We start from the raw sequence: 121,633 nt of genomic DNA on the forward strand, positions 1-121,633 counted from the left end.
CTGACATATTTTGTTTTAATGATAAGGTTTCTACTGCCAGGATTTTTAGCATCAAAGAGGGCAGGAAATATGGTTGACAACAGTTAGTAGTAGGGATTGTTTTTGCATTCCCAAGTATAAAGGATATTTAAGTGATATTTTTTAGTTTTTCGATAATGGAGTGTTTATAAGAACTAGTATCATGAAGATGTTTTTTAGCTGCAAATAATAATTTCAGTATTTTAATGAGGCAATGGGGAAGAAAGTTTGTTTTCCAAAGAAAGAAATGCAGCTGTAAAGGACTTTTTTTCCATTCTTTTAAAGTGAATCTATTATTTGATGATGGTTTCACTGCAAAACTACATCCTAAAAAATGAGTATCCTAACAATAATTGTGTGGGAATCTATCTAGGATGACTGCGTTTGCAACAAGCCATGTTTGTTAGCCTAGATTTGTGAGTGAGGAAACATGTCGCGGCTTCAAATTTAATGACAATGAAAGATTGCATAAAAAAATGGAGCATCTGAAAACACAGGAAGCAGCACCTGTGACTCTGCTAAAGGTAACAGACAGCACCACTGTAGAGAATTTGACAGTTACTCACAACTCATTTGTCAGTTTCTTTTGTTCGTCTGTGCGGATTTTGTTGCTCTGTTTGATTGTGGTACAGGAAAGGTCAAAGAAGTGCTTGTTTCTTCCTTTAAAAATGTTTTTCCCTGTCTTCCGTCACACCAAACACACACAATGTGAAAACATTTTTTCTTCCATTCATTTTATAATCTGTTTATTCCCTTATCTATCCCAGCCACTTGCAGGCAAAGGCAGGGGACACCCTGAACAGGTCGCCGGTCTTTTGCAGGGCCACAATCACACACCCATACACACTCATATTCACACCTAGAGTGACCAATTTACCTATGAAGCATGTTTTTGGACAGTGGGAGGAAGCCAGAGAAAACCCATGCATGCACGGGGAGAACATACAAACTCCACACAGAATGGACCCCCATTGATGTCCTGTTTCAGGTCCCCCAGCTGGGACTTATACCGGGGGCCTTCTTGCTGTGAGACAAGAGCGCTAACCACCGCGCCACCGGGCAGCCACAGTGGGAAAATGCTGTGTTCTAATTTATAATTAGAATGTCAATATAAAATAATAAAAATGTATGCCTAACAAATTTTATATACTTCAATAAGTGCAAAATGTTAAAGATTGGCTCAAATGACTCCCGAGCGGATGAAGGAGGCCTCTTTTGCAGGGTTTCTCTGGTTCTAGCTCTTGCCTCAGTTTCCCAGGAGTCCTTTGTAAGCATTTCGTGTTTATTTTTCCAACGAAATTCACTTTTGCAAGAGGAGGTTTACCAGCAGTCTGCCAACCACATTCCTCCGGGAGAGCTTATTTAAACACAGCATACAGTGTTGTCTGGCCATCTGAAGAAACGGATCCTCTGAGGCCTCTACGTGGATGATTTAGAAAGCTCTGGATGACAGCCAACTGCAGCAATTCAAAAACGTGGCTGCAGACAAAATGGAACTCAGCTATAAAAAACAACAAAAAAAAAACAAAGTATATGGAGTACAATACACCAGCTTGGGAACTCCGGGGGGTTGGGGCCAAGAGCTGCTGATATCAGCCGCTAGGTAAAATAGCCTCTTTCAACCTTTATCTTAGAAAGTGTCTTAACCAGAACTGAAGAAGAGTCTTAGAATCATCTTTCTGCTGCATGGTGATCTTTTGCAATAGTCCTTATTGTAAAACTTTGAATTGTGGTTCCATTTTTTTATCATAAATCTGGCCGCCACAAACTGTTCAGAAGTAACTTAGAAAAGAATTAATGCCATTAGTGATGCATTTGGGTCCCAGAAATCAGGGAAACAGACAACTTTATTGAAGACATTCTCAAAATAAATTAAGGAGGTACAAATGCAGGATTTATTTCATAAATATCCAAGTTGGGACCATAAAAATGGGAAAACATCATGCCGAGAGAGCGGATAGATTTAAGATACAGTTAAGGACAGATATAGAACAATCAAAACAGATCACACTGCAAACTATTTGATACTTGCAAAGATTTAAAACCTCATTTTTAGACATTCAGGGTTTGTTACCTTTGAAGTTGTTTTAACTTATCTTTGCCGTGTCCAAGCTTTTCTCAAAATCAGCACAGTTAAGATTTGAGTCAAAATCCATTTGCCTGTACTCTTGACAATAGAAAACCTATATTTTAGACTTCAAGAAGCTAAAATTGCCCTGTCATTTTTCTGCCAGCTTTTTTTTGGCTTTACATCCTTTTGTTGGAGTCATTTGTCTTTTAAATATGCCATTTTAATCTGTTCTGAGTGATTTTTTGTGTAGTCATCTTACAACACCTAGACATAACAGGGCGTAAAAAGAGAAAGACAACTGTGATTCCAATTGATTTAACACGACACTTGTTTTGAACCGTGCGAGGAAACCGAACTGAACTGAAAACCCACACATGCACAGGGAAAACTTGCTGTGACAAAGTAGCGTCAGAGGTTGCAGGACAGCGCCTGAACACCCGCCTCAATTGTTTGTCTTGTCTCTGTTGTCTCACTGGACACATGCACACGCCCAGGCAAAAAAAAAATCATTCACATTTCATATTTTGTTTGATTCTAAGGGTGCACACTTGGTTTTAAACAGAATCTTACTCACCATTTAAGTTTCTCTGCACAAACAGCCAAACCAGAGTATTTGTGCAAATCAGCATACATATCCACAGCAAACAGGAAGTGACTTCATATTTCAGAATTGTTTTTTGCTTTGTTTCCCTGTCTAATTATTTTTTTTCTAACCTATTTCTGTATTTCAATTGTTACTGTTGTTTTTTGTTAAATATTTGTAATTTTGGTGTTATGTTCAAGAATCCTCCAGGTTGGAAGGCAGAAATTTGTTTTAAGGAAGTGTTTGGTGAACTGGCCTGTGGGAGGGGCTAAGCCTTTATAATGGGTGAACGTTTCCCAGTTATGGGGGACCAGTCTGGGTTGCAGTGGTGGCAACAGGCTCTGCCAGAATCAGTTGAATAAATTATTTGATTATTGTAATGGAATCAATAAAATCCGATTGTTTGAAATTTGGAGTCAGCTGGCTTGGTCATCTTATTTTAGGGTGATTTATTTATTCACTGCTAAGAAGAACCCCGTCACACGTGCTAAAAGCATCCACCTAAGAGTCGAACAAGGAACTCTTTTGCTGTGAGAGGACGCGCATCCTGCTTCTGTCAGCTAGGACGATTCAAATTTTTATGACAGCCGGCGATGTTTCTAGAGTTTTTCATTTGAAAGATACAAAGTTAAGACAATAGGTGAGTGAGTAAAACACATTGTGAAGCACGGACTCTGAAACATTAAAGAATGAGCTGAAACTGTGAGCAGGAAAACCTGCCAAATTTAAACCAAAATGCTAATTAAAAAGAAAAAGTACTATATGAGGTTTACTCTTAAACAAAGATAAGATGGGGTAACAGCTAACCGGCTTATATCATGATTTGCAGCATGTTTTGTAGCAGCCTATGTTTTCCTGGCACGACTGCATATTTTCTGAGGAAAATCATTGACAGTGTGATAATGAAAATGGTATTCCCAGTAGAGACAACAGTTCCATGTCCTCACATTCGACTTACTTTCTTAAAGTGAAAATGGTTTATGGTCTTTTTGTAGCATTTTCCTGATGGAGAACATATAATAAGAATATTAAGCTTAAAATTGCGTTTCTGAATATTTCTTTATTCAAATCTTCATGGATCAGGGGCAGACAAATAAATGTTGTTGAAAAAGGTTGTAGTTGTGATGTAGGTGCTCCAGTCAGCAGGCAACAAGCTCCGTGCTCCGCTCCTTTCTGATGCATCCTCTTTCAGACAAATAGATCTATGCACGTCTTCATTTTTCTCGCCTGAGCTGGCATTTGGCTAAAACGGATCGACTGGATAGCTCCTATATTTTTGTTTGCTAATGATAGCATGGGGTTGTGAGGGGCTGCAAGCTAGCAGGAGAGTCAGTAAACAGAGGGATGATGGGAAATGGGGATGTGCTTTCAGAGGGGAATTTCTAAGAAGCTTCTGCTCTGCAGAAACTATGTCCAAAAAACAACACAGGTTTCTGGAGATTGGCTAAAAAACGACATCATGATAATGACAAGAACTTTTTAATAAAAGATGGTCAGAGAGGGACTTTAAATATACTGCTTCTGGTCTGTGCTTTGTTAAACATTTTAGACCAGCAAGCAGAGCAGTTTGTATATGTTTGCCCTTTCTTGGCCTCCTGTTGTGAATTACAGTCCTTCGCTCCTGTTGCAAAGGGGAGAAGTTTCAGTCTGCCAGCTTTATGAGCTGTTAGAAACCCTGCAGGTCTTGGACGACCAATTAAACAAGAAGAAATCAAGAGGAGCTGCATACCAGCCCTGAGGGGACCACAAAACCTAATAAGAAGGGAAAAGTTTGGAAATGCGCAGAAGGCTCTGCTGAGAATAATTACCATGAGAGAAGTTGCCCCCTGCCACTCCACCATGCTGCTAGGGATGATTACAACTGAAAATGTTTCACTGTAGAACAATAGAGGAATTGAAATTGTTTTCATGCTATTTAAGAATGGGTCCTGGTGGCTGCTTGTTGTGAGACCCAAAATCTTCTTTGACGTCTACGTCTACTGAGCAACAGCTGGTTACATGATGTTACCTACCAGGAGCTTATTTTAGCAAATAATTGAAAAGGCAGCCTTCATGAGCTGTATTTGCCTTGAATTAGATTCACAACACAGGCATAGCAGATTAAGGAATTATTGTTCATTAAAGAGAGAAGAAAGGAAAGAGAAAGGAAAAATGACAAATGTCGAGTTCACATTTATCGAATAGGAATAATCTTCAGACTAGAGGTGACTAAACATGTTGGTGACCTTGTGAAGTCACAGTGGAGCTGTTGGGCTTCTCATAACTCTGTTTCAATGAAGAAACTCATACGTTTGAAAAATTTGTGTATAGAAATAATCAGCAAAAGTAGGTCAAAAATCTGTCTAAATTGTACTAACATGGATTAGACTTAAAGGTTAAAGAAAACAGTTGAAGGGCAAGTTTTCACCATGGAAACAAATCTGTTACCATAGAAGGAAGATCTTGGGATATGGAGGTGTGTTGCAGAAATGCTTAGATAAAAAATAACTTGCAAATTTTAAAAGCAAACCCACACTGCAAAATCTGAATCTTCAGAAAGGAAAAAGACCCTTGGTCATACTCAAAACTGACGCACATTAGTGATAAGCCACCCTTACACTTGGAGGAGCCAAAGATATTTTGAAAGCATCATCCCGTCTACGGCATCACTGCTTTCTGGAGAACAATTTTCATTATCCTTGTTTGTAGCAGCACCTTTTCTGACATTCAGTGAACAACGCTAAAGATCAGAATATAGTCAGCTTGTCATGCTAAATGCCTCATTAATCACGGGATAAAGACACAAAGCCCCACCTTCAGACACAACCCTATAGCGAAAAGAAACCTTTCATGGAGTTTTAACGCTGAACTATACCTTTTGGAAGGAAGTTTCTTTTTAGGGTTTGGCACTGCTTTAGTACTGAGTTTGAGCCACAGGTTGGCTTTTCTGAGAGTAGTCTGCATGTTATTAGTCAAATACATTCCCGTAATTATTGAAATATTTGTTGTAAACTGTCAAGCTAACTGTACCTGTACCTGGATTGAACAACAGCTATTGACATAAACAGACTACCCAGAAATAAACAGCAGGAATCGCAATTTGGGACAGGTGGTGTTCAGTTCTGCAGCCATCAGACTGCATGATGGACTACAGGAAAGTGGTCGACCTTCTGCAGATGCAGATCCATAAACCGAAAATTTCAATGCTTTTAGGCAACTATCTGAACATCACAACAAGCTCACTGTGTTATTAGATCATTGGTGAGATTAGACAGCACAGGGGGGCTGCAATGACGATGCTTCACACAGTCTACTGGTTCCTCATCTAGCAACTAAATAAATGGAAACTTCTTGTTATAACACTTTGGTTTGTAATGGAATGAATTTGAACATTTTAACCTGATTTTGAAGAACATCTGCTTGCTTTGTCTGCCTCAAGGTGACATTAAATGGGCTATTTACTGTGGGAATAAACCAAACAGAACTAAATTCAGTTGTTTACAGTTAAACCTCTAATCTGTAAGGAGACACACAGACTGCCTCTGCAAAGCCAGCTGCTTTTCCATTCACACTTTAATGAGCAGAAGAAAAAAAAAGCTTTTAAAGCCTGGAGACATTTATTACAATTACCACCCTAGAAAAACAAGAAACAAACAGCTTTTAGCTCGTGACGAGCTGAACGTGCTACAAAGCTGTTTGTTATGGCTGATGCTTCATTTATAATGTATCTGTTAGCTTTTGTACTGTAGTCCTGTACACTCTGCTTTGGTTTTACCATCTGACTTTTGTTTGGCCTTCAAACAGCGGAAATAAAAAACTGGGCTGATGAACGCTTTGAGCATGATGGACAAAAAAAAATACAGATCACAAAGACTTTGACACTACCACATTATCCATACATATCTATGCTAGAGCACAATTAATTAGCTTTTCTGACGTTTCTCTAGCCAGAGTTTGCATTGTCCAAAACGATGATACATGACACTGTTTCTCACACCCCCAAACAGTAGGTGGCACTATGCACTGGTTTACCATCGGTCTGTACATGGAAAGAAAGAGACAACATGCAAAATTTATATAGAGTTAAATGGAAAAAAAATAATGGTTTCAGATCTAAACCATTGTCAGCAACTCAAGAATAACAAAAGTTATGTCACGGCATTGGCAAATAACACCCTTTAAGAAATCATACCAGATCTGTACTGTTTCAGAGTCCAGTCAACAAGTCCAAATATAAAACAAAGGAATCACAGCAGCCAAACAAACCACACTTTGGAGTAAAGACAACAGATTCTCTGATGTGAGTAGACGCAAAGACACCTGCACTAGAGACAAATGTGATGCAGTGGAGACCAAGTTCAAGCATGTTTAGAGTGCAGTACAGACAAACATGCAGGCAGACAGGAAAGCACAGTGTTGTCATGATTGGTGCTGAGCGCATGAACTCTGAAGAAATAGTTGTAATGCATTCATTTACTGGAGAGTCACCACAAACAACAACAAAAAAGTTTGCATAAGTGTTAAGCTGCATTAAAGTTGCTATTTATTGCATTTGGAGTAAGAATGACATAGTTGTCTGTAGTGGCTGCATTAAAGCTGATTCATCCTCTGTAAGAATAGACGCCATTTTGCATTTCCACATTCAAAACTCTTGCATCTGTGCATCGCTACATACATTTTTTTAAAAGGCTGTTTTTCTACATACAAAATGAGAGTCTATTGAATGCAAGCTGAAAGTTGAAGCAGGTTGAACTTTAAGCAATCAGGGACTCAAATTTGCTAGGGATGTGTGGATCCCTTTTCATTCACAGAAGTGCCAACTGTTTGAAAATTATACATGAAGGAGAAATTAATAATTGCAATTTGCGCCTGTCCAGAATCATATGACACCAAATCTTTTATAAATGGGAAAAGAACAGTGAAAGAAAAGAGCCTGAAGCAAGATTCACAAGATTTACACTGCTTTGACATTTTGCGCCAAGCCTTTTCCAACTGTAGGAGGTGGATATGCACTTGTTTCAGGTAGTGACAGTCCAGTGTGAACATCATATTCAAAGCACAAGAACACTCGTCACATGCCAGGTGTGAACGTAGCATTATTGTGTCATTGGTAACAATCTGCATGGAAGGGAAAGTGATGTAGAAGGTGGAATAGACCAATCTACTGGCATTGAAAGGTCTGATAAGAAGTGCATTCAAATATCCAGCAAATCGTTAAGAAAATCCGTCAAACCATCTGAGCTGAGGAATCTTGTCATTTTTACCATTGTTGTGACTGAAGATACACCACAATGCTTAGAGAATGTGCAGCAGTGAGAATATCCAGCAAGAAGGTTTTTGATGAGCCTCACCCAAAGTATATGATGTCCCAGCGGAAAAAGATGGCTTGTCATGCACAAAGGAGTTCGCAAGACACTTCTGACTGAGTGTGAATCAGCTGTTAGCTGTCACTACACTGTACGACCAGATGTTTTAGTTCAGAAGTGATTTCTCAGAGGAAAAAAAAGATTCATTCTCCTGCAGCTGATGTTTCCATAGAATAGGTCTATTTCATGCACTGCTGCAGAAGTTAAGATGATTCCACCTTGTTTGAATGGATGCTGTTCAGTCCCCTGAATGTCGCAGTGACAGATTCACTGTGAAATATTGCTTTCTGATTGTAAACCGTAGTTTGTGGAGTCTACGAGTATTCTAAATCAAAAATCCAAGTCAGGCAGGTCATCAATGAAGACATTACTGGAAAGGTCCAGAGCCAAAGCTCTTATCCCAGGAAGAACACTGTTGATCTAGCAGCCTGTCCACGGAGTCCTCTTTGTTCTCCAGTTTCAGGTATCGTCTCCCACTTCCAAGGTTCAGACAAGGCCAGCTGCTGTGGGTTTGAGCCTCCTCTGTGATGGTCACACAAACCTGAGAACTGCTTTCTGCTTTGCTCATCTCCAGTTTTTGCAGTGGAACTGGCAGTGGGGGCAGTCTGGTGAAGGCTCTGTAAGGGTTAGTCCTGCAGCTCATGCTGTGGCAGCGCCTGGGCTGGACAGCTGAGACGTTCACCCCATCGCACTCCAGCATAGACATGGAGTTGGTGGAGGCAAGACAGACGTCATAGCTGGGGAGCAAGGCAGCTTGCAGATTGGAGGCGGCTCGTTCAGCAAGCTCCTTGGGTTTACCGATACATTTTGTCTGACTGGTATTCAACAAGTCTGAACTGAAGGATTGGAGGGATGGAGGAGACTCTGTCTCACAGTGGTGGAAAGCTTCAGCCTGCAGAACAGCGCCAGCTGTGGAGCCTCTGGTTTGCAGCGAGGGTTCAGAGCTGGCCAGATGCTGCACACAGAGGCTGACATGAGCAGCAGGCAGACTGCTCACCCACTGATAACGTTTGGCCATGGAGTTGGCGGCCGCCATCTCCCTGAGACCAGCTGAAGGCACGGCTGCAGACACGGAGCAGATGACATTGCGCATCTGAGCCAGGAGCATCTGAGTCTCTCTGTCCCTGTTCTCATACAGGACGGTGTTGGCACAGATGAGGATGAAAAGCCCCACCCCTATGATGATAGGCCCCAGCATCTTCATGCGCTCAGTGTAGAAGAAGTTGCTTGATGACAACAGCCCCTTGGCCCCCAGACTCCAACCAGAATCCTGTGACCCCGGAAGGCAGTCCCCCTCTGTTGTTCCCATCACAGGGGGATTGGATAAGCTGTACGGCCAGTAACTTGCAACAGCCAGGGCAGTTCCAACCGCCACAACCATGATCCCGAGCACTAAGAACGCTCCCGGCAAAGAACGCATACGCAGCTTGCCTTTAATCATCCTATTCTTCTTTTTTCTGCCCCATAAAAAATGTAGGGATCTCCCCTTGCGAGATGCGGTTTTTCCCGCAGTTCCTCTTGGTTCCTTTTCAGTCTTCATGGCCAAAACAATTCAAGACTTTGTGGAGCTGGTCTAGTCATGCCAAAAGCCTGCAGACAGAAGCAGAGTTTAATTTAATCACAGTTATTGACTACGTCTTAAGCGGCTGGACACCACCAAGTTCCTGTTCTGCAGGTAAAAATCTCAACATCAAAAAGACAAAAATGACTCAAAACAAATCCACTAATTCAACTAATGCACATTTTTCTAACCACTATGCTCTGGATGTACCATCAACAAGACAGATCTGGACTGCTGCATGCATCTCTGCCCGAGGCTTTTCATGCTAAAATGAGCAAGACCTTCTGAGAACTTCCTAGTAAAGCTCACTGATCCGCTGTGAGCGAAAATTGTTCGATGACTGACATAACAGATAAATTGACAACCTGAAAGTCTTATCATTTTCAGCTATACTTGCTGTGCTGTTAATTTCAGCTTCTTCTTCACTGCCTCATTCACACATTTTTAACCCTTGAAAGCCTACAAAGTCAAATTTGACCACAGTTTTTTCATATAAATTTCTATTTTTTTTCTTTTCTTTTTTTTTACAAATTAATATTCATTTTCTGGCTATGGTTAAATGCTGCTACCCATAATGAACAAACAAAATGTTGAAAATTTTCTTCAAAGGTTGTTGTTCACCTTTTGGCATATCCTGTCAGGGGTCGCCACAGTGAATCAGCTTTAACCGATCAGTACATTTGGTTTGGCAGAGATTTTTTTTTACACCGGATGCTCTTCCTGACACAACACCGTATTTTATCCGGGCTGGGGACTGGCTCAGGGAGACCCAGACTCAGGCCCCCTTGTGAGTACATAGTTGTAGACAGTAGCGCAAAAGGGTCTTACCAAAGGACCCACACTGGATGAAGCTCGTTGCGCCCCCTGGGAAGTGAATCCTTGTTTCCCACCAATCAGTTCTGCATGCAGCCAACTGAGCCATAAAACCTCAGGTTAAAACTTGCTCATGGGTTCTCCAGAGTTTGTGTTTGCGCCTCTATGAGAAGCCTGAAACAGGGAAATGTGATGTTTCTGCATACGCTGCAGAAAGAGGGACAATGGTTTGTTGCAACCCAATAGAGGGAAGCCCATAAATATTTTTGTCAAGAATCATGAGAATAATTTTGCAACAAAGAACAGATTAAAGCAGATGCACACAAAAAACACAAGATTTCTGTAAAACAGGATTTTTAAAAATTTCAATCTGACTGTAGATAAAAGATCAACTATAAAAGACTCTTAAAACGAGCAGGCTTACATTAATTGTAACAAAAATAATGTGACATGACTGCATTTTGTTAGATTGCAATCATAACCAAGGAATCATCACAGTGTGCATAAAAACATTAAGTTCCTTGCTTAATGTAAATTTATTTGGTCTCCTTGCTTGTTCTCAATCCAATCGGATAACAAAGTATTGGAAAAAATCTGACCCCCCAGTATTTGTGCTCTCACAAAAACCTGTGCCTTTCACATTGACCTTCACAGACCCTCTGATCCACATCAAGTTGACACCCCTTCAAAATAAACATGGGGGTGGGGGTGATTTATGAAATGATGCTCAAGCATCCACGGTGTGTTCTGTCAGGGGTGATCTGTATGCAGGGCACGCAGAGAAGCTGGATCGTGGTGGGCTCTGCCTGGCCAAGCAGCAGCATGCCCGGCAGAGCTCTGCTTCCGCGGCTGTGAGCCAACTTTGACTTCCAGCTGACCAAACACTGACAGCATCAGAGGGGCCACGCATGCGGATGGCTTCCACCTGCTGGACACAGAACCTTCCTCATGTTTGCAGATGCAGATGAGCGGCTCCCTTGTTCCCCAAAGCCTCTCGCTCCCTGGAACCAACAAGTTGTCTGTCACTTGATCGCAATAAAAAGGTGTTTTGGAGCCAGCGACGGGGGCAGGTGGAGCCGACCAGACGGCCACAGACAAGCCTCCCTCATCAGCTGCGGCACCAACGGCTCAGCAAGACACAGAGCAGACAGGCGCGAGCCATCGTCATGCGTAAAAACAATGACAGCCGGCGCACGCCGACCGCTTCACACCACTCAACTTTACCTGGATTCAGGGGACATCGGTTCTGTGCCGAGTCGTGCCAGGCTCCTGAGTCGGCAGCCGGGAAGCGGCGAGGCACCGGGCAGCGGGCTGCAGCATTCTGATGCCGGCTCCACAGCAGGAGATGAGCCGCAGCGTCCGGTCAGCAGACAGCTCCATGCGCTCCTCCTGCTGTCCGACGGGGAACCGGTCTGGGGTCCAGCTGAAGCACCATCCGGACAGTGAGAGCTGCGGACGCTGAACGAGCCAACTGTTGAAGCTCTCTCTCGAACCGCCCAGAACACGTCTGACCCGATGCGGAGGGCGGCGGCACCACTCCTGCCCTGCCTGAGGCGGCCCCTGCGAGCTGGCCCTTACCAGCCACCACCCTCACCAAGAGGATTTGGGCTGTGTAGTCCAGGACTGCTTTTTGTGTGTGTGTGTGTGTGTGTGTGTGTGTGTGTGTGTGTGGGTGTGGGTGTGGGTGTGGGTGTGGGTGTGGGTGTGGGTGTGTGTGTGTGTGTGTGTGTGTGTGTGTGTGTGTGTGTGTGTGTTTGTGAGGTCAGTGAGGGGGCACTGATTACATACCCTAAACTGAATGGGATGCTATCAAAACACATAACCAAAGTGTTGTCTTTCTTAAAAGAGTTCTAACCAAAAGAATTAAATGAAAAATTAGTTTGGCAAATCTGCAATGATAGCAGCAGTTTCTGCAAAAAGTCATGTAAACCATCGAACTATATAGAATGATTGAAGTAAGAAATGCTTGCAAAAAACTTTGTCAAACTTGTATGTAAATGATCTTAATAATGTAATTGGGGGGGAGAAATAAGTTTTAAAAAGCACAAAAATGAAAACAAATGTACTTCTGCCACAATTACCAAAATTGAGTTAATCAAACAATGTCAACAGTAAGTCTCTGGGAATCTTTAATGTCCATTTTAGTATTTTCATCTCGTCTTTTATCTCCTTTCCCACTTCAGTTTTGAACATTTCTCCCTAAGCTTGGAATTGGTTTATTTCAAGCAATCAACAAAAAAAATCCTGATATTATAATCAGGTTCATCCTTTCTCTTTTAAATCCAGTCCAGAACCCAAAGGGGGAAAAAAAATATTTTAGAAATGATTTATTATTTAATTAAAGTGGGTTAAGAGAAAAAGTGAACTAAGAAAAAGACATCGACAAAAGTGAAAATAAAAAATGTTTGAGAAAATTCTCTTGCTCTGTGTTTGCTTAGCTGCTGGACAGGACAAATATGAATAAAAAAAAGGAAAATATGCAACCAACACCAAGTTAAAAGTTTACCTTAAAATAAATGTAATTCAGTTTAATTAAAAGGTGCCAATTCAGCATTCACTGTGGCAGAAAGGCAGGAAGTATTCCCATCCTATGAATGCCCGATGGTTACAGATTGTTATAGTCTAGAGATGTTCAATAACGGTCTGCACAAGTGACCAACAGATTAGATGAGAGAGCTTTTGGAGTCATTCTAATGAGCGTGCAGGAAGACACACTGCGCAGCTGAGTGCTGCAAACGTGGCTGATAATTTGATAAACGGAGAAGACGAGAAGCGTTCATGGAAGTGAATGTCTAGATCAAATTTGAGGAAAAAAGACAAACACAACTGAGAGTTCACAATCGTCACTAAACTCGCTCAGGCTAGTACTTAGCTGCTGTAACTAAATGCCTGTACCCCATTATTTAATGCGTAACTGTTAATCAAGTGGTCTTAAATTGGATACTTTTCAAGTAGTAATTACAAGGATAGATGTAAAGGTGCAAGTTGCTTTGGTATTTAAATTCAAATAAAATAATAGAACATCTGGATTATTATTGGTTCTTTTAAACAGGGGGGGACGGACAAATGTAAATTGTGTTAGAATATGGTGAGGAGTCAAATAATAACCAATGGTGAAACAATGCAGATGCTCCACTGCCATCTAGTGTTTGGGTGTAGATGACCAGGTGATCTACTCCACCTCCACCGACTGTCATATCATAACACACCTACATGTTTCTTTGCGTGTTCATACAACCACAAACGGCCACTTTATCAGGTAAATCTGTCCAGTCATATCAGTTGTAGCCTTACAAGTTTATTTTCTTTCTTGAATTTCTATCTAGCTATGAAAAAAAGTTTTTGCTAGCATGTATATGCTAAATGAAGGTAATTTTGGAGCAGAGATGATTTGATGCCCATTAAGCATTAAGGGGTTACCCACCCTTTAAAGTTGACAATTCTACACTACAATTGTTATAATTGTGTTACAGAGAGCTTTGGGATTGTTCTAATGATGTTTATCGTCGCCTTTCTCCTGATTTTTCCCTCCCTTGTTCATCTTACAAACGACAACAGTCCTCTGAGTGTATCAAAAACCTAAGACTTCCTCCATATTTGAAGTCCAAGGTTTATGTCTAAATTAAATTCGCCAACAAATGTTCCCGAAATATGAGAAAGTGCAGCTGTACGCTTTACTTATAGTTTCATTCACCATGGGTGACTTGTGACAGAATATTTAATTAGCAAAGATTCAAAAGACAGTCTTAGATTTATTCATTGCTGGAAATCCATTGAAGGGTTAAAGAACTATAAAGTTCGACTTTAACTCCAGATTTTCCTGGAAAAACCTCCTTAATGTGAAACTCACAAGTTTAAGATTCCAGACCTTTTCTCTGTTGTTCTCCTCAAGACATTGGATAATGTTGCTGTGATATTATTGCGTCAGTATGTGCAATAATGTGGACTCTTCCTGTTTTTTTTTTTTGCTGTGACTGGACCTCACAGGCTTTTTCAGAGTTCAGTCGTTAAGTTCAAGTCAGATGGGGCTCATCCTGAACTGAGAGCCATCAGAACATCATTCCCCTGCTGACAGGGAATTGATCCCGTGTCTTGCTGGTTGCCTCCTGTCTACGTGTGAGATCGCTGGCGCTTCCAGAACTTCTTGACCTCGCTGTGTCCTTGTGGCGTCACCACCATCGCTCGATGAGAAGCATCCTGCCAGACCAGGCAGCCCAGACCCTGCGCCAAAGCAAGAGCCACTTTAGTGAGAAGGAACAGCCTCTGCTCAGCACCAACAAACAAAGTGGATACTATTTCAGTAAAACATGGGACCCAACAACAACAGTCATCGATGAAGGCAGAGCAGCAGTGAGGGTTACATCTGCGTTTCTAATCTCCGGTCATCCGTCCTTTGATTGGTTGTTCATGACACATATTTTTGCACTTTTTTAAATTTAGCCATCTTTTTTGAAAAAGGCAACAGACTGTCTCAAACTGCCACAAATGCTGCTGCACACTTTCTTTACGGACCCCTACAGCCTGTTAATAGGTTCCTTATTCAGCAGCATTACTGCAGCAAGACTTTTCCTTCTTAACCCCAGTTTAAAGCTGCTCCCCTCAGAGTCCCCAAATACACTGAACATGATCTGCAGCGCACATGGATCAGCTTACATATTAAACATGAAAATATGCAGAACAATAAACCATAAGTGGTTTCGGTGAGACATGTTTTTTTTTTGTAATAACGAGAGTCAAACCTGGGCTCTGTCCCGCAGCACCTCAAAGTCAGCCTGGGACAGGAACTGGTTATAGAGAACTCCTGCAGGAGACAAAGAGGAGAACCGTGATGACAAGAAAGCAGACCACAGACTCGGAGCGGTGACCAGACTGCAGAGTCACAAATCCTTTTTCCTCATTTCAAACAATATTCTACAGATGCGATAGAGATGAATCAGTAAAACTCACAAACAGTATTAGTTCTTTTTTTTTTTTTTTTTTAAATCTTTGTTGCCTACATCTTTTTTATTTTTTGTAGCTAGCTTTGGGAGTTCGCAAGTAAGAATTTCATTGCAGTGTTGCTACACAGATGACAGTAAACTTGATAGAGGATCCCAACTCCTGGCATGTAAATGGTTAATGCTGTTCTTAAATAACTCACTTCCACCCTTAGGAGAACAGAATTCTAGTTGACTGGTCTTGTAATCTGTGACAGATTTGTTGGTCTCCTCATCGTCTTGAGAGTTTTTGCCCCTCAGGTCGCTTCATTCCCCTCATTCTCTGGATTTCAGCGGAACTCACACTTCAGTGGTCATCCACTACTTTTCACTGGGCCAGTCTGTGATGGATTTGTTGTAGAAATCTCGTTTAAAAACGTTTTTATAGCCAGGTGTTTGACACAATATGAGACTCAGCTCTGCTTTTGTGTTTTCTTTTTGTCGGTCCGGCCAAAGCATGGATGTCACGGCTCCCCCGCTGCCACACCCTCACCACCAGGCAGAGAACAAGCAGGACACCAGTTCACAGGCGCCCTGCTGACGGGTCAGAACCTCTGCTGAAGGGACAAAGCTACAAAGGATTTCCGGACAAACTTTCCTTCCATCTTCCTTTGATTCTACTCCGACGTTCAACACATAGACTGAAAATTGAGATATTTATTTAATTGCAACCTACACTTAAAATTCCTTTTGAACAGAGTTAAGACCCCGCCCCCATGCACACGTTTAGCCAGGCTCACATCCGCCGGCGGAGCTGCTCACCTTCGGTGAACTGCAGCCGGTCTCTCTCCAGCTCCCACAGCCGGATCTGGTCAGTTATGGTTGGAGGCAGAGCAGGGCTCTGAAGGACAACAGTTAAGGGAGGAGGAAGCTTTCGTCAGATTAAGCAGATCCCCCCCAGGAAGGGCAGCACAGATGGTGAGGCTGTACCTGTTTGAGCATGACAGGGTGGGCTCTGGTCCTCAAGAAGTGGATGATCTGAACAGAGGAGGACAGCCAACAGACACAGTTATTGGTCATAGGTGCACAGCAAGACTGGACCGGCTCATAATCTTGAACCATAATTATATTTATGTCATCTTGTTTAAGAAGAACTTGAACTTAAGTACATAAATAGACATGTCTCATTAAAATGTCTCAGCAAAAGTGTCCTTCAAGAAGGAACATCTCCTTGTTTAAATTCCTTCTAAACCAGAATGGCACTGACAAAAGATCACAATAACCAAATTTAATGTAAATCAAGTAAATCTGATTTGACAAGAGTCAAAACAGAAGGCAAACAAGAGGGTTTGTAACCTTTTAAATATAATTTTAAAAAAACAGAGTCCCCCACTTGATAAATTAGTGCTGTGGCGCCAACACCCAGGAGTAAAACCCTTTCAAGGCGCAATGGGCCTAAATCTAAAGTAAGGCCCTCTTACATGCAGTAAAAGCAGCACAGCAGAGGTGGAGGTCTCCATGACGCCAGTTTTTTAAGTGGGCTTCTTGTTTGGCACAAAAAGAAATTGCGTGAAAGAACATAGGTGAAAGACTTTTGGTGTTATATAAAAAAAGTGAAAAGATTGCAGAAAACACCTAAAATTGATGAAGATTCCTGGACAGTTGAAACTCATTCCAGAAGCAGTTTTTTATTAAATCGAGCTAAAAAAAAAAAAAAATTCTGCTCAGCTTTGTTTTTCAGTCTGCGAGGAATAAACCGCATCCACTGCTATCTGGTACAAACAGCCTTTGCAAACAAGGAACCAGCCTACTTTGCAAACCAAAACACACTTTTTAAAGACTAGATACCCTGGTATTATGTCATCCAAATAGTTTAGGATATAAGTTTAAGATAACAGGAACTATTTTTTTTCTCAAAACTGGCTAATGTTTTTTTAAGAAAAATGTCAATTTTGGGGGGAGATTTTATTAAAAATCAGACTGACAACAGGATGCAATAGACTGATTAGGAGTTCGTTATGTCAGTGTTTTTCAACCAGTGTGCCGCGGCACACTAGTGTGCCGTGGGAGATGGTCAAGTGTGCCGTGGGAAATTGTCCTCATTAACTGATCTAAAAACATTTCCCATCTCCAGGAGTGTTCATCCAAACAGTCATCCAGTGTTCATCCAAACAGGCCCTGATAAAACACTGAGTAGTTAGGAATATAAAAGATGTAAAATACATTTTCTTTGCGTTTATTTTATTTTATTAAAGACATTTTGATAAGAATGACGGTACAGTACCGCGATTCAGCTGCACCTTCGGCTGTATTTGGGAAAAGTCCCGTCCCTTTGACTGTCTCCACCAATCATTCTTGGGGAGCTTAATCACATGTCATCAGTCTGACCAATCAGAAGTGGTTAAAGTCTTCACTTCCTTGTCCCGATTTAGCTCGTAAAGTCGCTCAGTTCTAACTAAAATACAAGCTAAAGCTCGTCTTTAGCTGTGTAGCTTTGCACAGAATCCGGTATCAGACCGTGGAACAAGTGAACAAAACAATGAAGCTCCGAAAACCGATCTCCAGCCGTTTTATGCACTACATCTCCCATGATGCATTGGGTCATGAGATTGACAGCGCACAAGGAGATTTGTTGTTAAACGTCTTGAAACAACGAACACACATCAATCTGTTTTTAAATCTTCTAACTTAACTTTTATTGCATTTTTTAGAAAAAAAACAGCTGCAGTTTCCAGCTATTTCTGACACAATTTTCTCAAAAATGCATGTGAGATTGTGGAGGGACTGTAGATCAATACAGACCTATGAGTTTCTCTTTTTTTTTTTTTTTGGTTGCTGGTGTGCCGCGGGATTTTTTTTAAGGTTAAAGTGTGCCGTGGCTCAGAAAAGGTTGAAAAACACTGCGTTATGTGAAGTAAGTCAAACTAAGTCACAGTCCAAACCGTTTGAATCAAGTACTAGCTTTCAGACCTGTAGACGGCAGGTTTTTACGCCCTGCTTCTCGCCGTTACCTGCTGTGCTGTGATGCCATTGGCGATCGCCTGCTGCACCGACTCCCTCGTCAGATGAGCTACGACCACGTTGGGGAAGCGGTAGAGCATCTCACTGAAGAGGGCCACCAGAGCAATTTGGAGTTCGGAATCTGAGCGGGGAACAGAATTGGGTCAGAACTTAAGGGTCGCGAGTCGACAGAAAGGACGGGAAGCCCGCATGAGCGCAGGGCTGAGCTGATCACGTAAAGACTAATGGTCACAAGTGTGCTAAAGAGCCTTCTCTGCAACTTTGACTTAGGACAACATCATTTGTACAAAATTTCTCTATGTTTGAGCTGCCATTTGAGATACTTAATTTTTGATTGGAAGGATGTATTTCTGGTAGCATTAATAAAATAAACCTTTTACTTAGTTGATTTTGCCTCCCCAAAGTTTTTAGTTTCCTACCATCCTTCCCCTCAGATCGGTTACCCCTAATCCTCATCCTATTCATTCAGCACAGAGCAATTCAGTTTTAAGTACTTGTGTACGCGTAGATCCGATAATTGGTTTCCACAACGATAAACCCCGCGTCTCCAGTTCCGGGAGTGTTCGTCATGTTGGAGGGGGAGTTGCTGGAGACTCCAGCTGCCAGTGTGATGGCCAGTCTGGTGGGGTAATAGCGCCGGGACTTCCTCTGACGACACAGAATCCAACCGTCATGTCAGAACTGCTACTTTACCAATAAAGGAGCATTTCTTCTAAAGGAGGGTGGTAGGGGTTTTATGTGGCCTTACCTTCCTCTGGAAGACCAGTCCAAACTCACGCAGATGCTGCAAAAACGTGAGTAGAGACTCGCTCATGCCTTCCACCGAGTAATCCTGACAAACACACAACAAGACACATGGCTGTAACGCTGCTAACGTTCATGTCTCCACGCGCCGACTGTGCTGCACTCACTCTGCCAAGCGTGGAGAAGCTGAGCTGGAACAAGAAGGACAAAATCTCCACAAGCTCCATTCCCCGAGACTGAAAAACACAGAACAAGTGCCATCATGTCCCAACTTAAAAAAAAATACACTTGTTTCACTGCAATCATTTTTGCACATAAACAGCTCCAGAGAATACAGGAGGCAGACCTTTTAAGCATCTGGTTCTTCTTCTGTGAAACAGACGCCTTCTATGCCGTAATATCTAAAACTGTGTTACATTTAACTTCAGCTCTGTTCCCTTCACACTTGAATCTAAGATCAACCACAACATTGGGAACTTCCACCCAAAAATGTACAAACTATAAATGGGAACTGTGCCTACAGACCTAAATGGTGAATGTAGTTCCCTCCTCCTCTCCCCTTCATTTTAACTGCTTTAGATAGAAAGCTGCACTTTCCATCTTTTGCCTCAGTGTTTGTTTCTGTACTGCATTTAGTTTTTCATCTATTTTTTTCCCCATCACTGTTATTTGCAGTGCTTCCACAGTTGGATCGTCTCCCTTGGAGTCGGCTGCTGTAAATCTACCTGGATCACCACCTTTTCGTGGGGGACACTGGGTTTCCCCCCTGGGATGCTGCACTCCACTGGCTGTGCATCAACTCTCAGAGGAGAAGGAGGTTTCAACTATTAGCATGTCCACCCACTGACTTAGTTTGGCTTTCCGTGCTCAGCCGGATGTATAATGTTTACCTCCATGGGCTCTAGGGGAGGGAGGTATGGGAGTAGGGGGGTGTCGATTTTTAAAATCAATTATTTACATTACAAAAACATTACTTATCTAGTCAAAGTACCTGAGCAGTGTTCAGGTACTGCAGGGTGAGGTACCACAGCTGAGAGGCGGTGTCCAGCAGCAGGAACTGGAACCCAGCTGAGGTGATGTATGGTGCCTCCCCAGCCTCGCTGCCAATTAGGAGAAAATGAGGCAGGTAAAAAATGAGACCTACACACAGGTTTCCTGTAAATCTTCCTCTTGTTCTGCAGTATGTCAGTGAATGCAGTCTTTGCTGTGATCCCATCTCCTTTACTTTCATTACCTTTTTCCCGTTTTTAACTCCAGATTTAGCAGAAACCACAGCCTCTGCCAACAATCAGGTCTAATATGCTGACATGACACAACTGACATATCTAAGAGGAGATACAAAGCTGATTTTTCCACAAATTCCTCCCTAAAACCAAAATCCTGCAAAAACAATAGCATTTTTCTGTTTTTATGGTCACATCAGAGCCACATAAAGGCATGAACACACATCAGTGACTTCTCTGCAAAAGCACCAAAATCCACACCCTTAAGAAATTAAATCCTAAAGGTTTTGACCAGGTTTGGTGAACTGGAGAGGTTCTTCTGTTTATTTCTCTTTTTGTTTTTTAATATCTAGGTTTGTTTTCTTCTCTGAGTAATTTGTTATTTGGTCTAAAATTGACATTTCTAAATGTATTCAGCTTCAGTGCGTCTCATCAGCTGCAGAGGAGATGTGCATTCGATGGCAGCACATTATAAAGTGTGGCGTATTAGATGAGGAAGACCCTGGTGGGAAGGCGGCTAAGAAACGACTCTGTACCTTTTCATGAGGCCCGCCTGGACCAACAGCTGGGCCAAGTCCTGGCTGACGGCGCTGGGAGAACCCACCATGAACTGCAGAATGACCTCCCAGCGCTCCATGGCATAGCGGTCGAGGCTCTCGATGTCCCTGGCATGACGGTCAGGGCCCAGAATGATGCCCTCATCTGCCCATACCTTACCCCTGTGGGCGATGCACAAAAAAGTCACAACACGTGCCAACGTTCATTTTTTCTTTCCGATTTGTTGACCACGCTGATCTCATTCCGACAGCGTGGAGGGCGGTGAGGGGAACGCACCCGCCCAGAAGAGCTATCCTCAGGTTATCTTTGAAGACTGGATTCAGGATGTATCCCTGCAGACCCCCCTGCAGCTGCTGACTGTGCCACAAACGGAGGCCCGTCAGAACCGAGACACATTCGTCATGATCCCTGAAAAAAGAAGCCAAACTTAGCAGCTGCACCGTCAGATCCAGGCTTTAGCACACAATCAGCCTCGGCACAAGCAGCAGCAGAAGAGAAAACCAAGAAACGCTCAATAAAAACCCTGAAACAGCACCGAAGTTTCAGGCTTTCTTTGTTATAAATAATAAGTCTATCTCTAGAGGAGTTTTCTCTGGGGGGTATTCCAGAAAGCAGGTTATGCTAGCTCCCACGATAAGTTTGAGGCTAAGGAAGTTGATAACCTCAGCTTTCGGTTCCAGAAATGGAGGTATGTTTCAGGGTAGGTCAAGTTGCCATGGCAACTCATGCTCTGAACATAACCTGGTCTGGAGCAGGTTTAGTTGAAGGTTAGTTTGTTTACAGAGAGGTGAAGCAGCATGACGTGTCCATTTGAAGATGATTTAGTGGATGAAGAAGCTCAGATAATACTTTTTCCACCATGAGAGGATGATAAGACCACATATGGATGTTGGAAAGAGAAACATTTTTACTTTGATCTAACTTAATTATTTGCTTCAGTTAAGATAAATCGTTTTTTGTTAGGTCACCATAAAAATAACACGTAGTTTTCAAACAATTATTTTCCTTTCATTCAAATTAATTCAATTAAGTAGGTGTAACTTTGGTGCTGCCGTTAGATCAGCACCGCAAGGTATTCTGGGATATCATTCCCTTTGCCTGTCTGGACGGATTTGGGTTTAAGTGTGGGTTTTTGACAGAATGTGTTTAGTTGTCTAACTATTTTACTCTGTTTTGCCGAGTTATTTTGTCCTACTCTGCTTACGTCTCTGCACCATGAGTGAGAGGGAGGGAGAGGATGATGAGTTTATATAGCACCCCTACGACTCACGCTTGTAATGACAATGATGGAAAATTCTTTATTGGACTTTTGCACTCCGTGTATTTTTTTCCGTCCTTTTTATTGTTATAAAAATGAGCATATCTGCCGGCTCAAACTTAGACATATGAAAGTTCAAGAAATATAAGTAATTAAGATTGAAAAAAGATTAATGGAGTAATGTGATATTTAGCTAGATGAATACGTAAAAATTGAGTTGTATAAACAATTATTGAGTTTTATAGACGCAAGAAATTAGGTTGAATACATTTAACTAATTTATTTGTTACTAATAGAAGAAATTTATTTAAGATTATATATAAATATGCGTCACAAGGAAAATGGAAACAAGATCAGAAACTTTGTTATTTTTCTCCAAGCAGAAACTCTTTTTTTTGCTGATGCAGCCGTGTTACTTTTTTGATGGACTTATAATTTCTATCCGCCGTCATTAAAATCTCAGACTCCGTCTCACTTCCGTCTCAAGTGTACCGCTTTTTTTTTCTCCACGCGTTTCCATGGTGACTCCAGAAATCGGCCATCTATTGAGAATGTCTTTATGTACCTCCTGTGCACGAGCATTAACCCAGGGTTACCAAGTCGAGCGTAATTACACTTACTCATATCCGGTCTTTTGGAACCGACATACCCAGAGTAAGCAAGTTTAGGCGGATTTCAGCCAGAGTTCAGGCTTAAAGTCTGGCTAGTTTAAACATGCTTCCTGGAATATCCCCCTGGTTCTGTCGGTTTGCTCAGTTTGCTCTCGTTGAACCACAGCAGTGATGGCTGCTGAGCACTTAAAGCGCCAGCAGGAGGCGCTGCAACAGCAGCTTCCTAAAAGCAGCTTTTGTGCTCCTGACCGTTCAAAATTGTAGATCAGGGAGAACATGGGAGCCTCACCTCTGTCCATCCTTCCTCACCCACAGGGCGACAGCTGCTTGAGGGAGGGGCTGCTCCAAAAACAGCATCCGCATCACATAGTTCTTAGCCAGCAAGGGGAGCTCTCTGCAGAGAAAGGGCCAACACAAAGCAGATGAGATCACCCTGTGGTAAATATTCAGACTATCCTTAATTTTATTATATATCATGGCCCTAAATGACCTTTTTTGGTTACTAGATGGGGTCCCCAGTAACTAGTCTACCAGCCAAGTTAGATTTCTACTAGCCAAACATTTCTCTGGAAAAATAAGTTATGTATTTGAAAGAAACACATTTATTCCATTTTTTATAAAGTTTCAGTTGATGATAATTTTCTCTTGAAAACACTAATTAAAAGTGTATTCTTATGTCAGGTTGTATAATATACCGAAATGTAATGCACCTCTGTTGCACTATTGTATTTCTTTTTACTTGTTCTGATCACTGTGTCTATGTTTTTGGCTCATTACTGTTTATTTTATTATTATTCTTAAGTGTTGTATGTGACACATTGGCACTGCAGCAAATTCCTAGTCTGTGAAACTGTTGTGTTCCGTTCACTGACATGGCAATAAAAATCCCTCTGAATCTGAATCTGAATCTTAACAAAAGACACTTCTGATCTCTGAACCTTTTTATAAACACATTCCTTTCTTTAAAGCACCAAATTTCTAATGTTTATTTCTAGTCATGGTCATTTGTGTTGCGGCTCATGTGACTTAACTCTGCGCAAAAAAAGTCAGAATTAAATGTTTGAACCAATTTGAGATGGGTGTTTGTTGAAGCTAAGTGTGGAGTGAGGCAGAGACTTAAAAGTCATAGTTGTGACTTTGACCCACCCTGTCAGAGATGCAGAACAATGCCTCACCTTTTTAAGTGGTTAGTCAAATTGGTTTTCTGGGCAGGTGGTAATCTAGAGCCCTGATTATATATAATGTAAAATTTTATAATAAAAGTAAAATGTCAAGGAGGTTAGGTATTGCTTTTTTATGAGAATGTAAAGTTCAATCTTGGCATTTGGTGGATTTGAAACTTATGTTTATAAAATACAGATGTGGTAGGTAACTTTTATTCTCTTTTTATGCATCTTCTAGCCTTATCAGGCATAGCGCTACAAACTGCAAACAGGAGGTAGTCCGAAATGTTTAGAAATATCATGCATTCCAGCAGGAATTTTAATGTGCTCAAGAGAGACGCCGTCTTTTGGATATGGAGCTGGTACCTGCACACAGCCAGGCAGGTAGCTGGGTGATTGTAAAGGCGGTCCAGGACGTCCGGGCCCAGCTCTCTCAGGTACTCGTGCAGGTTTTTGCACTGCAGCTGGACACGCAGCTTCATCCCTGCAACAAGACACCAAGACCACAGACGGATGGATCATTTGATTGGCATGTCACCAGATAGACGGACAGATATGCAAATTAGGTTTTGCCAAGTTTGTTGTTCTGTGAAATACTTGTACCACATGAGACATTCAAACAGTTACATTCTGGCAGACTGAATAGTTCTGTCAGACACAGGACGATAACTCCTCAGATTTGATTATGTGCCCAAAATGTTCCTCAGACACATAAGAAAATATAAAGATGTTGAATTGCTTTTTTGTGTCAAACTATAACAGAAATGCAAAACCTTTAGTCAAATGTGGAGATATTGTGTGTTCTCTTAAGGGAACATACAGATTCTAACAGACTAGGCCTTAATTGTCTGTAAATTATCTTGATTTTATGATATCTCATAAAAACCCACTGCAGATATTGGAGAAAAGGTGATCATCTTGTATCGTTCCTCCTACATTATCATTTATATTCTGCTCTTGCTTGCTATAAAATACAGAAAAAATGAACAACAAAAACATTTAAAATAAGGTTTTTAATACCTTATTTAATCAATTGCACCCAAGCTCGTGGGGGGCATTTAAAACATCAAAGTTAACAATCCAGTATGTCAGAATTTGAGGCATTTAATTGGTGCCAAAATAAATACTCCACTTAGAAGTAATGTACTGTTGTTTATTATTACAAATTACTAATACGATTGTTTTGTTATTATTATTATTGTTATTATTATTGCAAAGTAACAACATTTCAGTCTGATCCTGTTGTGTTTGAATCCAGTTACTTACTCCGGTTCTGATCTTATCACAGCAGGTTCTGAATCTTCGCCGATTCTGAGGAAGCAAAAAAGATCAAAGGAAACATAAAACAGAACTCAGGCACGCGGACCGAACCTGTGGGGAGCTGCTGGATCTCAAAACAAAGTCACAATAAACTAAGATTCATTACAACATCAGTGAAGCAAACTCGGATGCTAGTCGACAGCCATGTTGTTGTGACGTAACAACAAAGCGAGCTTTCATTGGTCTAAATCTTTTTTATTTGTTGGTAAGGCAGCTATAGTGCGCCCTCTGGTGGTTTGTAGCAGCAGTGCGTTTCTGCTCAGTTTATTTCCATCCTTTGAAACGGAAGTTGCAAATTTTACTATCTTAGAAAAAATAATTCACAATAGTAAACTATATCTCTTCTCCTACCTGAAATTACAATTTGATCACCTTTTTGGTTTGCTTATTTCATTGGTGCTGGTGTGAAAATTATCTTTTGTTTTTTTTCAGTGCAACATGTACAAGATATAGCAAAAAACCTGCACAAGTCATGTTCTCTGATAAAAAATATACATTTTTAAAAGATTTTGACCCAGCTCCACAGATGCCTCTACAGCGCCACCAAACGTTTACTCTCTCAAGGCTACTTTCTTACCTAGCCGAGGTCACTAAGCCTTTTTTAAAACCTAAAGAATCACATCATGCATATTCAAACACATGGGGCTTTCACCCTTCAGCTTTGTGGCTTTTTTGTATGATCTCAGAATCATTTAAAACAGATAAAAAATGTAAAGAAAAAAAAACAAACTTGTTTCTTTTCCAAAGTTAAGTCTCCCACAAGCCAGGACTTAAACTGTGTAAAACTGCTTGAAAGCCTGGGCTGGACCAGAATTAAATAAAAAAAATCTCAATGATATTGGCGGGGGTTAAATAAACTTGGTTTTTGGACATCAACACACTTTTTTTTTTAGCCGGATCAGTCAACAAAATACAATTGTTACTATGGCCTATCACCTTAGCATTCATGTTGACTCAAAAGGTCACTCAAAGGTCATTTACCTCTATGGCATCACTGCAGATGAAGAGTTTTTGTAAGAGTTTACTTTTATGCCAAATAGCTTGCCTGCTTGTGCATCTCCTGTGGATAATAGATGAGGGGGGCAGTTATTAAAAAGGCTTTAGAGAGAGATTGGGGGGGGGGGGGGGGTATAGGTATGATGGAGAGCTACTGAGGCCCAGGAGGACCAAACTAGACCAAGGAGGTTGAACTGTTTTTTTCTAAATGCTGCTGGCAACTTAACAGGGCAGTTGTGGTGCAGAAGTAGAGCGGTCAACCCCTGATCAAGAGGTTGCAGGTTTAATTCCCACCCTACCCGCCCATGTGTCCAAGGTTAAGACACTGAACCCCACCTTGCTTCTGGGGGTTATAGGTTGGCAACATGGTTTGGTAGCTGAGCCACAATCAGTGTGTGTGTTCATGGGTGAATGGAACTGTGACTGTAAAATGCTCCAAGAAGATAGTTAAGGGGCTAAATAAGTATACGCCGTTTACCATTCTGCTTCAATAAATCAACAAAAAGAACATGTCAGATACCAAGAGCGTTCTTTATCATTTAAAGAACAATTTAACAGCCATGTGAGATGTAAGTTGAAGCCTTACTGGATACAACAGTTCAAATTTGGTAGAATACTTTATAAAAACATAGGATGACAGTTTTCTGGTCTTTGACAAGAGTTTTAAAGAAATTAATCAAACTATAAAGAGATCATTTTCTGAGAAAATGCGCGCAAGTACTAACAGCTGTCCAGTTGAGAATCAGGGTATGCTTCAGGAAAAATAAATATAAACAGCTGATACAGTTTTATTGTTTCTGGTTAGTTTGCTGAGTTGCTGTCCTGCTCCTTCACTTTAGTTGACTTGTGTAAAATGTATACCTGATTGTCCTGAGCCTCCGTGGCTGCAGTTTAAATCTGAGACATCGATTCCTGTTTTTTTTCTTGTAGAGTCCCGATGAACTGACCAGTGTCATGTGTGACAAAGGTGGAGAGGACCAACACGTGCACCAGAACATGCACAAGTTCAGTTTAACAAACAGAAACAGCTCATCACTACAAAAAAGCAGCTCCCTGGATCAAAACAGAACCAGAGTTGAGGTGATTGTGATCAGATAGTAAGCAAAAGCTTTTCTCAGGAGTCCTCCTTTTCCTGGAACCTGAAACAAGACAAAGACCGGTCAGCTCCAGAACCGTACAGCAGGACAGGAGGGTCACGCTGACGCCACCTACCTGCAGTGGATGCAGGTGAAGAAGACCGTCTGTCCTTCATCTGCAGATCTCATCTGCCTAGTGTGGTAGATCATGCCTTCCTTATTGCAGCGAGTGCAGCGTCGGTCAATCTGCAAGCAAGGCAAGAAGCAAACCGTGAGGCGTTACCGCGACAACGAACGCTCCACTGCTGAGCGGACGGCTGCTTTTACCACAGGGCCCTTCAGCTCTGAGTTCTCCTCATCCTCCAGAGCCAGCAAGGTCTGCTCAGCGGGGTTGAAGATAACCCCAGACTGAATTTCTCTTCCCAAGAACTCTGCAGAGCAAAAGCAGCACAGTTAGAGGATTGGACAGATTAGACCTGTTAGAGAGACATCAGGAGAACCCTTTTGTCAGTGCAGACTGGCTCAAATAATTTCATGAAAGCATTAAGAGTAACTTTCAGCAACAGAGTTCTTCTGAATCCTCAACATCCTTCCCATGACCTGTGATAGTGTCACGTGGTAAAGGACACATGTATGAGCTGCCAGTGGATCTCCAACCCCAATATGAGGCCTTCCCAGGGAGGAGGAGTGAGCCCAGCAGAGGTTACTGTCTCATCACTGCTCCACAGACCGGCTGAGGAAGAAATTCAATGACTGATGTTGATCATATGCTAAATTGATTTGTCTGAAATGTTTCATTTGAGCAGTTTTAGGTGGTTGCTTTTTATTTCCCATTCTTGTTAAAGCATACTAGTCATTAAGAAAGGAGGGCAGTCAAATCAGAGAAACTAAAAAATCAAGGAAGAACTTACACATAATGTGAACTTAAAGGTAGTTGCTGATCAAAAACAAATAAAAAATGGAGGGAAATGTCAGACTGAGTGCCTCATTTTCAGTAAACCGGTAGTTTTGACTGTACTCTTGGTGCTTAAAAGCCATTCGGTTCTTGAGGGACATGAACCAGCAGCAGAGCAGGCAGACTCTCATGGCGGCGTGGACCGCTTACCTGTCACGGGCGTGCAGAGACAGCAGCGAGGGCAGCGCACCGTGTCGGACAGTCCTGGCAACGGCAGGACGCTGCCACAATCCTGACAGAAGTTGGGGTCGCGGCCGTTTGAAGACATTTGCTCTGGTTCTGAGGAAGCGCGGCGGCTATGTTCAGAGCACGTGACACAACAACAGTCCGACAGACAGATAGCTAACACATCATGCTAACTTGCAGGCACGTGGGTGGGCGCGCGCGGGCTCTCGGAGGAGTGATTTGAGGATAATTACCTGATCGATGGCTGTTTGCACAAAAACAGACAATAATTTACTTTCTCCTCGCCCGCATTGGGTGTTGTTGTGCGCTCTTCTTCTTCATGTTAACTAGAAGATGGTAATGTCACGTAAACACGAGCGCCTCGTAGTGGACAGAAATGTGAATGACACCATTGTAGTTTTCCTTCATTTGACCCTAAATTTTAAGGATGTTCCAACGTTTTACAACTCAAAAGACCTTATTTATTCGTAGTTGACTCTTATAAATTCATCACTTACTACTGTTGTAAGTTATATGAAGGTTTTAGACTACTGTAACTTTATAAGTGTGTTTTAATCCAGATATTTTCACCTCTAATGTTTCAGTTAGCCAAAAATCGAATTAATAAATGTCATTTTGTTTCCTTTCTCGCAAATGTTTGATGGTTTTTCTGTCTTTTTAAATCCATTATTTTAAAAAAAATAATTTTAAAATGTATTTAGCAAATTAAGCACTTAGCTTGCATCAAATTCCTTTGGTTGCTCAACATATTTAGTTGTTTTTTTGTTATTTCTCACAGCAGTATTATCTTGTAATATTGCATTTGTGGCATTGTTCATTATTGAGTTTTTCTAATAATTTCAGATGTTTAGCAAATTTAGGAATTATCAGTTCACCTGGGAGCTTTTGCATTTAAGTATTCAAGCTGGCAACAATTTAATTGAATAGCCTCCTTTATTTTTCCTAGGAATTAATGCTTTTCCTGGTAAATCCTGTTTGTACTTCTGGCCACAATTGCATATCTACATGTAGTTTTTTGCAGTTTCCTCTCAAATAATTGTAATTAAATTCCGATCTGTAAAAAATTGAGCCTCCAGTTTCACACACAAGGCAATTAATCCGTATTTATATCTTTGCCCACAGCCTCAAGACAAAATTAGATTTAAACAAGGTTTTTAAAAATAAATTACAACCTGATAAAATAAAAACAACCTGCTTGCCTATTTAAATCGACATAAATTGGCAAGCAGGGGGCATAAAACAACTAGAGCACATAATTATTGATAGTAGATTCATAACTCCCCAGGAACTTCAAGACAAACATGGAATAAATAACTTCTTGGAATATCAGCAACTTAAATCAATTATTACTAAAAAGTTTAAATACAGAGACAACGATTTCAAGCTACCAGACGTAGTTACCACTCTGATTAATTTCTCAATGAAAAAAACTCTCTCCAAAATATACAAACTTTTATGTAATTTAGATAATAATATTTCACTTCCGACAACAAAATGGGATGCGGATTTGAGCATCAGCACAGATTAAAGCTTCTGGTCAGAACTTTGTCTAAACACCTTTAAACTGACCAAAAGTCCAAATCTGCAGCTAATCCATTTCAAAACTCTTCACAGAATTTACTACACTGGACAGAGGATGGTCAAGATGGGTTTCAGTAACTCAGACATTTGTGAGCACTGTGAAAGTAATCTACCCGACAGTTACATGCATGCACTATGGTTCTGCACGCCTGTCCAGGCTCTCTGGCAGCAGGTATGTGCCGATCTATCAGTCTGGCTTAAGGTTTCAATCACGGCTTCACCATCACTTTGTGTGCTTGGTGACATGAGTGCCATCGATGTAGAAAGAGGATTACTATCTATCATTTTCATAACTCTTTGTATTGCTATAAAAACTATTTTATTAAATTGGAAAAATATAAATATAAGTCAACACAGAAATCTGCTGCTTGATCATATCAGCTTGGAAAAAATGTCAGCCCAAAGTTCAAGTAACTTTGAAAGAATTCAGTCTCTCTGGTCTCCCATAGCTAACTCCGTGATTTAGGGGGTGGGGGGGCCTGGTCGTCGCTGCTCCTTGCCCTTCTGCCGCGGTTCGGGGTGGGGGCCTGGGCCTCCGGTGCCTGGTGGGGGGTGGTGGGGGCTCCGTTGGTCGGGGGGTCGGGTCCGGTGCCTGGGTGGGGCGGGCTGGGGCGCTGCATGGTCCTCTGGGCTTGGGTGTGGGGCTGTGTGGTGGGGTTGTGGGGTGGTGGTCTGGCTTGGCTTGAGGGGGTGGTCCCTTTGCCTGTGCTGGGGGGGGTTGGCGGGGGGCCCTGCTCGGGGGGGGGGGGGGGGGGGGGGCAGCGGCGCTGGATGGGCCCATCTACACCTGGGGCTGGGATCAGCCCTTCCCTGGCTCTGGGACGGGACGGGACAACCCTCTTGGGACCCCCAGTCGCTCTGGGTGTCATCCGCTTCGGCTGCGGGGTCTGGGGTGGGGGGCTTTTCGGCCCTGTCCTGGGGGGGGCCTTTCTGGGGGGGAGGGGGGGCCCACTTTTGGTACGGGACATGGGGGGTTGACGGGTCGGGGTCTCCGCTGAGGCAATTGGCGGTTGTCCCGGCCGGTTGGCTGCCTTAGTCCCGTCGAGGCCTGACCAGAGCTCTTCTAGGGCCGGCGTTTGGGGTGGGGGCCTGGACTTGCTCCGTGGGGGGCGGCGCTTTCTGGCTCCTCTCTCTCTGTGTGGGGTGGGTGGTGCTGGGGTGTCGGCGCCCCCGGGGATGGGGCCCCTGGGCTGGGTGGACCTGGCCCCTATGCTGGGGGGGGGGGTTGGGGGACTGTTGTTCGACCACCGGGGGACAGTCTACCAGCTGTCCCCAACTTACCCCCTTCCTCATATAACCTCATATTAGGGTGAGGGGGTGGGGGGTTTAGCCTGCGATACGCCTGGGGGGGCTACTTGGCAGTGGCCCCCCTCCTATGGTTACCGTATGAGAGTGGGCCCCCCCTCTTTCGGTTTTATTTGCACCTTAGACATGTAGGGCCCTTGGTAGGGGGGGTGCTTGGACATCACTGCCAGCAAGCAGCAGATGTCCTCCTGGCACCCCACCCGCCAATTTTAACGGCACCTTAGACATTTAGGGCCCCTTGGTGGGGAGGGTGAGGGGACATCACTGTGAGTAATCAGGAGATGTCCCCTTAGTGCCCGACCCGCCAATTTTAACTGCACCCCCCTTAGTACACACACCCCTCTCCCCTCAATATATACATCCCAACATAAACACACACACACATCCTCTCCAACACACGCACACACATTCTGCAAGGAAGGTGGGACATATGACCATCTGTCCCCTGCCCCTTCCCTGGTGGGGGGTACGGGCCCTCGGCAACGGCGGCCGTGTCCCTTGGGTGCCGGTTTCCTGGGCCCGGTAGTGCTCTTTCCATGGGGGGGGGGGGTTCACATTTCACTTGAGCCGGTGGTGTTCTTGTCCCTGGGGTGGGTTCGGGTCCTTGCCCCTAGGCGCTGTGCCCCGCCAAATTTCCAACTGTGGCCGAGCCTGGTCGGGCCATGTTCACAACACCCAGTGTGGGCCCCCCTTTTTCCCCTGGGTGTCCCCCTCCTGGGCGGGGGCCCCTGCCTTGGTCCTCTCTCGTCCAACCGTGGGCCGGGTGGGTGGCTGCCTGGAGTGCGGAACGGATCTCCCTTGGGGGGTCCAGGCTCGTCCCTGGGGTTGGGGCGGGGGGGTGCCTGGAACTCCTGGGTGGTGATGGGGTGCTCGTCTGGGGCTGTGGGCGCCCTTCTCCGGTGGGGCCCTGCGCTGGGCTCTCCTGGCGCGGTGGGGGGGCTGCTCTCCTGGTTGGGCTGGGGCGGCGCTCTCTTTCCCTCCGTGCCTCCCTGCTCTCTGGGGGCCTCGCGGCGGTCCGGCTGGCCCTGGCCTGGGTGGCGGATTTGGTCGCCCGGAAATATTTCACACTAGTTGGTTTTAAGGCATAAGTATGCGTGTGTGAACACTATCTGTTTTGTGTGCATGTTGACATGTGGGCTTTTTTGCGGCTAGCAGGTGTGTTGATAACATTTGAGTGTGTGTGGACAGGCCCCGCCCTTTTTGTACTACATTTGAACCTTACCATAATGATAAACAACCAGTAAACTTGTTGCTTTATGCTGCTTCATTGTCTTATCCCCCCTCCCCTCCTATTATCACCCTCCTAACCCCCCCCTCTAACATCCCTCTCTCTTCTTCCCTTCTCCGTCCGGTGCAACACCAAAGACTTTCAAACATGGTTGAAATTAATAAAGAGGCCGTCAGCTCTCATCTGCCTGCCCAGCTGTTGGACAGGACAAGTTTGAATAAAAAAAATAAAAATAAATTGAAACGTAACTGAGCGACTTTCACTTGCTTTAAATCCAACATTCACATACAATTGACAACCATAATTCTGTCCATTATCAAAATACTTAGCTTTAATAATGCTGTAGTAAAGTTACAAACAGACCAGGCAGTGGTTTTTCATGGTATCAGTTTGATTCTGCTGTGATCAATTCTTCAGCCTATAACCTTCAAGCTTCTCTGCTGGGACCTGGACCCAGTCCAGCTTAGTAAAATTCAGAGGTTTGAGGTCAAAAGCAGAATGAGAACAGACCTGAACCTCCCCGTCACAGCAGGCGTTCGCTGCTCTTTCTTGGAGGTCAGCTTTGGACCCCGACTTCCTTTCACCTGTTTTTACCCATCATTCCACTTTCACCTGCTTTCAAATGATGACTTCCTGATGTTTTTGGCGCCACTCTCGTTCTTATCGGCGTCACAAAAGAATGAGTCATCGCAGCAAATGATCACATGATAAAAAAAGACATTTATTTCACAGCTGAACCTTCTGTGTTTGTAAAACATACCTCAGCATGTTGGAATGAGTGAAAAAATGCTTGATATATTCTTAATCAAAGAATCAGCAGGAAACTGGTTCCCAACAGGAGGTGTTGGCTGACCTCTGAGGGACACGTTGAAAGAAAACCGCTTGGAGTCAAAAGAAGGAAACCGGAAAAGCTGCAATGAACGGTGCATGATGGGAACAAAATGAGCTAAATTCAATCTCAATCATATTTCATGTTGCTCCTGCATCCCTCTGCCAAATAAAATGGGATCAAAGCTTTTTCTTTGAGAAATCACCTCAATAGCAAAGTTAGAAAACAGTTTAGGTCTCAATCCAATCTTATAGTTGAGATGGAAAGTGAGGAAGAGTCCATGAGAAGCACCGATCAACCTGACAAATGTGGCACTTGAGAAACAAAGGAGAAAAAATATATATATTTTTTCCTTCCAACCTTTAGTTCATAATCCTGGAACAAATTTCTTTACTCAAAACATAAACTTTGGTTTTGTTTTTCTGAGGTCTGTTTTACAAAACCAGAACAAACGGCTTTTAAAAAGGTTGTTCTGTGTTAGAACTGATCCACCGTCCCCCTTGTAAGATAGGAGCTGAACGGACATCGTCACAGACCGACAGGACGCTGCTGCACAGCTGGTTCTGTAAAGAAACTTCACGTTTGAGAGGAGGACCTGTCCTGTCCGAGTCCTTCCGGTTGCTACAAGTGTCTGCATCTTCCCATTTTTATTATAAACATAAGCTCCAAAAAGGACCAGGAAATCAAGGCACGATTGTACCTCAGAAGCTCGGACCTTTTCTTCTTTTCTATCGAGTTTCTTTGGCCTGGCGAGGGTTTTCCTCCTCCACAGTCTGGACTCCAAACCAGTCTCAGCTCCAGCTAGTGTTGTACTGTGTCCAGCCTTCGGGGGGCGCTAGGAACACCCTCCGACCCCGGTGCAGGAAGCTGACCACGCCCCTGTAACCCGTGCGAGGAACTCCAGATTTGAGGTCGTCCATGACCCCAAGAGTCCGGGCAAACACTTTGAAGCTCTCCCTGCTGGAGTACTGCACCCTGTAGGGGCCTGGTCCCGACAGAGTCCCCGTCTGCTGCAGCTGCTCCATCTTTACCAGAGTGGCACTATAAACCTCTGTAATGAAAGTCTCGTCGTACTTCTCCTTTAGCAGATAAGACAAGTCCTGCTTGATGAAAGGCACAAACTCTGTGTTTAGCTTAATGTAACGAAGGTACTGGTCGAAGAATTGACCTAAACTAACACCTTTGCGGCCAAAGGTGATGGTCCGGGAGATCTCGGGCCGGATGCAGGAGCGGTTCCTGCGCTGCTCCGGCTGCCGCATCCAGTCATCCCAGAAGGCCGAGGGCCATTTGGGCTCCAGCTCGTCCCACATCTCCTTCAGCAGCATCCAGCCCAAACCTGGAAAGAAGTCTGTCCTGTACAGGAGCTCTGGCCTGGAGGGGTCCACCAAGGCGTCTCTGCCGTTGTCGTTCCAGGCGGAAACGCACCACAGAGTTGGGTCGGCGTTTAGGATGGGATACAGGGCCCGAAAATACTCAAAGAAGTCTGGTGCCACCTAAAGGAAAAGAGAAAAGCGGTGTCACATGACAGAAACAAGGAGTTCAGCATCCGGTGTCACTTTAGGGAGGATAAAAGTATAATCAGGTTCTTTAAAAAAAACCTTAGGTTATAATGAGCAAAGAGCTCACATCATGTTTTCTACATTACTAATACGATCTACATCCCTTTTTGAGTGATCCTAATTCACAAGGATGTGAATAAAGAAATACTCAGTTAAGCTTTATTTTCTTAAAATATGTCCTCCATCAAAAAATGCCACAAGAACACGTTAAAAACACCAAAAATTCATTTTTAATCAGCGTGGGTCTTTAAAAAAATCTAATATTTTCACAGACGTCTGTCACAGCGGCTTTACTTCAAAAGTCTTGTTTATGAAGAGCCATAGCGCTGTGACAGAGCACTGAAACCTGTTAGAGACGTGGAACCGGGCCACTAGTTCTTATCATGACACCTTCATCCTACATCCCTTCAGTCTCATCTGTGTTGTTCATTTACCCTTTTTGAAATAATGTCCCGTTTGTGAGCTGCTGTGCTCCTGAAAGAGGCTTCTGACCAGCGCCTCCTCAACAGCAGCCTCACTACGTTCCTCCCCTTCAGGCTGTGGAGCAAACTCCATGAATCTTTGACTCGAGCGTGAGCCCAACAGGACCTCAGAGCCGGTTCTGTTGGGCTCTTATAAACCCCCCTGATGAAGATGAGCACTCACCTCTAGGTCGTCTTCCACGATGACCACGGTGGGCTGGGAGAAGGTGTGGAACACTTGGTTGAGCGCCCACCGGTAGTGCCGGGCGATTTTGTAGTAGCCTTGAAACTTGCGGTGCTCTGGCCGAACTCGGATGTCGGCTAGGTCCGGCTGACGGATGTGCGTCACCTGAGCGCCGTACGAGCCGATCACGCGTGCCGTCTCAGCGTGGCCGCAGTCCTGGCTCACAATAATAGGATGCAGTTCTGGTGAGGGCCGGTACTGGATGAGCCTGTCGAGGCTGCGTTTGACAGTAACTCTGTCACAAGCGATGACCAGGATGGGAATGACGGGCTCCGGGCTGGAAGGGGTTGCCTTGTGGTCTCTGATGCTCCCTTGGGGGTTCTGTGAGTCAACACCAAGACCTGCTGTTGGTCCAGTTCGCTGTGAACGTTTCTGCTCACCGACAGCCATGTTGGTTTTGATTGGTCCTGACGTTCTTGGTGGCTGCTGGATGGCCACATCCTTGACTCTGCTCGCATCCTCAGATTCCCTTCTCTCCACAGCCCTCTGCTGAGCCCAACCAGCCCTCTGCCTCTCTATCTGCTGCAAAAGCTTCTTCTGGGTTTCAAACTGCTCCTCAACCTCTTCCGCCACCCGGATCAACTCCCCAGCAAGGTTGACCCCGCCCGGTTTGCCTCCACCCGCGGCCCACGCTTCCTTCCCTCCTGGTTCGGCCCCTCCCAGCTCTCCGAGACGGCCGATAGGAGGACGACCCCAAAGATAGAGCAGAAGCAAAGCATTCCAGGCGACGAACAGGAAAGCGCTGCACAGTATGAGCGAGCCTTTTTTGCGAACCATGACCCCACGGTGACGAAGGCCGAGTGACTGTCCCGCACAGAGGAACCCGCCTCAACTGGGCAGGAACTTCATATCATCCCGCCTGCTGGTCAGGAAAAGGCCAAGCAGTCTGAAACCTCAGGACGCATCATTCCACCAAAACCCGCTTAGACCAAAGGCCTCACAGCCTGCAGAGGGGGAGGCTTGGGACCGGCTGGACATTCTCCATCAGCAAATCATCCTGGAAAACAGTGCAGGAGGGAACAAAGTCAGCAGGGAGCTCCTGGCCTTTCTCTAAAACAAACGGTTCACTTAGTTAATGCTTACACGCTTCCTTTAACTACATTTACAGCATAAATCTACAAATAAAAGTGTTTTACATCTTGTTAAAAACTTCAAACTCCCAAATTTACCAAACATTCAATACAAGTTTTGTTTTTTGACCCTTTACTGGATGAAAAGGTCGTTATTTCCCAAAGAAATTCTAGCAATTTTCCGACAAACAGTATACAGAACAGGTTTACGTGAATACTAATGGGGCTTAAAATCTCTAAGAAGGGCATGTAGGCTTAGTTTTTTCAAAAGCTACCAAGCTAATGAGATTGTATTACAAATATGATCATAAACATGCCAGATTATATTCAGGGGCTCATTTCCATTAATTAAAGGATTACAAGGACGTTGAGCTGCTTGGGTGGGAAACACGCCGACACACTGAAAGACTGAATCCACGACTGAAGAGAAACCTGCAAAATATAACATTTTATATTTCTATGCAAGGTAGAAGCCTTAAAGACTTAAAAGTAGGGCTGGGATTTAAAAGAAATTGGATTTTAAATCAATATCTACCAATAAAAATCATTTTTATAAATCAAATCCATAAGAAAATACCCTTAAAAGTAATTGCTGCATTTTTATGCACAAAACATATTTTTTTTGTTAGTTTTGTTAGTGTCGGTTTTGATCATTTCAACAATAAATGTTCCACCTTTGATCAAGTTTATATTATGGATAAAAGTAAAATAAATTCAGTTTTAAACTTAATTTGGAAAAATAAGTCAGAAATAAATCAGTAAACCTGACTGTAAATCGAATGCTGAAGTTGTAACAGGAACGAGTCTGCAGTCCAACCGCCGGGGCCTCTGGGGTGGAGTGGTCGGCAGGCGAGAAGACGCACCTTCTCTGCAGTTTAAACACCTAAACCTATTAGAGCTGATAAATATAGAGCCGCTGTAATCGGCTATCAGGCAGACAGGAGCCTGCCACTGAGCAGCCCGAGGAGACGCCCGCTCTAGGACCAAACATGAATCACAACTGGTTTGTGTTCCTTTACAACTCCAAAATCACCACAAACACACCACTTCTGAGTAGAAAATAAGCTACATTCGATTGTCCCAAGTATTCCTATTTGGACATGTGAAACCTATTTTCACTGTCCATCAATCACGTCCATCAAACAGTCAAATTCATCCATTTCTATTGCTGCTTTGTCTACAGCAGGGTCACAAAGATGCTGTGCTCAACGGCAAAGGCGGGACATCCTGGACAGATCGCCGGCCCATCAAAGGGGCCCTAATTCCCTCACTAAGAGCCGATTTAAAGTCACCACTTAACCTATGAAGCATGTTTGTGGACCATGTGAGAGGACGCCAGTCCCCATACACGCACGAGAAGAACATGCAAACTTCACACAGAGAGAACCCAGCCGGGATTCGAACCACGACTCTCAATTTCATTTTGATGGGGTTGCACAATTTCTAATTAAATGTAAGCACCTCCATAGGTCAAAGTCAAACCTCCAGCTTGTTCCAACAAATGTTTCCTGTCTGGAAATACATCATGTGCTTTGTGCGATCAGAATACTCTGTTAAAGCACGACTTAAGATGCTCCTGCGATTTTATGAGCTCCTTATTTAGGAGCTGCTGAGTGGATTTCCTGAGGTTTTTCATTCATTCTGCTCCATAAATGACCTCGGCCAAGTTTCCTACTTTGTGCAGCCCACACATTTACTCGTTTTTGCTAAATTGGCCTTTTTAGTGCTCTAATCAGTCCTAAGTGTCTAAGACTGCAAAAAGAAGAAAAAAGCAATCCACCGAGGATGGTGAAAGGAAGGAGGATCTACTAGCTTAGTCATGTCAATCGGACTTTTTGAAGGGTTGAAAATGTTTCTGGATGAGAATCCACAAGTCTGAAGGAAGTTGACAAAGATTAGAGATATAGAGATAGAAAATTAACAGAATTAACGTGTAAACGTGTAACAACTTTCAAGAACCTGCACATGTAAACTTTCAGATTTTCCGCTTTTGGAATGTTTACCTTTACGGAATCTGCACGCCTGCGGGCAGGACTCGTCGTTCAAGGTGCTGTCCCCGAGATCCCAACCTCTCCGTCCGTCCGTCACGCCACGAGGCCACACAGGACACCCGCTCACACCTTCACCATGTTCCCTCCACCACAGGCGCGAGGCTCCGCGGTTCAAGGGCTGATCGCAGCCTCCTGACCACCCAAACGCCGGGTCAGCAGTTCCGCTCAGCCGCTCATGCTAACCTGACAGCTAGCCGTGCAGAAACCAGAGCAGCGCTGCCGCTCCCGCCGCGCTGTGAACAAACAGGTGAGGTTCTCCAGACCCGGCTTGCTGTCGGCCGGAACCAGGGGACGACGTCTTCTTCACTTTGCCTCCAGGTGGAAATGCTGCGAGGGGCCGAAAAACTCCTGCTGGTGGTCACCGCCTCAGCTGCCATCACGGTTCGAGTCTGTAGCACTGGCAGGGCTGCCCGCACCCCCGCGTCCAGGCTCCATGTCTGTCTGCTAACTGTTCACTGGCCTCCGCTCGCTTTGCATCACCTGCTTCTGCCGAGGAAAGCGTTCGGGTTCGGGGAGCTCTCAATCTCCCTGCAGCTGGCTCTGCCAGGCTACGACTATCAACTGGGAGAAGGCATCTCTGTTAACACATACTTCCGGGATGATGACGCGTGTACCGAGTAGAGCCGAATTGACCCGAACTAAATTTTCCTCTGAAACGCTCCTCCTCCTCGGGCTTACAGTCAGAACCATTGTTGTCAGGTCACAGGGGTGAACAGATGACCACCAATCGGTTGGTTGGGGGGTTAGCCGTGTCCTTGGGCAAGACTCAAGAAAAATATGATTTTTTCCTGCAGTACGAAACACACGTTTCTCAGTGTGATGTAGGCATGCCCAGAATAACATTATGCGAAGAACATCCAGAACATGTCACCCCCTGGTTATATACATCACCAGGTTTGTTGATTGATTCTACATGAAGTGAACTTCGAAGCACATACTGCCGCTCTGAAAAACGATGGAGACAGAATTGACTTTTATTTTTAATTATGCTACAGAATCGCTTCCATACATAACTTATTAGGGGAAAAAAGCTTTGAACCATCAGCCAAAAATCCACCTTTAAAAAGATTCAAGTGCTTTTTCTCTGCTATTGACTTTTGAACAGACCAAAAAAGCCAGGCTTTTTTTTTAATTTAGCAGAAGAGGACAAAAGTACAAGAAGTAACTCATTTATACCCGATCTGTAAAAAATATATATACAAGTTCCAAGAAAAATCTTTACTCAGTGCAGTGATACTTAGGCATATCATAAATACACCACACAATGTTCTATTTTTTTAAATATTAAAATACACAGCATATGACAAGAAAAATGGATATATTCAGTGTTTTTGCGATTTTCTAGATGTTTTAGTAATTTTTGTATTGGTCTACTTCTTGTTCTCTCTCCACTGTCCTGTCAGGCTCCAACCGTTCACATCAGATGGTCGCCATGGTTCTGCAGTACAGTCTTCCTCTCATCGTCACCCAAAACAGATGTTGCACTTTAGTGTAATCTACTGGCTCGAGTGGCCAGGATAGGCTCCGGCAGCCCCGTAACCCCAAAAGGGACAAAACGGGTTTAGATGATGAATGAAGGTAATCTGCTGGGTCACTTTTATACGTTTTCATTAAAATACAGTAAAGAAAATTTGGCCTAAAAATCTGGACTGAATCGGAACACAATATTTGTTTAATGACTAACTTGGTTTGATGTTTCTTGCCTTTTCTGTAGCATCTTCAGACAGTCTTATAATTTGATGCATTATGAGTAAAATGAATTGACTGGACAGGATTTGATGAGTCCATATACAAAACCTATTGTTTTCTAAAACTGTTGTGGTCTCTTTATTCACATCATCTCAAATGACAGGCAGATGAGGAGTCCCAGTCTGACACAGATTCACACTGCAAACATGTTTTAAATGAAGCTCAAAGGATTGATCCTCTAGTTCTAACGTGTTGGTTCTCATCAGGGTTCTGCATACATCAGGGCAGACTGCAAAGATTCTTGGTGAACCTGTCCATGGGTGTCCATTACTCGCATCTATCCACAATCCACTGAAGAGTAGCTCTGCACCACAATAAGAAGCAGTCCAACCTCATCGGGGCAAGAAGTTCAGTCTCCGTTTAAGATGTAGACGTGTTTGTGTCTTCATCGAAAGCAAGGAACCGAACTCATCTTCCTCCCTGAGTTTTCTGCAGTAGCTCCAACTGGTCTTCAATAGTTTCCAACTCCTGTTTCAGATCCAAAAGCTGGAGCCAAAACATAAAATGAAAACACATTCTGAGGTTATCAAATAAGAAGTTGTTTTAGTGTTCTCCCTGAACTCTTTGAATTGTAATTAAAGCAAGATATTTGTTCTTATATGCTCTTTTTTTTGTAGTTCTTCAACATCTTACAGAAACAAACGTCTTTTTCAGTCAACTCAAAAATCTTTGTCATGTTGCTGCCAAAGGCTAAAATATGACGTCTTGAAGTCAGGGAACGTTTTTGCTTGTTCTCGCAGTTTTGGGTGCAAAAACAAATATTTTGCTCATCATTGAGTCTGGACCAGAGTTCAGGCATAAGGCTAAATTATAAATGAACTTAAATATGACTGCAATTCTTGTGAAAGAAGAAATAAGCAAAAATATGGAGTTGCAGCAGGGCCTCTGGGTTCCTCACCTTCTTGTCCATCTGCTGCCTAACATGAGCGGGAACCTTGGTCAGGTGGTCAGGAGATTGCAGTCTGCAGAGCATTTCCTCTAGTTTCAAAACAAGCTTGCCTCTCTTTTGAGAAAGTTGCAGGATCTGTTTGTCCACATTCACTCCATCCTGATAAAAAAAAAAAATCTGTATTACTTATATAATTGTCCAAACAACCGTTTAAGCTCACAAACGTACTTATTCTTCAAGTGACCCAAATACACCATCGGAACAACTTGGGAACTTTTTCAAACCTGTTTATTAAACTAAAAAAAAGATCTAATGTAATGTGAGTCAGCTACCTCCCCCATAGAGGCTTAATCTCAAAAAGAAAGAAAATAAATGATGAAAAGTCAAATTTCTCTTTTTATTGTAAACAAAAGAACTGGTTAACGAAATATTAAATGAATTATAGTTTCTGCAAGGATTTGGCTTTTCCAGCTTCTTTTTAGTTAAACTTGTATTAGTTTATAGAAGCTGAGATGTGATTGGCTGATGAGACAGTTTTGTGTTAAAGTGCAGCTGAAGTACCTGAAGGTGAAGGTGTACTGTACAGGTGTTATCTACCACACCCACGAGGCTTCCTTCAGGTGGAGGAGTGGAGCAGACAGACAGCTGGGCGCCCGCTCTGTCAGGACAGTAGAGCTGCAGGCTGGACATCCGGCCAAGGGTCTGAACTGCAGACCCAAAGTGCAGGAGGACCTGGGCCTGGCTGGGTGAACACACCACCCACACTGACACCAACAACACACAGTTGGTCTGGCTGCCAGGAAGTTGTTTCATGCATTTTGAGGCCTATTAATTGTGAAGACTTCATGGTAGATGGGTGCAAACTTACTGCTGGGCTTTTCCTTTGTGAGCCCACATCGCGCTCGTAGGGAACGAGCCACCCGGATCACCTCCTGGACCAGCAGGAAGTTCTCTTCTTCTTCTGAGAAGTGCCAATGCTCCTGACAGGACAGAGAGGTTAGAGTACACGGGCGCTCATTCCGGACACCGGCACTTCCACATTCCCTCCTTAAGGGTGCCACCAAATGAACCAAGAACTATGTTTTTGGACACGGGGCTGCCGGAGCCTAACCCAGCAACTGGTGGGCGAAGGCAGCGTACAGCCTGGACAGGTCGCCAGCCTGTCGCAGGGCTACGATCACCCACACACACTCCCATCATATTTCCTTAAATCTTCCATCCAGTCCTTTTATAAGTCTCCTTCCTGAGTTCAAACCTCTGTCCTTTTCCCTCCTCTGAACATACTCTGACCTTCTTGATTTCTTGATCTTCTTACCTGGTCTTTATCTCCAAAACATCTAACATTAGCTATCACAAATAAGACAACATCTCGACCCTCCCCATAAACTTCTACACCTTTTCTTTTGTTCTTGCTAAAACTCTCTACACACCATCCTCCACCTGTTTACAATCACCATTTCATCTCTCCACCTGACTCCCACAAGTCTCTTATGGACTGTTAACTCCAAGTACCTAAAATCCTCCTCCTTCCTCACATCTTCATCCTGTAACCTCATGTCCTATTGGGTTCTTCTTATTCACATGTGAACGGGATCTTTGTCAAACTTCCACGTAGATGATCATCCACCTCTTCCCTGCTTTTGCTGTATAAGACAAAGTCATTTACATGCTTCACAATCCATGTCAAATCTCATCTGTCTGTCTATCACCCCAGCAAACAAGAAGAAGTAGAATGGGTTTTTGTAAGAAAGGAATAAAAACATCTCATGGGATTTTTCATTTAAAGAAAAACATATTATTGAGAGATCCCATTTGTAACCAAAGGAAGTTCTAAAGAAGCTTTCTGATGACTGGATGATGTAACCCTGGAAAGGCGTGTTTAGGATCGTACCAGTTGAGAGGAGCGGGGATACGGCTGCATAGATAGGCTGCTGTGCGCCGGCGCTGTGGGGGTGAATGGCTGTAGCCGCTGCCACAGCTCTTCAGTGATGAAGGGCATGAAAGGGGACAACAGTGTCAGAGACACAGCCAAGCAGTGGAAGAGGACGGAGCGAGCCTCCTGACTCCTGCTGACACCGGGCTCAGTGTTTTTCTGGATCCCCGCCTGCTCCTCAGGCTTTGCCAGGACTGGCTTTACGTACTCCTGATCACACACAGAGAACCCACACACCCTGATTACATTTCCACACTGTACAGACCTCTGCTATATATTGTACAGATTGACATTTTAAACAATAAAGGCATTTCTTATCTTATCTACCAGGGTCATCTCCACCCTAGATCCAGCCATGCTTCTTACCAAGTAGACGTCACACAGGTTATGAACCCAAAAGGAGTACAGGGCGGAGGTGACAGCGTGCAGCTCATAGGCTTCAAAGGCTTGCTCACACTGCTGCACTGTGCTGTAGAGTCTGGAGCAGATCCACCGCTCCACACTGCCTGTAGGAACCGTCTGGAGAGAGAAGAGGACAAAGAACAGTCAGAAGGAGCAAGAGGAGCCCAGAACAAACTCTGTATGTGCGGAAGCTCCAGATCTTGGTAAGCTTTCAGGCTTTCAGGCAAAGTTGCATCTGGAAGAATATTTTTTTTAAACTTTTTAATTCAACAAAAAACAAAACCAAAGGGATATGTATTCATAAAATATGTCCTCTTTAATGCTTAAAAATCTATAGAAACAAGTTAATGGTTTGAGGAACAAGGATAATAATCGAAACTATCTTAAAGTCCCACGACGGTCATCTTTTGATCTATTGTAAAAGCGTTTCCAGTGGTTTTTTAATTATGATTTTGCAGTTTTTAGCCAAAATCAAAAGACCTGTCTCATTTTCTAGGATGTGGTTTCTGCAGAGCGGAAATGGTTAATTAGAAATTCACCTCTGAGTTGTGGGACGGTTGGCTCAAAGCACCTCTCCCTCACATTTTCCACCTGTTTACACTCTCCTGCTAGCTTACAGCCCCTCACACAAAAATGGTGAGCAATATTGGAGCCATCCAGCCGTAAAGTTTTGAGCCAGATTCCAGCTCAGACCAGGAAAACAAAGGCATAGACGGATCTATTTGTCTGCATGTGGATGCATCAGAATGAAGCAGAGCAGAGAGCTTTTTAGAGTTGAAAGCTGTTGAACTTTCACCATACAAATGTGTTCTTGCTGAAACCTCAGTGGATCTAGGAAAATCTTGAGGGACTACACAAAAATGTACCAAAATGTAATGTAAATGCCAAAATGCAACAAAAACATGAAACCAAGCAAAAAAAAGGACTATAATCGTATTACATAAAATGTATTCCAAATAACTAAAAGCATTTGTAGTAATATTTAGTTCTGATCATTCTAGATTCAAATTGTGAATTCTAACATTGTGTACCTGACCAAACAGAGGAAAAATCTTTCTAAATAAACGAGGAGGAGCTAAGTTCCTCTTACTCATACGGAGATTTCTGTAAAAGAGTTTTTCTGCCAATAAAGTTTGGTCCATCCATTTTTTGGCAGCTCTCCTTCTGCCAGTGCAGACAGACCACTGTACCTCTTTTAGGGTCGACACTGGGGCTGAGTTTTCCCCAAGAACTCCAAGTGTGAATTTCAGCGTCTGCCACATCTTGTTGCAGAAGTGTCTGCAGCTTAGGACCTGAGAGACGGACAGACAGATGTCCTCTCCTGACCAACAGACAAACAGACATCTGTCTCATGGCGCTCTGACCAAAAAAACAAAAAAACTCTTTCTCTGCCTTAAACTGGAGGTTTGCTTACCCTGCAGTCTGTGAGAGCAGAGGGCAAATCTCAAAGCGTCAGTTCCACACTGAGGGATTCCTTTCGGGAAGTCCTTCTTCTGTGGGCAAACAGATGAATCAGAAAGTTAAAACAAAAACAATCAGGAGGGAGCCCAGCAAGTTTACTGAAACAAGTTTACTTTACTGAAAAAAGAAAGCACCTGTGCTTCCATGGCTACCAGCTGCTCCCGCGGGTCCAGATTTCCTTCCTTCACTTTTTCCTGAAGTCTCTAAGAGAAGACAGAAAACATTGGGGACTTTTGATTCTTCTGTTCTGAACAGAACTGTGGAAGAGTTTGAAATTTAAGAACCAAGTCAGGCCACATCCAGCCATAAGTCCTCCCAAACATGCCACTAAGCTTCTGCTTCATGAAAACTGTGGATGTTTAACTGGTCTCTCCTTTTTATATTTGTTTGTTCGTCAAATGAGAAATGTTTTGCGAAACAAAAAAAGTTTTTCAAAGTACCTGCAGTGAAACTCCTTGTATCACATCTAAAGGGTCGATGACGTTTCCCAAAGATTTACTCATTTTCCTGCCGTACTTGTCTCTCACCAGAGGGTGGAACAAAACCTGCCAAGGATGAACAGAGGTGGAGCATGATCTGAGCGGTCCGTGCAGCTTCCCTCAAAGAAAACCCAAACCTGTCGGAATGGAAGCCGTCCCGTCAGCTCAGTTCCCAGCATGACCATTCTAGCGACCCAGAAAAAGATGAGGTCGCTGCCTGTTTCCAGCAAAGAATTGGGGTAAAAGTCTTTCAGATCAGGAGTCTGTGGGAGCAGAAGGATGTGTGATGAACTGATCGTTTCCTGTGTGTTGGGTAGTGCTCCAGGATGAGCAGTACCTGTTCTGGCCAGCCAAGCACGGCGAAGGGGAAAAGACCCGATGAAAACCAGGTATCCAGAACATCGGGGTCTGAAAAACACCACAGGAAGAGCCGTAAAATTGACCTGAAGACAGTTTTAAGACCAGAATCATGATAAAGAGAAATACAAAACATAAAAAATTACCGGTACTTAAATTATTGTTTGAACAGTAAGTGTGAATTCACCAGAATGGAAACAGCAAACTGCAAAAACATTTATCATTGAACAAATGTATATTATATATAGGATATATTGAGGTAGTATAATGCACAAGCTCAGTATTATCTACCCACAATTCTTTAAAAAAGTCTGAATTGTAAAAATAAAAAAATAAAAAAAAGAGTAATGTATTTAATGAATTTCAGTCTGAATGTCCTGCACAAAAGCAGACTTTTCTATTTTTCCCCACTGAAATTATCATAAGAAATAATTAAAAAAAGTATTTGTAGATCATCTACACCTGAAACCTCAACTGAACTCTGAACTGGAGGTAACTGAAGTAGCAGCAGCATCAAGTTACCTTGAGTCAAAATGACGTCCTCTGGCTTGACTCCATATCTGCTGGCAGCTCGACTTCGAGCCTCTTCTTCACTGCGCCCCCACACCCACTGCTCCTGTATCAACACGCGAGAACTTACAGAACACAGCTTTCACACTTGCTTGAGTGTTTCTCACTCACACACACACACACACACACACACACACACACACACCTGGATTTTGTTGGTAGAACCCACAATCTGGACTTGGTAAGCAGGGATCTGATGGCCCCACCACAGCTGTCTGGATATGCACCAGTCACTGCAGGGCAGAAGTAACACCGTGTTCAAACCATTATCAGCTCATAGCCATCCAGCTAAGATCTGCTGCTAGGTGCTCTACCTGATGTTACACAGCCAGTTCTTCCACGTTTTTGTATAGTGCGGGGGAACGATCTGCAGCTCTCCGTCCTCCACAGCCTAGCGGGGGCAGCAGGTAAATGTTCACATCTGCAGGTAGGCTTTGAACGGGTTTCCCCACAGACTCACCTGCACAGCTTTCTCTGCCATCCTGTTGCAGCGCAGGAACCACTGCCTTTTCAGAAGAGGCTCGATGATGTCACCTGTGCGGCTTTAAAAACAAACAAAAAAAAAAAAAACATCAAAAGGTTTCTTCCCAAACTGCATTTATTAAGCTCACTAAAAGATGCCCTTCCATCAAAATGACCCACCAACAGGATCTTGGAGTACTGCCTTCCCTACCTGCACACAGGTAAAGTCATGGCATGACTCTTCTCCCCTCTGAACAGCCTCTTCTCAACGAGAGCATCTATCACCAGCTGCCTGGCATCGAACCGCCTCACGCCCTGCAGGGAGGATCGCAGGTGTAACAACAAAACTGCTGGTTTCTCATAGCTTTAAGACCACAGGTCTGCTGCATGTACCTGCAGCCACGGGCCGCATAGGGGGCTCATCCTCCCGTCCCCCTCAATTACAGAGAGATGCGACAGCGAATGTCTCTGAGACAACAGGAAGTCCACATGGTCGTGGGCAGGGGTCACCTTCATAGCACCTACAACACACACGCATCTTTATTATCAACCCTTAAGACTCCATGCAGAGATTACAAGCAGCATGGATTTTTTTTAAAAAGCTGTAGAAAAAGATGTATCCACCCGTTCCTAGCTCCATGTCCACAGCTGTGTCTGTAATGATGGGGAGCAGCCTGTTGGTAAATGGGTGTCTGACCTGTTTCCCATGAAAAGCCTTTAACAAAACAGAAAAAAAAACATGAACCACTAAGAAAGAGGAATAGCTCAATTTAACATGGCTTTCTTCACAAAGGTTTTTTTTTTTTTAACAGAATATGCTGAAAAAAATCCTTCTAGACCCACTCCGATTGACTTTTAAACTATTTTAATATCATTCCTAGAGATATTAATTATGATTTTGCCGTTTTACAGCAAAATAAAAATAAAACTGTGTTGTTTTCCAGGGCATAGTTTTTGCAGAGCGGCAGAAGTTCATTAGAAATTCACCTCTGAGTTGTGGGCGGGACTGTTAACTCAGAGCAACCCTGTCCCCCTTGCCCTGTCTCTTGGTGAGAGCGTGGAGCAGCAAGCTTGTAACTCACCCAGTGTATGATCTATGTCACAAATAAAATCTTTTTCCAACAATATTTTTTCCATCTGCTCCTGATTCACAAAAATTTGAATAAAGAAATATTTCAAAATGAATTATTTTGCTTATTTGTTTTAAATATCTGTTCCCTATCATCAGAAAAATGCCCAAAAAAACATGTTAAAAAACACAAAGAGCAAGATTTTCATCTAAGTAGATCTTTAAAACAAGATTTCTTAAATCCGTTTTAGTACTACTGTTCGTGTATGATTTCAGTAAGGGTTAATGGCTGACGCAGTGTGTCCGACGCTTCAGCGAAGTGCGTTTAGTAAGGGTTAATGGCCAACGAATTATGGATTATCACTTTTTAACGCACGCTGCGGAAACTTGAACCGTCCGACGCTTCCGCGGCGTGTGTTAAAAAGTGATAATGCATATTTCGAAGGCTATTAACCCGCTTATACCATGGTCACTTACAAAAGAAATAAATAGTAACCAGTTTTTAGTCCTTAATTCTTTTTTTTTTCCAATTTGGATCGCTTTTCTCACAAAAAGCGGACAAGTAGTCTAATAGTCTGCGCCGCGCCGCACCGCACCACCACTGCAGTCAAGACTTGCCGATATAAAGTGATATATATATGCTGATCTTTCCGATTGGTTGAATAAAGCATCAGTTCAGAGAGAAAGTTCACCTCTTACCGCTTGTTTTTGTCCAAATGATGAAGCAAAAGGTTGTTTTAAAGAAGCCGGCACAGTGATACAAAACATTTAAGCTAGGTGACCGGAACTTCTTCTTTCACCGTGCGGTTATCCTGTGGTATATCACTTTTTAACGCACACCCAGCAGCCAATCAGAATTGAGTATTCACCCGGACCATGGTATAAAATGCATTATGGGTCAGAAAAGCTACTTGTGTTAAAGTCACCACCAGACTAGATCGACTGTAAAGCAAGCACTGGCCTGATATCGAGGATCGTCGGGGTGGACCGCTACGGAAACGTCTCCGAGCATCGTCTCAGGACGGGTGGTGGATACCACCACTTCTGCCTCTGAAACCCATGAACCAGGTCAGTTAGAAAGTGGAATCCAGCTGGACCACACAGCTGGTGTCCCTGATCTCACCGAGGCCCTCTACAGGATACGCAAAGGTAAACATGGCACCAAACTCTACCGGCTTTTCATAGCCGGGAACAAACATCAAGGTCTTCCCACACAGATCCTTCCAGTCGACCTGCAGTTAAAAAAATAAAAAAATAAAAAAATCACATTTCCACTTTGTAGTGCTGTGAAAAAGAAAATGGATAAAATCAACAAAGCACCCTCAGCTCACAAACATGATTGAAATGATAATAAATAAATAAAAAACTGAATTCTGAAGGAATTCTCTCCAGATGCTCTGTGAATCTGATGTGGCTCAATGCTCTTTGTTGGTCACATGGTCATGTTTCTAAGGAAGTCTCACCTCAATGTCGGAGATGGCAGATTGAAGAGCGCAGCTCCAGTTCACCAAACCCTCAGAGCGATAAATCAAACCTGAATCGCAGAGCCTGACGAAAGCTTCTGTCACAGTGCTGCAAAAACCCTGCAATCCAAACCAAATCACAACATCTCACTTCATTTGTATGCTCTACTGCTTGTAGCATAAGAGAATTCAGCTGGTGTCAGCTCAGCAGTGGTTGATGATCTTTCAGGCTGTATCTTCACATGCATCTAAACAGAAAATTGGGTTTAACTGGGACTCACTGGATCCATAGTGAATCTGGCTCTGCTCCAGTCCAGAGAGGCTCCAAGCCGTCTCAGCTGCTGGTAGATTTCATCTCCTTTCCTGGAAGCCATTCAGAGGAAACATGACAGGAATAGCATAACAAACAAACTCATCTGAGGTCAACAGGGAAGAGGACTTACTCATTCTTCCACTTCCACACCTCCTGCAGAAACTCATCTCTGGTGAAGTCCTGTCTGCGCTTCCCTTTCGTCCCGACAAGTCTTCTCTCCACCACTGCCTGGATATAAAAACAGGGGAAGAATTTGCACTTCACTCATTAGATGACGTGTGTTCCCCACTAGTATGCTTTAAATAGATTTATTCCGGAAAGCCTGCACAATAAATTGCAAATGTATTGTTATTGCAACAAAAAACTGTGCAATATGGCTTTTTTTTCTTCTTTTTCTCTTTACAGAGAAACTTCCTGATAATCTTGGTCTTCTTCCTGTTGTCAGCTTCAACATCTGATTAAGAAAAGGGTTATGAGATTATCAAATTAACAATAATATCTTTACATGCTAACTGGTTTAATTTATCCAGTATAAAACCAGTTAAATTCAATTCAGTTCTGTTTATTTAAAAAGTACCAATTAACATCTTAGACTGTTGCTTCACAACAGACAAAAAAACTCAAATAATGATAAATTCATTGCAATTGTTATTATCCAATTTATTCCAACAATTCCTAAATATTATACTCTAAATTGGACCTGATCATCTGACATAGCCCAAATTGTTAAAACTGTGACTTAAAATTACAGTAATCCTGTATAAGGGACTAATTGATTACATTAAAGTGACCAATCACCAACTGTGGAGAGGGAAAACTGCTCGTATAAATAGAATAATAATAAAACTTTCACCAGAACCAGACTCGGTCGGCCATGAGCAGCCTGAGTTTGGAAGAACAAGAAAGAAAAAAACACACAAAACCATCTGTTATAAAAGAGATGAGTTAGAAACTGAAGCCACGAAAGAACAGGAAGAAGACAGATGAAAACAAAGTCTTTGGAACATCTGTAACAAAAAGGAAGGGAAACATTAGCAACTACAGAAAAAAATTGAATACAAGGCAGAAAAAGGAAAAAAAAATCGGAACAGCTGTTATCTACGACAGTTTTAGGGCCACCAAAAGAAAAAAAAAAAGTATAATTACGAGATTTTAAGTTGTACATTTAAGAAAAAATTCGTAATTTTCCGAGATTAAAGTGGAAGTGAGCATACAGAGCAGTGCAGTGCAGAGCAGACCGACTAAACTCAATTGAACAGGTCAGCTGAAGGTTTATTGATAACGTTCCAAATGTTTGGAAGTTCATTTGTTTGATTTACGATTTATTAATGTTTTATTTATTGATGGGTGGTTTGCAGGATCCCTGCAGCCGATGAAGCCATCGGTGTCCCTGCAGCTGTCCACTTCCATCCTTTCTTCCTCCACCAAAGACACGATCTCTACGTTTGTGCGATGCTTCCGTCCAATGAGTTATAACTCAGTTATATCGCGATATAACTCATTGCTTCCGTCTGAGGAGGAGCACTTTTTGGCATTTTCAACGTTCTAATGCTAATATAACAGAACATTTTCATTCCTCTTTACTGTTTTATGTTGAAACGGAACGCTTCATCTGGAGGAGAGGGCGCATGTAACACTGTTTACTTCCGCATTGGTGTTCGGATGACAGGTTCATGACTTAAGGTGACAAATGAACTTCAGGCTGCAGTGGTCCTCTACCTCCAAATGTGTCTCTGAGCTCCTTATTTTACATATGAAACTCCGCTTTACCGACACCGAACCCCGGAAAGACGGCTCCACTGAGAATAATCTGATTTTGAGTCGCCAAAAGGTTCAGAATCTCTTTGTTTTTTAAATATATCCTGAAATAAAGCTTCGCAAAAGGCTCCACATATTTCATCTTCAAGCTAGGTTCCGATAAACGGAAAACTTTGGGGATTTTTACTCGTTAATCTATGACTTTTTTCTCGTAAATTTAGAGATTTTAAGTAATAAATTTACAAAAAAACCTTCCCATAATACTCCGCTACTATTAAAGCTGCCACTTCAACACTACTATGGCATCTCATTTGGGATAATTTAAGAGCAAAAAGCAGAGTTTAAGGGGGCATAATATGTCTGAAACCCTATTGGTCAATTTTCATCATTTAAATGCTACCAGCTATGAAGAGGGAAAATAAAATAAAAAAGGAAAATGAGATGAAGGCATTTGTACCTGTGTTGCAATTCCTGCATGATCACATCCAGGAACCCACAGAACTCTGCAGCCCTGCATTCGCCTCCTGATGGGGTGAAAAACGAAGGAGTTACCAAGCGGTCGCCTCTGTAAACATGTGGACAAGGATTCAGAAACCTGAGGCACGCATGCCTACTGTGGTGTGTGGAGGGAAAGACAGTGGCACAGGGGTATGTGACAACAAGGAGCACCCAATCTGACGTCAGTTTGTAGTCTGTTTTGAAGTATCCAATCCTATTGCTGTAGGCATGACATACAACAAATGCAGTACTTTTTGCTTCAAACAATACTTTTTCAACTTTGATCTATGTTCCTTGTGCAATATTGTTATGAAAGCACTTTTTTGAGGTGATGCCCAAATATGTTTAAAAAAGCCATTTGTGAGTTAAATAACATTTAAGATATAATGCAAAATGATTTTGTATTTTTTTGTATTAGAGTTCACATTATGGTTGGTGATGGCACAGTTGTTAAGCACAAAATTTCAAATTTGCACTTCATGTCTGAAATGTTGCTGACCCCTGATGCAGACTAAGGTGTGAGGCGTTACCATCGAACCAGAGCGTCCTCCACAGCCACGGTGAGAGCGTGGCCCAGGTGCAGAGAGCCAGTCACATTAGGAGGCGGGATGCACAAAGAGAAGGTCTGGTCCGTCCGGTGGGGCAGGTGATCCTGTGAGCATACAGATACTCTGATGAACATGGCTCAGTAGTTTGGACTCTATCGGTTTGAGATCGCCATCACCTCTTCCAGCAAACAATTCTTGATCTACAACAACCACCAACCTGAGCTGCTCCTTTCAACAACAAACAACGGAACAATTTTTCTCATCTAGTATAGTAATATAGGAGAAAACGTGTTGTTGTTCAGCAAGTTTGCAGGAAATGACTGTAGAACCTGTGAGAATTGCAATCTTTAACTTTCTAAAGTGTAATGTTGGCAGTTATAGGTGTGGGCAGGAGCATATTCATTAATCATTAGTGTTCAGTTTGGTCTGTCTATACAAGTTTGTTCAATTTAAAGCTGGTCTAACATTAAATAAAGTCATTTTGGTGCACAAAACTACTATAACCGTTTTAAACTGTGACATTCCTGTCTGTAAAATTAATTCCAGTTTGCTAAAAGCAAATTTCACTCTGTCACTCTGGTGCATGGTAACTAATGCGACTTTGACTTACAAGATTAGGAAAACTTGCAGGTTATTGTGCTGAAAAAAGAACTTTTGTAATAAAATCCTCACATGCTGCTCAGGTCTGAAGAAGCCCTCTTTTTCCCACCATTCATACCAGCTGGACTCCACAAACTCTGGACTGTATGATGACGGGAACACCGAGCTAACATCTGCAAAAGAAACAGTGAAGGAATGCAAGTTTGCAAAGACATGCGGCAGACGACGACAACAGCAAAAAATAAATAAAATAAAAGACATTTGGAGTCACCTTTCTTCATCCCAGGAGGTGTTAGGTCTCTGTAAACGACCTCCTGTGTTTGGCTCCATTTTTCCACTTTACCTTCACCACCCTAAAAGAGGCAAAAAGTTATATTAGCACAGATGGACCAATATTGACATTTATTTCACAGACAAGCTCCAAAACCATTGACTCTTATATCTAAGCCAGGCTGGTTTCCAGGTGTCTCCCTGCAAAGAACTTTAAAAAACGATGTCACTGATTTTTGCACCAAAACGGTAGGAGGGGAAGTAAATCACACACCAAAAAAAGTTTAAAAAGAGACTGGCAAATTCCTTGATTTTTTCTTAACATCTATTCCTTAATTTCCTTTCTTAACATCCATTGGATAAGACCTCTCCAGCATACCGGCTGCTGCTCGGCTGACAGGATGACCTCCTCTCGCTCCAGTCTCCGTCTCCGTTTTTCCGCGCGGGGCCGCGTAGTGGAAGAAGAGGAGGAGAGGAAGTAGTGACAAGACAGGGGACATGACAGACCCTGTGGCGAAACAGAACAGAGCCGAGACGGAGTTTTTACCGCCCGCCTCACGCCGGACAGACACGCTGTCCTCCACATCTTTACCTCCGTGTCAAAACCGGAAACCACGAAAGCGGGAGCTGCCAAACAGCTGAGAGCTTCATTATAACCACAAATTAATAGTCACCATGTCGCAAACTTATTGGAGATTTGAAAATCACCATCAAAGCCAAATAAGCTTTCAAAACAGCAAAAAAACAAAAAACAAAACAACAAGTATTATTTAAACGCCTATCACTTCCGATTCGATTGGTTCTCGTTTGAGAGTGGGGACAAAAATACCAGACGGACCGGATATACCGTCGACAAATAGTACGTTTGTAAAATCACTCCCCACTGATATAAACAAAAGTCATTTTTCAAAATAAAATGAATCGTGAAATATTTTGCTTGTGATTTTTTTACTTAGCTTTTTAACACATTCACAGAAGAAGTCCCTGCGTCTACAGGATCTTATGTAAATTTTTAATAGTCTTTGATGATAACGTTAACTGAATGGGGGAAAAAAGCACATTTACAACAGTCGGTAAACGTAAAATCGGATCGGGTCGTATGATTCAATCGTCGACGTATTTAAGAAAACACTTCAAACTTGGTGCTAGCTAACTTGCTGGGGGGTGGGGGTGGGGGACGACCACGACAATCGTGCATCTCCAGTCTATGAAGGTAGGGTCAGGAAATGTCTTCTCCGGTCTGGGCGTAAACATGAAAATGCAAGACACTGGGCAGTTTATTTTGAAAAACGGCAGCCCAGTTCCTGTTGCCAAATGTCTCTTCCGTTTGAGTCTGAGCTTACTTGTTGTGTAACTTGAATCGGGTGCACTACAGCTCTGCTGGGACATTTGCCAAGTTAAGCTTACATTGCTACCTTTTTAAACCCGTGTTTCTTTATTTCGCTCCGTCTTTGTCGCCGGTACAGCGTCATATCCGTTGCTAGGGGCGGTGGCTGGTTCGGTTCTGAGAGGAGGCTAACGGGCTAGTTAGCAGCGCTGCTACAGGATGGCGGAGGTTCCACCAGGGACATCAAGTGAAACCATCACAGAGACTGTCCAGACCAGCCCCCCGACGCAGCAGCAGCAGGTAAAGAAAGGATCGTGGGATGGTTCGGCTCAGGGTCTTCTTGTTGTGTTGTGTTTATGACGGCGGCTCTGCGAGGCCAAGCTGCTACGTCTGTAGTCCGCCTCTGACTTGGAGAAGGATGGAGTCTCTTCACAAGGCCTCCCGGCTTAATTATCGAGCTAATTGTGTGTGGGGCATCACTGTAGCCACGAATGGGTTTGGAATTAGCATATTTTGGTGGAATTATCACTTCTTTCTGTGCATTTATTTAGGAATTCTTTATTTATAGCACCACACTGGCAACAAAAACTAAGGACGAGTAGCAGCTTAGTCAAATATATTTGGACTTTACGACATATTGGATTGGGTTAAAATATGCACAGCCATTTTAGTGTAGCCATCAGAGAATATGGCTCCAAGTACTAAAGCAAGTGTTTCAGTTGTTAAAGTCAGATGGGCTGTCATTAGATTTGTAGATGATGGCTTTGCCTTTCAAGTTTCCCAAAATTGTAATCTAGTCAAGCATCCGTGGGGATGTGCTAGATCAGAGCTGCCCAATCCCGGTCATCGAGATTTGACACCCTGCCTGTGTTCCAGCTCTCCCTGCAGGTGTGTTCAGTCAGTCAGAAGGAGGAGACGCCTAAGTCAGCGTATCAGCAGAAAAAACTGGAAAACAAGCAGGATGGTAGGTGGGTTCTGAGGACCAGGATTGGGCAGCCCTGTAGTAGATGAATAAATGGGGGCCATGAAGGGCCCCCTCAGCCCATTGAACTAAAAAGATTTGCTGTTTGCTTTTTTGCAGATTTCACATCTCAGTTGTGCATTCGCTCTTTAGACAGGTAGTTAGAATTTTAGAATTAATCTGGAAGAGCAAAAACCCTTTTGGAACACGTGAACACTGGGACTTTTGGTCATTGTTTGAACCCTGGTCTGCTTGCAAACACAGATTTGCAGGTTTGTTCTGAGTTGGTTAACCTGTACGGTATGTTTTGTTTGGCAAGTGTGAAAGCTCACCCAAATTCTTTAAAGAAAAGGTTTTGATACTTTGTTGTGATTTCAGATTAACTTTTTGAGGACAGAAGAGATTAAGCTAACCAGAAGGGGCTACATAACATGAGCGGCATAAGTTTCATGTTTGCCCTGTACACAGGACTGATGGGTCCCTATGTGTTGTCAAATTCCTTTATTGCGTTTTGTGTTCATGGCACAATTGTACCAAAAATGTGGGCCAGAAGTCCAGAGAACGGTACCATGGCTCACCCATGTAAACAGGCCAGATGTTGTGTGTTCAAGATTTGAGAGTGAACTGGGGTGTGTTCCAGAAAGCAGGTTATGCTAGTTACCACTGTAAATTTGAGGCTAAGGAAGCGGATAACCTCAGCTTTCTGTTCCAAAAAAGGAGGTATGTTTCAAGGTATGTCAAGTTGCTATGGCAACTTATGCTCTAAACATAACCTGGTCTGGAGCAGGTTTAGTTGAAGGTTAGTTTGTTTTCAGAGAGGTGAAGCAGCATGACGTGTCCATTTGAAGATGATTTAGTGGATGAAGAAGCTCAGATAATTCTTTTTCCACGAGAGAGGGTGATAAGACCACGTATGGATGTTGTAGAGATAAACTTTTTTACATTAATCTAACTTAATATTTTGCTTCAGTTAAGATAAATTATGTATTTAGGTCATCTTAAAAATAACACATAGTTATCAAACAGTTAGTTTACTTTCATTCAAATTAATTCAATTAAGTAGGTGTAACTTTGGTGCTGCTGTTAAATCGGCACCGCAAGGAATTGTGGGATACCGTTCCCAAAAAGAAACATTTTCTTTTTCCTACGGGATATATATATATATACACACACGTTTGATTTGTCCACCGTTCCGATGCACCCGTAGTGCCTTTTGATGGCCGTATAATCTACCCCTTCATTAAAATCTCAGACTCAGTCTCACTGAAGTATAGCTCTCTCTTTTTTCTCCACGCGTTTCCATGGTGACTCCGGAAATCGGCGATCCACTGAGAATGTCTTTCTGTACTTGAGGTGCACGAGCATTAACCCAGGGTTACCAAGTCGAGCGTAATTACGCCAACTCATATCCGGTCTTTTGGAACCGACATACCCAGAGTAAGCAAGTTCAGGCGGATTTCAGCCAGAGTTCAGGGTTAAAGTCAGGAAAGTTTAAACATGCTTTACCCCTGTTCTTGGGGGTCAGATGCTTTCGTCACAGAACAAATCATGTTCTGTGAGTAGGTTCCTTTGGGATTTGGACCCAGCTCCTATAAAAAAAATGTAAAAAAAAAACTCTCCACCAAATTTTCAATTTTTCTAACTAGTTTTTCTATCAGATTTCCAGGCGTGATTTCTCACTTCAGGAAGCCGTGCTGCTTTGAGTCCAGTGGCTGCAGGCTGATATCACAGAGAACCCTAATAGCAAAGCAATTCAATTTGTATGGCGTGTTTAGTACACACAAGCACTTCATAGTGCTTTCATGCAGGACAAAGCAAATAAGCAGGTTGATGATGGCATCAACCTTTCAAGTTGATAAACAAAATCAGTGAACAATAAATAAATCAAAATAAAATTGTTTTCCCAAAGTGCAAAATTTTCTGTCCTGGTGCATCAAATACATTTGTAATTCTTCTACAGTATTAGAAGAAAGCACTGTACTTTTGTTGTTTTCTTTCAATAAAAAAAAACCCATAAGTCTGGCACTAATTGGAAATTTAAAATCAGATCTTTCATCAAATCCATGTCCCCGTTTGTTTAACAGACTAACAAAATGAATTGTTTCCTCCAAATGAATGCATTACCAGTGAGCCCATTTATATTTACATTAAATATCTTTTTTGTTTGTTTGTGGAGATATTCATTTTTATAAAAGGCATGTCGAAGGGATAATCCGATGTCCTTTATGCAATAATAGCAGATATCAGATTATCACAGATTATCAGATTAGCACGTGTCTTTTAAGAAGACCAATACTTCTCAGCATGCAGCCACCTCTATCCAACAAATGTGTTTTATATCTGTGCATGTGGAAATGAAACACTGGAGAAGGAAGTCATATGAGAGGCCAGAGTATTAAGTATCCAAGGCAATTACTGTTTCTTTAAACTGATTGATTAAATAATAATATGTAAAGGTTTTTTGTTTTGTTTTTGATGGGTTTGGGTTGAGAGAGTTGCATTATTATGCATCTGCATTAAGTGCTCAAATTTCAGTGCAAAAAGTGCAGTTATTAATGTGGCTCTTTAATAGATTATAGAATGATAACACGCATTTAGACACATCTAATGGCTGGTTGGACCAAAGGCTTTTACCTCACTCTCTGTTGTTGCTGGAAACCATCCTTATGAAGAAACACAAAGCCACAAAAACTCATTTTGACGAGCAGAAACCAACAGCTAAGAAGCAGCCAGGCAGCAGCAATCTGCATGTAAACTCATAGACTAATTTCTCTGAAGTTTCCTTCTGAAACCAAGCAACTTAAAGATAAATGAGATCGTTTAAATCATTTGTATTCACCGCGTGTCTATTTTAGGAGGGACGGAGCCTGACAATCAAGCTGAGGAAGAGGAAGACGGAGAAGAAAGTAGAGTGGTCCAGTGACACAGTGGACAACGAGCATCTGGGCAGACGGTCCTCAAAGTGTGAGTTCCCAAAACAAATGAACACAGTACGGAGATCAGTCAGCATGTTAGCATGTTCAGCAGCTAGGTTTTCGCATTGAGTGGGTATGAGAACTGGACTGAGTGACACCCCCCCCCCCACCACCCCCCCCATGTTCCAAATACGAAGTACCAACTGGCTCTGAGAAAACAAAGTCCCATAGATGTCTATCCCTTGTGCTATCTTGTGGGGTCATCTAGACCCACTAGACAGTGCTCTGAACCTTTTTTCTTCAATGATTTGTGATTTTCACTGGTGTTCATGGATTACATGAAATCCTCTCCACCTTTGTCATGGTAGGGAGAACACATCAAAGTAAGGGTGGGGTCATCTGGACCCCTCAAAATAGCATAAGGGCTATAGAGAAATGAACAGCTGTCAGAATAATAATTCTTTCTGTTCCTTTTTTTTTTTATCTTGCTAATTTTTTTTTCTGTTGTGAAAGTTATTCAAGTTATAAACTGACCAGTGAGATGCCTCAAAAAAAGAAACTTTAACAAAGTTTGATTGACTGATTCTCCCAAGCCCATTTTTAGTGGAAGAGGTGTTGTCTTCTACCAAGCTCACTCTTTATTGGGGAGAGTGGTTGCCATATAAACGACCCAGCCCAATCACTATTTGGTTCTAGCTTCATGTGGTCTGACTTCTACATAGCGACGTCCATAGTGCTAAAAAAACAAAAAAACAGCAACTGAGTTGACTTCATTTGGTTGGAGCTTGAATGAAGTAAGTCTTTTTCTAAGGGTGACATCCCACTTACTCAGTCCAGTTCTCATATAGTCAATGAATCTGGTCTCTACAGATCAACTGGTCGATCTTGAGATAATAGCAGGTCCCCGATTGGTCATAGTTGGTTTAACCTTCAACACGCATTCAATGGACACGTTTTGTACACAAAGTGCGAAAACAGAGAAACTTGCATACCTACACATGAACACGAGAGTTTTGAACGTGATCGCTTGAAACACGCATTTGCTGTACTTACACTTTTTATTGCAAGTAGACACATGAACGCACGTCGCCTAGTGCGCTGTGAACATTGCCAAAGCTGATGTCTGAAGGTGGTGATAAATCTGAAATAACTGGCAGTTGTTCCCAGTAAATCTTAAACAAAATCACAGGAAAATTTCGAGGGACACTTTAAATTAAAAGGAAGTCATTGAGATTAAGACTTATAAACCTGTAAAGGATTATGTGAGTTATATTAGATCTGGAATAAAAGAGAACTGTTGGGCAGCTTTACTGCAGATATTAGACTGTGGAGGACTCCCCATTGTAGATATAATTTGTAATCGTACCTTTGCTGATGCGATGGAACCAGATAAGTAATTTTGTTCTAGGTTCATTTGTAAAAGTTCATTATTATGTCAGAATGTATGAAGACTATAAAACAAAGTTGTGCTTCTGTTTCCAGGCTGCTGTATTTATGAGAAACCCCGACAGTTTGGAGAGTCTTCCTCCGAGAGTGAGGGCGACGAGGACGACGACGAAGGCTGCGGCAGCGCCAACTGCATCCTGGGCCACGGCCGGCGAGGCCATGGACAGAGAGGGGAGGGCCAAGGCACGGGCCCCCCAAACTCCAGGGGCTCCCCCACCCACTAATGATCAACTCGGCTCGGTGGGCACAGGCGTGATTGGAATTCTTCATCATTTCATGGACCCGCAGTCCTCTTTGAGTTCAGCCCCTCTGGGGTAGCCGCAGATGAGCCCGGCCCCAAACGCTTCTGCTATTTTTCCAGATCGTTAGACCCAGAACCACCTCTTTTGGCTCCTCCATCCGAAGGAACCACTTCTCTCCTATCCCAGAACCGCATGTTTTCACTCTTCTGCAGTAAATCTCACACCGCAAAAAACCCTGCCACTGCTTAACAAGTACAGAGTTTTTTTTCCCCGCCATCCCAAATTCTTCAACACTTTTTTTTTTTTTATTCTTGTTGGATAAACCTGTGAGAGGTGGTGAAACTGTATTGCAGGTTATCGCTGGATGGTCTCGTCTAAATGCTGCAGTTGCTTCAGTCGCTGCTGGTTTGTTGTTCTCCGACATGAAACCTGAACAATACCATCTCTTCCAGCCTGGTAAGCCTCAAGCCCTTTTCCCCTTCAGAGGTTGAAAGGTCACCAGGGGTCATCGAGCTGCTCTCCTCCCACGAGGCTGCAGGATCAGTCAACTTCAAGAATGACTTTTTGTTCTCACCTGTCACAGGTGATGCTTTGTTTTTATCTAGTTTGAAAACCAGGCTGAAGTGCGTTTTAAGATGTATCATTTCCTTTAAGCCTGCACAATGCAGCGACAACACAGCTGGGAGGTTTTCAGTCCATCACCCAAGCCCAGAGAACACGCATCCCGACCCCCCCCACTCACTCCTCCACATGTTCACATGTGGATCCTGCCCACATACTAACTGCAGGTTAGGTCACCATATCCGGAAGCTTCCTCACCGTCATGTTTTTTGGGAGACTGGACCTCGCAGCTGTACTAGAATGATGCACTCATGTTTGCTGGTGTCATGAGTGCATCAAAAGTGATGTTTTTGTTTGTATTGCCATTCAGTTGTGAAATAAATGTTATTTTTAAGTGAACATTTGTTTAATTGAAAACTGTTCCTAACCTCGAATAGAAAACAGATTAGCTGGACCATCGCTCTCAAAATGGACTCAGAATCAATTTGATTCTCAGCAACTTACATTTTTATTTTTATCATAAACCAATTTTGGTTGCAAAAAAAAAAATGGAATACTTTTTATTCAGCATATGCTAGCCTGTATAAACGCGCTATTAAAATATTGCTCTTTTTTTTAAAACTTTTTTTATTCTTCAGAATTCTGTATTTTCAGCCTCAAACTGCTCCTGGGGTAACAATCCTAATTTCTCAGACCTTTGTTTTCTGGTTTCAGTTCTTTAACCTTAAATCTCTCTATCAATGATTTCCGCCTCCGATCAAGGTAAACTTGAAGCGGTCAAAAAGAGACGTAGAATTTTTTTATTGTCTTGTTTTTGGCTGTGACTGTACCAAATCAGACAAAATTACCGTAATACTGAAATAATTTGTAAAATGCAGAGAATTCTGTATTAGTCTGCAGTGGAGAAGAATTGCTCCATTCCAAAAAGAAATAAGATTAAAGATAAAATCTACAGGAATTAGGATCCGTAAATGTTTCCCAAAGTGTTAAACTTCCGTCCTTGAGGAATTAACCCCTTCTGGGTTTCACATATCCCTTTCCTACATGCAGCTGATTACTGGATAAGGGATATTGCATGTGCAGTGTTAGTTTAAAAGCATGGAGGACAGGAGCCTTCCCGGCCTCAGCAGATAAGCTCCAGGCTGAGAGAAGAACTGGAGCCGGGTCAACACATTCTGTGGTTTTGCTGTGGTTTAGAGGAGTCCGTGTTTATGCCGAGATCTGACAACATTCCACATCTTCCTTTGGACTACCGTCGCTCCACGTTTTCACAAAGGAGAGTATAAAGCGACAGCTCCAGTTCTGTTAGTCGAGTGTTTAATAAGTTTCGGCACAAAAGCTCACCCTGCAAACTTATTTAGCTTACAAAAATAAGTTTGCATAACTGTAGTACACCAAGATCTTTATATATTTTTTAATATTTCTCATGTGACTTGAGCCGTTGAAGTTTTCAATGTTCAGTTTTCTTAATTGTCCTGGCAGGGCTACATGATGCATACATTTCTATGAGACGGAGATTGCCGACTTCTTTCAGGTGGAGCTCCAAGATTGCAAATTCTTAGCACAACTCTGTTTAACTAACATGATGCACAGTTTAGAAAAGTATTTGAAGTGTGGATTTGTTCAAATTATTATTTAACTTGATTCAAGACAAAGAAAAGGTGCATGACGAGTATTAGTTCACACAATAACAGCAAAAAGCAGCTAGACAAGAATTCCCATCTTCTTCGTGAAGATCAATTTTCTTTAATAAAACTGATTTTCTTTAACAGCGTGTGCAAACTGTAGTTGTGCAGACATCCTGTCCATGGCTGCTCTTCACTTTTCTCTCATTCCTGCTCTCACACATCTGTATGTGCAAGTGCTCCACCTCCATCTTTCTGATCCTCCAGAAAAATGACAAATTACAGCCAGTCAGGGTGACGGGCAGCGACACGCCTGCGGGAGACTAAACTGAGCATGTGCAGACGGAGTGTAAGACCATAACTGAGTGCAGAGTGAACTATTATAAAGCACAAACAGAACAAAATTGTTTTGTGTTGATAGTGACCCACCAACAGAAGGTGCAACTCAGTTCACTTCTGCACTGAAACAGTCAGCAGCAGAAGAAACACAACAGACTAAAGGCAATTTGACACCAAAGAGCTTAAAAATAAAGTGTTCTTCTAGTGTCAAGAGTTCTTACATTTCTCATTCACAACAATAGTGTTTACCTGAACAGGACAGAGACCAAAACTCAGTCCAAATGGTCACTTCTTAGAGACTTTGTGATACATAGTTTGAGAAATGTTAGCATTAAACGACAGGTTTCTTTTAGTGTTCAGTTCTTGTTCTAATCTGTGCAGCGATCAGTCTATGAACACATTCAGTGCACTGAAGAACACCTGAAGACGAAGGTGGGCCGGTGGAGGGAGAGGACGTGGTTTTCTGAGGCAGCAGAGGATGCACAAGACCCCTTTCAGCTCCTGCATGGACCCAGGAGTTCCATCAGAGGTCAAGTAAAGCTGCAAAATAAGACGGGGCAGTTCGTGCTCAGACCAAAACATCCTCCATGGACCAAGCTCAATTTTCTCGGTCCTCAGTGTGATTACACCGATCTACTTATGGCTGGGTCCTGAATTCCTGCAGAGAACATCTGAAGACGATCAAATTGGCACAAGTGAAAGGAAAGCAACTACTAAGAACAGGGAGGTCCCTGATGGCAGAAGCTTCTATCCATCTGTGGAAAACAAACTGAGAACCAGCTTTTGTAGAAGTCGTTTGTGATGCTTTTGCACCAAGTATGACGTAGAGCCAGAGTCAAAAGGATCACTGGTTGTTATCCTCGGTCCTGCAGCTCCAGTAGAGTGTGTTCATGGTCTGACAGTCTCATTTAGCAAAGCCAGGATTGCATTATTACAGGATTTGTAGTCTCAGAACTAAAACACATCTTAAAATCTAGTTGTAAAACAAAATATAAGTGTATAAAATCCAGGGGGTGGGGGAGAAGTGTTTTAGTTTTGCCCCTCAATCTCTTCATCCCTCTCCTCCTCCTCCTTCTTGTCTTCATCTATTTCCAGGATCACACTCTGTCGAATGCTGACAGAAATCACCAAGGCCTGAATGATCCCGTAGATGAGGGCAAACTGGGGGAGATACTCCTGAATCAGCCACAAGAGTCCAGCCATGCCCACCGTGGAAACAAAAAACAGGGCCATGCCGTGGAGCCACAGCTTCAGCGCCCCCTGGACCCCCAGCACCTCCAGGACCAGCTTGGCGGGAGGGGACACGGTCCACAAAAAAGCGACCACGCACAGGTCAAAAAGGTGGCGCAGGAAATTAAAACAGATCTCGTAGTGTTCAGCCAGGATTTCCACAGTCAAGCTGTGAGCAAAAAGTCGAAAAGGAGACAGGGAAATGGGCAGAGGAGAGGGTGGAGGAGTTTCATAATCAGAAAAGTCTCCATCAGTCTCCTGCTGAGCTGCAGCTCTCTTTTTTCTACCTTTCTTCAGCCCATCGGTCTCAGTATTTCTTGGCCAAAAAGAAAAAGATGGGAGATAACTGCTCCACCACTTGGATGTCTGTGCACTGGACTCTGGTTTCTCCACTCCAACGTCTTCCACCGTAGATGGTGGAAGCCTCTCCTCCGCTTCCCAAAACTCTTCTGCCGCTTCACAGTGGGCAATTGGTGGTCTCCACTTCCCCCACATCCAGGAAGGCCAGCCGCCCAGGTCCCAGCCTCCAGAGCTGGGTCGCTTTGGGCTCTTGGTTGTGGTGTCCCTCGAGTGGCCCCAAGCCCAAGCCCAAGCCCAGGCTCTGGCTGCCAGCCAGCGAGCCATACTGTCAGACAGGACGACGCTGTTGGGAGCTTCTTCTGTCGACTTTGACAACTTCAGTTCAGCCAATGCGAACCCGCCCTGCTACATCATGCAACCGACGGCAGCATGAAGAACACCGAGGGAGGTCACCTGGCAATCAACTGCGGCTGCGCATTGGACGGCCCAGTGGGGCTTCGGTTCTGCGTTCACCCGCATTCAGGTAGAAATACCTGACAACATCCAGTCCAGTTTGTCCAGACGTTCTGCCCGGCGCCTAAAAATAAATATGAGAAGAAATACAAGAAACGAGAATTGTTTCAGCACTGAGTCACACTCACAACGCTCAGGAAACAAAGCAAGCTGAAACAAAGCAAGCTAAAACACACACGTGACAACCAAACAACACGATTCTGAGGCTCGTTACCGCGCTAAACCTCTGCAGAGCAGTTTTAGAGAAACTAGTTTTTAAGTCTAATCCAACTAGTTAACCAAAATTCTGTATTCTGAGCCATAATTGAAGTTTACGACACGAACCACTGCTGACGTCAAAGAACACCATGAGCTCTACTTACTTGTCAAAAGTCGAACTGTGAACTCTTTACCCAACCATGAAGTTCGTTTTTGACGAAGCAAAAGGAAGACCGAACCCAACACGCCCCAGCTAGCACGACGTTAACCCCAACAGGAAGTGACTCATTCTTCTTCCAGTTTGCCTTCACAATAAAAGCTTCTAAATGTGTAGAATATTGCTTTTTTTTCTGGAATACATAGTAACTGTGCCACATGTTATTCGGAAACAAAATGATTTATCTTGAATCTGGCTTTTACCTAATCACTATTTTATATTAAATAAGATAAAATAAATGTCTTATAAACCTTTACTAAGGTTTTACCCTGCAAAAGCGTATTAAAGAAGATTTAAACCCAATACGTCTACCTTTTGCAAACTTTCACTTAATTAATACGGTCGCTCAATTATTTAGTTTTTACCTCTTTTCTAAATCTTCTTGGCAAATTTTCAGTGATTATTTTGCTTACAAATAATTTACACAGTCATTTTCTTTGCTTTAGAAACATATATGGCTTCCACCAACCTAAGAAAATGCTATTTCGAAATATTAAATAAAGCTGTTTCTAGATAAATTTTACATTCAGGTATATATACATTTTCAAACATAATCCCAAAATTTTCTTAACTTCTGGTGGAGGTCAGACTACATGTTGAATAATTTAATTTTTCAAATTACCAAAAATGTATAAAGAATTTTTACATTTGCTCCCAAGAGAACATTTTTTCAATTTTTAATCTGTAATGTTCGGTCAAATTTAATTTTTTATAACCATTCTATACCTGAATTTATTAATTCATACCCAAGGCATTTAATTTTATTTTGTTTCATTTTCATTGCTTGTTTATTAATGTACAGCACATGTTGATATCAGAATCAGAAATACTTGATTGATCCCACATGTGGGAAATTTGTTTGTCACCATAGCAACTGACAGCAGAGGGGGAAAAAAAGACTAAGAATAATATAAAAATAACAAGAACAAAGAAAATGTAGCATAAATGCAAACAACAAGGTAGTATAATTTCAAAGGCTATTTACATAACAGTGCAGGTAGAAAGATGTGTAAAAGAAATGTGCAACATAGAAAAAAAATAAAATAAATAGGTAATAAAAAAAAGAAAGAAAAAAAAAGAAATGTGCAAAGGTTATCTATTGGATTGTGAGTTGTTGTACAGGGTTATTGCATTGGGTTTGAAGGATTTCTGGTACCGGGCAGTTTTGGAGCGGAGCTGTCTGAGCCTCCTAGAGAAGGAGCTCCGCTGTTTGTCCAGAACAGGGTGGAGAGGATGCTCTGGTTGTCCATGATTGAAAGGAGTCTGTTCAGTGACCTCTTCTCCATCACTGCTTCAAATGTTTCCTGTTTGCAGCCAATGACAGAACCCGCTTTCCTGATCAGCTTGTTCAGTCTGTTGGCGTCACTGACTGCAATACTGCTTCCCCAGCAGACCACGGAGGAGAACAAGGTGCTGGCTACCACAGACTGGTAGAAGATCCCCAGCATCTTGCTGCACACAGTAAAGGACCTCAGCTTCCTTAGAAAGTAGAGTCTGCTGCAGGCCTTCTTGTACACAGCAGTACTGTGGCTCCTCCAGCTCAGTCTGCTGTTGATAGTCACACCCAGTTATTTGTACTCCTCCACAACTTCCACATCCTTGCCCAGGATGCAGAGGGGTTGTAAGACTGACCCTTTCCCCCGGAAGCCGATCACCTCCTGGTCTTGTCCACGTTAAGCAGCAGGTGATTCCCTCCAGCCCACTCCACAAATCCATCCACCAGTCTCCTGTACTCATCCTCCCGTCCACCACTTATACACCCCACACAACCACAGAGTCATCAGAGGATTTATGTAGGTGACATGACTTTGAGTTGTGCTGAAAATCTGAGGTGTACAAGGTGAACAGAAATGGAGAGAGCACAGTGCCCTGTGGGGCTCCCACACCACTCAGCACCACGTCAGACAGGACGCCGCCCAGTCGGACAAACTGTGGCCTGTCTGTCAGGTAATTAGTGATCCAGGAGATGGTGGACACACCAGCACCCATCAGCCGCAGCTTATCACCCAGTAAAGAAGGCCGGATGGTGTTAAAGGGACTGAAGAAGTCAAAGAAGGTGATTCTCACCATGCCTCCACCACCATCCAGGTGTGAGTGAGTGAGCTGCAGCAGATGGATGACAGCATCATCCACCCCCAGACGTGGTCGGTAGGCAAACTTGATATTTTTGTACTGTTAATTAAAAAGGAAACTTAAAATTAAAATTAATTCTCTGGGATGAAATCTGTTTTAGCTGTTTCACAGAGATAACGTCAGCAATTTCCCCCTTACTTTTAAATCATATAAACCTTGTATATTGATGGGAAAATTGGATGAGAAAGAAACAATGTATATTTTTTGTCACTTTTTGAACATTTTTAGCAAACATTCGGCCCAAATCCCACTCCAGTTTCCCACATAGCAACGTTTCTTATCCTTGTTCTGTCAAAAATGTTCCAAAAATGCAGATAGGGGGCGGTAACACTAAAAATGTCCTCATGCCAACCACCATTAAACCACAGAAGAAGCCAGAGGAAGTTTGAGCCGGCATCACTTTTAGGCAGGCCGCGTGACATCTGCGTGAAAGGCAGAAGGTAACACGTACCGTTGGTTCGTTGTCAACATCCAGAAACACAATCAAAGCAGCGCCATGCCCAGGAAATCTAAAGAAGAGGCGGAGTGGGTGGACGAAGACGCCGGGCCGGCGGAAGGTGAGGCACCGGTCATGGGTAAAAAGGCTATTAGCATACGTGCTAAGAACTGGTTGTCTGTAAAAGTGTTGGGCGACTATGGGTCAGAACGTTTTCTAAAATGTTAGCGCCACTTTTAACGAGTTCGAAGTAGACGTTTAGATTGTTTTTTTTTTTTTTTTTTTTTTTTTAACTTGTCCTGTCCAACAGCTAGGCAAACAGATGAGAGCTGAGGGCCTCTTGTGTTGGACATATTTTATTTTAACAAGAGGGGTTATTCATCTTCAGACAAACCAAAGGTATGTCTGAATAAACCCCTTTTGTAATTGAGGCCAAAATTTATTAATTTCAATCATGTTTGAAAATCTTTGGTGTTGGACCGGACGGAAAAGGAAAGAGGGGAAGAAGAGAGAGGGACGTTAGAGAGAGGGGGGGGGGGGGTAGGAGGGTGATAATAGGAGGGGAAGGGGGGTAAGACCATGAAGCAGCATAGAGCAGACAGGTTTACTGGTTGTTTATCGTTACGGTACGGTTCAAATGTAGTACAAAAAGGGCGGGGCCTGTTCACACACACTCAAATATTATCAACACACCTGCTAGCCGCAAAAATGTCCACATGTCAACATGCACACAAAACAGATAGTGTTCACGAACGCATACCTATGCCTTTAAACCAACTAGTGTGAAATCTTTCATTCATTCAATCATGCAAACTATTAGTGCAAAGGTGAGCTAACACCTGTGCTCAGGTGAGTGTTTATGTTCTTCTAAAATGGATGGTGGAATGTGAAAAGAAGGAGGAGCGCCCAGCCACCCCCACACCCATACCCCCGCCGCAGCAGCAGCGGCAGCCGGAATTCCCCCAACGCCACACGGGAACAGGCAGGGAACAACCGCCCCCCGGGCGACCAAGACCGCCACCCAGGCCAGGGCCAGCCGGACCGCCGCGAGGCCCCCAGAGCCAGAGAGCAGGGAGGCGCAGAGGGAAAGAGAGCGCCGCCCCAGCCCAGCCAGGAAAGCAGCCCCCCGCCGCGCCGGAAGAGCCCAACGCAGGGCCCCACCGGAGAGGGACGCCCACAGCCCCAGACGAGCACCCCACCACCACCCAGGAGTTCCGGGCATCCCCCCGCCCCGACCCCAGGTACGAGCCAGGACCCCCCAAGGGAGACCCGCTCCGCACTCCAGGCAGCCACCCACCCGGCCCACGGTTGGTCCAGGTAGGAGCAAGGCAGGGGCCCGCCGCCCCCGCCCAGGAGGGGGGAACCCCGGGGAAAAAAGGGCGGCCCACAAGGGATGTTATAAATATGGCCCGACCAGGCTCGGCCATGTTGGAAGTTTGGCGGGGCCCAGCGCCCAGGGGCAAGGACCAGGACCCACCCCCCAGGGACACGAACACCCCCGGCTCAGGTGTAATATGAACCCCCCCCACCGTGCGGAGAGAGCACCGCCGGGCCCAGGGAGCCGGCACCCAAGGGACACGGCCGCCATCGCCAAGGGGCCCGCACCCCCCACCAGGGAAGGGGTAGGGGACAGATGGACCCAGGTCCCACCTTCCTTGTAAAATGTGTGTGCGTGTATGGGTGTTTGAGAGGGTGTTTGTGTGCATGTGTGTGTGTTTATGTTTGAATGTATATATTGAAGGGGGAGGGGTGTGTGTACTAAGGGGGGTGCAGTTAAAATTGGCGAGTAGGGCACTAAGGGGACATCTCCTGATTACTCACAGTGATGTCCCCTCACCCTCCACACCAAGGGGCCCTAAATGTCTAAGGTGCGGTTAAAATTGGCGGGTAGGGTGCCAGGAGGACATCTGCTGCTTGCTTGCAGTGATGTCCAAGCACCCCCCCTACCAAGGACCCTACATGTCTAAGGTGCAAATAAAACCGAAAGAGGGGGGGCCCACTCCATACGGCAACCATAGGAGGGGGGCCACTCCCAAGTAGCCCCCCCCCAAGGCGCATCGCAGGCTAGACCCCCCACCCCCTCACCCTAATATGAGGTTATATAAGGAAGGGGGTAAGTTGGGGACAGCTGGTAGACTGTCCCCCGGTGGTCAAACAGCCGTCCCCCAGCCCACCCCCAGCAAAGGGGCCAGGGCCACCCAGCCCAGGGGCCCACCCCCGGAGGCGCCGACACCCCAGGCCCGGCACCACCCACCCCACACAGAGAGAGAGGAGCCAGAAAGCGTCGCCCCCCCCCGGAGCAAGCCCAGGCCCCCACCCCCAGACGCCGGCCCTAGAAGAGCTCTGGTCAGGCCTCGACGGGACCGAGGAGGCCAACCGGCCGAGGCAACCACTGATTGCCTCAGCGGAGACCCCGACCCGCTAGCCCCCCCGACCCGTACTAATAATGGGCCCCCCCTCCCCCCCAGAACGCCCCCCCCCACAGGACAGGGCCGACGTTTAGATTGTTGTCTTTATTAAATGGTGTTTTTCGCTTAAAAGTCAACTCTATAAAACCAGTCAAAACTTCGTGATTTGGAAGCTAACTCTTACTAGCCAGCTAATAGGAAATGGAAAAATACGACCCGTAGTTTTAGTTTAAAAGGTAGATTTTGTGGGTTTGGGTTAGAGTTGGCCGTGGATACTGAATGTGGTGTGGATGACACAGCTGTGCTGAGGCTGAAAGGAGCCCACACATCAGAGGCACGTTGCAGCAGGAGGGGCAGTTTTCTGCGTTGACAGCGCTGCGGTGGCTGATGCAAGGCTCGTGTTGAATGGTCAACATTAACAATAGACATCACCAACATCATGGTTCCTTTACACTCCAAAGTAAAATCTTGTGGTGACATTAGATTCGAATAATGACGCTGCTCTTGTAGTTTTGGTGTAATGACAAAACATTTATTTTAGTTGTTTGTTGGATTTTCCTTGAGCATCAAAATATGGAGATATTTTTCGATATAAACTACAGATGCCAGACTTCTCTTTGGTGGTCTCCATAATAAACAATGAACAGTTTTATTCAAAAGGAAAAGAAAAGGATAAAAAAATTTTTTTTTCCAAGTCCCACTCCGATCATCCTTTGATCCATTGTAAAATCGTCCCCAGTGTTCTTTTGTTAAATTATGCTGTATAGTTTTCTTGGACATAGTTTCTGCAGAGCGGCAGTTGTTCATCAGAATTTCGCCTTCAGTTGTGGGCAGACTGTTAGCAAGGAGTAAGCCTGCACTCATTTCCCATCATCCCTTTGTTTACACTCTCTCCCGCCAGCTTACAGTCCCTCACATCCCCAACACAACAGCGGTGTTGCCGAGCAATATTGGAGCTATCCAGCCGTATAGGATAACAAAGACGTACATGGATATATTTGTCTGCAAGTTGATTTGAGCGAAGCAGAGAGCTTGTGGGCTGCTGATTGTAGTGTGTATGTAACAAATGCAAGCATTTTTAAACATTCTTTTCATCTGCTACCCGACTCAACAATTTGAATAAAGAAATACTCGGAAATGCAATTAATCCATCATGAAAAAAATGCAATAAGACATGTTAAAATATAAAAAGTCAAGTGGAGTGGGTCTTTAAATCCCTACATGTGGTGTATGTTGTGCCTGAACTAACATGGTCTTACCTGGCAGCTCATTGGATCAAAGATGTCTGAACTTAAAGATGACTTCTGTTTCCTCAGAAAAAGTCCCCAAGAAAAAAAAGGACAAAAGTGGAAAGAAGAGCGTGAGTTCCTTTTTGGTTTCAAAAGCTGTCGTGATTTGCCTTTGCAACACTTTTTGGGTCTCATAGGATGTCTGCTACTCTTTTTTTTCAGTTCTTTGAGGAACTCTCCACAGACAGCAAACCTGAAAAGGCTGATGAAGCAGCTGTGAAAGAACCTCAAGGAAAGCAGGTATTACCTTCTCTGTACTGGACATTTTAGGCTTGTATTTAGGGATATTTTAGATCTATATGTATGCAGCAAGCTGATGGTAAAAGACACACCTTGCACAATGCATTGTGGTCTATATTTGCAGATCTAGTGAGCATCGATACAGACTTATTTTTTGCAGAGACTTCTGGGAAATTTCTAGGGCACTCGGTTTTGGAATTGTAGATTTTTAACAGCACTACAAAATGGCGAACGCACTATATCACATGTGTCAAGCTGAAGTCCCGGGGACCAAATGTAGCCCGCCTTGTCATTTTATGGGCCCTGCGAGAGCATAAAAGATTTTAATTTATTAAAATAAAAATTGGTGTGTATTTATTCATATCTTGGGGGGAATTGGACTTGAAATATCGCATTGGGCAACAATACATTAGGACTTAAACAATGTCCATATAACTTAACCTGACATAATCAAATTTAAAAGGATTTATGCTAAAGTTACAAGCAAACACATGTTTTCTATGCAACTGTAATTGTCAATTTAAAAAGTTATAAAAAAAATGAGTTATTTAACATTAAGGATTAGTTATGTTTATTTTTCATTACGTTTAGTTACATGTATAAATTATATCTGGCCCTTTGAGGACAACCACTATGCTGATGTGGCCCTCAGTGAAAATAAGTTTGAGACCCCTGCACTATATAGTGCACTATACAGTGAGTACTGAAGGAATTCTGACACAACCCTAAAGTACCGTAATTTCCGGACTACAAGCCGCTACTTTTTTCCTGCGCTTACAGCCTTGCGGCTTATTCAGTGACGCGGCTGATTTATGGATTTAATTGGCGGCCGCCGTGTACGTACTTTCGAACTCAGTGAATAGTTTGAACTCTCTATCCAACACCAAGCACAAGGCATTTCTTTTCAACACACCTCTTGGCAGCCAAACAGCATGCACTTGACTTTAGGTCTTAGACACTTCAGTCATGGTTCAACAAAACGAAACACGCATGCCCGGCCGCATCCCAGAATCCTTTGGGGCCATTAGACCCAACGTGGACGGAGTGGCGGTTCTACACTAACTTACTCCCTGGGCGAGTAGCCCCACCAACGCCCCCCCCCCCCCCCACACACACACACATACAAAATTTGACAACATCCTGCTGTGTTCCCTATCTTCTATTTAGCCATTTTACACAAAATATGCATGAATTTTCTAGACTCGTATTACAGGGGGGTCAAACTCAGTCACACAGGGGCCTAAGTTAAAAACACGCTTAAGGTTTTGGGCCGAAGAAGATAAATGTTTACTGAACTACACACTAAAGCTAAACTTTTAAACCTTTTAAACTGAACTTTTTGAACATAAATATGAATAAAAACAGGAACACAAATTAAACCTTAAATAACTTGTAATATTTTGTTCTCCATATAAATATATTCTGTCGAAATTATACAATTATGAACATGCTGCAGGACAAAAAGCAAAGAAAGCCTGGAAATATTAATAAGAAATTATATCAAATAATTCCATTTATTTGCTCTTTCATCATTTTTTAGAGAATTTTTTTTTAGAGCTGGACTCCTGCTTCATTTTTAGCAATAATTTCTTAATGTGTGACATCCTGTGTGTGTCTTTGTGAAACATAACAGAGGGATTAGATCTAAAAAATAAAACTTATTGTGATTAATATGTTTAGGTCTTATAAAACATTAAAGACTAAATCTTAGAACTCATCAGTGGGATTACTCCAAAAATATTTGGCATTTCCCTAAATTTGTGCAACACCAACAGCAGAAATCCTCCAAAAAAACTCAATCCTAAAAAAATGGTCTGATCTCATCCCCCCTCACCCTCCCTCTGACACACGCGGCTCCGTCTCTATGACGGGAGGCGCAGCTGCGGCCCAGAGTTCATTGTCAGATAGAAAAAGACTCCCAATTACCTGTTAGTGTGATTCAGCCAGCCACGGGCGAGTTGCGCCCCCCTCTCGAGTTTTTGACTTATGTTCCAAAGACTACCGCAAAGAGGTGTGGCCGCAAGCGTCTTGCAGCAGAGGGCGGTGGTCACGTGCGCATCGGGTCTGCTGTGTCAGAAGAATTGTGGGAAATAATCTCCATTGCCTGCTTTTTTCGAAATTGGGTTGAGCACGGGTGTTTGTTCTGCCTAATTCCTTTTCATGTGCCTGTTTTACGTTGTTTCACTCTGAGGTATTCTTTTTTTTTTTTTTTTTTGCACCATAAGTGTGAAGAGCAAATAGGAGGAAGACATTCTTAACAGTCTGATGTGTCAAACAAAAAGCATTATGTGTCGGCTGCTGAAGCAATTTCAAATTAAAAGCTCCAAGCTTCCTCTTTGAATATAGTATGTAGCACATTAGGTGTAACGCCTCAGGCACGGCAAATGCCGCCCCCTATGAAGTGCTGCCCTGGGCGACCGCCCACATCGCCCATATCAAAAACCGCCACTGCGTGGACGTGATCGCCGCTACATTATGATGAAGCTTTCAAGTTAAAAGCAATCGTTAAAAGCAGCGTAAAAAAGTCCACCGTCACCAACGGGTTTGGAAAAGCCGGTTTGCTGCGTGACGGAGAGAACAGCGCATGGAGTGAATTTACACTCCATTTACGGTTTCTAAGGAAACCGTAAAAGCGGAATTTTGCTTTGAAAAGCTCACAGCCTCCGTGTGAGTTGGAGACGTCTTCTCCTCCTGCTGCTCTTATAGAGCTGCGGGGCCGATGGCAGTCTGAAGGCTCCCACACGTAACAACGCACCCGCCCCTCATACACAAAACGTACAGTATTAAGTCCGATTGCTTTGCACAGACACGATTTGCTCGGTCCACCGGCGCAATGGGGACGAAGTTTTCCTCCTTGAAGCCGCCCTCTCCAGAGGTGTCGGAGTAGATAGGAAGGGGAGACAAGGAGCGCGCGGGGCGGGAGCGGAGTGCAGAGGCGTCCGCGGAGTGCAGAGGCTTCTGAAATCTGCCGCACGCGCCGCACTGAGGCGCGCGTATCGCGCTGAGGCGCGCGCTTTTCAGTCGCCGCTGCTGTATTTTACCGGTGTGTTTTTTAACCAGCCCTGTTACTCCCATAACGCTGCCGCGACACATGCGGAAGGAGAGCTTTACCCGTTCACCCCTCCATGCACTGCTGATACTCATTCTTAAACACGTACAACAGTATGGCGAGCCGGGCATTGGCCCCGCCTTTAGCCCCTAAGACTCATGGGAAATGTGGAATCGCGGATGTAAATTTCCTCATCATAACTGAGGGATGTAATGTTGATTATATGGTTACTGTTTGTAATTTTATGTATGATACCTAGATTGTCAATAAGTAAAAAAAAAAAAGAATGAAATAAAAACACCATAACTGAGGAACTTGTGAACAGAATAGAGGTCCATGCTGTTTGTCAGATGTCGATACACTCAAATACATGAGCCAGAGGCACAGCTGGCTACACCCACAACGTGCTAATGAACTGCACTCACTCTGGGATGCTGATCGTGATCTGTCAGGATGACAATATTGCCTAACACATGCGCGGCTTGTACTCTGACGCGGCTTGTGTATGTATTAAAGTAGTTTAACACGTAAAAATGGGTGGGTGCGGCTTGTAATCGGGTGCGCTTTGTAGTCCGGAATTTACGGTAGTTTTATACTGGGACATGGTGAACTGGAATCCAGTTTGAGCAAAACTTCATCTGCTGCTAACAGTTCATTTTATACCAGAGCCACGTTTTGCCATCATACCGGTAGTTGATCTTTCAAAAACTCCTCCAACATCGTCATGATGGCCCAGCCTTACTTTTTGTGTGATTTTGCTGTTTGATTTCTCTGCGGTTTGTGTGAAATTCTCTGCATCTGCTCTGCCAGAGCAGCTCAGCAGCTTTTCCTCCCCACCTGAAGCTTCTCCTGATGTGTGAACCTGTTTTCAGCCTCAGAAGAAAAAGAAAGACAGACGGAAAGGAAAAGGCGGCGATGTGGATGAGAAGGATGATGAGAACATCAGGCTGACTCTGGAGAAGCTTTCAGTTCAAGCAAGTGAAGAGGAAGATGAACCAGGTTGGTACTGGAGCCCTGCTGTGCATCATGATTAGGTGCGTGTTGTTTTAAGATTACTGATGGTCAGTGTGCTCTGCTTGTGTTTTCAACAGTAATCGCCCCCAGCAGAGGAAACAAGAAAAAGGTCCGTCTTCAGTGTTGACCCACATTAACCCTACCTGCTCACTGATGGTCTTAACATTTTGCTTCTGTCCTTCAGGGAGGAAACATTTTTGCTGCTCTTGGTCAAAGTCAGAGCGATGAAGAAGATGAGGTGGACTCTGATGCAGCAGAGGAACTTGCAAAACAGGTATTTCTGTCACACGATTAGATGCTTTATGGCGTTTGATGCTCCAGCTAAGGCTGCAGCATTAGACTCTGAATCAGAGGTGTTCTTGCATCATGGCACTTCTAGACCTATCTTCTTTTTTTTTTACTAAACCTGATTGATAAGCTTTTTTGGGGTGTGTGTTGTTGGTACAGTGGTTGTCCTTGCTCTTCTCTACCCTCTATTGTTCAAAGGTTTGTCAGTGCTCCTCAGAGATAGAGGGCTGTCTTTGTTCCTGCTGTCAGTTCATTTCTCATTTTGTTCATGATCTGTGGTGCTGACTGCTTCTCACCTGCAGCCTGTTTCATCTGTGGGTCTCACTCCTCACTGTTGGCATGCAGCTTGATTATGTTTGAGGTTTCAGCAGCAGCTTTCCTGCCTGAGACGAGCATATCTGGACTGATCTCTGTTGTGTTGTCTGGAAAATAGGAGTTGGAGAAAAACAAGAACAAAAGCAAGTCCAAGAAGGTTAAGGTAAGTCCTGCTAAATGTCTGCCTTTTTTACCCAACACCAGCTGTTTTCTTAGTCTCTCTTCTAAAAAATGAAAGAATTGTATGTATCCCTGGACAAAGCTTGGCATGACTGACAGCCCTGTGTGTTCATGATGTTGTCAGGCAGAATCTTCGGAGGAAAAGCAGGCTGACAAGGATGAGAAAACATCTAAGAGGTCCGGAAAGAGCGATGTCCAATCCAAGGTGAGTGCTGCAGTGAGAGACAGTGAGAGTGCAGGTCCATCAGTAATAGCAGGCTGATGTGTTGGTTCACCTGATCCCACTGTTATTGGAGAGGAAATCCTCAGTTCTTTTTTTTTTTTTTTAAATTATTTACAAGTTTCAACTTTACAGTACAATAAACATTACAAAGAGGTTCATTGTGTCTATAAGATTATACTGCGTATTTAATTTAATTTTTATCAGACACTGGTTTGTTTTGTAATGTAAAACGTACCGACATGTTTCGGTGGAATGTCTTCCACCTTTCATCAGGGTCGTCATCAGGTGGTGGTGTGTGACGTCTTTAAAAAACATCTGATTGTGACTGAGGCGGAGTCACCTGTCAAGCTTTGACAAGTGACTCCGCCCCTTGATGTCCGTTTTTTGCTGGAGGATGTTGCTCCAGGTGTGGGAGAGCAGGAAGGCCCCCTCATCCCTGTTCATGGAAGTGGGGGCTCGCTTTCTTATCTCCACCGCCTCCATGATCCATCTGCGGTGTCTGTTGTCTTCAGTGCGGAGGACTTTGGCCTTTTCCCAGTCCATGATGTGGTTTTCCTGCTTGCAGTGGTCCGTTATGGCTGATTTCATATTTTCTTGTACTGCCTGTTGTCGTCTGGCTCTTGTTAGTATTTTATTTGTTTCCTTTTCACATTCTTTTTGATGTTCCATTTTTCTTGTGATGAAGGTGCGTCCTGTTTCTCCGATGTACGTTTTATTGCAGGTGTGACATGGGATTTCATAAATGACGTTGCATTTCTTATTTTGTTCGATCTTGTCTTTGTACGTTGTCGGTACGTTTTACATTACAAAACAAACCAGTGTCTGATTAAAAAAATAAATTAAATACGCAATAAACATTACAATTTGAATATTCTCAGAGTTTCTTAATACCCAAACGTTGAGACAATTTTTAAAAATTTTTATGTAAAATATAAAAATACTGAAATATTGGGAGTGACCAGTATTTATCTATTATTTGTATTTTTGAAATAAAATGTGGAATATGTAAATTAGCATATTGGACCCACTTTTCCCAGCATAACATAAACCAGCTTTCTTTGTTGTTCAAATATGCAGTTAGTTCTTCCATTTTATGTATTTTTAATTTTAATATAGGAAACCCTCTTTTCTTTAATTTGCTTTGTTTGATCCAAACGTGAAATGCAGTCTTTAAAAAATATTTGTATATTTGTAGGAAAAGTCAAAAAGTTAGGGAAGCTTTTTCTTCACTGAGTTACATCCTCAACGCAGGCTTTACATTTCTGTAAAATAGCACATTTGTTAGTGTTTTTACCCTCATACAGGCCCTAGGTGAGCCTTTGCTGACTGTTTTTGATTGTTTAATCTCAAAGGGGTCATTACGCCACAGTTTCTACTACCAAAGTCTTTAAACACACTGTCATGTCTAATTGCCTGGAAATGGTGTTTGAATGCTGCAGGAAAGAAAATCTCCTAGTGTGGAGGAGGATGATGATGAAGAGGAAGGTGTAATGAAGGTTTGTTTGCGCTGCACAGTTCTGTAAGTTCTTGCACGCCTATGCTCACTACGTGACGACATGTCAACAGTGTGCGGAGGATGCCATTGCGGAGCAGGCCAAGCAGACACTGGACGACCCTTACGCCAACCTGAGCAAAAAAGAGAAGAAGAAGAAGAAAAAAGAGGTACTTGGCCAGCACTCTGTTTGGATCAGGCTGGGATCTATTTGGTGTTGTGGGTGAGGATTTCTCATGTAGCTCAGATCAGCATCATGCCTTCTGAAAAGGGATCTGCAGCAAGTGGCTATCATTATCCATGTTTCAATAAAATTAACCCTAGAACACTGGAGCTGGAGCTCCACAGTTGCCATTCTTTTCAGTACCGTAACTCTGAAGTGGAGAAAAGCAGCCTTGTGCTAATATGCATCACTTAAAAGTAGTAAAGTGCTTACGCAATCAACGTAAATCCGCAGATTTTTGACTAATGTGGGAACAAGTGGCTAACAGAGTAAAAGACTTGACTGTACGTTTTGGACGTACGCCACAACGTATTCTAGGACATTTTAAGTGAAACAAAACAGTCTGATATAGCGATTGGACCTTATTACCCAGAAAGCTTAGAGGGGCCATGGGGCAGAGGATTGGTCAGAGGGATTCATGGGAAGTTTTTTCCAAGTAAACTGTACTGTTTTTCATGTGCGTCTGTTTTATCTGCAATAAGCAAGGAGAAACACTGCAAAAAGAATTTCGGTTCATTATGTTGAAGCTTAGTACCTCCCATCAATCAAGCGCTGCAGCTTCATGGTTTACCAAAGTCATGCTAAATCATTTGGATGGATTTTCTGTGCACAGAAAATCAGTCAAGGGTCAGTAAGAACAACCAGAACATGAGGTGGTCTTTTGATTTTTGAGGAAATTAAAGGACTTTAAGCACACCTTATGGTCTGAATAAAACATGAAAGTCAATTTCAGTTTCTGTTGTAACTGAATTACCAATAACTTAAATTTATCACTGTGAGGTTGCCTCCTGGTCCTTAAATTTTCATCTGGAACATAAAATCCCCTTTGATTTATTGAAAAAACAACAATGTTGTCGTCTATAAATTTTAGAGTTGAATCAATGCATTGCTCTTTTTAAAATGTTCAAATTGGCTATTATTATTATTATGTTATCATGTTCTTCATCTAAGATTCTTGTTTTTAGTTACTGACAGTGGTTGGAATTTTCATCAGCTTTGATTTGCTGGCAATCTGCCACTGTACTTAGGGCTTATGCGGCGCCGAGGGGAAAGTGGTCAACCTCCGATCGCGAGTTTAGTTCGCGCTCTGCCAGCTCAAGTCTGTCCATGTTTTTTAAAAGGATGAAAAGCAACCAGAAACCAAATGTTTTTATGTTAGACGCAAGTACCTTTTAGCATCTTTTTTCTGTTTTTCTTTATATGTTCATTTTGAGGATTGGTGAATCAACAGTCTTGTGGTTTCTTGTTACAGGATATGTTCAAGAGAGAACTGGATTCCTTGAAGGCTCAGAGCGCTTTGGAAGGAGATTTCTCTGTGTCTCAGGCAGAGATGTCTTCCAGACAGGCCATGCTGGAAAACGCCTCTGACATTAAGGTAACATGCTGACACACCTAGAACCCTACAATGACCAATGCCCTCGGTCCTTGTTGGTGAAGATCTCCTCTGTTTCAGCTTGAAAGGTTCAGCATCTCTGCTCACGGCAAAGAACTCTTCGTCAACGCCGACCTTCTCATTGTGGCAGGAAGACGCTACGGTTTGGTTGGACCAAATGGGTGATTATTAGTCTTTCTTTTTGTGTGTGTTGTGTCCTGAGGTTGTTGCATTCCTGCTCTTAAGTTAGCAAGTTATGCTTTGCTTTTTCAAAACCATTAGTAAATGGTTTACAAAATCAGAGGAAGGAGGTTGTGATTTTCAGCGGGAGAATTCCTTCTGTGAAGGTCAATTGCTCTGCTATTCCTGCTTTTACATCACCCTCATACAAAAACTATGTGCAGACTAACTTAAAACCCCTTAAATATCTGAAGACGTCACTTATTATCATTTAGCTCAGCAGGCTGAACTGGAAAATGTGTCGTTGTGTTGTAGCTAAATCATTCAAGTCCCCACAAAAGAGACAATCTCTCCTCTTCTAACTCTTCGACTTTAAAATATGTGTTAAGATGGAGGAACAACCAGTGTACTTTTCAGTATAGAGGTGCAGATTTTGAAGTCTGTATCGTGTTCCTGCAGCAAAGGAAAGACAACATTACTGAAGCACATCGCCAATAGGGCTCTGAGTATCCCCCCCAACATCGACGTGCTGCTGTGTGAGCAGGGTGAGTGGCTTTTCTGTTATACGTTCATAACGGCTGTGGCTGCGGTTGTGCTGACCGTTTTGTGCCTGGTTCTGCCAGAGGTGGTGGCTGACGACACTCCGGCCGTTCAGGCTGTCCTGAAAGCCGACACCCGTCGCCTGAAGCTCCTGGAGGAGGAGAAGCAGCTGCAGGCCAACCTGGAGAAAGGAGAGGACAGTGTGGCAGAGAGGCTGGAAAAGGTTATTTCTGTGTTTGAGGAGAAAAATGTCAGTCTGCCTTGGTTTTTGGTTTTCATGATGACTAGCTATCAACTTCCTCTCTCCAGGTCTATGAGGAGCTGAGGGTCATTGGTGCTGCAGCCGCTGAAGCCAAGGCCAGGAGGATCTTGGCTGGTTTGTCATTCACGCCTGAGATGCAGAACAGAGCCACCAAGAGGTTCTCGGGAGGCTGGAGGATGAGAGTTTCACTTGCCAGGTCTTTCTAAATCCATTAAATCTCAGTCATCTCCCTGTCTTCAGTGACTCACCACTGACCTTCCTGTCCCCAGAGCCCTGTTCATGGAGCCCACTCTTCTGATGCTAGACGAGCCCACCAATCACTTAGACTTGAATGCTGTCATCTGGCTAAACAAGTAGGACCTGTTCATAAGTTGTAATCCATCCATGAGTCCTTTAAAGGTCCAGGTTTAGCTTATGCAGGCTTCGTTGTCCTTTGAACAAATTGCAGCTACCTTCAAGGCTGGAAAAAGACGCTTCTCATCGTGTCCCATGACCAAAGCTTTCTGGATGAGGTGTGCACGGACATCATCCACCTGGACAACCAGAAGCTTTACTACTACAGAGGGAACTACTGTGAGTTTGACACAAACTCTCTTGCAGTTCAATCCTGGTGCTCCAGATCTACCTGTTCCTCTTGGGTTCAAGGTGACGGATATGGAGGGTTGGGATGTGAACTCTGATAGCTTTGAGTTTTCTGCAGCATCAGTTTAACTGAGTGGAGGATTGAGACCTTCTCCTGACCTTTTTTTTTCCTGTTTTCCTGAAGTGACTTTCAAGAAGATGTACGTCCAGAAGCAGAAAGAGCTGCAGAAGCAGTACGATAAACAGGAGAAGAAGCTCAAGGACCTGAAAGCAGGAGGCAAGTCTACCAAGCAGGCGGTGAGTACAGTTGCCCCTCTGTCAGCCTGTGTTCTCAGTACTGTTGCATGAAGCTTTCCTGCTGAGTTTACGCTGCTGCAGCCTAACCCTTTGAAATTTAAAGGCCAGTTTGCTGTGGGCTCTGGACTGCTTATCCTAATGGGTCTTCAGTGGACGTCTTCATTGCCTTTTCATTCAACGCTCCCATCTGCAGCTGATCATCTGAGCATCTCATATGTTCTCTCAGGAAAAACAAACGAAGGAGGTGCTGACCAGGAAGCAGCAGAAGGGCAAGAAGAAGGGAGGCCAGGACGAGGAGAGCCACGAGGCCACAGAGTTACTGAAGAGGCCCAAAGAGTACACCGTGAAGTTCACCTTCCCCAATCCACCTCCGCTTTCACCGCCCATCCTGGGCCTGCACAGTAAGACGACCCCCACCCCAACACACATGAGCTCCACAAACTGTTTAGATCTGAACAGTACAGTTCACACCCACATTTCTGCTCCCAGATGTGTCTGGTGTTGATGAACATGTTGTTGTGTCAATTACGAGTCTCATCTCTGTATAAGTAGTCCAAGAAATAAAGTAAGAATGTGATTCCCAACTGGATTAACTTTTACCAGTGGTGTGTTCGGTTTTTTTCAGCTAAACAACTCTTTTTACAAACAGACCACAAAAATGGGTGTAATGAACAGTCACACTGAAATTCGCAGCTGCCAGATGGCTCTGTAAATCTGTCTGCTTAAGTATTATGTTTATGAATTATCTTCTTCAGGAAAAAGGTCCTAAAACGTTTGCAGAAAAACCCAGTCTGTGCTTTTCTGCATCACACAGGTGTTGACTTTTGTTACGACAGTCAGAAACCGCTCTTCAAAAACGTGGACTTTGGCATCGATATGGACTCTAGGAGTAAGTACACAACCTTTTTAATAATGATAATAATAATAGATCAGATTTATCTGAGTTTTTCCAGACGCTCAAAGCACTTACAGTGTGTCCATTATTCATTCACTCGTCATTCAAACTTGGTAATGGTAATCTACTGATGTAGCCACAGCTGCCCTGGGGCAGACTGACAGAGGCGTGGCTGCCAGTACGCGCCTACTCTGACCATCACCGAAACATTCATACACATTCACACACCAGTTGAGCAACAACACTGGAGCCAGGAAGGGTGAAGTGTCTTGACACGACGACGGTTGACTGGGGGTAGCAGGGATCGAACCGCCGACCCTTTGATCTTTGGCTGACCTGCTCAACTGCCTGGGCCAGTGCCGCCTTTGTGCACACTTTTTGATATATTTACTGTATTTTCATGACCATAGGGCGCACTGGATTACAGGCGCAGTTCCAGTTATGGGTGCTTTTTCTATATTCAACACACACAAAAGTCGCAGAGTTGTTTGTGATTTATTTTTATTTTTTTCAGTCATCAATCAACATCCAAAAATCCATCAAAGTCCTCATCTTCTGTATCTGAAATGAACAGCCGGGCTAAATTTCTTTCAAACACGCCATGTTCCCTTTCCTCATTGTCAGAGTCTGTCTCGTTGTCGTGCCGCTCCTCATGAAGGTTGCCGGCTTTTGTAAAAGCTCGAAGAACAGTGCAAGCAGACACGTTAGCTCAGGGGTCGGGAACCTTTTTGGCCAAGAGAGCCATAAATGCCACATATTTTGAAATGTAATTTCGAAAGAGCCATACAATAATGTAGCGTCCCTTTCCCACACTGAGGCACTGAGACTTAACCTCTTTTAAGGTTCTTTGTTCTGGTTACTGTAGACCGCAACAAACGCCGTACAATTAATTCAGCAACTCCTCAATCTCTCCAGCGAGATGAAAGCGCTTCTGCCAACTTTATATTCCCCTTCTCCCGCTCCAGCCCTCCCATTTCCCTTATTCGGCCCATAGCTGAACCCCATTGGTCCAAATTACCTAACAACAGGCTGAGCGACAGAACTGAGGGCCAATCAGATCTCTGCTTGATGCGTTCATTGAACTCCAGAACTTTTAACGCGGCCCAACAGCCGTCCAGTCCAAGTCAGTAGGCAACGATATGTTTCAAATTAAATATACAAATGAATGTGTGCATTTGATGTGATTTCAACATTTTTAAAGTACAATAAGTCTGTAGATTATTTTTAATAACATTGTTATGCTGTTGCTGATAAATAAGGCGTTGAGACTTCAAACGTGATCGTAGGTAGGTCTGAATGTTCTTAAGATGTGAGACAGACTGCTCACATGCAGACGCGGAGCCAAACACACACTCACACGCTACAGTGAGTGACAGGCAGCGGGTTTTACGTTATTACAATCCCTGCGCAATTCACCTGTTACCTGTGCCCACAACTCCACCCTCTGCTTTCTTCCTCACACATCCCGTCCTCGCATCTGCGCGCTCTTTTTCGGAGACGGGAGCGCGCAGTTTTGGGCACGGCAATTCACAGGTTTCCGGCTGGTACAAACTCTGTGAAATAACAGATAATAGTAAACTGAAAGTGCTGGCGCAGATTTTTCTCTCCAAGCACCGCTACTACTGCGCGCCTCTGGCATCGCATCGCGCCCGAGAAGGACTGGTCTAATGAAAAAAAAAAAAGTGTAATTAAAGATTTGTCTGCGAGCCACATGTGACCATCAAAAGAGCCATATATGGCTCGCGAGCCATAGGTTCCCGACCCCTGCGTTAGCTCAAGCTTCTACAATCCATTCAAGTGTGGCATAACTCGCCCGGCGCTGCCTCCCAGTCTTACCCTGTGTCCGAATTCCCACCCTAACCCCCTACATACTGCACTATATAGGGCGTTGTCCAAATCTAAAATTTCAAAATTTTGCCCTGGTTACTTCCCAGAAGTCTCTTCGGACAACCAGTGTGCATCGATGCTCACTAGATCGGAGAATATAGACCTTAATGCATTGCATTTTTGCCCAATGGTTTCAATAAACAATCAACGTTTTTATTTTCAGAAGACAGTGGACTCATCACTAATCGTCGGAAAACGCTCACATCAATTAGATTTTAACTTCATGAAATCAATGATCATGGATTCATTCATCTTGAATCCTCTCACAGCTGCTCGATTCCCATGTTCCTCTGTGTAGCTGATAGCAGTTCAAACTGTGCTTCATAAGCGTGTCTCTGCAGGCGGCATTTTCAGAGTTTTCAAAACAATGTTGTACTGCATCATGCACATACCTTTGTACTATTCAGGGGGGTGTCTTCTTTCACGTCCTCACTTCCCTCCTTACCGTTCTCATGCTGTCCACTCCTACGTCCTCTTTACTGAAGTCACACAACAACACATTAGGCGCACCGCACCATAGGGCGCTCCATACATTTTGGAGAAAAATTTTCCACTTTTAAGTGCGCCTTGTGGTCGTGAAAATACGGTTCATCTGTTACCACCTGAGCACAAAAAAAGATGATCCATTTTCCTTCTTCTGAGCTTCTCATCCATGTTTATATTGTTATGAAGTGTTCCTTTCCCAACATCCTTTTGTTTTCCTTGCTTTAGTTTGTATCGTCGGACCCAACGGTGTGGGGAAGAGTACACTGTTGCTGCTGCTGACTGGAAAACTAACTCCTGTGAGAACAGACACTTGAAGCAGCCTTAAAACAGTCAGTCTCACTGCTCTGTTAACCAGAGGATCTTTTTGTTTGTTTACAGACTAAAGGAGAAATGAGGAAGAATCATCGCCTAGTGAGTAACTTTAACATTTCCCTCACAAAAAGCATGTTTGTAATTTGTTGAACAGACTTTTTTTTCATTAAATAAAACTGATTGTGAGGTGGAGTACAGGGATGTTGTGCGGGGTTGCCTTTTAAAAAGGGGTGTGTAGGCCTGGGTTGATAAATTGTTTAATCGATCTGAATTGATCCAAAAATCGATCCATGAAAGTAGAAATCGATCTTTTATGCCTTTCCTTTCCGGTGTCCTTAAGATACTCTTGAGATTTAGTATAAAGATCAAGCTTTAAAACAATCATGGTGTACAACTTTAACACTGCTAGACAGTTTACAAAATATAATTGAAAGGTTCTTGGAACATTACTAATTTACTCTGACACATCTACAGAGTAATTTGAACAAGAACAGCAGTAAAGCCAACGTCTGCTAGCTTGATGCTAACGTGTAATTGAATTTCCCATAGGACGGCTAATGCTAAGCTTGTGGGTTCAGGTACAGAGCCTAGCAGTGAACGCTGCTGTTTAAGGAAAATGGATCATTTACAGATGTATATTGGATAAATAAAATAAAATTAGCAAGATGACATCATCTTTGACCAATATGAAGCTTGCCTCGTGAGTTATGCTTTGACTGTGGCTGTGAAGACCAGCAGTTAGTTCTTCAATGGATAAAAGAAACAGATTCAATTAACAAAATATGAGGAATAAACTGGATTTGAATTAATGAAAGCAGTTTTGGAAATTATGAAGTGTTGGATTAGAACTCCCGTTCTCAACTCCAAACCATAAGTTGAATCAGCTCCTCCTGGTAGTAATGAACATTTTACCCATTTCTCATCTCATCCCAAGTTTCATCACCTTTCACTCCTGATCGACAAGAGGGTCAAAAGCTAAATGTACAACCACATGGGTCAAGTTAACATGCATGACCCCATACATGGACATATTCACAGCCAGCCTTCTTTACATCTGCAGCTCTTTGCCTTTAATGCAACTTTGCTTCAATTGAGGGGAAGATTCTTCATTTTTTACCATGAAAACATAAAAAGTGTGTCTGTTTCATAAAAACTGCACTTCTGTGCTTCCTCCTCATCTTGCCTCCTCATCCTCCTCATCTCCTCAATCTGCGATTCTTTCAGAAAGTGGGCTTCTTCAACCAGCAGTATGCTGACCAGCTCAACATGGAGGAGACGGCCACAGAGTACCTGATGAGAAACTTCAACCTGCCCTACCAGGACGGCAGGAAATGCCTTGGCCGCTTCGGCCTGGAGAGCCACGCCCACACCATTCAGATCTCCAAACTATCAGGTATGGGCGGAGCCCAGAAACGGTCAGACGTTTAAGAAGGGAGTAGGGATGGGTATGGTTAAGGTTTTAACGGTACTAGTACTCTTAATGATACTGCTTATCGATCTGGTATTTTAACGATACTCTTATCGATACTTTTTGAGAATGAATAAATATATAAATAACAAATTAGGAAATAAAGTGTTTTATTTCCTCATTATGCAACATTGTTTTTTTGACAAAAATTTTTACTTTATACATTTTTCCAACTTGAAAAGTCGTGAAAAAACAAGTTAATTAAAGAAAAATAAACAGCAATGTTTTGACATATTGCTGTCATGATGTAAATATAAAACAAATTAAATGAACTGTTCACTCTAAATCAAAATACAGTTGCTAAGTGCAACATGGTGGAGTATGCAGGTAGATTGCAGAAAGCCGCACGTTTCTCTTTTTTTTTTTTTCTTTTTGAAAGTTCTGCATATGGTTGTTGATCACTGCGGTGATCAAAAATCCCACAACGTCACAGCTCTAGTTTATATCTTGTGGGACACACGCACATAAAAAAGCAACTTCTCCAGTACCGATAGCAGAACCGTTGAGGTCAGATCTTACTGATACTGCGGTCTTGAAGAATGTTGCTCGTTAAATACCGGGGCTCGGTAGCCATCCCTAGAAGGGAGCTGACTGATGTTTGCTGGTTTCTCTGTGGCAGGAGGTCAGAAGGCTCGGGTAGTGTTTGCAGAGCTGGCCTGTCGACAGCCCGACGTGCTGATCTTGGTAAGAGCCGCTCAGCCTGCTGATGTTTCTGCAGCTCGGCTCTCTGTCACAAACTCAATCCACCTTTTGTTTTCCTCAGGATGAACCCACCAACAATCTGGACATAGAGTCCATAGACGCCCTCTCGGAGGCCATCAATGAATACAAAGGAGGTAAGCATGAACACCGGACACTTGTGACAGTCTAAAATTAGACAACCAATCAGATCAACTTTCTGATATTGTAAATGAAAGTTGTTTGGAAAAAAAGCAAAAAAAAATTACTTTGGAGTTCTGAAAAACATGATAGTGAGTCAGGTCATCAGTTGGCTTTAAATCAAAATCAGGTTTCAAATATCCACCTAAAGATACATTTACCGTGTTTTCCGCACTACAAGGCGCACCTAAAAACCTTTAATTTTTTTCAAAAACTGACAGTGCGCCTTCTAGTCCAAAACCAGGTTTCATCTGGTCCTACACAGCTCAGATCAGTGATCTCAAATTACCGTTAATTATAACAGCGCTCTGTTTTTTTTTTTTTTTTCAAAAAAAAAAAAGCCTGTCTGACCTCCCGAATCTTAAGAAGAGGGTTCAAAACAATATTTTTGTGATTTTAAAATCTACAATTTACAGATTGAACACACTGACTTGATCTAGTCTGGCGGACAGATCCTGGCCTTTTTAATTGACCGTGTACCATGTGAGCACGAGAAGGAGCAGTAAAGTTCATCTACCGTAGATGTAGATAGCTGAGATATTTACTCTTGGGTACTGCCTAAAGGATCCAGGCGATAAAGGCTTTCGTTGACAGGATCTTTTTCATTTAGATTATTTTAACCAAGAAGATTTACAGATTACTTTCTGTACAGTCGTGGGCAAAGTGGAGTTTCTGATGTGACAAAATATAATCTCTAAAAAGAAAATACATCTGTGAGAAATTAACAAAAAACATACACTAAATGTTTAGGTTTTTATTTATTTTCAGATTTAGATTAAAAAGAATCATTTGATATTTTAATGCTCAAATAAAATGTTATAAAGAAGTGGTGAAAACCTTTGCAGACAGCCCACTGATGGGATGGGGACCACCCCCCAATATTTAAGAACAAATCTCACTTTATCCCTTTTCATCTGTTGCAACAGATTTTTAACTTTATTTTGTTGAATCATTTTTTGTGCAACAAAGTTCTTTTTGTTTTTGGATTACCCTACATGGATTATGTTACAAATACATTTTAATAGATCCAGCCAGGATGACAAAAACATCTTTCAGGTCCCAGACTCTGTCATGCTGCTAAAACTCAAGGCAGCTTTGAGCCGACATTCAAGGTTCACCCGTGTCTGTGTTTGCAGCCGTCATCATCGTGAGCCACGACGCCCGACTCATCACAGAGACGCAGTGCACGCTGTGGGTAGTGGAGGATCGCTCAATCATCCAGATCGATGGAGACTTTGACGACTATAAGAGGGAGGTGCTGGAGGCTCTGGGGGAGACCATGGTCAACAAGGTGAACCCCTGAGTAAAAAGCCACTCCTCTGGACTGCTGTCTGTAATGACTATATGACAAGAACAGGACACGCTACAGCTCAACAAATAAACGCTTTGACCACAATCTTTATTGTATTTTGTGTGTAACATGAAGGCGGAGCTTCTCAGCTCTTCAGGTATGCTTTGTACAGTTTCCTGACTTTAGCCACTTCGCCGGCGTCAGGTGTCATCTCGCCATACCACTTGTACCAAGTTTCACCAGAGTTCAGACAGGGTGGGGGTGGTGTGAAGCCAACTGCATCATGGGAGTTTGAGTAATCATCTCCTGAGAACTCCACATGTGGGATCTGGAAAGGCAGCGTTCCTGAAACGAGATAAGTCAGTGAGGAACGAGCTGTGAAACCTCAGATGGGTCTTTTATGGCAAATCCAGAACCAATGCAGCACTGGAACCAATAAAACTGAAAGGATGCAGATATTCAAGTAGCAGCCAGGAAAAAGACTCTCCAACTTCAAAGATGCTAATGGGAGAAGATGCCCTTCTTCCTGTGTAATCTTCAGCTGAGGAACCGCTGGAGCAGCTTCCATGCTCAAGTTCAGATCCACTCAGTCTGAGTCTGGTACCAATACAAGATTTAATAAACAAGTTTGGGGTGTGACAACTCCATTTTGGATCTGAGATGCACAGATGTTAAAGGTGAAAATCTGTCTGAAAAATCAAATTTTAATACTTGATAAGGTGATTGATCAATCCAAAGAAATACAAATCTTCAGTTATTAAAAAAAAAAGCTTCTAAAGCTAAAATGTACTGGTCTTGATGCTCTCCTGAATCCAGCTGGACTTCTCAATGTTCAGACCATGTTTCTGCTTCACTATGATCATTAATACTGAATATTACACCTCTGCATCAATAAACACGAGAAAAGGGCTGTGACATCATTAATTGCCTTTGTCTACATTTCATGCTGATTTCCCAATAAACAACTAGAGGTCATAGGTCACTTTTTCCACATGACAAAGCTACATTTCCTCCATTACATATATTACTACTTACAGTTGCTTCTCATGACTCCTACATTTTTTTTAAAGTGTCAGTTTTAATATTTAACGGACTAGATTTGTCAGCTGATCTGGCAGATCGCATCCAAACTTCATTTTGTGCATGACGGAGAAGAACTAAGACTTCTTTTGGTCTCTGATCATACCTTGGTCCTGAGCTGTGTTGATGGCCTCGTTCAGCTTCTTCTGCTGCTTCATGCACACACCTGGAGACAGGTGAAACACCAGAGAGCAGATATGTATCCTTAAACATGGTGCAAATCCAAACCTTGGTGTTTTAAAACAAGAAAATATTTCGATTGAATGACAAAACAAGCAGAGCATGACTACACACCAGCCTCTTGCTTAAACATGAGCATGCGTACCAGTGTATGAACACGGTTCTATATCCGTAACAGCTTAAATGTGCAACAAGCAGGCTGCCCACGGCCTGAAAAATGGGACTCACCCGTCCTGGTGGGGTCATACACCGCCCCCGTGTGAGGGCTCATGAACTGCTGCAGCAGCTTCACGTTCTGCAGAGGAGCACAGCAGCAGATTAGATCACAGGCCCAACTGCTCCTGAGGCTCCTACACACTAGGACCCAATTGGACGTGCCGCTGTAGGCAGCTACGCCGCCTCTCAATAGTCAATCAGATTGCGAATTGTTTACCTGATTAATTCAAATGGATTTTTCCAGTGTTTATTGGACTTTAGTTAGTAAAACTGTGATCACTGTCATCATCATATGTAAGAAACATACCATCGTGACTGCAGTGATCCCAACTGTAAAAAGTTTTAAAGTGATTCAAAAATCACTTGTGTTAGATATTTTCATGTCCATCAATAAAGTATTGGATAGAGCTAGATCTACAGCTATATGGGTTATCGTTTTATTTTATTTTTACATCAGTTATGCATGCACAAAATCCAATGTTCTCATTTGTTTATAATTAATTCCAACATGGTGACCAAACAATGTCTGTGCCTGCAGAGAAGCGTGTGAAATGACATTTCAATTACATTTGATTTATTTTAGTATTTTGCTTTATTTCATCTTTGCAATAGTGAGCACCTGTGGACATGAATTCTCCACAAAATAAAGTTGCTTGGAAGTTTGTTTGTTCATTTTTACATTAGCCATGTTTGGTGGTGGGCAGCTAAATGTTGTTACCATGGAAACTGATTGTGTCACTCAGAGGTATTGTGTCCAGAATCGAGCAGACAGTCTACTGACCTGTGGATGGACAATGAGGTTCGAATCCCGGCACACCGGACAGGGGTTCCCGCAGACCTTATCTCCTCTCTGCAGGAACAAAAAAGGCAGTCGCTCGACCCAAAACAGACACCAAATGGAAAGTGAAGGCGTTCGGCTAACTTACAATGCAGGTCCGGCGAGTCTTTTGGGGTGGAATGCCTCCTTTGTGGTTCCTCCGGTACCCGGCCCACACCGGCCCATTTCCATACCGCTCCAAGTACTCTGTCGAGGACGGAGAACCGCAGTGAAACGGAATATATTGGTTCCGATGGAGCCGCACCTGACTTCCTGCTGCTGCTGCGGTACCTTCACTTTCCAGATATTCCCAGGGTTTTTCCTTGTAGCGGTGGCGGGCCTCCAGAGCCCGAACTGCCTGCTCCTCCTTTAATGAGGCTGCTACGCACAAACACCGACCTGGACCCAAACGACGAACAGGGAGCCTCTGTGTGTGCGTGAGCGGGACACACAGAACAAATAAATCACCACGAACCGAACCTGTACGGACCGACACTCAAATAGCTACACGTTAACAGCACACACGGTACCTGGACCTGCCGTAAGGGAGAACAAACTGTAGAGGACAGGCGGAACACGAACCGGGTCAGGTTGGACAGGGAGGCCGCCATGTTTTCTACTTCTTCTTGGGTTGTTGCGAGCAGCAAATGTGCACATTACCGCCCCCTACTGAGTCGGAGTTTGTAATGAACAACAATCTGGTAAAGATTCAAGTGGTTTATTGTCATATGCACAGTAAGAAACGGGTTTCCCTGCACAATAAAATTCTTACTTTGCTGTCTGCTCCAAATGCCAAGGTTAAGTTAAATACAATACAAATAAAATAAAGATAGGAGTAGGATATTTACAGGAAACTGAAAGTTCACTCATAACAAATAAAAATAGAACTATGCAAAAAAAAGATGTCGTGCAAATTCTAAATGTGCAAGGACAGTAATAATAAACAATAATGAACAATGAGAATTTGCAAGGGTGTGCAAGGTACTGTTTGCCAGTTAAAAAGTCCAGGAGCCAGTCACAGATGATGGGGTGTATGCCAAGGAAAGACAGTTTGAGGGTGATTTTGTGGGGAACGACCGTGTTGAATGCAGAACTGTAGTCGAACTGGTTGTGTGTTTGGTTGATTTGGTTTTAATGCTGTTGAAAAAAAGAAAAAGAAAGGATCTTTAGACACATAGGCCAAAATAAACAAAGTGTCTCCAGCAAAATATAAACAGGAAATATGGTGTGGTATTTCTATATTCTCTCCTTTAGCAAACAATAATTTGAAAGACGACATGATATTCTTTACCCACAATTTTTTTGAATAATAACTATGTAAAAGCAAAACACTGTTTAATACTTTTGAGCATATTCTGATTTAATGGACAAAAACGATAATTATCTTGATCACAACATTTTTTGCACAACGTATAATTTGGTTTGTCCATTAAAATAATATATTAAAATAATTAAATCAATTCCAATTCCCACTAAAACTCTCAGCTCAGTAAATAATGTTGCAACAACATCCTTCAGAAATGAGGCCACTCTGTGTGGAAGGATTATGCTTGGGTGACAAGAACATTTTTCGAGAGATTTTAAATAATTAATATTTTGCAGAATTACAGCACCACACCACTGGGTGAGTTTTTTTAAACTTTTGGGCAAACTATAGGAAGCATTTATGGGGGGGCCGATTCCGGTCTGCTCCCCATTCCCTTCTCTGCTGCTGCGCCGGTCCCAAGCCCGGCTGGATTGAGAGGGTTGCGTCAGGAAGGGCATCCGGCATAAAACATTGCCAAGTTAACCATGCACCATCCATTAAAATTCAATTGGATTTAATTTATAAAAACATGTACTTTCTGATCAAAGTATTGATCGTAATTTAAAAGCATTTAATACATAATTGTAAATTCTTAAAGGAGAAACATCACATTAATGGATTATTAAACTGTCTCAAACAGTTCTCTAAATCTTTATATTAGGGGAAACTCAAGAATGCCCAAACGTGCCCCTTTTTTTTCAAGTTATTTTTGCTTTCATATTTGTTTTCATACCTTTTTCTCATCATTGATTCTGATGTCATTGACACATATGCTGTGATTGTTTGTGAAAAAAAAAAAAAAAATTCAAAACACTTTTTAATATTGTGAAGCCATGTATTGTTGCGTAGTGTTGTAGTTGTTATAAAAAAACATTCTATATTTGCTTCCCTTTTGTTTGAACCTCTATGGTCCTATAATTCCTAAGCAAAGTAAGTAAGACAGAACTGCAGTTAAACTATGTAGTGTGCTGCTAGGAAGTTTGGATCATTTTGTTTTCTTTTGCATACCAGTTTGTTTAAAAAAAAGACTGTATTACTTATAATTTTGTTCTAATAGGTAAAATTTTCAAAAGATCAAAACAATGTTGTTTTGTATTCAGAACTGTGTTTTTTTCTTATATTCTATTTTTATAATTGTTGTTTTTTGTATTGTATTCTACAAATGTTAAAAAAAACATTGATCATCACATAGATTAGTTCTGTTGTTTAAACATAAGAAATTGTAAGACATACAAAGTAAGGCTTTAAACTGTGTCTTCAAAAGTAATCAAAGTGACGTTTTTAGGTAAATCAAGTTCTGTTGTCTAACTCATTTACTATTTCCAGTTCCCGAGCTCTAAATCACTTTGGGAATTAACTCTGTAATAATCAACTGCTCATTGGTTTACTTGCATTGTTTAAGTTCTGGTATTTCTTTGTAATTTACAAAATATATATATTATTAATAAACACTTGCAATATATATAGAAAATGCAGCATTTGAATGTATATATATTTTTTACTGTCAGTTGAGCTACGATGGATTGAAAATGGTCACAATGAAGCTTCCGGTTTCTTTCACGGGCGCGTGACTGAACAATCTGACAATCGCCATTTTGAAGAAACGTAATTGACCAAAAATAAGTATTAGAAAGTAAATATAATTTGTTTTATTAATTTGAATTGGATTGATTGTTGGTTTCTGCACTGGGATAATTAACAATAATGTACTTCAAGGCACCATATTTGTAGAACTTCACAGTCACAGTTTTCGTTGTTCCTACGCCCTTGAACAGAGTAGGTAAACCGCCATTTTGTTTCACCGAAACTCAAAAACTACTGGTCGTGACGTCAAAAACGTCATAGGGTATATATACTAAGTCCCTCCTCTAAGCGCTCATTCCTGGATTTGGTCAAAGGTAAGTGAAGTCAATTGAACTGTTGTCCGCCTTTTAGTGGGAAATATGGCTAAAAAATAAAAGAGAATAAAAAGCTCTTTAGTTCTTTAAATGGACCAAAACACACCGCAGATGGCTGTAAGTAAATGTGTGTCTTGTGTGTTTCCGCAGGTATAAATTTGCTTTGACGAAGACTGAGCCGTCGAGGACCTTGAAGAACTCTCTTCAGTTTGATGTTTTTTCTTCAAGTAATGGACATTTGATTACTATTTTTGCCTCCAGCTTCTTTCCGAAGGAAAGGCTAGCATTTAGCTATCAAAGCCCCACCCATAAGTATTTAAGTTGATATTAAAACCATGAACTTTTACGACATTATATTGAAAAAAGAACTATAAGTGCCTGATTAGCACACCATAGTTTTCCCGAGACGCCGAGGACCTTTAGAATCAATAGTAAGTTGCTTTTGAAGTTCAATTTAATGACAATTGTCGTAGAAAATAGGCCAGCTGTATTAGTATGAGCTCACACGGCGGAGCGGGCGGACGCTCCGCTCCCCTGTGTGAGACTGGATGGGCGAAATGCTCAATAAAAGATTTGGTAGCATTACAATAAGCAATCTGTTCATAAAGATTGCCCCCAGGCATTCAGAGAGACAGTGAACATGATGAAGCCGGACTTTTTTTGCCTTGCCTTTGTTTTGTAGAGGCTGCTCCACGGAACGAACACCCCACCGCAATCTGCAAATAAAGATTGCGTCAGTTTGAGGATTGTGGATGTATTCTGTCCAGCATTGTGTTGTTTGAAAACCCGGTGTCTGTAGCGCAGCAGCGGTTTAGCACCATGAACCCAAGGCAATCTGCGGATAAAGATTGCAAGATGAACGGCGGAGCGATGGCACGCGATGAGGATTGGCCGTCGGGACTGCTCTGGGGCTTCTTACTTTGGAGGGTTTTTATTGTATTTTTCTTTTACGTTTTTTCCGCGCGAGGACTGACCGGTCTGAGCCGCGTAGGCGCGTTGCTCACGAGGCGTCGAGTTTTGCCTCAGCCATCTGTGGAGAGGTGATGGGGGAGGGGAGGGCTCTGTTAGCAGCTCAGAGGTGGGCGGGGCCTTGGTGTAGACGTGTCAGTGAGGGGCTGGCCCTGCGTCAACAGTGCTGATGGGACTGATACAGCGCACTGGCGATCGGCCTGCTGCTGTGTATCCATGACAACAGCGCCGACCGGATGTATCAACCACTGTGAGACCGTTCACGCCACGATCTGGCCCTCGTGCAAACCGAAACCCAATTTTTAAGCAACGGTTGTGACTGTACTGACACACGTTTGTGTAATAGTTGTGACATTTCCAGGTTTTATTTGCAGTGTTGTGAAGGCTGTATAAACAAAGTTCCCTTTAGCAGGGTAAGATCTGACTTCTCACCTCTACTGTTTTCAGGGAGCTGGTCTCCAGCAGATGAACATTACAACCACAGACACAAATGCATGCTGATGAAGCTGTCCAAAGCCATCCTTTACTGGGGACATTCAAGCTGAATGGCTTATAAGAACTGGATGTTTGAAGTAAATCCCAAAAACAAAAAAAGAAACACGATCTAATTTGTTTATAAGCATAAAATGTGTTTTTGGGCTTCATTTTTAACATGTACATATGTCAATAACAGTAGTGCTGATTGTGTGTTGGTGCAGGTGTTACAGTGTCCTGTAGGGGGCAGTAACAGCTCAGTATAGGAATGACAGTACACACATCACACACAAAGTCCCTGCTCCAGTTTTATCAGCTGCCATGTGGTGGTTCTGTTCATCTTTGGGTCCAACCCTGTGACTCGGGCCAGTGTTGCTGAAGGTGTAAACCATGACTGACTGTCCCGCCATCACCCACGTTTGAATTCATGATCTTTATTGATTCAAGAGTTGATGTACACACACAGGTTTTCCATAATTCTTATTCTAATGATTTAATTTCACTCAGATTTAAACTATGAATAATAAACATCATTGGATGGATGTGTTGATTTTTGTTTAGTTTATTTGTGTTGGGTTTGTGTGACAGAAAGACAGGCTTGAATTGTGTCTGGTGTATCTTCATGATGGCTTGTTTTTACTTTGCACTCGTATCCTGACTGACAGGACTCGTTTGTGGTAAAAAATCCTGGAAGTCATAGTCGCACAAGTCATAGTAAACCCTCTGAGGGCGGGTATGAGAAGAGCAGACTGGTTTCCTGTCAGACTCGCTTGTCTAGATGTTTCCATCGTAGGGGGAACAAGGAAGTGTCCACAGTCCTTCCATTCAGGGTGGAGTTGATTTGGGGCCTTTGTTTGGCCGTTAGTTGGGCAAAAGTCACATAAAGGATGCTCTGTGGTGCGCCGTGTCTTGTCGACGCCTGTATTCATTGCATGAAGTGTGTGTTTCAGAAATGGCGGGGGGACCGGTGGACCCCAGGGACATTCTGAAAGGAGTCGAGTCTCTGATGGGAAAGGATGGGGAGCTTCGCAGTCTGGAAGGGGTCCCCAAAGTGTTCAGGTGAGGTGGTGATACTCCAGCCCCTGTCTCTGAAGCTGTCTTTGATAGAAACCTAACAGAAAACCTCTGCCTTGCAGCCTGATGAAAGCCTCCACAAAGATGGTCAGTCGATGCATGTACCTCAACATACTGCTGCAGACAAAGTCACATGACATTCTCAACAGGTACGCGGCCGTTTTTCCTTGGGTTAACTTCAAACGTGCAGTCAGTTTTGCGTGACTTGCAGCCTTTCCGCAGGTTCATCAGAGTCGGTGGCTACAGGCTGCTCAACTCCTGGCTCACGTACTCTAAAACCACCAACAACACCCCGCTGCTGCAGCTCATCCTGCTCACGTTGCAGAAGCTGCCTCTCAAAGTGGACCACCTCAAGCAGGTACCACTCGTCTCCCAGCGCCTGTCTGTGCTCAGTTCCAAACGTTGCATCCGAACTCACAGATTTGTCTAATTTCCAGAACAACACAGCCAAGCTGGTGAAGCAGCTGAGCAAAAGTGCTGACACTGACGGTGGGTTTGTGCTCCTTCAGGTGTTGTAGCTCCTCTGTGGAGCTGCTGTACACTGACAGTGCTAATTATAATGTATCTGGTTGCAGAGTTGAGAAAGCTGGCCAGCGTTCTCGTCGATGGCTGGATGGCCACCATTCGCTCCCAGAGTATGTCTGGCTCTGCTGGCTCTCCAGCAGGTAAGCACCCATACGTCACATAACCCCAGCTTCGACAATCACCCAGCCGATACTAACGTGCTTTCTGTTACTTCCAGGCAAAAAGAAAAAGAAGGAGGAGACCAAAGCGCCGGTCAGGGAGGCCAAAGAGAAAAGTGAAGAAGAGAAGAAGAAGGAAAAACCCAAAGCTCACGCACCCAGCCATGCAAAGATTCGCTCTATAGGTACGTTGATCGCTGATCCACATGATGCTGTCTTTAGTTTTTCAACCAAATAACCTCTGACGTACTGTTGGGTTGTGTAGGACTGGAGATGGAGGCCCCCAACCCAGCTCCATCCAAGAAGACGCCTTCAGCCCCCGAGCTGGGAGCCAAATACAACATCAAGCCACCACTCCTCAAGAGGCCAAGGTAACACTCTCCACTTGAACAGTTGCCCTAATGTTTTCAGCACAGCACCATCTGGTGGCGTGTTTAGGAAGTTCTCTCAACAGCAGACCAACTCACTTCCTCCTTTCTTTCTCCTCCAGCACTGCTGGTCCCTTCGACGCGCCACCTCTCGAGAAAAAGTACAAACCTCTAAACATGCCGTCAAACTCAGCCAAAGAGATCAAAGTAAAGATTATTCCCGCTCAGCGTAAGTAAACAAAGACAAATGATAAGTAGGATCAGAGAAGGCAGAAGTCACACACTCATTGTTTGTTCCCTGCATCCCAGTTTAAAAGATTTTGACCCAAAAAGGTGTAAATTCCAGTGTTTGTTGAGTTTATTCAGATCAACTAGATCCGTACCAAATGAATATTACTCATGATTTTAAAACTGTGATATGATGAAGCAGCTCTGTTAGAGATATCCTTTCTTTGTGCACTGCAGCTATGGAGGCCACAGGCTTCCTCGATGCCCTGAACTCCGCCCCCGTGCCTGGGATTAAAATCAAAAAGAAGAAACCTGGTGCTTCAGGCGCTGCAAACAGCAAGGCTGTGTCTCCAACGTCCAACAAGGTACAGAGCTCAGTTCCATAGGCGGCTGTGGTGGACCTGAAGGAGTTTTGTTCTTTCTCTAGATTGTTGAACTAATTGTTTTCTTGTTCTTTACTCATCAGGTGAGCCCCTTTGACAGCAAACCCACTGCATACCCTTCGTCCTCAAATAAGTCGCCATCTCCAGAAGCGGCCACCTCCTCCGCTCCTGGAGATGAGACACAGGAGCCGGAGCAGCCCGGAACGCCAGTCCCCGCCGACGATCCAGAGGCTACTGACAATGGTGAGGCTTGTTCTGTAAGAACATCGGTCTTTACAGAACTTTCTGATGTCGTTGTGGATCACGCGTGCTCTCAGCCTCACGTTTGCACATGACCTCCCATTTGCAGGTGAGAAACCTAACGCCCTGGCAGAACCACGAGCAGAAGATGAAGGCCTGACTAAGAAGGGCAAGAAGAAGAAAACTGTGCACTGGGCAGAAGAGGAGCAGCTCAAACACTATTTCTACTTTGACTTGGATGAAACGGAGAGAGGTGAGGTTTATGGTCATGAAAATGCCGTTGCTGACCTGATCTGTGGTTCGATTCGCTCATGGTGTCCTCGTGTCTGCTTCACAGTCAATGTCAACAAGATCAAGGACTTCGGAGAAGCTGCCAAACGGGAACTGATGATGGACAGACATACGTTTGAGATGGCTCGACGGCTATCCCATGATGCCATGGAAGAAAGAGTGCCCTGGACGTCGCCAAGGCCGCTGATGTTGCCCGGCAGCCTAGTGGCCCCTGGGGCTAACAGCACAGAGAAACTTACCCAGAGAGACCGGGAAATGGGTATCCTGCAGGAGATCTTCCTCAGCAAAGAAAGGTTTGGCTCATTTTTATCCTCCAAGAAACAGCAGCAGCTGAACAGTTCTACATAAATCTTTTCTCCGTTCTGCTTCCCAGTGTGCCTGACAGTCCACATGAACCAGATCCAGAACCGTACGAACCCATGCCGCCGCGTCTCATCCCCCTGGATGAGGTGAGCATAGAGTTTCTGCTGAGACCTTCCCTTCGCCCGTCCTTCCTTCCTTTACTCTAATCTTGTCAATCTGGTGTTCCAGCAGGACTCTTCTATGCTTGATGACACCTACGCTGAGCCCATGGACACCACCCCACAGCAGGCCTCCGCCTTGTCCCAGAACGACAACACCAAACTGCCTCCCGTCATCGCCAAGCTCATGGTCAAAATGAGCGGCCTTTCACAGAGCCCGCCGACCAGCAGCACGCCCAGCAATGTCGCCACCCCGGCTGTGAACGTGCAGGAGCTGCTCTCTTCCATCATGGTACGAGTGATGACAGACTCACAATAAGTGTGTGTTCAGGGGTGTGTATAGTGTGCGTGTGGCGCCGTCAGGCTAACTGGTCGTGTGTTGGCAGGGAGCCACAGGGAGCCAATCCACAGAGGAGCTGATAAAGCAGCCTGACTTCTCTGACAAGATCAAGCAGCTGCTGGGTTCTCTGCAGCAAAGCCAGAACCAGAACCAAGGCCAGACCGGACCGCCTCCAGGTAAACCCCCCATGCCTCTTTCTCATCATGTTTGGGGTTTTTGTGTTTCCTCCGTTGTGCAGCCGTTTCATCGTGTGTTTTTACTGTGCAGTCCACCAGGGTCTGCTGGGCCACGGGCCGGGAATGAACAACATGAACAACATGCACAACATGCACATGCAGATGCCCATGAACGGCGGTTACCCGCCCAACGGCGCCCCAGGCGGCCCCCGCTTTAACCACCCCCCACCCCCACACGCCCACGGACCACCTTTTAACGCGGGCGGAGGCCCACGCATGATGGGCCCGCCTCCGGGTCAGGGCAGAGGCGGCGGCGACAACAACTACTGGGGAGAGGAGTCGATGAGGGGAGGGCCCCACAGAGGGGGGCACTTCCACAGGGGAGGCCGGGGTCGAGGAGGAGAGCCAGGCTTCAGGGGCCGAGGGCGAGGAGGCCCCCGGGGGGGACATGGTAACATGAACGGTAGGTGGATTTCTTGACTGTCAGCTGTGGTTCCTGACACCTGCAGGGGGGGCTAACCGGTCTGTGTTTTGGTTTGACAGACATGTCCAAGAGGGCCGTGTGTCGCCATTTTATGATGAAGGGCAGCTGCAGGTACGAGGGCAACTGTGCTTTCTACCACCCGGGTGTAAACGGACCCCCCCTACCCCCCAACCACCCTGCAAACCAACACAACCAGCACCCACAACACGGCCACTAGGTGGCTCTGGAGCCCACACTTACTTCAAAGCGGTGAACTTTGTGCTATGATTGTGGGAAATCAGGAGGGAACAGAAGTTTCGCACAGAGGCAGCTGAAGCTGTGAAGGTCACGAGACTCCAGTGGTTTATGGTCACTTTTAGAGGTGGGACTGAAACAAACGGCCTCAGGTGACACCTTCAACGGGAACTGTCTCTGCAGCCCGGTAGCTCTAACGCTGCAGGTTCAGTGCCGACCTCCATGGAGCCTCCAACACTTTTTGTGTGCGCACAAAACCAAGACTTAAGCAGCAGACCTGCTGCAGGATGTGTGTTTCTATTACAACCATGTTCCCACACACTGTCTGTTTCCTGAGCAGCTGGCGTTTGTCTGACAGTGTTGCATTCACTGGATCAAGTGTTTTCTGTGAAAACAGCCATTTTGTCCCGTTTCTTCCGCAGGACTCAAGTGTTTCTTTTTTCTTTTTTTTTTTGATACAGCCACTAATTTCAAAAGCTCAGTTTTTTGTCAGATTAAACTGTTTGAATAGAGAAGACATTCATATGTGCTCATTTCAGTTGTTTTGTACTCAAAAGTATTAAATAAATGTCTAAACATATGGAACGTTGTGTGGTCTCAGTGTCCTCTTGCTCAGCAGCAGCCATTAGTGACAGCACACAGCTGGATTCACTGAAATATTCAAGTGGGATCCCCCCTTAACTTGATTCTCATGTAAGAATAAATCTTATTTCTCACTGTAGCCTTGAGTTTTTGGTGAAGATTTTCACCCCAAAATTAGCTAAAGTTGAAGTCTGAATTTTTTTGGGAACCTGTTTTCATGAAGAAGCTAAAAAAATAATCCCAGAAACTGAAAGGGTGAAATCAGATTTTAGCATCTATAAACTTAAAGTGATCAAATTAACAGCTGTGTTTTGTGTCTGCTGACAACATGAGGGACTACTAGATCCAGAGCTATATGTTTCTGTCATGCTCTCCAAATAAAGCTCACTTGCGTCGTCAATTTGGACTTTTAGCCTCAGTTCTTGTTTCATTCTTATAAATTATTTTAATTCTGGGACTAATTTCTTTTTTTTTTGGCTGCTCCACAGCCAATTATCTTCTTTTGTCTCCTATCTTCTGCATCCTCCTCACTGTTCCCCTTCTCAGTATTGAAACCATCTTGATCTGTCTTTCCTGATTCTTCAAAACTTCCACTGACCGGTTTAGTTCTGATCTTATCCATCCTTGTCATTCCCAAAGAGAACCTCAACTCTTTATCAGAGTCTTTAAATCAACAACATGGCTGTTCTGGCCACAGTCTTCCACAACTTTCTTTTCATTATTGCTAACACCCTTTAGTCCAGGAGTGTCAAACTCCAGGCCTCGAGGCCCTGCCTCCTTCTGGTTTTCCAGAAATCCTGCCGTATCTGCTTCTGCTGCTTACCTGGGTCAGGTGTGTTTAGCCAATAAGGAGCTTTAATGGCAGGTTGGTTAGTTGAAAAAGTTGTTGGCCCTTGAGGCCTGGATTCTGACACCCCTGCTTTAGTCACACATTACACCAGAAACCTTCTGCCACCCTTTTCTATTAAGACCTTCTTGAAGATCTGAAGTGAGCTTCTTCTGAGCCAACCTTTCTAGAAAAATAAAGAGATATACCTTATTTTTTGGGCTAATGGAAGGTAGGTCTTGCAGGGTAAGAACCTGCAGCAAACCATCTTATGTAACCGCATACACTTTTGGCTAGTGTGGTTACTGTAATTTGGTTTAGTCTTGTAAAAGCCCAAACACGAGGAAGAATCAAGACAATAATCCAAAAACCTTCAGAAGATCAAATTAAAACTTAAAAGAGAAAGATCTGTCACTTCTAAAGCAGAGAAACAGGCACAGTGCTCTGATGCACTGTACTGGTCATCTTGAAAAAAAAGGAATAAAAAGAAGAAAACAATAATCGCATCTAATCACACAATCTAATCACATTAGAATAAATAAATATAACGATTATTAACTCAAGTTAAGTAGAATTTAATTAATTGCTTAAAACTGAGTGGGAATGCGCGAACAAATATACTGCCTATTAAGTTATTTATTTTTACATTTCAAGTGCAGTTTTTTTGTACAGTAACAAGAAAAAGAGCTTATTGATTATCCTCAGAAAAACATTTTTCCACAATTTCAGCAAACAATAACATTAAGCACATGTCATGTAATAAAAAAATGTAAAACTTGATTATCATCACAAAACATAATCACATTAATCCAGAAATCCTCGCTGCACTTTGCAGATCCAGTTAAAAAATTCCCCTGATTTCTGCATCTGTGACCATGCAGAAACCATGGTCACTATATTAACTATATGACACAAAAAGGTTTTTTGCTCAAATGTCCAGATGCTGTATTGTGTAGCAACATTGTTTGAGCAAGCGTTTCAGACTCTGAAAACAATGAAACAGATAAAAGAGATAATAAATGACTGTATTGGTTTCATTTTCCCAGGACTAAATTCTCTGGAATCAGAGCAGAGTAATTAGACATGTTTATTTCATTGATATCATGTTCATATGGAATTGTAAGCGATTGTCATGATTTAACATTTGACTGCGTTGAATCTCTCTGTCTTGTTCCATCCCATTGTGTAACTTAACTTGAAAGAGTCTGTGCTTGATTTGAAATGCGACTGGATCCAACTCCACTGTGTTTAAGGAATCACTTAAAATGACATCCGTGTAATCAGGGTGGGACGCGGTGCAGCTGTTGGACGCAAAGTTTTAATAGGAGCCATTCCCAGAGAAGCAAATATTGACCATGGCCACGGTCCAACACACGGAGGCAATCGGCCAACTGAGCCTTTTTTTAGGACACCTCAGCACTCCACTGCCACCACATCCTGGTGCAGGCAATCGGGAAAACGTTTGTTTGTTCAAGTTCTGGTTAGTTGGGTGATTCAGCAAAGCGGTGCAGGATAGATGTGCAGAGGAATGAGGCAGATTACAGCCCACTATAGTGAGAATGTCCAGCAGTTAGTGGTTGATTACATTGATCAGCCACAATGTTTCATGATCATGGAGAGAAATTTGCAATAGATGTCATGTGCAGGCCCGGATTTAGCCAGCTCTGACATTGGGGTTTAGGCAGAACATTGGGAGGGGGTCTTGAGTCTGCATATCTTCTCATTTAAGTCTCATGTTGAATGCTCTTCCTTACAGTACCCTCTGAAATTACCGAGCTTGGGACAGGCACAAGCTGGACGCTGGTTTGTGTCCCGTTGAGGCTGGATTTGGTCATTTTTATTTCTTTAGTCAATTGTGGATTTTTGCAGGCCATCACATTTGGGGGGGAGGCGTTGCCCTCCCTTGCCCATGCCTGAATGCACCGGATACTGGTCCTGCGCAGCCCTGGGTACTGGTAGGCTGCTTTTATCTGCAAAGCTATGGGGTTTGACCATATCCTCCACATTTGAGTTCAGGTTCAGAAAATGTTGATTGTTGCACAGACCAGGACAGAAAGGAGTGAAAAGGGAATTGGAACACCAGAATAAAAAAAATAACTTCAAGTTCTTCAAAAAGATGGCAGAACTTCTAAGAAGGCATGGATTTTGGAAGCAAAATATAAGAATTGAGAGGAGCTTTAGACAACGTAGAGCTTGATTTGGTACTATAACTCCCAATTTCTGATTCATTTCACAGTAGTGATGAAATTGCGTCACTGCTGTCTTCTGACAAATGTTCCAGAGCTTTGTGTTTTTCTATTCTGTAACAGTTGTTTCTGAAACTGTATATACAGTGTGGCAGGTACAGGATGCACAGTGATGTGTTTGTTCTCTGGATCTTTTGAATTTCTCCATTAGTACTCAGGTATCCAGCCATGCTGAACGAAGCCCCGCCCACTCCCAGAAACGACCCGGAATAAAGGCCTCATTGAAGACGCCCCCCCCCCCCCCCGCGCAATTGTGTGCTCTGAGCCAATCAGCATCAGCTGACTCGACCTTGGCTGTTGGCATCTGCGCGCGAGACCCAGATCGTCACCCCCCTAAATGCGCGCACGGAACCTGAGAGGTCCAGGTGAGGGTGTCCGCAAGCCCTTGGGTGGGCCTGTGTCACCCATGGCAACCGCAGCCTCAGCCGGCTCTGTTGTTTACAACTGTCGCGTGCACGTTCGCGCGCCCGCTCCAGGATGTCCTAGGAACATACACGGAAATGGACCGTTATCCCCTCCCTTGGCTTGGTCAAAAAAAAAATTACCAAAGTTTGCTATGCAAACATCGTTGCGCATCACCACTCAGACGGAGTGCGCGCGCGCGTAAAGGGGAAGGAGGCTGGGCTAGAGATTGGGTGCTTTAAAAACGGACAGGTCCAGGTTGAGGTTGAGCAGATCCTTTAGCTGGTTCGCCTCATCTCGTCTGAGCCGTCAGGAACAGGTAAGGTGACACACCTGGGGGTGCAAGTTCAAATTGGTAAATTCTTGTGGAGTGGAGTCTCAAAGAACTTTTTAATTGAGGAGAGTCACAAGGAAAACCACAGGAAAGTCATCACAGACGTTCAGCAGAAATGATCTGTGCGTTTACTTTTCATCTCAACTACTCATGTTGATTTGAACTTACTTTTTCTTTACTTTTTTTAACCTATACCACTTCCTTTTTTTAAGAAAACGTTGCTAGTATTGTTTTAAAACTCTAACAAACTATTAGACTATGTGTATTTGCTGTGTGGCTCAGCAATCAAACTGACAATGACTTTTAAAAATCAACAGATAAACGATTTTAAAAAATTTATGACAAAAAATGATGCTAAGAAAAAACAAATTTACCATTTCTTTTACTGTTTTTTACTGCACTAACATTTCTTCATAGCTTTGTAAGGGGAATAGAACGGGAAAATGAATGCAGGTAGAAGCAGAGAGAAGGTTTTTGCATAGATTTGCATGATAGACAAACACACACACAGTGTTTGGCAGTCACTGACCTGACAGTTGTCCCTTTCAAAAAGATGAGTGAGGTCTGTAACATTCATCATCGATTAACTTCAAATGTGAGACACAGAATGTAAAAAAAAAAGAAAAAAAAAAAAGAAAATTAAGGAAATCACATTTTTAAAGACTTTATTTGTATAATGGTGCGGAAAATAAGTAGTCAGTTACAAAAGTTCACCTTAATACTTTGCAATGGTCTGCAGTGAAAGGGGTCAAATGTTCCTTGTCTTTACCAGGTTTGTTCAAATAGTAGCTGCTTTTTGGTCCATTCCTTCATACAGATCTTCTCAAAATCTGTCGTGATTTGGAGTTGTTGATGGTCAACGTTGACTTCCAAGTCTCTCCACAGATTCCTTATTGTATTGAGGTCCAGAGACTGGCGAAACTACTCCAGAACCTCAACATGCTTTTTATATAATCACTCCTTTGTAGCCCGGATGCAGACGTGTTTCATCCTCAGTGTTCTCACTGATGGAAGGAGTCCCCCCCCCCAAAAAAATCTCTGTCCCTTTTTACAGAAAAGCAGCCCCAATGCATGACATGTCCACCCCCATGCTTCACAGTAAGTAGGAGGCGTTCTTGGGCTGGAACTTACTTCCTCCTCCATAAATTCTTGTCCCTGATGTCCTTTGACAGCTCTTTCATCTTGATCATGGTGGAGAGGTTGCAGTCTGACTGTTGAAGGGTGTGGATATTTTCTACAGAGAATCACCTCAAACAGGTGACATTAATACAGGAAACAAGCAGAGGATAGAAGAGCTTCTTACAGAAGTAGTAACAGATTTCTCACAGACCTGTTACTACTTCTGTTTTTTAAAAATGCAATTTTTTAGATTCTATATTTGCGTTCTGTCTCACACAGTTGAACTGAACCTACGATGAATATTACAGATTTCTCTCAACTTTTTTAGTGGAACAACTTGGAGAATCACTGACTTACAAATACTTTTTTTGCCTCTCTGTGTTTGTGTAAGCAGTTTGAGTAAATATAAAAGTACATCAATTCCATAAACAAGCAGCAAGTTCATATTGGAGGCTAAAAATGATGTGTTCCTTGTTTTATTTTCTATTAAAGTTTTGATACATCTATATTCTTATATTTTGTTAGGTTTTGGCATTTAAACATAAAAAACGTGCTCATAAGTAGTAGAACTTCCTCTTCCCCTTCATGCTCTTGTCCCGTCTCCAAGAACATCACATTTTTAAACTCCGCTGGTTACTGATTAATGGTTTTTGTCCAAACCTGAATCTAGCGGTTAAAATGTAATCAAGAATTTAATTCTTCCTTTGTTGACTCTGGAGCATTGTTTCTGTTGCTGGATTTTTGGAATACTGCAGTCTTTCATCCATCATGTTTTTTTTACCGTGTGGAAAATGTGACTTTAAAAAATTAATCCGATATCAAGAACTTAATTCAAAAAGTAACTGGGTTGGTAACTAAATTCTTCTGTAATAAAATTAACTAGTTTGTAGGAAAAGTAACTACTGTACTGTAAAAAAATAAATGTTGTTGAATGTAAAAACTAGAATTTTTCTTATTATTGTGCTCAAATCTTTTACAAATTAAATCAAACTATGACAATCCTTACAAATAAACAGCCGGTACTGCCAAGTATTTTATTCACAACAAAGGAAAACTTTTTAATGACATAAAGTGTGTTTAACTTTGTAGTCCAAATTAAATAAATCATATTTATAAACTGAAACAACTGATCTGGTATACATATGAAGAGTTACACATATGAAATGTTCTTGCAGTCACTGTAGATAATTAAATACATCAAACTCCAACAACCCGAGACAATGGTGTAGAAGCAGGACCTCCACCTGAACAGCAATTTTTTTATGAAGCTGCTCCAGGCTCACCGTTTCTGCAACTTCCTTCACCTGTTTGGTCTTTTGCGTGTGGAAGGAGTGTCCTGGCTTCTGTGTGAAACCATGTTGGCTCCAAATGACTACCATGAAATCTGACACTGGCCTTAGCCAAGGATAGTTTACCAAATCAACTCATTTGAATTCATTTAGCAGTAACGGCATTATAAAAACAAAAATGCTAATTAGTTCGATTATCTTGCCAATGAAAAGTGTAAAACAGGTTTTAAATTAAAGAGGTATGTGATGACTCAGGTTCTCTCTGTGGTGGTTCTCACTATGTGCGTTTCCTGCTGCAGTCAAACCTTCAGGATGATCAAAGCAACACTTCCGGTGCTCCTGCTGGCTTTGACCTCCACCTTTGCTAAATACACCCCAAAAACAGGCCGAAGGGTTCCACAAACCCTGTCCAGAGGTGAGCGGACCTCTCTGAGGCGGAGCCAGTCTGTACTCTTTGTTTGGAAGGGTGGGGCAGGGCTTTTCATTGGTTTGTCGCTCTATGTGTCTGTCCAGGATGGGGTGACCAGTTGATCTGGGCTCAGACGTATGAAGAGGGGCTGTACTGGTCCAGGTCCAGGTATGAAACACCCCCCCCCTCCCAAAAACAACCTACTGCACCTTATTCAAACTGCTGACTGACTGCTGCTGTACTATCTTGGTTTCAGGAACAAGCCCTTGATGGTTCTATTTCACTTGGAGGACTGCCCCCACAGCCAGGGTATGATCCCATATAGAGCTCTACCTGCCTCCTCTCAGAGCTCTGAAACCTGAATCGTGTCTGTTCTCTGTCACAGCGTTGAAGAAAGTGTTCTCTGAAGATGACAAAGTCCAGAAAATCCTTGATGAGGACTTCATCGTCCTCAACCTGGTGGTAGGTTCCAGGACCAACCAGAACATACTCTCATGCAGATTTCAGGCGTCACAAACTATAGCTCATTTTCTTCGCCCCCCTGCAGTACGAAACCACAGACAAGCACCTCTCTCCTGATGGACAGTATGTTCCGCGAATCCTGTTTGTGGGTAAGAGCATAGCTTCACTCCTCCTCATCCATGTAGAGCAGGGGTCGGGAACCTATGGCTCGCGAGCCATATATGGCTCTTTTGATGGTCACATGTGGCTCGCAGACAAATCTTTAATTATAGTTTTTTTTTTTCATTAGACCAGTCCTTCTCGGGCGCAATGCGATGCCAGAGGCGCGCAGTAGTAGCAGTGCTTAGAGAGAGAAATCTGCGCCAGCGCTATCAGTTACTATTATCTATTATTTCACAGAGTTTGTACCAACTGGAAACCTGTGAATTACCGTGCCTAAAACTACGCGCTCCCGTCTCTGAGAAAGAGCGCGCAGATGCGGGGACGGGATGTGTGAGGGAGAAAGCAGAGGGTGGGGCTGAGGTGTTGTGGGGACAGGCAGCAGGTGAATCGCGCAGGGATTGGAAAAACGTAAAACCCGCTTCCCGTCACTCACTGCAGCGTGTGAGTGTGTGTTTGGCTCCCCGTCTGCATGTGATCAGTCTTTGTCACATCTACAGAACATTCAGACCTACGATGACGTTTAAAGTCTCAACGCCTGAACGAAGCAGAAACTCACTACGTATCAACCAGACTAAACCATCAGCAAAACTACCACGAGAAATACTCATCATTTATTAGCAACAGAATAACAATGTTATTAAAAAGAATCCACAGACTTATTGTACTTTAAAAATGTTGAAATTAAATCAAATGCACACATTCACTTGTATTTTTAGTTTTAAACAAATTGTCGCGGACTGAGTTGGATGGCTGTTGGGCCGCGTTAAAAGTTCTGGAGTTCATTGAACGCGTCAAGCAGAGATCTGATTGGCTCTCAGTTCTGTCGCTCAGCCTGTTGTTAGGTAGTTTGGACCAATGGGGTTCAGCTATGGGCCGAATAAGGGAAATGGGAGGGCTGCAGCGGGAGCAGGGGAATATAAATTTGGGAGAAGCGCTCTCGTGTCGGCGGGAGAGATTCAGGAGTTGCTGAATTAATTGAACGGCGTTTGTTGCGGTCTGCAGTAATCGGAATAAAGAACTTTAAAAGAGGTTAAGTCTCCGTGCCTCAGTGTGGGGAAGGGACACTACATTATTGTATGGCTCTTTCGAAATTACATTTCAAAATATGTGGCATTTATGGCTCTCTTGGCCAAAAAGGTTCCCGACCCCTGATGTAGAGCAACTGGCCTGGATCTAGTTTAAACCTCAGAAGGCCATAATGAAGACCCAACCTTAATCCAGAAGGAAATTCTGAAAAGCTCTAAACACCTGGAGTTCTGCTTTAAAATGTAGTCAATCTGTGAGTTGAACTTGCGTCATTAGCCTACATTTTTGAGGTAATCAAAGACAATGTTGGTCAAAAAGGACATTCCCCCTGAGGGTCCAGAGGTTTCCTCCATACTGTCTCTTATCAGAAATCTGTATCTAACAAGTGAAGAAAAGTTACTTAAGAAGAGGTTCCAGAAGAATAGGACATTTTAAGTATGTCTAAAATATTTACAAGAAACTGTAACATTTGGGGTCCTCATTTGTCCTCGTTTGTAACTAGACTATTTCATGAAATGGTATCAAGAAAAGAGTCAGTATAATCAATGAACTCTCATCAATTAACTAACAATGTATGTGACTCGCAGCTAATTGTTGTTAAATGAAATGTAGAAAATCTTGTTTGTGAACTGCCTTAAAAGGAGAATGATGGGAACCTGAAGAACCATTGTAACTGATTTGTAATAAGGACAAGATCTAAACCTTTCTAGAAGCTTCTAAGACCCCCAGTGCAAAAACAAACAAACAAAATGAAACAGACTGTTGGATGTACTGTGTAGGGGTTACATTTTGGGAATAATGGCACCAGCTGGTGACCTTGTGAGCGACCCTGTTTGCACACGAGGAGGTGCAGTAGGCAGCAATGTCCTCCAGCTATAGCACCACCTCTATGCGGAAAATCCAGCTTCAATCCAAAAGTCAGATGTTTTCATTGTTTGTTCAACAAAACTGTTGGCAGATTCACAGGCGAGTTCTGCTTCCCTGACTTCTCTGACCACCTCTCCACAGACCCCTCCATGACGGTGAGGGCGGACATCAATGGTCGCTATGGCAACCGCTTGTATGCCTATGAGCCAACCGACATGGGCCTCTGTGAGTGCCACACACAGAATTTCCTAGTTTTCTTCCTCAAATAATGTGGTTCTTTGCACTCAGATTGTCTCCTCTCTGCCCCCCCCCCCCCCCCCCCAGTGTTCAGTAACATGGAAAAAGCAAAGAAGCTGCTGAAGGCTGAACTTTGAGGACCAGTGGCGAGCCGCCAATCCTGATGATGAGCCGTCAACCCTCGTTCTGCCATCCCACAGAAGACAGCGCACTGCAAAGTTTCCTCTCCCTTTATGCTTCCTGGATGGTCAATGTTTGTTTGTGTTACTGCAGCTGTCCATTACCAGCTCTGTTGAATAAATGCGCACTTGTTAACAAGTTTTGTTGCATTATTGACATTTCTTTGTCACGTCTGTGCAAAAAACAGTTGCATGTGATCGCTGAGAGATTTAAAATAAAAACTAGTTTGCGGCTATAAAGATAGTAATTTTTTATAGAACATGTTTGTAATATTTTGAGTTACTAATTGAAAGCAGGAGAATTATCTTACTATTCAAATAAGAGTATGTAAAGCACTCTGTAGAAAAAATGGACAATAAAGTTACTTTACATGACTGAACATTTGAATCAGGTGTACAGTTGCACAAAGATGTCAGTGCTCAAGATTGTGTAAGAGAAAAAAAAGGTTATGATCTCTAAATTGCTGATATTGAAATCAAGAAACAAAGAACACAAGTTGTTTTGTAAGGACAGAGAAACATTTTTTTGGATGGATTTGAATGGATTGACAGTGAAACAGCTCCTGAGGTTGTTGTGATCCTAAAATGCCTAATTATCTGCTAAAGGAAAATATGACCTTTTTGTTTTAATAGTGTATTGATTGAGTGAAAGTTTAAAAAGAAATCATTTTCTTCTAGCTGTTGCTCTGAAATTTTGACCGTATGATCTAAGAATCTCCTGCTTTGTTGAAAGAATCCATGAGAAAGTGTCAAAAACTTTACGGAAGCTTTCTGTTACAGGTAGGCCTGATCCAAACATTTCGATTTAGTCCTTACATATTATGAAATCAGTCAAAAATGTGAAAGTTTTTTTTTTTTTAAGCATGTTTCTAGACACAAATGTCTTTATTGGTGTCAATTTCATGCACGGCTCTGGCTCAGGCTAGAGTGGGCGGGACCATGCTGCCTCTGCCAGTGACTGTCAGTACATGCATGATGGGAGAGGATCTAACACTAAGCTTCCTGTTCCCTGGTTACATGATATGCTCAGTGGGACCAAAAGGGCAGCTGCTTTCTGCCTTTTGACTCTAGGCAGTGAAATCATTACTGCTCCGTGTTTAACAATAGAGTCTGAATGCTGACACGAAATGAAATCTTCAAGCTCAAAACGTGTAGCCTCAGTATTTTTTCTACATTTACCTGTAAAATCTGCCTCTTACCAGGTGTCAACAGGCTCCACCCCTAACAGTTTTTATTTCACGTAGAGGGATGGTTAGAAAGGATTTCACAGGAAGCTTTAATGAGGTATTTCAAGACAGCACACAAGGATAGAATAAATAGACTGAACCCATTTTAAACAGGACTCCTTCAAAGACATCCGGTCACATTGTTGAAGATTAAACTTCCAAGAATAAACTCCCAATGTTGACCTGACAAACTCAAAAGTAAAGGATGACATGTCGACAGTGTGTCCAGTCACCTCTGAGCAGCTTAATGAAACTTCCAACTGGATGGAGCAGAGGAACAAAATGGAGAAATACGTTGCACTACAACAGGAAGAGCAGACGAGATCTTTGGTAAGGTTGACCTCCATCGACTGGTGTGTGCCGGATTAGGGTGTTCCAGCCCAGGAAAACCCACAAGGAGACTGAGCTGTTGAAAAAACCCACAGTCTAAACTGCTAAGTCTGAAACAAAGACACAATCAAAGTCCTCTACATCAGTTCTGTGGTTTTTCTGCACCAATCACTGAGGCCTCACTAGTGGAGATACGGCATACTTTCTTTTGAAGGGTTTCATATTAAGCTGCTGAGTTTCCAAACCATGGTAGTGTCACCACTCTGATCTGATGGAGAAGATGAAGGAAGCAGACCTTCAAGCGGGCTTCAAAGATAGCTTTGAATGTACCCGCGTCCAGGGTAAGGCGAAATCTGTTGACCTTCCTGGATGTCACCAAGAAGGGGATTTTTGCGACCAATGTAAAACGGAGGCTGTTGCAATGAACTCTTCGAATAACAAGCAATGAAATTAAAAAAGAAAAAACAAAAACAAGGCAGAAAATTTTTGAACAGGTCATTCCAATAGACCACCTTGGAACAGACAAGGAGTTGTTCCAAAAAAACTATCAGTCGGGAATAGAGTGCTGATCCACCTTCCAGGTCTGTTCGAAGAGGCAGAGATGAGCTTCTATAAAGGTAAAGGAATTTGCAGGAAAGAGTCAAGCTCAGCAGGGTCGTCTTTCCCCGCTGATTAGTTCACCTTGCTATAAGCAAAATCCAGGGAGGTCAACAGACCAGGAGTTTCTTGTGGACTTTTCATTAATGACAGCTGCAATCCAAGGAAATGTGCCACGCTAAGCTGGCGTAATAACCCCATATGCAATTACAAATAATGGCAACAAAAAAAGTTTCAACAAAGAAAACACAATCTAACAATTTTTTTTGAGAGGTTTAAAATTTAAAAGCTTTTCTAGTTTCTGCTTTCATATCTTAAACTCCTTCCGACACAAAAGTCTCTCTTTTATTTATTCAAAGACTTAAAATTTTCAAGAGTGAAAGAAAACCAAAAGAATTCGTCTTCTTTTATTTGTTATTGTGTTTGTAACAACAGCAAACGTGTGCAGATGGAAAACGTTTGGTGCTGACACACGCATAGACCTCTAGCTGTCATATGACTGTAGGAGAAATGCCCCCAGGAGGGCAGAAAGCTGCACTTGTCCCATGGTAATATTTTCTGAAAGCTGCTTTTCCTTAAATGTCCGATAGGTATGACAATGGATGCAATTACCAAGAACTTTGCTTCTATTTAAATATGCCCCCCCCTCCCACACACAAAGGCGAAAAAAAGCACTGTGTGAGCCACCACTATTATGCCATCCAGTTTTTGCATGGTGACCTGTCCAGGTTATAGCCCGCCTTTGCCCAACAGTAGCAAGGGTATAGGCTCCAGCAGCCCTGTAACCCGGAAAGGAATTTAACGGGTTCAGAAAATGAACTACCGAAGGCCTCATGCCGTCACGTCTTCCGTTTAGCTACAAAAAGCACATCCAGACGCATAAATCACAGATACAAGTGGAAAGCTGGGGGTCAGACATGTTCTGCAGACTTCTGTGCACAGAGATTCCGCTGCAACAAGTGCAGCCAGCAGGTGGTCTTCACTTTTAAAACGCCAGACGCCCCAAATCATTGCTGCAGCGATGCAACAAAAGCAGACAGGAGAGTTCTGGAAGGATCCAGATGTGAAGACTGGGCGTCTCACAGGAAAGCATTTGGGTTGGGCCGAGGGTCCCTCTGGTTCCTGTACTGATAGGTGAGCCAAACTGCCACAATCTAAAACAGAGACACACAACGAGAGCAGAGACCTGTGTCAACTGCTGGCCTGAATGGTGCAGTCAGACATCAGCATCCTGGGTCAATAGATGGGGTGGGGGTCTGGTTGTGGCGGGGCATTGCTGTGCTCCCACCATCACGCCAGCAAATAAACCAAAAATTAACAAATGTAATTTTACCTCCGTTTTTTGGCAGATGCCCTTCCTAAACACAACCCTCTGCGTTTTAGATGGACTTACACAGAAACATCAGAGAGTGCCCGCATGTGGTTGCAACACCTGTTTGTTTCTCCATACCTGAGTAAAGCTGAAGAAGAGCCCGATCCCTCCAACAAAGTGGAGGACCCCTCCTACGTGGTCCTGGATGTTCTCTGCACAGGACTGACAGGACTGGTTCTGGAAACAGGCCTGCAAAACACAAAGATCTAAAGGATAAATCTGAACCCAAAATCCTCCGGAGCCAACCTCAGATCCTAACGCACAGCGCTGCAGGTGCTGTTGGGGTCCACATGTCTGTAGCCACAGCAGTTGAGGGTCTTCTCCACATCCTGTTGAGTGCTGTCAGAATTGTTCCAGCCCATCTCCAACAGGCGATCCTGCAGCAAAAATTCTTGAGTTACAGCCATTTTCATGCATGCCCCTCATCTTTTGAAGTCAGGTTGTGTCATCAGGCCCGTCAGGCGCTGCCTTTAGCTGGAGGACGATGTGGTTGCTGTGACCAGCTTCTGCAGGCATTACCTGCTGCTCCTTGGTGATTGCCAGGCAGGCGCTGGACACGGAGAACTGCACAATGAAGACCAGGAACAGGATGATCATGTACTGAGCTTCACTGTCAAGGAACATCATGCTAAAGACAAAACAGACTCTTGAGATGGATGATGAATTGGAGGGACTTTCTGCCCCTGGATCTTTTGTTAAAACAGCCTCATGAGGGCCCTAATCACTGAATCTTACTTTGCCATGTCCATCATCTCTGGTGATTCTACCATGTTCCATTCTAGAAGTGACTCATAAGGCACAGAGAGGAACCACATGGTTCATTTTCAGAGAGACAAAAGATTTCAATTCACTCGATTCGATTCAGTTCAATTCAAATTTTGAATTTACACGGTTTACACATTTGACACATCCTATATCAAGACCTCATAGTCTCTTACCATCCAAACAGAACACTTCGCCCCCAAAATGCAGGACTGCTTGTGGTTCCTAGAATTTGTAAAAGTACAGTTGGTGGTAGATCGTTTAGCCACCAAGCCCCTGTTTTATGGAACAAACTCCCAGCTCATGTAAGAGAAGCCGACACAGTTTCTACATTCAAAGTTAGACTGAAAACAATCCTCTTTGAACAGGCTTATTGTCAGACTAGCTAGCATTTAGAGATTATTTACCTTAATGTTAATGTGTTTAAATTAACCTTAACAATAGCAATTAGTTGTTAGTAGGCTGCTAGTAATTTTGAAGCTGGGGTAACTATGGTGCACTGGGGTTCTGTTTTCTATTCTCATCTACTTCTACCCTCCTTCTCTCCTCTATTCCTGATCATAACTTATCATTTAGTTCTCCATGCCTCTGTCTGGTACAGTGCGATTCATGTATTGTCCCTCTTTTCCTCTCCCCTCCTGGGGAGTGGAAAAGAGTGCTTCCAGACTCCAGTTGGCTCATCCGTGCTCCTGTACCTGACCGTGTACCTTGTCTCTACTCCTGCTCTGACACCTGGCTGTGGATCCTGTCTCCGGCTCGACTCGCGCCCCCCGACTGTCCCCCCAACTCCATCTGGATGAAGCTCGTCTGCTGGACTTTAAATGTGTAGTTGTAGAGTTAGATAAATTAATTCTTCTCTAAGAGTTCTGGTAAATCGCCTGTCCATCCTGGGGGAGGATCCCTCCTTCATGTGGACACCCCTGAGGTTTCTTTGTTTTTTTCAGAATCCGTTTTTTTAGGAGTTTTTCCTTACCGCGAAGGGGGGTCTAAGGGCAGGGATGACTGTTTAGTTAAGTCAGTTTGTTTGTTCAATTTAGCATTTTCCTATTGAATTCTATGCATTCATGATCCTTTTGATTTTATGTTTTACTTTTACAAATTACTGATACGAAGCCCATCGAGACAACTGTTGTTGTGAATTTGGGCTATACAAATAAAATTGAATTGAATTGAATTAGACATTTGTATAGAAATGCATTTTTAATCTATATATAGTTAGAAGATGTTCATATTATTTTTATACAGTTTATTTAATGTACAATCTAGTAATTGCTAACACCACACAGTGTAACATGATTTCTCAAATGGAGAAGCTCCAACAAAAATATGCATATTGTTAAGAAACCTGTGTTTCAGTTTGGCCACTAGGTGGAGCTCGCGCTATAGCATTACATTTTTTATTTGAGCAAAAAAAAGCTGTGCTTTATATGCCTATGAGCATACAGAGCTGTTTATTTAGTCCACAATGTATAGATTGACCAAGCGTTGGCATTAGTCGCCCTATGGGAAATTCCATTATATTCATTAGCATCAAGCCAGCAGACTTTGGCTTACTGCTGTTTTGCGTTCGGTCACTGGAAAAGGAAAGGCATAAAAGATCGATCTCTTCTTTTATGGATAGATCGTTGATTTATTAAGCTTGGATCAATTAAGATCAATTCATCGATTTTATCAACCCTAATTTTTTCTTGCAGACATGACCCCAAGAACTAGAAAGTTATTTCTGGTTTGGGTATTGTTAAACTCTAAGATCTCAAGTGTAAAACTTTGGGCCTGTCCAATACAAAGCATGTGACATGCACGTACAACTGCCCCACAAATTTCCCCCCTGATCATGTGACATTGCCAAAACAATGGTGACTACAAAAGGAAGAAGTATTTGAAGCAGAGAGAGACGGATTTTTTTTTATATAAGGGGCCCCCAATCCAAGACCTTAAAGAAAGTGACCAACTAGATGTCCCTGAACGACCAATTGAAGATTACCTGGATTATGCGTGTTCCACCTATACGAAGCAGCAAAGAAAAGGGCAGATGAGGAACACACCAATCCTTGAGTGCTAGAATTGGATGTCCTTGCTATAAGCAATTGCCGCAGAAATGATGACGAAGAGGTCAGATCACACTTACCCTTAGCTTTCTCTGCTAATGACATACTATGATTATGGATTTCTTTTTCCCCATTCGGTCTCTCATAGTGTATAAACATCATAGACCGCTTATCTTTTTGAGAGGAATAACTTGCATAATTGGTGACAGACAAATACGTTTTTGCCCCACAAAACAGCAAAACTGGCTTTTAACTCCAGCTCCAGTAACCTGCTGCGCTCCTTCCAAAGGATACAAAGAAGAGGAGGACCTGGTGGTGCTTCACAGCCCCGACAAGTCCCACCAGTGCCACCAAAAAGAGGAAGACACCCACGCCGATCACTCCTCCAACCACCTGGAAGCTGGACAGCAGACCCAACCACTTTCCCCATGCAGCAGTGCCAATCATCAACACACTCACCATCTACGATAAAGTCAGAGCACACATGAAATATTGGTCAGGTTCTCATTAATGCAGAAGGAACAAGTTCTAAAAACATAATTAGTCATTCAAGATACATAATTAATGTCAGTTTTAATTGCCATGACCAGTAATGGATCAGCTCTTCACTTGTAGAGAAGCTCAAACATCCAAACAAAGGATTTCCAAAAAGAAACATGTCTCAATAATATTTGCCTTTGATGTACTAAAGTATTCACATTCATGAACAGAACTAATGCCTCTCTTTTACTGCATCAACATTGAAAGAATTAGTGCAACTGTTTGAGTTTAACACACAGTTAACATCTGCCTTTCAGCGTAGATATAAAACACCCCCACAATCTGCACTGAAATGTATAGTTATATCTCTTTCATAAGAGGTTTGTGGTTGTAAAACCATGTCTGCTCAAGTTAATAGATTTTGCTGCAGCAAACAAAAAATAAATCCAAGGTCAGGATACTTTGGCAATACCAATGTGTCCTTATAGAAAAAAAACAAGTCTGTATAAGTTAACTGAGTGTGTGAAAAATATCAAATGCTGTTTTTCTCGTGATGATATGACAAACTGACAGTAGAAAACAAACCTATTTTAGTCATAAAAATTAACAAGGTTATTGGTTTAACAGTTTGCGATCTGATAGGCTAGTGAGAGGCTGCATGCTGATTGGCTGCTGATCAGAAAGCTCAGACAGAAAGCTGATCAGTTTTGAACAAAATATTTGTGAAAAATGAACTTTTCACTCTCTGTCGATCTGTACATTTTTTTTTTTTACAAATGCACACTTATTTTTCGTGGCCAGATGTTTTTTTTAACTGGAGTATTTAAATATTCTTGCTATTGAATTTAAAAAAAAAACAAATGCATAAATTTTGTTTGCAGATACAAAACTTGTTTACATCATTTTTAACACCAAAATGCTTGATAGTACACCAGCCAGTTTTTGAAGCATTCTGCCAGATACACCTATATTGCAAACATTCCTCTTACCACTTCACCCATTTAACAGACGCATTTGCATTAGTGAATCGTCATTTTTATTTGCACAAACCTTTATTTAAAAAAAAAAAGGCCTTCACGTTTGTATTTTGGTGTCTTCCAGCTTTCTGCTTTTAACAGACCCAAACAATATTTTTGATATTGATAATGCCTAAATAAACTGAAATTTAATTTCAAAACTTGGACCATTTACATGATGAGAGTGACTAGTGATTGTTATTTAGAACCTGACCAACCTCCAGTTACTTTTATTTTGAAATATTACTGCACGGAGGTCAAATGGTTGCTGCTACCCACATATTGATTCAGTATCTTCTGACAAATATAATTAAAAATTTAAAGACATTTAAATATTTATAATTCTATTTGTGCAAAAACAACTGTGTCCATAATAAATTCAAAAACTAACAAAGATGAATGACCTGACTTCTAAGGAGATAGAATTTTTGGACATCTAAAATGTTCTTTACATCTCCACTTTAGGTTTATAAAAGGATTTTTACCCTGCATAAACTGTATTTCTATTTTAATTCTAAGAAAGTAATCATCATCTTGAAACAATAAAGTTTCTGATGTTTTTGAAGTTTCTGTAATCTTTGAAATCGGGCAGTTCTATCTTCACGCGATCATCTTTAGCTGTACAAGTCTCCCGAACCTCTCGAACCCGGACAGAACCGCGTTGAGGATGGTCCGTTTTGAAACATATGGAAACTTACCACGTAGAGGATGTTGATAGCACTCAGGCTCTCCCTGGTGCAGGTGAATCTGCAGCCCATGTCAGCAGGCGCGCGCGCGCTACTGGTGAGCCTCGAGCTGAAGTTGTTCACGGGCAGAACTGGAACCGCTGAAAACAAGCAAACAGGTGCTGGTGGTTATAAGATGCGATCGGAACAGAGAAGCGAGGACGCACAAAAAAACCCCACCGGAAGTGGCTGTCTCAGTCCCTTGGAACAGCGAGGCAGAAGTTAATTCAGAGACTTTTACTCTGAAAGGTAAATGGTCCCTGATTCCTGCACGATGATTGGTACAGAGGAAAGCCGAAAACGTCTTCAGAAAACGTTCTTCATTTCTTCAAAAAAAAAAATAAAAAAAAATAAAGAATGCATTTAGACTCCCGATCTTCTGTTTTATGGTGATAAACAAACAGCAGCAGGTTCTGAAAGGAGAATGTTTCTTGCTAAAGTTCTCCATTAAAGTCTCTTCCAAATGTTCATGCGGTCAACTAGGTTGTTGGTCTTAAAGGTTAGATTAATTTAACAGCACTGGGATCTTCTTCTGGCTAAAGCTTTGGTTGAATAAGTGCAGCAAGTCTGGACAAGGCATCAACACCATCTGGAGCTGCAGCCTTTTTTCTGCTCCAGCTTTCTGTTCACTTGTTCATGAAAGCAGACTAGAAGATTTGATTTGTGTTGAAATGGTTTATTTCAAGCAATCAAAGCAAGAATTATGCACACAACAATACAATCAGCCGTTATTCATCAAACTTAGGATGATCAGAAGGCCTGAAGTTGAGGAACAGCAGAACCATCTGATGTATAGCACCAAGATCATTTCAAATACGAGGTCAGGACATAAAGACATATCTAACCAATTGAACTCTTTCACTTATTATTATTACATATATATATATTATAATAATATTAATTATATATATATATATATATATATATATATATATATATATATATATATATATATATATATATATATATATATATATATATATATATATATATATGTACATATTATTTAATAATAATATAATAATACAATATAATATATAATATATTTTACTGCCAGCAGTAACCCCTGCTGGCATGCTGGAAACCTAACTGTTGTTCCTGGACCTGAGGTTCGACTATAGGACGGACTCTCGTCTCCAGTACCCTAGGATAGACTTTCCCAGGGAGGCTGAGGAGTGTGATTCCCCGGTAGTTGGAACACAACTAGATCAAAAACAGGATTGGACACCAGTATTCACAAACTTTGGGGTCATCTTGATAGGAAGGGCGCCCTGGTAGCACAGGTGTAAACCTGTTATGATGGTTGCTTAAAAAACACAAAAAAATCAAGTTAATTATAAAAACAAGTTCTTTTTTCCTGAATCTCATCCTCCTCATCCTTTTCATCATCCGAAAGCTCCAAATCTGAATCTTCTCTGACTATCTGGTATAGAATCCTCTCTGCTTCACTTTTTTCTCCAAACATTATGTGCAGTCATTGAATACATTAAAATGGTCCCGGTGTCCTTTACAGTGGACATTCATTAAATGCCTGCTGTTTTAAAACAGAAACCATGAAATTGTTTTCAGATCTAAAAATATTGTTCCTAACATGTTTATGACCAATAATATATATAATTAACATGGTAAAAAAGGAATAGATACATAGTATTTGACTTCCCTTTCACCTTTCCATAAAAATAGGTATATGCTATGGTAGCCATCTTGGTAGAGGTAAAACTTAAAGATCCCAGCATGCAAACTCATCACATGACACATCACTGGAAAGCCCAGGATGTCCTCTACAGAGTAGAGTAGGATTTTGAAAGGTATCTCTTAATTCCTTAAAAACATACAGGTAAACAAAATGTCCA

General features: G+C 43.0%; 12 protein-coding genes across 29 annotated transcripts; 4 read left to right on the forward strand and 8 right to left on the reverse strand.

Moving 5' to 3' along the window:
* Positions 1-6,206: 6,206 nt before the first annotated feature.
* tmem200b (transmembrane protein 200B) lies at positions 6,207-12,003 on the reverse strand. Of its 2 annotated transcripts, XM_020707294.3 has the most exons (3): positions 11,616-11,900; positions 10,407-10,565; positions 6,207-9,607 (listed from the first exon to the last, which is right to left on the reverse strand). In XM_020707294.3, the coding sequence occupies exon 3, from the start codon at positions 9,555-9,557 to the stop codon at positions 8,385-8,387; it is 1,173 nt and encodes a 390-aa protein (XP_020562953.1). In that variant the 5' UTR covers positions 9,558-9,607; positions 10,407-10,565; positions 11,616-11,900; the 3' UTR covers positions 6,207-8,384. The 2 variants fall into 2 exon arrangements, with proteins under 2 accessions (XP_020562953.1, XP_020562952.1); XM_020707293.3 differs by lacking the exon at positions 10,407-10,565 and having other exon boundaries at positions 11,616-12,003.
* A 2,088-nt stretch (positions 12,004-14,091) lies between these two features.
* Positions 14,092-25,400, reverse strand: gtf2h4 (general transcription factor IIH, polypeptide 4). 3 transcript variants are annotated; one of them, XM_011481174.4, is made up of 15 exons: positions 25,315-25,400; positions 25,152-25,196; positions 24,252-24,369; positions 23,012-23,116; positions 21,130-21,261; positions 20,832-21,014; positions 20,064-20,172; positions 19,240-19,308; positions 19,077-19,160; positions 18,823-18,976; positions 18,319-18,449; positions 16,298-16,345; positions 16,130-16,208; positions 15,131-15,192; positions 14,092-14,612 (listed from the first exon to the last, which is right to left on the reverse strand). In XM_011481174.4, the coding sequence occupies exons 3-15, from the start codon at positions 24,365-24,367 to the stop codon at positions 14,502-14,504; spliced, it is 1,383 nt and encodes a 460-aa protein (XP_011479476.1). In that variant the 5' UTR covers positions 24,368-24,369; positions 25,152-25,196; positions 25,315-25,400; the 3' UTR covers positions 14,092-14,501. The 3 variants fall into 3 exon arrangements, with proteins under 3 accessions (XP_011479476.1, XP_078810820.1, XP_078810819.1); XM_078954694.1 differs by having other exon boundaries at positions 25,312-25,359; XM_078954693.1 differs by having other exon boundaries at positions 25,152-25,370.
* A 1,313-nt stretch (positions 25,401-26,713) lies between these two features.
* On the reverse strand, positions 26,714-28,792 carry polr1h (RNA polymerase I subunit H). 3 transcript variants are annotated; one of them, XM_004074173.5, is made up of 5 exons: positions 28,652-28,792; positions 28,383-28,528; positions 27,605-27,708; positions 27,414-27,523; positions 26,714-27,340 (listed from the first exon to the last, which is right to left on the reverse strand). In XM_004074173.5, the coding sequence occupies exons 2-5, from the start codon at positions 28,498-28,500 to the stop codon at positions 27,316-27,318; spliced, it is 357 nt and encodes a 118-aa protein (XP_004074221.1). In that variant the 5' UTR covers positions 28,501-28,528; positions 28,652-28,792; the 3' UTR covers positions 26,714-27,315. The 3 variants fall into 3 exon arrangements, with proteins under 3 accessions (XP_004074221.1, XP_004074220.1, XP_011479475.1); XM_004074172.3 differs by having other exon boundaries at positions 28,383-28,511; positions 28,652-28,790; XM_011481173.4 differs by lacking the exon at positions 28,652-28,792 and having other exon boundaries at positions 28,383-28,645.
* A 4,440-nt stretch (positions 28,793-33,232) lies between these two features.
* mgat1b (alpha-1,3-mannosyl-glycoprotein 2-beta-N-acetylglucosaminyltransferase b) lies at positions 33,233-39,387 on the reverse strand. The gene is made up of 3 exons (XM_011481172.4): positions 38,699-39,387; positions 35,566-36,622; positions 33,233-34,854 (listed from the first exon to the last, which is right to left on the reverse strand). Exons 2-3 carry the CDS (start codon positions 36,400-36,402, stop codon positions 34,153-34,155), a joined length of 1,539 nt encoding a protein of 512 aa, XP_011479474.1. The 5' UTR covers positions 36,403-36,622; positions 38,699-39,387; the 3' UTR covers positions 33,233-34,152.
* Positions 39,388-39,704: 317 nt separating this feature from the next.
* Positions 39,705-54,412, reverse strand: vars2 (valyl-tRNA synthetase 2, mitochondrial). Of its 3 annotated transcripts, XM_023960075.2 has the most exons (29): positions 53,947-54,412; positions 53,569-53,650; positions 53,370-53,470; positions 52,680-52,801; positions 52,109-52,175; positions 50,024-50,121; positions 49,862-49,943; positions 49,581-49,700; positions 49,241-49,349; positions 49,079-49,167; positions 47,673-47,763; positions 47,442-47,569; positions 47,260-47,363; positions 47,047-47,128; positions 46,901-46,977; positions 46,732-46,819; positions 46,539-46,632; positions 45,997-46,067; positions 45,797-45,922; positions 45,621-45,725; positions 45,315-45,383; positions 45,134-45,212; positions 44,910-45,040; positions 43,684-43,836; positions 43,276-43,527; positions 42,253-42,364; positions 41,946-42,148; positions 41,394-41,543; positions 39,705-40,981 (listed from the first exon to the last, which is right to left on the reverse strand). In XM_023960075.2, exons 1-29 carry the CDS (start codon positions 54,151-54,153, stop codon positions 40,904-40,906), a joined length of 3,270 nt encoding a protein of 1,089 aa, XP_023815843.1. In that variant the 5' UTR covers positions 54,154-54,412; the 3' UTR covers positions 39,705-40,903. The 3 variants fall into 3 exon arrangements, 2 of the variants coding, with proteins under 2 accessions (XP_023815843.1, XP_023815844.1); XR_013658837.1 differs by lacking the exons at positions 39,705-40,981; positions 41,394-41,543; positions 41,946-42,148 and adding an exon at positions 42,897-43,027; XM_023960076.2 differs by lacking the exons at positions 39,705-40,981; positions 41,394-41,543; positions 41,946-42,148; positions 42,253-42,364 and adding an exon at positions 42,781-43,027.
* Positions 54,413-54,851: 439 nt separating this feature from the next.
* On the forward strand, positions 54,852-61,418 carry ppp1r11 (protein phosphatase 1, regulatory (inhibitor) subunit 11). The gene is made up of 3 exons (XM_004074168.5): positions 54,852-55,194; positions 58,711-58,819; positions 60,253-61,418. Exons 1-3 carry the CDS (start codon positions 55,114-55,116, stop codon positions 60,438-60,440), a joined length of 378 nt encoding a protein of 125 aa, XP_004074216.1. The 5' UTR covers positions 54,852-55,113; the 3' UTR covers positions 60,441-61,418.
* A 1,316-nt stretch (positions 61,419-62,734) lies between these two features.
* c11h6orf47 (chromosome 11 C6orf47 homolog) lies at positions 62,735-65,524 on the reverse strand. The gene is made up of 2 exons (XM_004074339.5): positions 65,389-65,524; positions 62,735-65,090 (listed from the first exon to the last, which is right to left on the reverse strand). Exon 2 carries the CDS (start codon positions 64,835-64,837, stop codon positions 64,013-64,015), a length of 825 nt encoding a protein of 274 aa, XP_004074387.1. The 5' UTR covers positions 64,838-65,090; positions 65,389-65,524; the 3' UTR covers positions 62,735-64,012.
* Positions 65,525-67,918: 2,394 nt separating this feature from the next.
* abcf1 (ATP-binding cassette, sub-family F (GCN20), member 1) lies at positions 67,919-89,287 on the forward strand. Its single transcript, XM_023960073.2, has 26 exons — positions 67,919-68,131; positions 71,735-71,778; positions 71,870-71,947; positions 75,869-75,995; positions 76,088-76,119; positions 76,195-76,284; positions 76,732-76,776; positions 76,918-76,998; positions 78,456-78,512; positions 78,583-78,678; positions 79,984-80,106; positions 80,185-80,285; positions 80,743-80,828; positions 80,907-81,046; positions 81,133-81,281; positions 81,355-81,438; positions 81,534-81,658; positions 81,852-81,964; positions 82,191-82,365; positions 82,779-82,853; positions 85,458-85,528; positions 85,611-85,643; positions 86,769-86,937; positions 87,632-87,696; positions 87,776-87,848; positions 89,028-89,287. Exons 1-26 carry the CDS (start codon positions 68,071-68,073, stop codon positions 89,192-89,194), a joined length of 2,460 nt encoding a protein of 819 aa, XP_023815841.1. The 5' UTR covers positions 67,919-68,070; the 3' UTR covers positions 89,195-89,287.
* On the reverse strand, positions 89,272-92,160 carry mrps18b (mitochondrial ribosomal protein S18B). Of its 2 annotated transcripts, none has more exons than XM_011481171.4 (7): positions 92,006-92,160; positions 91,767-91,902; positions 91,585-91,682; positions 91,440-91,508; positions 90,671-90,737; positions 90,369-90,428; positions 89,272-89,527 (listed from the first exon to the last, which is right to left on the reverse strand). In XM_011481171.4, exons 1-7 carry the CDS (start codon positions 92,084-92,086, stop codon positions 89,328-89,330), a joined length of 711 nt encoding a protein of 236 aa, XP_011479473.1. In that variant the 5' UTR covers positions 92,087-92,160; the 3' UTR covers positions 89,272-89,327. The 2 variants fall into 2 exon arrangements, with proteins under 2 accessions (XP_011479473.1, XP_078810827.1); XM_078954701.1 differs by having other exon boundaries at positions 92,058-92,154.
* A 2,446-nt stretch (positions 92,161-94,606) lies between these two features.
* Positions 94,607-101,669, forward strand: ppp1r10 (protein phosphatase 1, regulatory subunit 10). 10 transcript variants are annotated; one of them, XM_011481165.4, is made up of 19 exons: positions 94,607-94,679; positions 94,830-95,110; positions 97,061-97,181; positions 97,259-97,345; positions 97,419-97,554; positions 97,634-97,685; positions 97,772-97,861; positions 97,939-98,064; positions 98,145-98,250; positions 98,370-98,476; positions 98,713-98,840; positions 98,942-99,101; positions 99,208-99,351; positions 99,436-99,682; positions 99,763-99,838; positions 99,921-100,142; positions 100,237-100,366; positions 100,458-100,829; positions 100,910-101,669. In XM_011481165.4, coding segments are annotated over exons 2-19 (2,463 nt in total). In that variant the 5' UTR covers positions 94,607-94,679; positions 94,830-95,109; the 3' UTR covers positions 101,068-101,669. The 10 variants fall into 10 exon arrangements, with proteins under 10 accessions (XP_011479467.1, XP_011479468.1, XP_078810824.1 ...); XM_011481166.4 differs by having other exon boundaries at positions 99,924-100,142; XM_078954698.1 differs by having other exon boundaries at positions 97,073-97,181; positions 99,924-100,142.
* Positions 101,670-105,140: 3,471 nt separating this feature from the next.
* agr2 (anterior gradient 2) lies at positions 105,141-111,363 on the forward strand. The gene is made up of 8 exons (XM_023960168.2): positions 105,141-105,459; positions 108,182-108,297; positions 108,396-108,459; positions 108,548-108,600; positions 108,677-108,753; positions 108,839-108,902; positions 110,950-111,033; positions 111,133-111,363. The coding sequence occupies exons 2-8, from the start codon at positions 108,195-108,197 to the stop codon at positions 111,180-111,182; spliced, it is 495 nt and encodes a 164-aa protein (XP_023815936.1). The 5' UTR covers positions 105,141-105,459; positions 108,182-108,194; the 3' UTR covers positions 111,183-111,363.
* Positions 111,364-113,769: 2,406 nt separating this feature from the next.
* On the reverse strand, positions 113,770-120,090 carry tspan13b (tetraspanin 13b). The gene is made up of 7 exons (XM_004074165.5): positions 119,961-120,090; positions 119,754-119,881; positions 117,854-118,021; positions 115,269-115,349; positions 115,013-115,126; positions 114,828-114,938; positions 113,770-114,531 (listed from the first exon to the last, which is right to left on the reverse strand). Exons 2-7 carry the CDS (start codon positions 119,811-119,813, stop codon positions 114,457-114,459), a joined length of 609 nt encoding a protein of 202 aa, XP_004074213.1. The 5' UTR covers positions 119,814-119,881; positions 119,961-120,090; the 3' UTR covers positions 113,770-114,456.
* Positions 120,091-121,633: the final 1,543 nt, after the last annotated feature.

Source organism: Oryzias latipes, chromosome 11 (genome assembly GCF_053564925.1).
Source record: "Oryzias latipes strain Hd-rR chromosome 11, Olatipes_Hd-rR_3.1".
Lineage (NCBI taxonomy): Eukaryota > Metazoa > Chordata > Actinopteri > Beloniformes > Adrianichthyidae > Oryzias > Oryzias latipes.

Excerpts from the sequence above, each read along its gene's own strand:
- abcf1 (XM_023960073.2), top strand. The coding sequence starts at position 68,071 with ATGCCCAGGAAATCTAAAGAAGAGGCGGAGTGGGTGGACGAAGACGCC. Across the intron at positions 81,659-81,851 it reads CTACTACAGAGGGAACTACT|TGACTTTCAAGAAGATGTAC; the intron begins GTGAGTTTGACA and ends GTTTTCCTGAAG. Across the intron at positions 86,938-87,631 it reads TCAGATCTCCAAACTATCAG|GAGGTCAGAAGGCTCGGGTA; the intron begins GTATGGGCGGAG and ends TCTCTGTGGCAG.
- polr1h (XM_004074173.5), bottom strand. The coding sequence starts at position 28,500 with ATGTCTTCAAACGGCCGCGACCCCAACTTCTGTCAGGATTGTGGCAGC. Across the intron at positions 27,709-28,382 it reads TCTCTGCACGCCCGTGACAG|AGTTCTTGGGAAGAGAAATT; the intron begins GTAAGCGGTCCA and ends TTTGCTCTGCAG. Across the intron at positions 27,341-27,413 it reads TTCACCTGCATCCACTGCAG|GTTCCAGGAAAAGGAGGACT; the intron begins GTAGGTGGCGTC and ends GTCTTGTTTCAG.
- agr2 (XM_023960168.2), top strand. The coding sequence starts at position 108,195 with ATGATCAAAGCAACACTTCCGGTGCTCCTGCTGGCTTTGACCTCCACC. Across the intron at positions 108,903-110,949 it reads TCCGCGAATCCTGTTTGTGG|ACCCCTCCATGACGGTGAGG; the intron begins GTAAGAGCATAG and ends ACCTCTCCACAG. Across the intron at positions 111,034-111,132 it reads GCCAACCGACATGGGCCTCT|TGTTCAGTAACATGGAAAAA; the intron begins GTGAGTGCCACA and ends CCCCCCCCCCAG.
- tspan13b (XM_004074165.5), bottom strand. The coding sequence starts at position 119,813 with ATGGGCTGCAGATTCACCTGCACCAGGGAGAGCCTGAGTGCTATCAAC. Across the intron at positions 115,127-115,268 it reads CAATCACCAAGGAGCAGCAG|GATCGCCTGTTGGAGATGGG; the intron begins GTAATGCCTGCA and ends TTTTTGCTGCAG. Across the intron at positions 114,532-114,827 it reads TCTTCTTCAGCTTTACTCAG|ATTGTGGCAGTTTGGCTCAC; the intron begins GTATGGAGAAAC and ends TCTCTGTTTTAG.
- c11h6orf47 (XM_004074339.5), bottom strand. The coding sequence starts at position 64,837 with ATGGCTCGCTGGCTGGCAGCCAGAGCCTGGGCTTGGGCTTGGGCTTGG.
- ppp1r11 (XM_004074168.5), top strand. The coding sequence starts at position 55,114 with ATGGCGGAGGTTCCACCAGGGACATCAAGTGAAACCATCACAGAGACT. Across the intron at positions 55,195-58,710 it reads CCCCGACGCAGCAGCAGCAG|GAGGGACGGAGCCTGACAAT; the intron begins GTAAAGAAAGGA and ends TGTCTATTTTAG. Across the intron at positions 58,820-60,252 it reads GGGCAGACGGTCCTCAAAGT|GCTGCTGTATTTATGAGAAA; the intron begins GTGAGTTCCCAA and ends TTCTGTTTCCAG.
- tmem200b (XM_020707293.3), bottom strand. The coding sequence starts at position 9,557 with ATGAAGACTGAAAAGGAACCAAGAGGAACTGCGGGAAAAACCGCATCT.
- mgat1b (XM_011481172.4), bottom strand. The coding sequence starts at position 36,402 with ATGGTTCGCAAAAAAGGCTCGCTCATACTGTGCAGCGCTTTCCTGTTC. Across the intron at positions 34,855-35,565 it reads TCGTGGAAGACGACCTAGAG|GTGGCACCAGACTTCTTTGA; the intron begins GTGAGTGCTCAT and ends CTTTTCCTTTAG.
- gtf2h4 (XM_011481174.4), bottom strand. The coding sequence starts at position 24,367 with ATGAAGCTGCGTGTCCAGCTGCAGTGCAAAAACCTGCACGAGTACCTG. Across the intron at positions 21,015-21,129 it reads AGGATAGCTCTTCTGGGCGG|GGGTAAGGTATGGGCAGATG; the intron begins GTGCGTTCCCCT and ends CATCGCCCACAG. Across the intron at positions 14,613-15,130 it reads TGCTGCGGGACAGAGCCCAG|GGTCTGGGCTGCCTGGTCTG; the intron begins GTTTGACTCTCG and ends GCTTTGGCGCAG.
- vars2 (XM_023960075.2), bottom strand. The coding sequence starts at position 54,153 with ATGTGGAGGACAGCGTGTCTGTCCGGCGTGAGGCGGGCGGTAAAAACT. Across the intron at positions 45,923-45,996 it reads TGCTTGGCTGGCCAGAACAG|ACTCCTGATCTGAAAGACTT; the intron begins GTACTGCTCATC and ends CTGCTCCCACAG. Across the intron at positions 43,837-44,909 it reads CAGTGTCGACCCTAAAAGAG|ACGGTTCCTACAGGCAGTGT; the intron begins GTACAGTGGTCT and ends TTCTCTCTCCAG.
- ppp1r10 (XM_011481165.4), top strand. Across the intron at positions 97,346-97,418 it reads TCACATGACATTCTCAACAG|GTTCATCAGAGTCGGTGGCT; the intron begins GTACGCGGCCGT and ends GCCTTTCCGCAG. Across the intron at positions 100,830-100,909 it reads GGGACATGGTAACATGAACG|ACATGTCCAAGAGGGCCGTG; the intron begins GTAGGTGGATTT and ends TTGGTTTGACAG.
- mrps18b (XM_011481171.4), bottom strand. The coding sequence starts at position 92,086 with ATGGCGGCCTCCCTGTCCAACCTGACCCGGTTCGTGTTCCGCCTGTCC. Across the intron at positions 91,509-91,584 it reads AGACTCGCCGGACCTGCATT|AGAGGAGATAAGGTCTGCGG; the intron begins GTAAGTTAGCCG and ends TTGTTCCTGCAG. Across the intron at positions 90,738-91,439 it reads ACCTCATTGTCCATCCACAG|AACGTGAAGCTGCTGCAGCA; the intron begins GTCAGTAGACTG and ends GCTCCTCTGCAG.